This window comes from Chrysemys picta, chromosome 6 (assembly GCF_011386835.1).
Source record: "Chrysemys picta bellii isolate R12L10 chromosome 6, ASM1138683v2, whole genome shotgun sequence".
NCBI classification, from domain to species: Eukaryota; Metazoa; Chordata; order Testudines; family Emydidae; genus Chrysemys; species Chrysemys picta.
Window position 1 is genome coordinate 2,661,243 of NC_088796.1, and position 120,307 is coordinate 2,781,549.

General features: G+C 54.9%; 5 protein-coding genes across 5 annotated transcripts; 3 read left to right on the forward strand and 2 right to left on the reverse strand.

The window, feature by feature from the left end:
- Positions 1-1,140: 1,140 nt before the first annotated feature.
- On the forward strand, positions 1,141-23,860 carry PIGO (phosphatidylinositol glycan anchor biosynthesis class O). The gene is given in 12 exon segments (XM_065598620.1): positions 1,141-1,260; positions 1,900-2,311; positions 2,313-2,394; positions 4,711-4,854; positions 6,648-6,771; positions 7,815-7,974; positions 8,738-8,911; positions 12,344-13,913; positions 14,521-14,724; positions 15,005-15,207; positions 18,145-18,215; positions 18,724-23,860. Coding segments are annotated over 12 exon segments (3,309 nt in total). The 5' UTR covers positions 1,141-1,216; the 3' UTR covers positions 18,845-23,860.
- Positions 23,861-24,471: 611 nt separating this feature from the next.
- Positions 24,472-44,646, forward strand: FANCG (FA complementation group G). Its single transcript, XM_065598621.1, has 14 exons — positions 24,472-24,828; positions 24,960-25,050; positions 26,023-26,154; positions 26,883-27,076; positions 28,695-28,848; positions 30,827-30,957; positions 32,864-33,010; positions 33,697-33,857; positions 34,166-34,232; positions 34,882-35,222; positions 35,430-35,470; positions 36,520-36,684; positions 37,120-37,252; positions 39,115-44,646. Exons 1-14 carry the CDS (start codon positions 24,676-24,678, stop codon positions 39,224-39,226), a joined length of 2,022 nt encoding a protein of 673 aa, XP_065454693.1. The 5' UTR covers positions 24,472-24,675; the 3' UTR covers positions 39,227-44,646.
- A 7,728-nt stretch (positions 44,647-52,374) lies between these two features.
- VCP (valosin containing protein) lies at positions 52,375-84,892 on the forward strand. Its single transcript, XM_005311687.4, has 17 exons — positions 52,375-52,555; positions 61,456-61,567; positions 61,979-62,151; positions 66,244-66,386; positions 68,996-69,126; positions 71,999-72,130; positions 72,629-72,731; positions 74,693-74,826; positions 75,070-75,205; positions 77,987-78,099; positions 79,432-79,596; positions 79,711-79,833; positions 80,932-81,144; positions 82,019-82,327; positions 83,395-83,550; positions 83,922-84,076; positions 84,447-84,892. Exons 1-17 carry the CDS (start codon positions 52,539-52,541, stop codon positions 84,550-84,552), a joined length of 2,421 nt encoding a protein of 806 aa, XP_005311744.1. The 5' UTR covers positions 52,375-52,538; the 3' UTR covers positions 84,553-84,892.
- A 9,112-nt stretch (positions 84,893-94,004) lies between these two features.
- LOC135984178 (protein huluwa-like) lies at positions 94,005-96,760 on the reverse strand. Its single transcript, XM_065598623.1, has 3 exons — positions 96,590-96,760; positions 94,992-95,205; positions 94,005-94,329 (listed from the first exon to the last, which is right to left on the reverse strand). Exons 1-3 carry the CDS (start codon positions 96,605-96,607, stop codon positions 94,148-94,150), a joined length of 414 nt encoding a protein of 137 aa, XP_065454695.1. The 5' UTR covers positions 96,608-96,760; the 3' UTR covers positions 94,005-94,147.
- A 1,249-nt stretch (positions 96,761-98,009) lies between these two features.
- On the reverse strand, positions 98,010-109,864 carry LOC135984179 (formin-2-like). The gene is made up of 7 exons (XM_065598624.1): positions 109,812-109,864; positions 108,448-108,593; positions 106,812-106,991; positions 105,635-105,922; positions 104,201-104,327; positions 102,741-103,124; positions 98,010-101,705 (listed from the first exon to the last, which is right to left on the reverse strand). Exons 2-7 carry the CDS (start codon positions 108,571-108,573, stop codon positions 100,684-100,686), a joined length of 2,127 nt encoding a protein of 708 aa, XP_065454696.1. The 5' UTR covers positions 108,574-108,593; positions 109,812-109,864; the 3' UTR covers positions 98,010-100,683.
- Positions 109,865-120,307: the final 10,443 nt, after the last annotated feature.

The following is a 120,307-nucleotide window of genomic DNA, read 5'->3' on the forward strand; positions in this document are numbered from 1 at the left end:
CTGGAGCATCCCCCCTCTAGGGCGTGGGACAGTCAGGCTCCTCTGATTAGAGATCCTGTTTGCAGCTGGACACTGGCGCATGAGCTTGCAAGGCATCAGGTGAAACACATGCTCTCCCTGGCAAGCGTGAATTGCTGCACCGTTGCCTTTCCTGCTGGGATGGGTCAACGAGTTCTGCGCAGGGGCTGAGGCCCTGCATGGCCGTGACTCCCTGGCGGCTTTCCGAAGCATTGCCCTTTTCTCAGCAGCAGTTGCGTACTGGGCCGGGGCAGGCTGGTGTCTGCCCCTCGGTCGCACTGGAGCGGCCCCACTGGAGTCCGTGAGGAGGAGTAAGGGCAGCAGGGTGGGGGTTCATTCCTTCGACGCGGAAGATGGTCCAATGCAGGCTGCTACATGGAGTCTGCGCAGAGGGGGGCAGGCACAGAGCCCTCCTGGACAGGGAGACCTGGATTCTGGGGGGAATCTCCTGCACCCTGTCTCTCCTGCCTTTCCACCTTCTCCCAAGCTACCCCTTCACGGGCACCCAACCCCCCTCGGCAGTCCAATGGTGCCAGCCCCCGTGTCCTGCCCTGCGGTGTGCGGAGGATCTGCACTTTCTGCCAATGCAGTGTCTGCCCTGGGTGCAGGGGGTGCTGGCTGCCCGGCTGAGGGGCTGCTCCTACAGGTGGGGGATAAAGGCACATGGAGATGGGGTGGGAGGCCCGATGGGGACTAGGCAGGGCTGGGGATACCAGACTGGGGGGAGGCTGGGACCAGGGGTGGGGGGGCAGGAGGGTCTGGCAGGGGTGGGGAGGAGAGCTGGCGGGGGGGGGGGCAGGGGGAGAGGGAGCCTGACTGGGGAGGGGCAGGTGGCCCGGGCAGTGGTGGGGGGAAGCTGGCTCTGGGGGGGGGAGGGAGGCTGGCGGGGGCGGGGGCAGGTGGCCCGGCAGGGGGAGGGGAAGCTGGCTCGGGGGGGGAGGGGCGCTGGGGGGGGCAGCCCAGGCAGGGGGGGGCTGGCTCCGAGGGGGGCGGGGCGCTGGTGGGGGGCGGGGCTAGCAGTGGGATCCCGGGGGCGGGGCCAGGCGGCTCCTCCCGCCGCTGGGGGGCGCTGGCGGGGCCCGGTCTCCGCCCCCCCGACGCCGCGTGCAGCCGGCTCGGCGCTTCCGGGTCCGCCCGCAGGTACCGGGACCCCGGCCCGGCCCGCGCCTCTGGGGTGCTCCGGGGGGGCGGGGGCCCCATGGCGGCTCTGACCTTCTCCCACCCTTGCGGGATGGCGGGGGGGTGAGCCAGGTCGGGGGGGGTACAAGGGGGAGGGAACACGAGAGAGATGGGGTGGGGAGCAGGGACGGGGGGGTACAAGGAGGATGGGGGTGAGCCAGGCCAGGGGGGAGGGACGGGGGGGGTACAAGGAGGATGCGGGGAGCACTGATGGGGGGGGTGAGCCAGGCCAGGGGGGAACAGTGATGGAGAGGTGAGCTGCGGGGGGGAACACGAGAGATGGGGCAAGGAGCAGTGATGGGGGGGAGCAGGGCTGGGGCGGTGGAGGGGGGGGTACAAGGAGGATGGGGGGAGCAGTGACGGAGGGAGGAGCTGCGGGAGGAACACGAGAAATGGGGGCGGGAGCAGGGCCGGGGGGGGGGCAAGCCAGACCGGGGGGGGCACAGAAGATTAGCGGGGAGCAGGCCGGGGGGCACGGGAAGGGGGGGGAGCAGGGCCGGGGGGGCACGGGAAGGGGGCGGGGAGCAGGGCCGGGGGGCACGGGAAGGGGGCGGGGAGCAGGGCCGGGGGGGGACAAGCCAGGCCGGGGGGCACGGGAAGGGGGCGGGGAGCAGGGCCGGGGGGCACGGGAAGGGGCGGAGAGCAGGGCCGGGGGGGCACAGGGAGCACCATGGCGGCTCTGACCTTCTCCCACCCTTGCAGGATGCAGAGGTGGCCGGTGCTGCTCTTCCTGGCCTGGGCCTGTTTCCTCTTCTTCTGCGGCATCGGTCTCTTCACCAGCGGCTTCCTGCTCATGAGGATCGAGCTCACCAACCGCAGCTCCTGCTCGGACCCGCTGGCCGCCCCGGCCTGGGCCGGGCAGGGGGTTGCGCCCGGCGCCTGCTGGATGCCCCAGCGCGTCCCCAAGGCCGTGCTGCTCATCATAGACGCCCTGACCTTCGAGTTCGCCCGCTTCGATCCAGCTAAGGCGCAGCCCCGGCCCTACGAGAACAAGCTGGGCTTCCTGCACCAGCTGGCCGGCTCCCAGCCCCGCCACGCCCGGCTCTACCGCTTCCGAGCTGACCCGCCCACCACCACCATGCAGCGCATCAAGGGCATCACCACCGGCTCCCTGCCCCACCTTCATCGACGTGGGCAGCAACTTCGCCTCCTACGCCATCCAGGAGGACAATCTGCTCGGCCAGCTGGTGCAGAACGGTGCGTGGGCCCGGCTCACCCGGGGGTTTGCTGGCCACCTGTGGTGGGAGGGGAGGGGCCAGCTGGAGGAGGGAGCTGTGTCGGTCTGACCCACTGGTGGTAGTATGTAAACCCGAGTCCCTGCTCACTCCGCAGAGCGCGTGAGGCTTGGACAGCTCCAGCGAGGGACCCTTGGTGCTGGAGCTGGAGCGCTTCGACGTGCCTAGTCGAGCGCTGCATGTACTGGGAGCAGAGAGAGGTTGGGAGCTGCTCTCGGGGGGATGCAGGTTTGGAGCCAGGGCAGTCAGCCTGATTCCGAGACAGTGGAGCTTTGCATCTGGACAAGGTTGTTGGGAGAGCATCCCAGCCAGCCGGGGTGTCGTGGGCGGCAGTTCATCAGGCAGCTCCGTCTGTGGCTCCATCTCAGGACACATCAGGTGTGTTGTTAGAACCAGCCAGGCTGACTGCTTCTCCGAGAGTCAGCAAAGAACAGGATCCAGACCTTTTGTCTCCTCTTGCCTGCATGGGGAATGGACCTTTAGCTGGGCTAGAAGAAAGCTGTCACTCAAAGTACAGAATGTACAGTTAAGTGCTAGAGAAAGTGCTACAGTCTTAAATGGAAAAGGTTTTTATTGAGGATTTCCACGTACAATGTGGATCCTTCACAACCCCAATTAATTATATATTAGAGCATCATTTGTATCTTAAGGAGAACCTCTTTCATTATCTTCAGTTAAGGTTTCTCTCAGCCATGTCAGTAGATCCTATACCTGTAGCGGGAAAATCAATTTTTACTAATGATACAATTAAGAAGAATTTAAAAGGCCTTAATAATTTGGATCCTCCAATAAGAACTCCTTTGCCCTTCTGGGATCTGAATGTAGTGCTAACACAAATGGTGAGACGTCCTTTTGAACTTCCGGGAAGATGTTGTTTTTTATCTATCTGTAAAAACAGTGTTTTTGATAGCAGTCACTTCTGCCAGACGCAGAAGTGATTGCGAGCGTTGATGGCCGAGACACCAGTCACTGTGTTTCTTAAGGATAATGGTCCTTCGCACTCAGCATAAGTGTTCGCCAGAATAGTCTCCGGTTTTCACATGCATGAATCAATCGAGTTACCAGTTCTGTCTCCCAAGCTCCGTACTTGTGATGGGGAAGCTAATGCCAGACCTTAGCTGCGAGGAGAGTATTAGCGTTTTATTCAGACAGGACTAGAATTTCAGCAGTCTTCAAGGCTGTTTAGAGCTTATGGACCAAAAACCAAGGGAAAAGCTGTTTCTGTGCCATCTCTCTGTAGCTGGCTCAGGTATTTGTGGAGCTTGTACACGGAGGGGATTATCCATTCCTCACGGCATCAGAACTCATCCGCTAGATCAAAGGGAACATGCCTGGCTTCCTGTAGACCCGTTCCTCTGGGGGAGATTTGCAGAGCAGCACCCTAGCGTTCTGCTCACACTTCCACTAAACGTTCTGTAGATCTGGAACATTTGGCAGGCAGTCCTGCACTCCTTGTAGGACTAGGCCCCACTCTCCTGGGGCAGGGTACTGCTTACGGGTCTAGCCCAGGAGTGGGAATGGGCAGAGGACGCTGGAAGGAAGAAATGAAGGTTACTCCCCTATAACCAAGGTTCTTCGAGATGGACTCTGCATGTTCACACTCCTGTCCTGCCCCACCGTTCCCACTCCCTTGGGCTTACGTGGGATGGAACGGAGGCAGGAGTTAAACTCTTGCCCTAGATGATTCGGTGAGCGTCCCGTGAGCGTGACGAGGCTGAGTCCATCTCAAAGAACCTCGGTGACAGAGGCGTAACCGTCATTGTTCAGTCGTGTGAAATGGGAAGGCTGTCCCTGGTGCAGCCGCTGCAGAGAAGACGGCTCATACACCCGTATTGGGGAGACTGTGTGAGGATGCGGCGACGCCGCTGCTGTATGTGTGGAGAGGGGGAGGTCCGTGAGAGGATCATGCTCTTGAAGGCATGGTGCTGCAGCTGGAGAATCACTGCTGTAGGGTCTAACGCAAGAGCCTGGCCATCAGGACGTGTTGGGTCGGTTTGACACACTGCCATATCTGGCCCACTCACGCTGTGACCAGTAAGGGAGGCAGTAAGGGCCACTGGGCTTGGTGGATTTCTGATGGGAACGGGGCTGAGATCTCCCTAACTCACTTCATACGGGCCTCTGAACAGCCAGCAGGGGATGCTAACTTTTGATCACTGAGCCTGGGGGGTGGGGGAGTGGGGCTGACGCTTGGTATCCCATTGCAGATCTGGCCAGACTCCTCAAGCAGCGTGAGTAAGGCTGGGACCCCGTGCTAACTCCCGTCCTGCTTTCCCAGGGAGGAGAGTGGTCTTCATGGGGGATGACACCTGGGATGGGCTCTTTCCCCAGAAGTTCTTCCGCTCGTATTTCTTCCCGTCATTTAACGTGAAGGATCTTCACACGGTGGACGATGGGATCCTGCAGCATCTCTACCCGACTGGTGAGCTACCGTTGCCTGGGGGCTGGGACCGCGTCCTCTCTGCAGCTGCATTGCGCTGGGAGCCCAGCCGAGGTTGGGGGTAGAACTGAAGGGTCTCTGCTGCCCAGCCGAGTGCCCTAGGGTGGAGCCCAGCCGAGGACTGTTCTGCGTCCCAGCCGGGTCAGGAACTCCGGGTCCGCACCTGATCACAGCTGCAGCCCACGTAGCCTGCAGTGCTCTGCCTGGCTTCAGCAGCCCAGCGAGGCAGCTTTTCAGTCCCCAGACCCTCTAAATGCCCCTCCTCCAATCCAGAGGGAGTTAAGCATGCTGGGCCTTGCAGTCCACAGCCTAGAACGGCCTGGTCTGCCCTGGGAATGCCACACGGGAGTGGGGGACAGCGCAGGCAGTGAACGTTGTACCAGGCATTTAACCTTGAAGGGACCTTATGAAGCTGGTGCCTGCCTGGCTGTCATGGAAACGCTCAGACGGGCACATGATGTTCAGGAATGGTCAGGGCACGCTGGGAGCTGGGGCTTGCTCGAGACCTGGGTTTTGTGTGCGTTTAGCTGGACTTTGTCCAAGGCCCAGGACTGGGGGAAAGGTGCCTTTTACAGTCTATTTATAGACCTAAAGAAATGATTGTGGAGATGGGCTGTCATTGAGAAAACCAGAAATCTGCCCTGCAGGTAGGGGGAAGCCACCTTGTGGGAGAGTTTTTGTCCCTTAAATTAAAATGCATCTCTTCCTATCTGTAGATCAGAGACAGAACAGTCTGCAGTGAAGTATGTGTACAGGAGGAGACAGCCTAGGGGCTGCTCTTACTGCAGTAACCTCCCCAGTGTCTAGGCCCTTTGTGAACACAGAGGAGAATGTAATCCCTGCCCAGTAGAGCTAGCAATATAAAAGAACCAGCAGGCAAAATGACACACATTCAAGATAAAACATCAGTGTACCTATGGCTGAGGGCTGTAAGTTTGTCGAGCTGAGTTCTTCTTGGAAGTGCCTTTATCGTGGTGTGCCTCAGTTTCCCCAGCTGCACAATGGGGTGATAGTACCTACCTCGGTGGGGCTTTGAGGCTCATCTGCACCACACAAGGATTTTGAGGGCGGGGCTCTGCCAAGTGAGCAGTCCAGGTTTGTGTCTTCATACTGCATCCTTGCTTCTTCATCTTAATGAGGGTGTGTGTGGTGGGGGGTGGAATATGACAGAGTTCTGTAAAATGACTGGTGTAGAGAAAGTGAATAGAGAAGTGTTATTTACCCCTTCACATAACACAAGAAGGTCACCCAATGAAATTAACAGGTTTAGCAGGTTTAAAACAAATATAAGGAATTCCTTCTTCACACAGCATACAGTCAACCTGTGGAACTCATTGCCAGGGGATGTTGTGAAGGGCAAAAGTATAGCTAGGTTAAAAAAAGACCTCGATCAGTTCCTGGAGGACAGGTCCATTAATGGCTATTAGCCAAGATGGTCAGGGATGCGACCCCATGTCCTAGGTGTCCCTAAACCTCTGACTGCCAGTTGCTGGGAGTGGATGACAGGGGATGGACCACTCAAAATTGCCCTGTTCTGTTCATTCCCTCTGAAGCACCTGGCACTAGCCACTGTCAGCAGACGGATCCAGGACTAGCTGGCCCATTGGTCTGCCCCAGCAGGGCCGTTATGTTCTTATACCTGTGGGGGTTCCCAGCGTAGTGGAAAGGGGCGAGCCAGGCTGAAGGAAGGGTGGCCCCAGGCTGGAGTCGCTGGCTGTCTGGCTAGCAGAAGGGGACAGCTTGTGGTCTAACGTGCCCTCTCCCTCGTTCTGCAGTGGATGGTGGTGAGTGGGACCTGCTGATCGCTCATTTCCTGGGTGTGGATCATTGTGGGCACAAGCATGGACCAGACCATCCAGAAATGGCCAAGAAACTCACCCAGATGAACGAGATGCTCAGGTGACCAGTGCCTTGGGGTGGGGGGTTGCCAGCTCACTCGCCTCGGCACCTGCTTTTCTAGGGGGTGTGAGGCCCCTGAACCCAGAGCTTCTCCTCGGTAGCCTCCCGGAGATCCACCGCAGCAGCACGACGAGCCCCCGTACAGCCTTTGCAGGTGTGCTGGGCAGCAGGGGGCGCTCGCGCCGCGCGTGGCTTTGAGAACACAGCATGGAAATGACAGCTTGAAAAGGAGCCTGCCCCGCCGTGGGGCCCTGAGGCTGTCCCCCACCAGGAGAGAGGGTCACCGTCAGCCACAGGCTGTGACGCTGGCAGGGGTTGAACCGGGTCGTGGAGAGCAGGGGCTGCCCCCAGACTTTGCCCAGAGAGGCTGTGCTGAAGCCTTCGCTGAACTTGCAGAAAATATTCGAGCCCGTTGGGGCCCAGCTGAGCCTCTCGAGAATGGAGACAGTGACCCCTGGTGGTGGTGAGGCCGGGTACAGTCTGAGAAGCACTTCCGGAGCCTTGGCTAGAGGGCGCTAAGGTGGCGCAAAGCTTGGGGTCACGGAACAGCTGGAAGGGCTGGGGGTGAGTCACAAGAGCTCTGCCTGTGTGGGGTGTTGGAGCTGGAGCTGGCCGTGCTGTGCACACAGCCCCATGGCAGGCGAAAGGCTTTCCCAAAGCGTCCAGCCCCCTTCCAGGCATGTTGAATGAGCCAGAGGTTTGTGCTGGAGCCTGGGCCCCCCAGAGGATCAGCTTTAAGCCTGTTTCTGTGCGGAATGGCCTTCCAGGACCGAATTGTCGCTGCTGTTCACGTCGGATCTAGGAGGAGTCTGCTCTCTCTGGGCTCTGATTAATATTTGCATTTCTAAGGAGCCCATCAGCATAGCATCTGGGCTGCCACCCTCTGTGGGGAAGCAGCCAGCTCCTAGCACAGGAACAGGCGCGTCGTGGTTTCGCAGTGGGGCCTGGTGCTGCTTTGTTGTGCTCAGAGCCCGCCCCGGGGCTGCATCCAGGCATGGGTCAGTGCGGTGGGAGGTGACTGATGAGCCTTGTCTCATGGGCAGGTCGCTGGTGGATCACCTGGGGAACGACACCCTGCTGCTGGTGGCAGGGGACCATGGAATGACGGAGACTGGGGACCACGGAGGAGACAGCGAGAAGGAGGTGAACGCGGCGCTCTTCGTGTACAGTAAAACGCCTCTCTTTGGAGCCCACCTTCCCGAGGTAACGGAAAGGGACGGCAGCGGAGCCCTGGCTGGGGGCCTGAGTCCTGCTGGGCACATACCTGGGATGGGGCCTGCAGGGGGAGTGAGCCCAAGGGTCCCAGGAGCAGGGAGACGTCTGGCCAGCAGCAAGGAAATGTGACCCAAACACCTGTCTGCCCAGCCCAGGGCTTGAGTGGATTCCGGGGGCGGCTCCTCCTCTGTCTGTGCCCCCAGAGAGGGGCTCTCCCCTCCCGGAGAAAGTGAGGTGGGTGAGACTTTCCTTTCCCATCTGCCCGGGGGTTCAGGGATCCCCACGTGGATCCCTTCCTAGGTTCTTCGTCCCCTCTCTGCACCACCCAGCTGAGTGCAGAGAAGCCGAGCAGGGCCAAATTAACCACCAGCCATGCTAGGCCTGGGCCCTGCAGAAACCGCTAGGTCCTTCCCCACAGCAGGGATCCTCCCACTTTGGCAGGGCGCTGGGGGATGTGGCAACTAAGGTTTCTAGCTTCTCCACCCCCCTCGGAGCAAAGGGCCCAGGGGCTGCCCTCTGGCTCCCAAACAGGACCACCGTCACTGCCTCCCAGCCCTGCGCTGGGGGTATGCGTGGCAGGCCCGGGGGGATGTGGATGCAGATGGGGCCTCAGAGGTGCGGGGTGGCAGGTGCCAAGTGCATCTGTGCCCTCTGGCCCCCAGGTGGGCCTAACCCTGCCCAGAAGATCAGTGCGTGCTCATCCCCTCTAGTCTATTGACCGGATGGGCTCCCTTTCCTTATCCTCCTCCAGGAGCCGGAAACCATCCCACAGGTGAACCTGGTGCCCACGCTGGCCCTGCTGCTGGGCGTGCCCATTCCCTACGGTAACATCGGGGAGGTGATGGCTGAGCTGTTCTCGGGGGACGGCGCCGCCACTTCGGCAGCACTCAGTCAGCTCTCGGCGTATCGCATCAATGCCAGACAGGTGGGGGCAACCGGCGCTTACCAGACCCATTCCACAGAGAGGCCTAGGATCACAGAGGCAGGGCCAGGACTGGTCCCCAGGAGGCCTGGCTCCCGGTCCTCTTGTCACCCTCTAGCCACGCCTCTCGCTCTCCTCGAGAAGGCGGCCTTTTATAATCCTCCTCAGCCAGTTGGAGGGAATCCTGCCAGAACTGATCTTCCTTGTTTGGGGTCAGACATTGTTTGCTAATACAGGAGCGTTGCTGGGCCTGACCCAGCCACTCCATCCCCCTGGTCTCACTGCCAGCCCTACATGCCCCCCTCCTGCTCACAGTCACAGACAGTCGCCTGTTACCCTCGGGGAAACATTGCTGCACTTTCAGCCTGGCCTACTGCAGTGCGATGGGCGAGACGGTGTCAGCAGCCAGACTCTGGGATCTGCTGGCAGGATCGCGTGGAACGACACAGATTATAGAAGACTTCAGCGAGCCTAGATCCTAACAGAGCTGCCCGAGGAGATCGCTGTGTTAATTGTTAATGGGGCCGTCGATTAATCGGACTGTTAAACAATAGAATACCAATTGACACACATTACATAGTTTGGATGTTTTTCTACATTTTCAAATATACTGATTTCAATGACAACACAGAATACAAAGTGCACACTGCTCACTTTATATTATGATTTTTGATTACAAATATTTGCACTGTAAAAAGAACTAGTGTTTTTCAGTTCACCTCATTACTAGTACTGTGGTGCAGTCTCTTTAACATGAAAGTGCAACTTGCAAATGTAGATTTTTTTGTTTTGTTTTGTTACATAACCGGATTCAAAACCAAAACAATGTAAAACTTTACCGCCTACAAGTCCAGTCAGTCCTACGTCTTGTTCAGCCAATCGCTCAGACAAACAAGTTTGTTTACATTTACGGGCGATAATGCTGCCCACTTCTTATTTACAATGTCACCTGAAAGTGAGAACAGGCGTTCGCATGGCACTTCTGTAGCTGGCATTGCAAGTGTTTACCTCCCAGATATGCTAAACATTCGTATGCCCTGCATGCTTCGGCCACCATTCCAGAGGACATGCTTCCCTGCTGATGATGCTCGTTTAAAAAAAATGTGTTAATTAAATTTGTGACTGAACTCCTTGGGGAGAATTGTATGTTCCCTGCTCTGTTTTACCCGCATTCTGCCATATATTTCGTGTCATGGCAGTCTCGGATGATGACCCAGAACATGTTTGTTTTAAGAACACTTTCCCTGCAGATTTGACAAAACGCAAAGAAGGTACCAATGTGAGATTTCTAAAGATAGCTACAGCACTCGACCCGCGGTTTAAGAATCTGATGTGCCTTAAAAAATCTGATCGGAACGGGGTGTGGAGCTTTCAGAAGTCTTAAAAGAGCAACACTCTGATGCGGAAACTACAGAACCTGAACCACCAGAAAAGAAAATCAACCTTCTGCTGGTGGCATCTGACTCCGATGATGAAAATGAATGTGCATCGGTCCGCTCTGCTCTTGATTGTTATCAAGCAGAACCTGTCATCAGCATGGACGCATGTCCCCTGGAATAGTGGTTGAAGCATGAAGGGACATATGAATCTTTACTGCATCTGGTACATAAATATCTTACGATGCTAGCCACAACAGTGCCATGCGAACGCCTGTTCTCACTTTCAGGTGACATTGTGGACAAGAAGCAGGCAACATTATCTCCCATAAATGTAAATAAACTTGTTTGTCTCAGCGATTGGCTGAACAAGAAGTAGGACTGAGTGGACTTGCAGGCTCTAAAGTTTTACATTGTTTTGGTTTTGAATGCAGTTATTTTTTGTACATAAATCTACATTTGTAAGTTCAACTTTCATGATAAAGAGTTTGCACTACAGTACTTGTATGAGGTGAATTGAAAAATAACTTTCTTTTGTTTCTTTTTTACAGTGCAAATATTTGTAATAATAAATATAAAGCGAGCGCTGTACACTTTGTATTCTGTGTTGTAATTGAAATCGATCTATTTGAAAATGTAGAAAGCATCCAAAATATATAAATGGTGTTCTGTTATTGTTTAACAGCGCAATTAATCACAATTAATTTTTTTAATTGTTTGACAGCCCTAATTGTTAATAAAACTTGGAATAGTGGGGGACTTCCAGAAGCCTGGAAGAGCGCTCCTGTTGTGCCAATATCCAAAAGAGGTGACTCAGGGAACAAACAACCAGTTAGTCTGACACCAATCCTGTGCCAGTAATGGAATAGCTGATACAGATTCAACTGATAGATTTGCAGCTGTGCAAAGATTTTCAACCTTTTTTCATTTGCAGACCTCTAAAAAATTACAAATGGAGGTGCGGACCCCTTTGGAAATCATAGACAGAGTCTGTGGACCCCCAGGGGTCGGCGAACCCCTGGTTGAAAACCACTGATTTAAAGGATCAGAATATAGGAAACATTAGTCAGCATGGTTTTATGGAAAATCAGTCATGTCAAACAAACCTGATTTCATTGTTTGATGAGATTACAAGTTTGGTTGATAAAGGTAACTGCGTGGGTGTAATAGACTGAGACACTTGTAAGGGTTTTGACTTTAAACCCGTATGATCTGATTTTTTAAAAATGCTAGCATGATACAATATCAATAAAGCCCACGTTAAATGGAGTAAGAACCAGCTAACTGACAGATCTCAAAAACTAGTTGTCAGTGGGGAATTATCCTTGAAGGGCGGGTGTTTCTAGTGGGGTTTCGCAGGGATCAGTTCTAGGCCCAATATTTTTCAGCGTCTTCGTCAATGATCAGGAAGTGAATATAAAATCCCTGCTGATTAAAACTTGTGGGTGACACAGATGGGCAGAGAGGAAAGTAATGAGGACAGGGCGAACTGGAGAACTGCGTGTGCTCGGTCCATTCAAACAAAATGCATTTTCATACAGCCGAATGCCACGTTGTACATTGAAATGAAGAGTGAGAAGTGAGTTCATTACAGTGTGTCAGTACCTGCATGGGGGAGACTCCCAGGTACTAAATGGCTCTTAAATCTAGCAGGGCAAGGCAGAGCGAGAACTAGTGGCTGGAAGGCGAAGCCAGACAAATTCAGGTTCAAAATGAGGCTGATTAGAGGCCTGCCTGGAAGATGCTTTAGTCAAACACAAGTCACTGGGCTCAGTGCTGGGGTAATGGTGAAATTCTCTGGCCTGGGTTACACGGGAGGTCAGATGAGATGATCCAATGGTCCCTTCTCTCCACAGTCTCCCTGAATCGCCGACTGTGGCTTATGCAGCCCCTGTGTGTGCTGGCCGCAGCTGGCGCTGGCCTGGGCAGAAGAGGGCAGGGCTGCTGTGGGTGGGTTTCCATTGGCAGGTGTTTGGGGACGCTCTGGACCAGCCCCTGTCTGAGGGAGTGGGGAGGCAGCAGTGAGCGTTTCCATTGTAACCCTGGCCCTTCTCTGCAGGTGGACCGTTTCCTGCACTCCTACTCGCTGGCTGCCCAGGACCTGCCGGCCGAGCGGCTCCGGCACCTGCGGGAGCTTTTCTCTGCCGCGATGGAGGAGCACGACCGGCTGCTGGCCCAAGTGCGGGAGGGGCTGCCCGCATCGCCCGAGCTGGAGGCCAGGCTGGGGCGACTGGTTGGCCGCTTCCAGCGTTACCTGCGCGAGGCCCGGGCCGTGTGCATGGAGTCCTGGGCCCGCTTCCACCCCCTGCGCATGGTGGCTGGCTGTGCGCTCATCGCCGCCTCCTGCCTGCTCTGCTGCGTCGCCTCGGAGCTGGCGGCAGCCCTGGACTTCTCCTACCGAAGCCGCCTCCTGTACCCGCTTCTCTGGGGCCTGGCGGTGGCAGCTGTGCTGGGGTTGGGCCACCTGCTCACCAGGGAGGGGCTGGACCTCATTCTGGTGTTGTCGTGGTCGGCTGCCGCCTCCCAGCTGGCCTTCTTCTGGCACTCGTGGGGCCGCCGGTCCCGTCGAGCCCATTTGGCTGGTGGCCAGCCGCCGGTAGCCAGCGCGGGCCTGTGGCAGAGGTTGCGAGCGTGGCAGGGGCTGGTCCTCCCCATGGGCATCCTCTTCATCCGGTGCTGCGCCATGTTCTCGGACAGCTTCGTGGTGGCCGAGGCCCGGGTGGCCCCGTTCCTGCTCGCGTCCCTGGCCATCCTGCTGGTGGGGAAGCTGCACTGGCACGGCCGGCTGACCGCTCCAGAAGTCCCCAAGCAACCCCCGGGCTCTGCCTTTTACCAGAAGGAGAGCTGGCAGCTGCTGTGCCTCCTGGCTGTGCTCCTGGCCTGCCTGCGCCTCTCGGGCCTTTTCCACCAGTGCCGCGAGGAGATCCCGCACTGCCAGCCCTCGTCCTTCCTGGCCCCCCTCGCCAGCCTGCAGAGCACTCAGGCCAAGAACCTCTTCTACCTCCTGTGCGTGGCCTCGCTGGCCGGGCTGGTCTACGCCGTGCGGCGCTGGCTGCGGCACTACGGGAACCTGAACAGCACCAGCCCCCTGGTGCTCTTCGTGCGCTGGGCCTTCCCGCTGGCGGCCGTCTGGATCACTTGCTACTGGGCCGTCACCTCGGGGGCGGAGGACACGCTGGGCAAGCTGCAGGAGCTGGTGCAGGTGGCGCTGGTGGGCTTCCCACGGGCCGTCTACGGCCTGGCGTCCCTGGGGCTCCTGCTGGCGCTGTGGACGCCCGTGACGGTGTTCGTGAAGGACAGCCGGGAGTCAGTGGGGCCCATTGTGACCCCTTATCAGGGGGCCCCCAGCTCCCAAGCCGACCTCCAGCACGTCATCCCACAGATCTACAGGAGGATGCAGGAGTCTCTGAAGAGCCAGCTAGACAGGGGTCACCAGAGGGCCACGGTGGCAGCCTACGGGCTGGGGAGCGTGTACTCAGCCACCCTGGTCATAGTTCTCACCCTGCTGGGCTTCCTCCTGCTGATGCTGCACAGCGAGAGGATGAGCCTCGCCTTCCTGCTCCTCTTCCTGGAGGCCTTTGTGCTGCTGCGGATCCACGCCTGTGTCGTGAGCCTCGCCGGGGACACCGGTGAGCTGGGGGCGGCCAGGGGGGGGTTCTCTCTTGGTTGGGGGGTCCCAGACTCTCCTACACACTGGTCCCAGGCCCCGCTGCCCATCCTGGAGCCTGGGATGCACCGAGCCCTGTCTCATGGCTGCAAGAGTCGCCGCAGGCCCAGGCAGCGCAGGGGCTGGGCTCCAAGGGACCCCGCTCTGTGGGGCTGGTTACTGGGTGCCTGTGTTGTCAGTGGCTCTGGCTGACCGCAGGGGAGAGGGAGAGAAGGCCTGAGGCTGGGGGATAGGGCCCCTTGTCGGGTGGTGGGGTCCCTGCTGTTATGGGGAGGGTTGCTCACACTCCACACCTGGGCTAACTGCCCGGCGGGAGGGAGCTGAAGGGCCACACAGTTCCCTGCACCCTTCTGGCGAGAAGACCCCCAGCCTGGTGCTTTGCCCAGGAGGGCACCTACCATCCTTAACCCGGGTGAAGAAGGTCAAGGTGCCCAGTGCTGGAGCCTGGTTCATCCCTCCCCTTCTCAGGGGCGAGGGCAGGGAAAGGGCTAACGCTGGCCCTGTCTGAGCTGTGGGTCAGACCATCTCCAGAGGCTTGCCCGTGATGCTGGTCTCTCTGTCCCTCCCAGAGCCCTTCGTGGTCCCCTGGTATGCGGTCACCGCCTGGGTTTTTGCTGCCACCCAGTTCTTCTATTCCACGGGCCACCAGCCCATCTTCCCAGCCATCCACTGGAACGCAGCCTTCGTGGGCTTCCAGGAGGGCCACAGCACCCACCTGCTGCCCGCTGTCCTGGTGGGGGCCAACACGTTCGCCTCCCACATCCTCTTTGCAGGTAAGTGAATTTCCTCTGGAGCCCGGCTGCTTTGACAGGCCGCCCGGCTCGCCGCTGAGGGAGCAGCCAGCTCCCCGGGGTTCTCCTGCAGACCCACTAGTGAGCCAAGCCACACTGCTCTCATGTGACCGGTGAGCAGAATGAAGCTGGCATCCGAGGGGTTAACAGTCCCTGCTGGGCCCTGTGCAGGACAGCAATCCCCACCCCGCCCCGCAGCTGGGTGTGTCCCCCCCGGGCGCCGGGACGCCTGGTAACTTCGGTGCCTTTGTCCTTGAGGTAGTCGGCTGCCCTCTGCTCCTGCTCTGGCCCTTCGTCTGTGAGGCGCCCAACTCCCAGAGGAGGAGGCTGAAGAAGGAGCTGCGGGAGGAGCTTCAGGAGGAGGAGGAGCCCGTGATGGAGATGAGGCTGCGGGAGTCTCCGGAGAGGTTCTCAGCGGCTCTGCTGCAGTTGGGGCTCAAGTACCTCTTCGTGCTTGGCGTGCAGGTAGGGGCGGGGGGCCCAGCATTGACCTGTGACAGTGTGGACACCGAAGGGTTAATAACGAGGCCCGCAGTGTGGGGTGGGAATGGGACTGTTCCCTGAGCTCTCAGCCGGGGCAAAGAGTGACAGTGGGTGGAGGCGGAGTGGCAGTTCGCTGCGGTGCCGCTGGCTCCGGGGCGTGCGACCTGCCACCCAAACCCGCCTGCCCTTCTCCGCCACGCCCCTCGGCTCCTGCTGATCGAAGCGTGGTTCTGTTCGGACGGCGGGGGGCTGCTGCCGCGCCTGGCCCGTGCCGGGGACTCCCTGGAAGCCGGACGCGCCTCGCTTGGCAGCCAGCCTGGAAATCTGGCTGTGGACGTGCTCAGCTTCCAAGTAAAAACCAGGGGTTTGCTCCCTGCCAGCACCACAGTCGCAGCCTGGGCTCTTTCCCTCTCCCGCGAAGGGTTCTGCGGGACAGGGTTTGCCCTTGATACCACCTGTGCAGCCCGAGGGCCACTGATCGGAACGGGAGTCAGTGCTGATGACACCGACGCACAGGAGGGAAGGGACTCGAGCTCCCGCTCCTAGGGCTGGGCTAGCTCTGCAGGGCTCACCCGGAGGGAAAAGCAGTAAAGACATTTCTGTCCCTACAGGCAGCGGCTCAGACTCGGGTGCACGTGGGGCAGATTTGCTGAGTGCGGGGGGCTGTACTGACAGGCGCTTTGAGGGGCTGTTACGTTAATAGACATCGGGACGCTGAGTCCAGGTTGCCCTCAGTCCTCTCCTACCCAGTGCTGAAAAGGTCTTGGGACTCATGCCGATCTCCGCGAGTGGGAGCGCTGCAATGGCTGGGCCCAGTGGCATGAGTTCAGGGTGGATTGTCAGCCAGACCCCCTGGCTTAGCTTGGGCCCATCCAGTCTCACCCTTCTGGGATAATGAGTCGGAGATGGGGCAAGTTCCCCGGGTCAGCCCGAGGATTTCCTTGTGGCTGCTGGGTTCCTTGGAGCTAATGAACACAAATGGGGTTTCCCTCTAGTCCCCTCGCACCAACTCCCATGGTGCATTGGCCTTCTGCCAGGGGTAAGTGTTGGCTGCATCTTCACTGGAACGTGACGCTGGTCTCTGCTGCACCTCTGCCCCTTCGGGCTGTGAGTCCGGGGGTGCCCCCGTAACAGCTCTGCCAGGCGGGGGGTGGGATTCGGGAGCAGGGTGGTGGTAGCTGCTGCTGCGTCTAGCCATACACGCAACTACGTGGGGTTGGCTCTTCGAGCCCGTCTCCATTCCAGCGCCTTGAAGCTGTGTCTCGCTAACTCCTTTTCTGTGATACCCCCAAGGATGTTTTGGGTCTTGCAGCCTTTCTCTTACCCTCCACTCCCAAGTTTAACACCCTGGTTCCTGTATATTCTTCTGATCTGCTTTTCCCGTGTCCAAACTGTCTGCGCGTGGGCTCCCCCAGCTTTTCTGACATTGGTCCCACCTTCCCACTTCCCCGAATGAGTTCATTCCGAGCGCCGGCCATTCTTGTGGCTCCAAGCAGCCATCGTAACGTTCTCATTTCCACTCTCGTCAAGATCTGCTGCTGTCTCTGCCCCAGTGCCCAGCATGCGGAGCTGTACAGAAGTGAATTGTACGTAATTACCGTCTGGTAGCTCTTACTCGTCAGGCTGACTGCGTTCTCCTATCACAGATCACTCCACTCGCTTCGCTCCATTTACTCCACGGCTTTCCTGTTCTGCTTAGAATTTCATTGTTTCCTGGACTGTCAAACTAGCTACTTGACCTTCATCATCTGCTAAAAGCAGGCACCAGGGTGCCACTCTGTATGTTGGGTGTAAGTGCCTCGAGCATCAGTGTGAACGAGAAGGGGCTTAGTGCCGAGCCGTGGTGTGCTCTGACTTGCTAGACGCGGCTCAGGTTCTCCGCCTGGCCTTCTGGCAGTGGTAACAGCGCGCTTGCCTACGTCCCGGACGAGTCTGACACAGTGTCGGTCTTCGTTCTCCACCCCCACGTGACTTCTCTCAAGCCTTCCCAAGATCCATGAACACTGTGTGCAGGGTTTTCCTCTTTCCTCTGGGCTTTTGCGCAAGCGCTCTTAATGCAAAGATAGCACAAACCCAAACTCACTGTCGCTGATGGTAGCTTCTTAAAAACATGTTTTCTAAGTGCCAGCCCTGCAAATTCCCCCTGGATTGGAGGAGTCCAGCTGGGCTCTCTCCATCTCTTGCCTCATCCCCAGCCATAAAGGTTTTGCAGGCAGGTTCCAGTGGAGTTGCCCAGGGATAATGGAGGACCCAGTTTGGCCCTGCATATTCCTGGGACCTAGCTAACAGTTCTGTTGGTGTGTGAGCTGGAGCGACTCCACTCCCTGTTCTGTAGCTTGGCTGGCCCGGCGGAGCTGGTGGGAGCAGGTGTGACTGACCCCCGGACCCCCCCCCCCCACTCCGGCGAAGGGGCTGTATGCTGGGAAGGGGCTGCCTGTACCTTGTCCCTTTGCCCTGTGAAGACAGGGGCACATCTGATGTCAGTTGAGTGCAGCCTGTGGTGTCCTGGCAAGTTGTAGATCTCCCGCTGTGAGACTCCTTCCCTGCTTGGTTATAGTTCTTCTCTCTGTGTGTGGCTTATAATCCTAGCCACTCCCCACAGCCCGGGGGCCTGGTGTCTGTCCCCAGGGGAGACTGGGCTGGCTCTCCCATCTCCCTCATTGAAATCCATGCGCTGGGGAGACACTACATGTCCCCAGTGGCTGCAGCCCCTTCGGAGGTATGTGCACAGTGTGTGTGCCCCATAAGGCGGGAGAGGAGGGAAGGGAGTCCCTTTTGGGGTGTTAATTAACTTGCTTTCCCATGATGCTCGCTGCACCTGGCCCAGTGACCTGCCTGGCTTCATACCCTTTGCCATGGGCTGGGTGAGGCTTCTAAGGGGGATGTGTAACTCTGCCTTCTCCCTGTTCTTCCCCACAGCTCCTGGCCTGCGTCTGGGCAGCCATGATCCTCAGGAGGCATCTCATGGTCTGGAAGGTGTTTGCCCCAAAGTAAGTCCCAGGAGCTCCCCTCTGACCTGGGGTTGGCCTCTTGCTCCTGGCAGCTTGACGCCTAGTCATAGATTCCAAGGCCAGAAGGGGGTGCTGCAGGGCAGGATTTGGGGGCATGGAAGAGCTGTGGAGTTGGCGACACTCATACAGCGAGATAAGGGGCGATTAATCACTGGAGCAGATCGGCAGGGCAGTGGGGCTCCTCCCTCGCTTGGAGCCTGTAAGTCCAGGCTGACTGGTTCTGAAAGACACAAGCTGTTGGGCTGGAGTCAGGACCCAGTGGGATACCCTGGCCCGTGTGGGCAGGAGGCCCGAGATCTGGCTTTGGGATCTGTGACCCCTCAGCCCCTCACTGTCAAGAGAGTCAGATTCAAACTAGAAAGCTAGATTTGCCAGAGCAGTCTAGGCCGGGGGCATGGGGCAGGGGAGGTGACGGTGGCGGGGCGGACCCTGGTCCCTGGCAGGGACGTGGGCTGCAATGCATGCAGTGTGTCTGTCCTGCCTGCAGGTTCCTCTTTGAGGCTCTGGGCTTCATGGTGAGCAGCATCTGCCTCCTGCTGGGGATTTTCCTGGTGATGCGTGTGGACTGCGCGGTCAGTGCCTGGTTTGAGCAGCTCCAGACCAGATAACGTCTGAGCAGCCGAGATGCAGGGAACCCGACGCGGAGCATCGTCCCCTGAGGTGACGGCTGGGGCCCTGCTTCGCAAGGCCAGGCGGGACCTGGGAGCCGCCACCATGGACAGTAGCCGGGGATTATCCCTGTCTCCCTGCTGGGCGCGACAGAGCGGGGCTGGCTGGTCTCTGGCCTCACTCACTGTGTCATTGAACTCTGAGCTCAACTTCATTGCCTCCCGCCAGGTGGGTTTGGAGCCCAGGCCAGGCACGTTCGGCCGCAACGAAGGGTCTGTTGGGGGAGGGGACGAAAGCACAAAGCCTCAAGTGCCCTCCTGTAGTTGGATATTACTGGCATTTCCCTGACATCTCTCCTCGCTGGGCAGAACGCACCGCTGGCCACTGCGGGGCTGTGTGCTGCCTTGGTGTTTGCTACCTCGCCTGGGGCAGAGACGGGGCCTCGTCGACTGAGGAGCTCCTGGGGGGTGTGGGCACCAGAGGAGTGACCTCCCTGTTCTCTGCCCGTGCAGCAGCCTCCTCCCGGTCCCTGGCTCCCAAAGAGGGGAGTCCGGGCAGCGCACGTCCCTGGGCTTGGGCAGCAGCAGCTTCTCTGAGGCTGCTCCACCCGCGCTGAAGGAGGAATTGTCTGCTGCTGTGTGATGGGGACGCCCCCTGCCTCACTGATTCTGGTCTTCCTCAGGGTTGCGCGTGTGAGTGCCGCACCCTGCTGAAGTGTGTGTGTGTGTGTGTGTGTGAGAGAGAGAGAGAGAGAAGCCTGCAGAGCATGGTGCTTTCAGATGGTACCTGGGGCTGGGTTAGCAACAGTCTGTACAAAGTCTGTTGGAAACTGCTGGGGAGGGAGACAGCAAGGAGGGAGGGAGCTGTACCCAGGAATGAAATCCTTTCTGAGCCAGGGCTTCAGCCTTTTCTGGTATCCAAACAGAGGCCTCGGCTGTAGCAGCCAGAGCCCCCCCACCCCCGTCTCCTGTTCTGGTGCATGCCCTGGAATCTGCTGTGGAGCTGTGGCTGCTCCCAACCCCACGCTTGTGATGACGAGTGACCCAAGCAGTGTGGCTGGTTAATAAGCACAGCTGAATGGCAGCCAGGCAGTGACAGGGCCTAGGATCAAGGCTCCTTGTTAAAGGAGGAAGGGAGAGCCAAGAACTGCAGGCCGAGCCACTGGCGTGGGCTCATTGGTGGCTGGAGACCAGGGCTCGAAAGCTTTTGGGAGCAGATAACGCCCCGGCAGGATTGATGGCTTAGCGCCTGCAGAAACACCGGGGCACCACCTGGAGTCGAGGTTGGGCCACATCTCACAAGCTCGGCAGGGTGGGGCCTGGCCGCGTGGCTGGAAGATCTGTAAGAAAACCCTAAGTGCTGCAGGTGGTGGTGGTGGCGATTCAGAGCACGGTGCTTTTTGCAATACAGACCTGGGGGCTCCAGCCTGGGGTGTTTTGCTGCTTTGGGTGACCTCTCAAAGGAGCTGTCCCAACCTCACTCCTACTACTTATGATCATGAGATTGTATCCCTTCTTCGCAGGGGTTAACCGTGGGGCCTGGCTAAATTCCAGTGACGGTCCCATTCTGCAGTTAGGGTCTTCTTCCCTTCCTGCCCTAAGCCATTGTGGTATTACTTGGTGCTATTAAACCCTGCTGTCTCCCCCGGGGTGGGTGAAGCGATCTGTGCTGGGTACGGCAGCTCTCGAGGGCAAAAGGAGCTAAGAGCTGTTTGCCGGGGTCATTGACTTGATTGCTTTTTGAGCCCCGTCTCTTTCTGGCTTTGAACCAGAGCTGTACGTGTCTGACTTCAATTCACTGTGCTATGGCTGGGGTAGTTCTGGGCCCTGCCTCTGGGTCCTTTAGTGGCCCCCAAAGTTATCCTGCCTGGCTGAACTGCTACTGTTAGCCCCAAAGCGCCCAGCTGGTCTGAAGGGGGCGTGTCTTGTGGGTGGGTTTGGCTAGTCGCTGTAATTCTGTGGGCCCCGTGTTTGCCCTCCCTGGGATAGTAGCTGAGCGGGTTGGTTAGACGGGGTCACCTGCTATAGAATGGTTCTCTGCTGTAGCTGCTAGTGCAGACCCTGTTGAGTCCTGCTGGCCAGTTCGCAGGGATTGCCCATGGGCACGGGACCGGCATGGGTGCAGGTGGCATTCGAACTCTAGGCAACTCGCATTGCTGAAGCCAGGGAGTGACCCCCACCGTATCACCTGTGTTTACCTGATGCCCAGCCGTGCAGCCTAGTCCGTAGCCACTAGTCTGAACGGCCTTGCAGGACAACTCTCTGTGGTCTTTAAAGCTGTATTACTGTCCCACAACATCCCTGTCGCGAGCCAGGAGTCTGGGCTTTGCTTTCCCCTTCTCCCCAATGTCAGCCGAGCTCCCTTTCGTCAGGAGCTTTCACTGCCCTGCTCAGCGCTTCGGGGCGTGTCACTGGAGATCTCCGTGCGCTTTGCAGCTAACGGCCTCCAGCCTTCCCCCTCCGCCCCGTCAGCTCTGGATTAGCCCCTGAGGCACTTGTGGCTGTGGTGTGCCCATGGTCACGCAAGCAGGAACACAGCCCAGGAGTCCTGGCTCCATGAAAAGCACAAAACTCTGCCCCCCCCCCCTTAACTCATACTGTGTCCCCTGCCAGCTCAGGGTGGGGCTGAAACTGATTTTGAATTTTTTAATCTTTAAAATGTTTAAGTCCCATTGTTCTTGTAGCTACAGAGTGGGCTAGTGAATTTGGGCACAGGCCTGGGCGCTGGGACTCCTGATTTCTGATCCCAGATCTGCCACAGACCGTGAGACCTTGGGCCAATCACTCTGCCTCAGTCTCCCAGTCAATGAAATAGAAATAATCTAATTCCCTCGAGACGCTGCACTGGGCTGTCAGGGTGCACGTCTTCACTGGAGTGAGGCTCATGGAATAGTTACATCGCGGGAGTGCCAAGGAGCCCTGGGTAGGATTCGGGACTTGTTGTCCCGGTCGCTGTACCGAGGGAGACTAGGCTGCTGACCCGAGGAACTGGGTCCAAGCAGACAGATGACCCAGCGGGGGCTATCGACATGCTTGCCATTTTGTACGTGTCTAGGTCTGTAGTCGTTTTTTCCAGCTGCCCCTGAACCTAGCCGCTTAGCTGCCATTCCGGTTAATGTACCAGAGACGCCGGAGAGCCCCAGGGTTACACTGCGGGGCAATGAGTTAAGAGTTGTCCAGTGCTTGGAGACCTTGGAAGCGTGCCGTGCTGGTTGTTCTAGTGGATGGAAACGGGCGGTGCTTGTTAATTGAACACTCTGAACTGCAGCACTGAGGCTGCCGCTCGCTGGGCCCAGCCAGGGCGTGCGGGTTCTAGGGGAGTTAGGGGTGTGTTCGGTCTCTGAATTCAAGGGGTGCTATTGAGGAAGAAAATCCTGCCATCTGTTTCCTCTCCCAGCCTGTCAGCACAGCATCTAGGCACTGTTACAATGTCAGCATCCCAGTGAGCCCTGGCCAGAGCCTGGCGCACATTCTCCCCACTCCCTTCCATCCCAGCGGGGGTGCACTCCATTCAAAGGGGGGATTTGCATTGTTCCCGAAGCAGGGCCAGGCTGGAGCCCCCCTTGATGCCCCTCGACGGGGATTTCAGTAGGTTGGGACATGGGGCAGGAGGGTCATCCATCATCTGCTCCTTAAACTTGTCCCTCCGCAGTGTCTACTGGGGCACTGTGCAGAGACACTATCCATGGGATGCAGGCCTAGCCTCTCATAGGCCCTGTAGATCAGGGCCAGTACCTACAAATAGATCTGGCGATGCCTGTCTGTCTGTGCCGGTGTAAAACTCCATTCCGGCCGTGCACCCCCCACCCAAGGGTTGGACAAGTGCAGTGTGTGCAGAGCTTTGGCATGGGAGAGCCATAGACACATGTGTGTGATTGGGTCTAATTTCTAAAGCCTGGGTGGGAAGAGGTGGGAGCTGGTCACAGACTGTGTTCTCAAGGCCTTGGTCCTGTCTGGTTTATTCCACAGCTTCACATATGTCAGCACCAGTCTACAATTAAGCCTGTTTCCTTTTGCTCCCATTCATCCTATTTTGGTTTATCCTCCCTTGCAATGTTTTAAACCATTCGCCTCCCTTAGGGGTGCCAACACCCTCTCAGTAGGTCGCTGGGCATTGCATCCCCATTGCCCCCTGGGGAGGTTGTGTGGTCCAGCAGACAGCACACAGGGCTGGGATTCAGGAGACCTGGCTCTGCCATTGACTGGCCATGTGGCTTTGGGCAAGTTGCTTCACCTTGCTGTGCCTCAGGGACCCCGTCTGGGAAATCGGGGAAACAGCCATTTATGTAAAGCACCTTGAGCACGCGGGAGCAAAGTGCTCTAAAGATGCTGGGCACTACCGGGCATCTCTGTGGAGCTGATTGTCGCTTTTCTTTCTGCTGGAGCAACTCAGCCGACAAGGGGGAAGTGGCTCTGGAGTCTCTGCCAGTGAGTAGAAATTTATAACGGAGACAGGAGGGGGCAACTTGGCAGCAGTCGCTCATCTAAAAGCATCACCTCTGGACCACTCCAGTCATGGGACAGAGCTGGCGCGTGCTCCAAACAGAGGAGTGGGAAGACTGTGTTCTCTTTTCACGTCTGCAACTGACCTGCTGTGATCTTGGGCAAATTGTTTCACTTCTTGTGTCGGTTTGCCTAAAATTGGGATAATACTGTCCTATCTTAGCAGGGGTATTGCGAGGCTGAGTGGTCTGTAAAATGCAGTGAGATTCTCATTGAAGGAGCTAGAAACTAATTAACGGTTTTGTTTAATTATATAATCACTAGGTGGTGGGGAAGATTTGCTTTGTGAGTTTGGATGTTGCTTCTCCTAACTAAATCCAACTAGGGTAACTCGTGAGTGGTCTCTGAGCCCAGCTCCAGTCCCATATCTAGGCTATTGTCTGTTAACCTTCTTTTAGGGAAAATGGAAGGTGAAAGATTGAACTCGAGAATGTTGGCAGGTGGCCCCTGCCGTTGGTCTGGTTCTGTGCTGCGGCAAAACTGATCCTTGCAAATAAAGTGTGAGATCCAAAATGAAGGTGAGCCTGGGCTGCTTTGTACTTGTGTGGGGTGGGGAAGGGAGGCAGCAACCTGGCAGCGGACAGGGTGTAACCCGTGCAGAAGAGGTGAAGAAGGGCAAGCGGGGAGGTGTGGGGCTGTACTGCATTGGAATGGGGGGCAGGGGGCAGCTCCGAGAAGGGTGCCAGCGAGCAGGCCCATGGGTACGGCGTGGGGTAGGGCCATCGCCGTGTGCCAGCCCTAGCACCCATGGGCCTCCTGCACCTCCCTCATGACAGCTTCACCCGGGCACGAGCCCCCCTGGGGGGCAGCCGGGGTCGTCCCCGAGCCAGGGGAGGTGCCAGGAGCAGGTACCTAGCACCCAAGGGAGATTTCTCGAGGTGCACCTTCAGGAGCCCTGGCCTCCATCCCCCCACGTGTTTGCTGGGGGTGCACCTGTCTCGGCACCAGCCAAGTGCAGCGCCGCCCCCCCGCCCGCTCAAGGGGCGGTGGGAAAGGGGCTCTCGGCGCTGCACACCCCCCCCCCCCGGGGGGCAGAGCCCAGGGCAGCCTTCGCGCTGCTCTAGCAGCAGCCAGGGGAGCGATTAGGCCCTCCTCGGCCACCGTACCCCAAGCCCGCGCTCTGACCACGCCCAGCGAGGGCGAACTCCGCCTCCGCCCGTTACAGCTTGCGCCTCGCGCGCCCCACGCCTGAGACGCAAGAGCCACGTCAAATCTTCCGCTTCGCCGCTCCCTTAGCAACCGGCACTTCCGGCTCCCTCCGCCAATCCCCGCTCCCGGCCCCGAACGCGGGGGCCAATCCGCGGCGCGGGGGCGTGGCCGAGGGGGAGATGGCGCAGAGGCTCCATCCCCGCGGCCGGGCGCGCTCCGGCGAGCGGAGCCGGCCCCGCGGCTCGAAGCGGGCCCGGCGCGAGGCCCCCGCGGGGGCCGGCTGCCTGCGCGCGTGGACGGAGGAGAACGACGGGCTGGCCGGGGGCTGGCGGGTAGGCGGGGCCGCGGGGCCGGGGCGCGGGGCGGGGGTCGGGACTGGCCGGAGCGAGACCCCCCGGCTCGGCCCGGCCGGCAGCGGGGCTCGGCCGGCGGGAGACCCTGACCGCGGCTTCCCTCCTTGCAGGCCAGCCGCTCCTCGGGCCCGGGCCGCGCGGCGCAGCAGGCGGCGCGGCGCTGCCGACTCGCCTTCGACTCGCTGCTCCGGAAGATCCAAGGTAGGAGGGGGCCCGCCTCGGCCCCCGGTCCCCGCCTCCTGCCCGCGGGCCCCGCGCCGGCCCCGGCCCCCGGTCCCCGCCTCCTGCCCGCGGGCCCCGCGCCGGCCCCGGCCCCCGGTCCCCGCCTCCTGCCCGCGGGCCCCGCGCCGGCCCCGGCCCCCGGTCCCCGCCTCCTGCCCGCGGGCCCCGCCTCCTGCCCGCGGGCCCCGCCTCCTGCCCGCGGGCCCCGCGCCGGCCCCGGCCCCCGGTCCCCGCCTCCTGCCCGCGGGCCCCGCGCCGGCCCCGGCCCCCGGTCCCCGCCTCCTGCCCGCGGGCCCCGCCCCGGCCCCCGGGCCCCGCCTCCTGCCCGCGGGCCACTCGGGACACGGGGCCCCGCCGCTGGGCGCTGCTCAGCCGCTGCCTGCGGGGAGTGGGTGTGGGGAAAGGGGGATGATGTAGTTGGGGTCGGTCTAGATATCGCCCGAGGTCCCTTCCAGCCCTGCTGTCTGATCCTATGAAGGAGCAAGTGGTCCTGGCCGACAGCAGAGCAGGTCACTTTTGGGAATAAGTCCCACTGCTGTCCCGGGGTCCCTGTCCCCCGACAGAGAGAGGGTGTGGAAACCACACCCCATCTCCGGGAGGCCAAGCGACCATTGATGCTCTGCTAGAGTGGCTGACAGGACTCTAATCTCTGTGCTGGAGGACCAAAGCCCCGGACTACCAACCAGTTGGAAGAAAACGGAGGCACAGGCAGACAGCCTGACGCTTCTAGAGGCAGGAGGTAACCTACATCTGGTAAGAGGTAACCTCTTATACCTGCCGGATGCTGGTCCCGTCTATGTGGTTCTAGGGCTGAGGCAGTGTATTGAGAACCAGAGCAGGAAGGCTCAATTGCTGGTGCAGGGCAGCCTGATGAAAGCTTCCATAGGGATTGCTGTTTGACACCCCTCATGTCTCCAGCTAGCCTCTTGTTGCATTGGTCTCTAACTGCAGGGCTGCCGGCTGCTCTCCCCAGCCTCTCGCTGGAGCTTACTGTCCTCTACAACTCCCTGCTTTTTGCGGTTAGTGAGTCGGATGGCCTCGTCGAGGGAGAAGCAGAAAGAATCAACCATGGGCTCATTAGGGGTAAGGAAAATGTCCCATGTGTCTGAGAGGCAAGGTCACTAGGCTGGCTGGAGCAAGGCCAGGGAGTGGTGATGGAGTAAGGAGGGTGATTTCTCTGCGCTCTCAATGTGAATGGCATTGGCAGCTGTCTGAGGCTAGGGGTGAGTGAAGGTGCCAGCTGCAGTGTTCTGCGTGTGATGGAGTCTGGAGACTTGGGGCTTCAAGGGGGAACAGAAAAGCTTACAAGAAACGAAGAGCCCGAGAGAGTAGCACAGGTCACAGTGAAAACAGAAGTGTTACTAATTGACTTACAGTGATTTGGGACTGGGGGAACCTAAGAGAAATGGGCTGAAATTCGGGGAGGGAGACTCTGATAGCGTTCAGGTATGTTCCCTCTTGGCAGACGTGACTGTTTAGCAGGAGTCGGCAAAGCTAATGTGGCGGCTTTGGCTCTGGGCCTGGGATACAACCGAATGTTGATAATGTGAGCGCCCATCATTCCCCAGTGCCTGTGTGGGAGAGCCCTTGTTCCTCTCTCTCCTTTTGGGGTTCTTTTCCTCTCCACCGTAGCAGGTAGAAAGCTCTTCTGTGCCTCTCCTAGAGCTAATGGAGTTTGCACTGCTCCAGGCCGTGTCTAGTCCCTTCCCAAGGCAGGGCCTCTCTTTTGCTAAGGCTCTGTCAGGCTGCTGGAACGGGATCAGGCGCTGAGCAGACTGACCCGTGGTCCTGTGGCTGTTTTCCTCTTCTAGTGCTGGAGGCTTGTGGGGTGTCTGGGCAGGATCTCAGCACAGAGGAGCTCTGGCAGAAAGTGCTGCAGGATGTGACCACAGAAGAGCTGTGCGCACCTCTGCATCGACTAGGTGCTCTGCAGGGAGCGGTATGGCTGGCAGCAAACTGCCTGGGGAGCGTCACTGGTCTCTTCCGGCTCCTGAGTGACACCAAGGTAACACCACATGGCCTCTCCCCGGCGGATCAGTGCTGGGGCAGGGACCTAGCCGCTGGCTGGTATACGGAAGATTTGCTGTACTACACTGTGCCATGGGTCCCTCTCGTCTCATATCCGAGTCAGGTAGTGGCCAGTACCTGATGCTTTAGAGGAAAGCTTAAATCCCAGTCCCCATGTAGCACCTGAGCACTAATGTGATGCTGCCCATACTGGAGGGGAAGGATTCCAGTCTGCCCCTTGCAGGTATCACTTTGCAGCCAGGAGCATGAATCTGGTTACCCATGTCTTTCCTATGAGCTGGCCAGATGCGTATTCCACCCTGTCTGGGACAGTCTCAGACCTGCATGTTGAGATCAGAACCCAGGCACAACTAGTTCATGTGCTGGGGGCTGTTTTCAAACCAAGAGGATCTGAGTTTGATTTCCTGCTGTTACAGTGAGTTCTGAACGGCTGTAGCATACGTTAGAGCAGGGGTCAGCAACCTCTCAGAAGTGGTGCGCCGAGTCTTCATTTATTCACTCTGATTGAAGGTTTTGCGTGTCAGTAATACATTTTAATGTTTTTAGAAGGTCTCTTTCTATAAATCTATAATGTATATCTAAACTATTGTTGTATGTAAAGTAAATAAGGTTTTTAAAATGTTTAAGAAGCTTCATTTAAAATTAAATTAAAATGCAGAGCCCCCCGGACCGGTGGCCAGGACCCGGGCAGTGTGAGTGCCACTGAAAATCAGCTCACGTGCCGCCTTCGGCACACGTGCCATAGTTGCCTACCCCTGCACTAGAGCAATATCTATGCAGGCCTAAATAAATGCCCGCAGGTCTGTGAGAGGGGGCCCGAGTTGGTATAAATATTTGTTATAAAACCATCCAGCATAAAGTGCTGTGTCAACAAAAGACCCAAGCCCATCAATGCACTCCCCATTCAGCATGAATAATTCTCTCACTGGTACTAGAACTTTCTCCTAATGCCCAAAGTGCAGTGAATGCTCTCAAACAGCCCCCTTCTGCTGTGGGCTCTTAACGCCCGACGCAGTGAGATCCCTGGCAGGGTCGCCAAGCAAACTGGAAGGGAAGTTTGTAAGCAGACCTGCAGCTTCTGTAGCGAGTGAGTGCTGACTGTGATTGAGAGGTAACTGTCTCCTGCTGACTGGAAAGGCGACGAGGGCTTTTCTTCCAGCAGAGAGGCTGTCAATAGGGGTGAGCTGGGGAGTCTGGGTATCTCGCGTACACAGGGCTTGTGGAACAAAGGATCTCTCCTCTGGGATTTCTCGTGTTCTGAATGGATTGCATGTGATGCTGGTGTGCTGGGGCAGCCCTGGAAAGCGCACTGAACTCATCTGGGGCAGGGAGGCAGGATACCAGACTAATGGTCGGATCTAGTGCAGCAGGAGGTGGGAAGAAGCTTGCTGCTGCCAGAGCGAGTGTGCGAATCGCTGCAGGAACTAGGCCAGAGGGAGGCTGCGGTGGGGCGTGATCCAGGCACATGGAGCTCGCAGTTGAAAGGCTCAAGAGGCACAATACAGCCCCCCAGACCTGCTCTTTCTCTGGGCCCTGGGATTGGTGCCTCCAGTGCTGAGTAACCCACTGATGTTCTCTCCCCGTGCCTTTCGCAGGGCCCGCTGCCTTCTGCCCACGGGGGTGAGAATGAGCTCCTTGCGCTTCTCAAGGCATGGAGTGTGCCTGTTGAGGGGGACACGTCGCCCCTCGTGGTGCAGAGCACCAAGGACTTGAAAGAGATACTGTGGACCTCAGCTGCCTTCCTGCAAGGTATGGTTAGAGGTGCCTTCTCCACCCCCAGGCGGGGTGCTGCTGCTCCTCCCCTTTCAGTGCCAGCCATCCTCCTGGCCTACTGCCATCCGAGTCTGCCAGCACTGTGCCGTCACCAGCTGGAATTCCCTCAGCCATTCCCTTCCCTGGAGCAACCAGCCTTGCTCCTGAAGGAAACCTGTTTCCTGCTCTTCATGTTCTTATTTGAGTTAGAGTTGCAGAATACAGACGCTCCCCGACTTACGCAAGGCGTTCCGTTCCAGAGGATGTTTACCCGACAATTACGCCAATAAGAACAACAAAAACCCACTCACGGAACTTTTTCCGTAAGTCGGGTTTGCATAACCCGGGGAGCGTCTATAAACGCCAATATCTTAGATGTGCATGTAAATTCCCTACTTCAGTTCCTGGCTCAGTCCTGCCCTGCAGCGTCACAGGGCCCCCAGTCTCTCCCTGTAACCCGTTCCCTGGTTCAGCCCTGCCCTGCAATGTCACGGGGGCCCCCCGTGTTCCCCAGTGGCCTGCTCCCTGGCCCAGCTCTGCCCTGCAGCATCACAGGGCCTCCCCATATGCCTGCCCCTGTGCCTCATTCTTCAGCTGTGCCGGGGATGAGAAAGGGCCCCCATCAGGCAGAAGGCTAGCAGGGGGCTCATGGTGAGTTCAGAATGGGTTACAGTGCACCTGGGAGCCAGCTTTGCAACTTCTTGGTTAAGTTTCACTGAAGTGTGATTGGAGCCCTGTCCGGCCCTGGTCAGGCCTCTTGCTTGGTCCCTGTCCTGACTGTCCTTGGAGCTCCGCAGGAGGTGAGTATCGCACTGCTCACCCTGGGGCAGCCAATTGATGGCAATGCCTCTGTGTGTTAAACAGGTAGGGAGAACTACATGTCCCAGCATGCCACGCTCCACTCTAAGCAGCCAGCTTATTTAATGCTGGGGCCTGTCCTCTCCACTGGCTGCACTTCTGTATGCAGACAGAGGGCAAGCCTCCGCCCGCATAACCCTGGTGTAGAGGGGGATGCAGATGGCTTTCCCTTTGTGTATTCCAAGTCCTAGCAGAGCAGACATAACCGTACTGGGCCCAAGGGCCGAGTTCCAGAGTCGGGCGGGAGGTTTGAGATGGCTAGCGAGGGAGGTAGTCAGTGATGCTGTCTCACATGGCGCTGTATAAAACATGCCAGACTCCCAGCAGAGTCCGTTCCCTGTGGAGCTCTCGGCCAGAGGCCCAGAAGACCCAGCACTGCCCAGGGGTTAGCGTTCTAGCTGGAAAATTCCCAGGTGGCTGTGCCCTCGGGAAGAGAGGGAGAGTGTAGGACAAATGTTAATTGGGAGGCAGTTTCTGGCAGGTGGGGTAGTGCCCAGGCAGGAGGGATGCCTAGCGTGTGAGGGGCTGAATGTGTAAATAGATCACAATAAATGACTGTCCCAAGGCAGGTTCCCGGCCAGTGGCCCAGATGCAGGTGGAGCCTTTGAGTTAGTGACTGAGAAAGGCGCAGGTCTGGAGACCAGAATCAGAATGATCCCACCGAGCTGCAGGCTTCAGCTCTCGCCCCAGCACAGTCCCGGCTGACCCTGCCTGCCTGCTCCCCAGCGGCATCTCGGCTAAGGCTCTGCAGGGGAATATGGATCCTCCTGGGATTGGGACGCCCCTGCCCAGCCTGGCTCTTGGCAATCCTCGTTGCAATGGCAGTGATGTTCCCGTAGCACGTGCATGGTGCTGCGCAGTGTGCTGCAGGGGTCAGGGGAGGTCGCAGTCCCATGGCAATGGCAGGGTATGGTGCAGACGGATATAACGTGGTGTGAGACATGCACTGAGTGGGGAGGGTCGTTGAAGCAGGAATACTGCGTGGGACCAGATGGGGGGAGGGTGCAGGGAGTGCTGGTCACAGTGCCGTTCCAGGCCCGTGGGATAGCGTGAAAGGCAGAGCCTACAGGGGGCGAAAGAGGTGGAGCAGAGTGAACGTTTTGTGTGTGTGTTTCAGGTTTGCAGGGCCTGGAGGCTGGGAATCTCCCCACAGCTCTCTCCCTGCTCCAGGCAGCTGCATCCGGGTTCTGCTCCAAGAGGGTCCTGGCCCAGATCTACACCTGCATCGGCTGCTGCACTCAGCAAATGGTACCTGTCTCCCTCCAGCAGGGGGCAGGGAGGGTACGAGAGCCAGGGTCTCCATCGCCCCAAGGAGAGCCTGCGTGTGGGCTGGCAGAGGCATGGGAGGAGACTGGGTGAACATCTGTTCTGTATACGCGTGCTGCACTGGACGGGGGAGCAGGGTCTCTTGGGCCCCCAGCCTCCTTGGGAAGCTGCTGCCTTAGTTTCCCACAACAAGACTGGCTGCACTAGCCAGTGTCTGCTGCCTCCCGAATACCCCCTGCCCCATGGCAGGGGTGTGAGCACCATGGTGGGGTCGAGCAAGCCCAGGTCAATGGGAGGGGAGCACTGGTGCCCTGCAAGGGCCCAGCACAGAGTGAGTCATCCCAGTGAAAGAGGGGGGGTTGGGAAGAGGGGCTGTGAGGGATGAGGAGCTGTGAATGACCTGGTCGTTGGGCTGGAGTTACTGGAGAACTGCGGATTGATCTAATTTTATAGTGGGCTGTTGGAAAAACAAGCAAGGAAGCAACATAATGGATCTTGATAAGCAACTTCCAAACAAACAAACAATAGGGGAGGCGATTAGAGGACAGTGGCCTACTTCCAGGCCCCAGGGACACAGCTGTTCTGCCAGTGCTGGGCACAGAGAGATCAAGGGAACACAAAACAGATAAAAGTGGGGAGGTGTTAGTTGCGAGGCCTGAGACCCGGGAAGGATGCTTAGAGGTGCATTTACCCTGGTGACATATGACTGATAGGAGCCCATGTGCAAACTGCCCCTTGGGGATTGTGCTGACCCCCGGTACTGTCTGTCTGGGGGATCTGCTCGGGGACACTGACCCAGACCCCAGTGGGGATAAATCTGCCTTGGTGCCCGGGAGAAGGACTGGGGCACTTCTCCAGCAGGGCTTTTCCGGCTCTCAGGTCCAAGTCCGTTCCCTGGTCTCTGATCCCACTGCCCCGGAGGGAAATCCAGTAGTGGTTCCTGTGGAGGACGGATCCTGTACTGACACGGCAGGAAGTGGGATCTGGGGCTTGCCGGGCTGAGGAGTTGGTTTCCTTCGGATCCCCAGAGTGACTGACAGGAGACAGACTGACAAGCAGAACGGCTCAAAGTGACCGAGTCTTGGGTGCTTGCCTGGCCCTCATCACTGCAGAATCGGGTCCCTGCCCCGTGGGTCTCTCACTTCGAAGGACAAACCTGTTCTGGTTCTTCCTGCCCTGGGAGAGCTGCCCGGGGCGGGCTGCTTGTCACTGAGCGGGAAACTGAGGCTGTGCAGTCCAAGGGGTTGGAAGGCAGAGGACGGGGAGGGTCACAGTGGGGCAGGGAGGGAGGTCCACCCCCATAGGGCAGTGTGGAAGCTTACAAAGACCCTGACCCTGAAAAGCGCTGAGCAGCAGTGACATCTGTGGGTGCTGAGCCAGGGGCAGCAGTGGGGCTGGAGGTGAGGGCAGAGTGGAGGAGATGGGATGTGACTTTGGAGAGTCTGGTGCTTACTGCCCCATATCCATCCCGGAGAGCAATCGCTGTTCTTGGGGGGTGCAAGAACTGGGTCCTCAGCATGCCGTCTGGCCTGGGACATGTCCCGATCTGCAGAGGGGTGTGCGGCAAAGGGAGTGGCATGGGTGGGGGAGGCGTGGCCACAGCAGGGATGTGGTCTAGAAACGAGAGTGCCAGATGGTTGGGCTTGGGTTTCCAGCCCCAGGAGGTGCCCCCAGCTGGGCAGTGGGAGGGGTGCAGGTTAGCCAGCACTGAGACCCTCTCCCACCGCTCCATGCCCATAGTGGCTGCTCCGATTCCGCTCCCCCAGGCTTTGGGGGCAGAACGACCTGCTCGGGCAGCGTCAGGTTCCCTGGAACGCTGTTTTCCAGGCGATGTTCCAGCCGTGTCAGCAGTGACTGATTCTGCTGCGTGTGATTCTCCCGCCCCCAGGGCAAGCCTCAGACTGCTCTTCAGCACTTGAAGCGGGCGCTGCAGGTGGATTTCCAGTGCCTCTCTGCCCTGTCCCAGGCGGCGCTGGTGTACCGCCAGCTGGGGGAGACGGACGCGGAGTTGGAAGCCCTGGCTCTGCTCTACAAGGTTTGTCTCTTCCCAAGGGGAAGCATCACGACCCAGGGGGCTGCATTGCTGTCTCTGGTCCAGCTGTGCCTGTGCAGAGCCTCCTGCCCCCCCCCCCCCTCCAACATGCGGGGGGGCGGGGTCAGTCTGGCCACTCAGAGCCCAGTGGTGGCTGCTGGTACATCTCCCCAAGTGTATGAACTAGGAAGCGGATTGGAGGAGGTGACAGTTCCGTGCCCAGTGAGCACTGCTTTCAGTGACAGGCGTGTGGTGGTGAGGGGCACGTGTAGCACGGGGGGCTCACTGGGCATGTAGTAGACAGTTAATTTTCCTGCTCCTGGTTTGTAATGAAGTGCCAATGTGGGACTGAAGACAGATTTCCCGAGCTCCTGACAACATGGGACAGGGCTGACCAGGCCCACCGCCCTTCTGAGGGGAGAAACTGTCCCATGCTGCTCTGGGAGCACTGATCTTTATTCTCTCTGCTCTGAGTGGCTATTAGAGATCCCCCAACGCAGGAGTTTGCCTGTGTCCTCTCCACACTGAGGCCTTGCCTCTGTTCTCCACCCCAGAGGTGACTGCGTTTCAGTGGGTGGGAGATTGAGAGGCCCTCTAGGGGATGGTGCCGGAGCAGTGAGCGATCTAGACTGGCTGGACCGGGATATCTGTAGGTGAACTGACTCCTCCCCCTCCCGCCCCCCCCGCAGGCTCTGGAGACCCCCGCTCAGGAGGCTGTCTCCATCGATCCTTGCTTTCTAATCCGAACGGAGCTCCTTGTTCACACCCCGGCCCTGGCATCCCTGTTCAGCCGCAGCCACCCGTCGGAAGTGAAGTACCTGCTGGCGCAGCGATGCCTCCAGGCTGGCAGGTAAAGCGCTCCCCACCCCCTGCTCTCCTGGGACCCTCCCTTCTCTGGGCGCCCAGGTAAACCCCTGTTCAGCATCGCCCTTGTGTCTGGGTGGTGATGGAGCAGCAGTTACCCCCCTGCAGGCTCCGCCCTCCTCGCGGGGCCCAGCACCACTGGCTAGAGTCAAGCGGGAGGCTGCTTGCACAGCTCTGCTGGCACTCGTCAGCCCTGGGCCTCTGGCTGCTGCTCTCGGGGTCGTCCCTGTCCCCCAAGGGCCAGGCTGCTCCCTGGCTGCCGGAGGTCCCTCCTGACGTCGCTCTCTGTCGCAGGGTGGGTGAGGCAGTGGAGCATTACCTGGACCTTCTGGCTCTGCTGCAGGAGGGGCCGCAGCACCAGGTAAGCCCCTTGGGAAGGAATCCACGTGGTGTGTTGGGGTGACTGGGTCCCGTCCTCGGACGCCCTGGGATTCGGCAGGGCAGCTCCCTGCATCCCTCCAGCTAGCGGCTCCTCTGCGTGCCCGGAGTCTCTGCAGGGACTGAGCCCCCAGCTCTCCCTGGAGGGTACCCTGAGCCGCAGAGCACGAGGGGGCAGAGTCAAGGCTAACGGCCTGGCCTGGGGTTCGAGAGGCGGTGTGGAATGGATGCGGGGGGGAGCTCACCCACACAGTACATGGGCCCCGCCCCCGCGTTTTCAAACTGGACTCTGAATTTGGGTGTCGTGAGACACCAAGAGGCTGCACGCCCGCCCTGCAGCTGTGAGCGCTTCCGGTCAGGCCGAGGTGCGCACTGCGAGAGAGCTCCGGGGAGGGCTGGCCTAGAGCTGTGTGAACGGGAGAGCTGCCCCTTCTGTGCTGGGGCCCCATGTCTCCGCTGGCTTCGGGAGCCCCTGCCCGGGGCCCATTGGAGCCTGTGACACTTGCTCCTCACTCGGCCTGTGGAGTGGCCGCTGCTGAGCCCTGCGAGGTGCCCCCAAGTGCTGGTTGGTGCACGCTGCCCCCAGTCCCCTAGGTGGTGCTGAGGGTGACGCGGTTGCTCTCGCTGCCCAGGTGCCCCTGCACGGCAGGTCAGCTCTGCCCAGGATCCCGGAGGTGTTCCTGGAAGCTGCGTCCGCCCTCGAGCAGCTCGGGAGGTACCAGGACGCCATAGCTGTGTGTGAGGAGATCATCAGTCGAACGGATGACCTGATCCCAGAGACGCTGCGGATCGAATTGGACTCCGGTGCTGGAGGGGAGGCACCAGGGAGGGCAGGCTCCCCTTCACCTGGCATCCCGCCTCAGCAGAGAGAGAGCCTGCGCTGCATCGTGTGGAGGGCAGCTGCGTATCTGCACCAGGGCCGGGCTTGGGCCAGGCTGGGGGAGAGCAAGGAAGCCATAACACGGTTTACCAGGTGACTCCATCTGCCGCGGAGGGGAGCTGTGGGGCCATTTGCGGAGTGGTGGGTGCGGGGGCCCCCCGTGCAGTGGCTCTGGGGCAGCATAGAGCTCAGCGGTGTTGGCTGTGGCACACTCATGATGGGCTGGGCTGACCCATGACTTTGATGTGACCTCCCCTACCGGGAAATGGCACAGAAATGACTTTGACCTTTCCCCTGCAGGTGCCTTAATGTCCTCCTGAGAGTCCAGCTCGTGAGCGCAGGTACGGTACAGCCCAGCCCGCCCGCTGCGGTTCCTGCGTGGGAGGGACCAGCCTGGGGGCTGGCTAGTGCCTGGCCGGGGCTCTGAACCTGGAAAGCGCCATGGTAACGCTCAGTAGCAATAGGGGGATTAAACAAGGCTCCATGCCCAGCAGGAAAGCACCTGTCTCCTTGCCCTGAGCCATGATCCGCTCTGGAGCATCGGCAGGGACTGGTGGGTGGGATGGGGGAAGCTCAGCTCTGCTCTTTGCCTGCGTTCTCCCACCACCCGCTAATGACAGTCAACAGCTGTGGCTTGAGGAGACATGAGGAGAGTCCGGGTTCCAGGGAACGGATTTGGGTTAGGTCTTTAAGTGCCTTTTCCTGGAGAATTAGCCCGGTTATGAGATAATTGTGGCTGGTCCTTATCTGCCTCCATCCCTGTAAGATCGGTGCGGGGAAGGGATCTTCAGTCAGGCTGATTGAAACACTTAATGACGTTCATTCGGAAGGCTAACGAGCAGCTTTTGCTGTTCATTCAGCTCTCCTCCCTCTTCAGCGAAGGGTAGGGGGAGCGCCCAGCCCACCTCTCAGGGGTCTTCAAGGACAACTCCAGGCAAACGTCAGACTTGTCATTCCCCATAGAGCCTAGGTGCAAACCAGCAGGTAGCTTCTCCCCCGGCAGAGTCTCTTTACACACCAGGAGGAATCCCAAGAGCCCAAGCCACGTTTTTCCCTCTGCTGGCCACTGTTAAGCCACTGCTGATCCTGCCCAGGAAGCGGCTTTGGACCCTTCCCTGCCTTTGCCCTGCGGCGTCTCCTGGGCCTCTTCCCTTCAGGGAGGTCCCCTGCACAGGCTCTTAGACAGGCCGCCCTGTGACCCCAGCCTGCACACCGGAAGCCGTTTTGCTGCACTGTGTTCAGCTGGGAGCCAGTGCTGCCCTCCCAGCAGAGCTCTCAAAGGGGTGGGGGAGTTGGAAATATCCCCAGGCCAGCGCTGCCAGCCTGGGGATATGGGGAGCGCTGCCCAGCGGACAACACAGCCACGTGTGGGGTGTTCTTTCCATGCCAGCCAGCATCCAGAGCGGTGAGGAGATGGCAGAGGCCCTGCCAGAGGCAAAGGTGCTCCAGAAGATCAGGTTGCTGGCTCTCCTCGGACGAGGCTCCCAGTTCCAGGAGTTGGGTCGGGACAAAGAAGCTTTGATGAATTTCCAGCACAGTCTGCAAGTTTGCCCAGGTACCAGAGGCTCGTATTGCTGGGGGCGGGGTGTAGCCTGTGGCCTGCTCTGACTTCCTGGCGCATGGGCCCAGGAAGCTAAGCCAATAAGCCCTGGAGCCTGCTAGGTTATGGTGACGCTCTCCCACAATCCCCTGGATTCCCTCCCAGCTGCAGTGCCATTCAGCAAGGCCGCCTCTAACCCGGTCAGACCAGGCCTGGCTGAATACACCCGAGTGCCTTTGGTTTCCATGGCAAACTCCGGCCTGGTGAAAGGTGCTGGCCTCTCAGCCCTGGGGGGGATTTTGGGCCAGTGACCCGTCTGGGAAAGGCTCCCTGTCCCGTAGCTGTGCCGCTCCTGGCTCGCAGCCTCCTGGATGGTTCAGAAACCCCCACCGAACTCCCCCTAATCTGCACAGTTCCCGCTGTTGGCTGAGGCCCCTCTGTGTCTTGCAGGTGACCCTGCTGCCACCTCTCACCTGCTGCGAGCTCTGTGGAAGCTGAACCGAAGGCAGGAGGCTGCTGCTCTCTGGCAGAAGTTGCACGCGGACGCCGCCCCGGCAGACGGGCAGCAGGAAGCACCGGGGAGGTGTGTAAGGTGCTTGGTGGCTGCGGCTATTGCCAGGCCTAGGCGCTAGCCCCAGAGCTGCCGGGTTGAGGTAACCGAAGCGCTCTGCGCTGGGTGGCTCTAGGGGCTTGCCCGGCTCTGCACCTCAGCGCCTGTCTGGGCCGCTCCTGCACACGAGTCCTCTACCCTTCCGGGGCGCAGGAGGTGGGTGCAGAGCTGAGCCCGCTGCACAGCCTCTGGGGCGGTCGTTTCCCAGCGAGACCCCTGCAGCCCATCCACCTGCCGTGTTCAGCTCTGACTTCTAGCAACGCCCACACGGGCGGCTCCGGGCCATCGATCCCAGGGTGTGCCACTGGCCTCCATTGTTACTGCCCAGCGAACCCCTCCCCTGAGAGCCCAGAGCAGCAGCTTGTTAGCCTGGGACTGACACCTGGGAACTGGCTGGCTCGAAGGGAGTTTGAGGGCCAGGTCAGGGCGGATTTCCTGCAGCAGAGCATGGAGTGAGCCACAAGTCTTCCTGATCCCCATGGGACCCACCTCCACTCTGGGCTGGCATGGGATCTGCTGCTTTCATGTCTTTTTGCCCTGTTGGGCTTGAAGTCAGCAGGCAGATTTCAGGAGGGCATGTCTATGGGCAGAGAGGAGGGAGCTGGCATGGAGCCCATAGGTGGGAAAGAGGGTCAATCCCCAGGTGGGAGGGTCCAGCAGGGCATGGGATTCTTTGTGGAACAGGGAGTGGGGTCTGACAGCCAAAACCGCAGTCCTGTCCCTGCTGGGACCCTGAGACCAGCTTCCTTTCAAGCCGGATCCCAGTGATTTCAGATCCAGTTCTGCTGCCCGCTGTTCGAAAAGGAGCTTGGTAAATTGTAGCAGGATGAGAGAAAAGCCCCGAGGATGGTTAAAGGGTTGACTCAGGGATCTCAGTCCGCTTAGCTTTACAAGGGGAAGGCTCTGGGGTGACTGGATCAGTCTATAAGTACCTATCCGGGGAGCAAATCTGTAATACTGGGCTCTTCAGTCTTGCAGCGAGAGGTCTAACACGGTCCGATGGCTGGTCGTTGAAGCTAGACACGATCAGACTGAAAAGCGGTCCCTTATTTCTAACAGTGGGGGACATTCTCCCTGGAGCAATTTACCAAGGGGTGGGGGATTCCCCATCACTGACACTTTTTAAATCAAGATGGGATGTTTCATTAAAAGCTTGGCTCTAGGAATTATCTGGAGGAAGCTCTACAGGAGGTCAGACTAGATCATAGTGGTTTCTTCTGGCCTTGGAATCTGTGAATCGTGTGAATAACACCCCCTATTTCCCTCTTCCACCCTCAGGAATTTCCCCGGCCTGTACAGCCGTGTCTTCACTGGGAAAAGGGCTGTTTTTACCGGGTGTTAAGATGCTACTGTTGACAGTCCGAGTTGTAATTCTAACCTGTTGCTGGGGGTGAACCCTACGCTGCCTGGTGTGGTTCATCTCCACCCACTAGCACAAGCTAAAACGATGGCTGCCTTGTCTGCGCTAGGATGTTAACATGTTATAAACACCTTTATTCTAGTGTGGCCGTGGCCTGTGTCGCCAGCCCTGGGTGGAGAGGATGGAGTATGTGGTGAGGCCAGAATTACCCCTTGCCCCAGGGCTGCTGTCTGAGCTGAAGCAGCTCCTGCCCTGGGACTAAGGAGCTTGGACAGAGTGGTGTGGGATGAACCTGCTGCTAGGAATTCTCTCCTGCCCGTGCCCGTCTCCAGAGGCAGCTCAAACTGGAATGCTGCTGTGGGTCGGTTACAGCGTCTGTCTGCGATCCCAGCTGTTGTCACTCTCCCGCCAACTGTCCTTTCTTACGGTACCCAAATAGGCCTTGCTCCCTAACCGGTCCCCTGGTCTCTTTCAGGCCCTACCCGTTGTACCTGGTGTCGTGTCTAAAGCAGGTGAACCTCCCACACGACGAGTCTCTTGCTAGGAGTCTGCAGGACTATCTGAGGACCAGTGGCCAGGATCCTTAGAGCCATCCCCGTCTCCCTCTCCACAGTCACGCAACTGCTAAAATCTCCTTCCCTGCAGAGGGCAGCAGGACGGCATTATGCTCTGATGGCTTTCCCAGGACTCTGACTTGCCCTTGGGCAGAAGAACTCTTCCTAGCAAGGCACCAAAGCACAATGACGCTATTTTTTTGGTAATAAAAAGGACGCAGGAGTCGGCCACGCCCCACTGTGTTCGGCTTATGCACACTCCTCTAAACCTCTCCTGGACTGTCTACGTTAAGAGTGAAGCATTGTGTGCTGCAGGGCGCTTGCCCGGGCGCTGTCGGGAATGGCCTGAGCCTCCTGCCTCCATGTCCCCTCGCCGTGGAGAGTGGGGCTGCCTGCGTGCTGGATCCGTTGGGCCATGCCTACCGTAGGAGCCCAGGTGTGTGTTTTAACACGTTATCACCTAGTGTCGACAGGGCAAGCTGGAGTTCTAACCCCTGGTCCCTGCTGACCTGGCGCCGGAGCCAGCACTAAACGTGGGCGTTCCTGGTACCGAGCTCCCCCTGCCTTTCTGTCTGAGCCGCAGCAGCTTCCCCCACCTACGCTGCACCCAGGGGCTGCAGGGGGGAGCAGCTTAGAAATGTCTCAGCGGAGAGAGGCAGGGCAGGGTACGCGTGTTCTCTTCAGTGAATGTCACAACGGACCAGGGAGGCCACGGCTGTGCTGGCTGGATTGTCAGGCCAGGGCAGCAGGGGGCCTGCTCAGGTATGGCTCTGCATCGGCACATGCCGGGCCTGGGCTGTGGGGAGAAGAGGGATCAGACCTAGCTGCCCTGGGGAGCTCTAAGCGGGGGTGGGGAAGGGTCTGGCATGGAGGAGAGGATCGGCTCCATGTGTAATCACAAGGCAGATGCGCTGGGAACTGCAGGGCTCTCTCTGCTTGGTGGGCTGATCTCCAGTGTTGGGCAGGAGCTCTCCCTGGGGCCGGCCATACAGGGTTTGTGTGGGGAGCTGCGGAGGGGATCTTTGCGCGGTGGGTTGGGAAGGCACAGGGCTGGGGGAGGGTGCCCCTAGCTGCAGGGTCCGAGTCTCCTGAGTCGGGGTCTCTGGGAGAGGGTGTGCAGCCTGTCCAATCAGGAGGGAAGTGCATAGGCTCCTAGCCAACCAAAGTCAGGTGCTGCAGCTTCATGACCCCCTGTGGTGTGAGGGGGGCAGGGGTGTGACCATGGAGTGGGGGCTTGTCTGGCTGGCCAGTCTGCCGCAAGCATGGGCCTGGGGCACGGTTGTGAGAAGCAATGGCAGTGGGCCGCTGATTGAGCCTCTAAGGAAGGGGGCGACACCCCCAGGGAGAGAGCTAGGGGGCAGGGCCTGCCCTGGGGGGGGACGCTTCATAGAGTGAGGGAGTTGAGACACCCCCTCCCCCCAAGCAAGGGACCCTCCTAGATTGAGGTGCCTCTGGGTCATATTCCCCCTCATGCGTGTAGGGTGAGACTGACTGGGGAGATTCACCCCCCCCAACACACACACAGGTCTCTGGGGCTAGTCCCCAATGTGCCCCTGTTTTTTCAACTTTGTCTTTTCTAATGTATAAGTGAGTAATATTTCTCGCGTTTTTAAGGAAAAAGACACAAGCTCCAGTAGTTGTAAGTGTTCTCCTGTAAACGTTTTGCTTCTCTACCAAAGAAAAATAGAGAGAGGGACAGGGAAGTAATGAATCAGTTCATTAATCTGAAGAGAACAAACCTATAGAAGGCTAAAACTGACACCCTGAATAACTGATAGAACCAGCAACTGTCTAATCAACGAGAACTGCTGTCGAGTTCAGTCAGTTCACCCCTGAAATGGAACTGAAAGGCGGTGGGAGGAAATGGTTTTTCCCAAAGCGTAATTAGCCTGCGGAACTCTCTGCCACAGGCAGTCAGCAAGGTTCAGAACTTGGTAAGCTTCAAGGAGCGATGGTGCGGAGCAGGCAGGCGCTCAGTTCCCAAGGCCTCATCCCGTGCTACAGGGAAAGCTGGGGCTTGGCCTTAGGAGAGGGCAGCTCAGGGTCGACTCTGCAGGGATCAGAGCCTGTGGGGGGCTGCAAACCTGCAGCTTGGCTCGCTGAGCCCCTCCCAGCTTGGCTGGCCCCCCAGTCTCATTCCTCTCCCCAGGGGCTGGGTGGCTCCAGTGCTTGCTATGGCAGGGAGGTGAACAATGGAGGATGCTGGGGGTTCTCCCTGCACAGATGGGGGGGCTCTGGGGGGAGGGCACGGTGTCCCTGTCTGCGTAGGGCTTTTATAGGTTCCAAGACCAAAAGGGACCTCTGTGGCCACCTGGTCTGACCTCCTGTATAACAGAAGCCCCTTGGACTGCCATGAATTAGTTAATTGCTGTTTGAACTAGAGCAGATCTGTTAGGGAAACCTCCCAGCTTGATTTGAAAATGGTCAGTGGTGGAGAATCTGCCACGCCCCTGGGTAAACTGCTCCTGGGGTTAATTACCGGCACTGTTAAAATTTTACACTTTATTCCCAGTCTGAATCTGTCGAAGCAGCACATGTGCACAGGCCGGGCACTCCCGCCTTAGGTGTCCTTTCTCTGGCCTGCTCTGCTCTCCCTAGGGCCACGCTCCCTCTCCCCCTCAGGGGCTGGGATCTGCCTGGGGAGCCTTCCTGCTGCAGCAGGGGGCTCGGGCAGTGCTGAACAGCTCCTCCAGGCCCGCGGCGAGCCAGCATGGCCACGGGGTGCTGACTCCAGCTGATGCGATGGGGGCGGTGTGGGCTGGGCCTGGGCTGCACAGCATCTGCTTCTCCGCTGTGCACATGCTGCCCCCATGGGAAGGGAAACAGGCTGATCCAGTGCTCACCCGCCCATGCTGATCGGTTACTGGAGGGCTCCATGACCATCCCTGTCCCCAGCCGGCAGGGCCTGAATTTGACTAGTGCCAACAGAGAGCCGAGCAGGGCCTGGCCGACTGTTCTGGAACAGTGGCGGGTAGATGAAATAGCTCAGCACCCGGGTTGCTGTTAGGACGGCTCGTTCCCCTGGTTGCCCGCCTGCATTGTTGGCATAGAGGCTGATGGTTTTGTTGCACAGGGGAAGGGTTTAACCTGGCACTTGGCTGGTGCAATAGTAGATCAGCATTAATCTCCTTTGTGCTCTTATAGGGGGGTTAACACGACAGGAGCTTTTAAAGCCCGTGTCATTGATGGCGTGGGGTTGCCCAGCGTGGGGCCCGTGGCATGTGTGTTGGACGCGCCACTGCTCTGATGGCGTGGGACGCCTGTGCGTGTCAGGACTGGGAGCTGAAGGGAGATACCACTAGGCTGTAGCACCCAGCGGCTCCAGTCAGAGTCAGGAGCTCCTCATGCTGGGCACTGCCCAAAGACGGAGGCAGACACGGCCCTGAAGAGGGGACAGTGGGAGGAGAGAATGTGGGCTGTGCCGATGTTTGATGAGATTATGCGTGGGGCTGTGCTGGGTGTAGATGGTAACAGCCGGATCCGGGGAGGTTCCAGTTAGCTGTACACGGGCGTGAGGCAGGGCCAGCGCCGCTGGGGTGGATTTTGAGAGTCCACACCAGCTGTATGGTAGCATCAAACGTTGCTCTGAGCTGGCATGGGCACATGTGGACTTTGCTGCCCTCTCCTGACCACATGGCGGAATGTCAGCGCAGCGTCCACAGCCCAGGGCACAGACTGCAGCAGGCGGCCAGGGACCTGGGTGCTTGTTTATATCCCATTAGCTGAGAGCCTCTGCCCTATGATCCGGGTTCCAGCTGGTCCTGTGCCCGCACAAGAGCCGACCCAACAGCTCCTGTGCCTGCCTGTGCCTTTGGGTGGGACAGCCCTCTGGCTCCAGGATGATGTGCTTCTGCTGCTCTGCCCTGGGAAGGGAGTGACAGCAGCCCCTGAGCATCGTTGATTTCTGCCCATGCCCAGAGCTGTGCTATGTGTCTCCCAAAATACAGGCTAGGAGCTGACACCCTAAAGGGGCTTGAAGCGGCGGGGCGGGGGAGTGATGCCAGCGGGATGGAGAGAGCCAGGGGGTGCGGTCTGGCTTTGTGACTGAACGGATGGCTCAGCTGGGGAATTCCCTGTTGGCATGGCAGCAGATACGAGCATTAAGGGTGCTCCTGCCATGGGGGGGGGGGGGACACCGGCAGATCAGCCCAACCCTCTCCATGCTACTCCTGGCCAGCAACGTCCCTGGCCAATGTCACTTTTCGCCCTGCCGCTGGCAGGCTTCAGTCACTGGTGATGTCAGTGACGCTCCCTGTGCCCTGGCTCGGGGAGTTGCCATCACAAAGGCAGAGTGACTGTGTTTCCCGGGAGTGGGGTTGACAGAATCAGCATTTGTTAGCTCCAGGAAAAGCACAGTGTACACTGCACGTTGGCTGGCACAGCTCCCCTGCCCCAGGTGTGATCCGGCCCAACAGCGCTGTGCTGGCAAAGGACGCTAGCGCCAGTGCCGTTGTACTGGCCGTACTGCACTCTTGTCGGGTTTAAGTTACATCCGCACTCACGTGCTCCGCTGGACTAGTAACCCAGCATAGCCACACTGGCACAGCGCTCCACATCTGGTGGAGATCTGGTCTAAGAGTGAACATGGCAGAACATGCCGTTCAGAACAGACAGCTCATTGGATCAGTCTCCCCATCATTGGCATTGATCCATTTCCTCTCCTCCCAAAAGGAAGGGCCCTCCTCCTGCCAGAATCACTGTAATGCAGTGCTAAACTGTATTATCCTGTTCAGCCACTGGGGCGGGGTGCTGAGAGCCATAAACTGTAAACCCTGTCTATAATGGAAACCCCTGCAAGCCAGGGGTGCTGCAGCACCCCCCGCCCCCCTTGTTCCAGCACCTAGGCACTAGGGCATGCGGTGTGCAGCATACCCTACTTAAGCTCCCAACGCCTGTTACCCCGGAATTGAGGGGTGTGTTACCCCAGAACTTGATCAAGCTAATTGCAGCCATATTGTGTGCATTCAGCCACCCTGAATTAATAAAATGGAACGCCACTTCGTTAAGAGGTAATTTGGACGAGCAGGGCTTCTGGAGGCAAGGTCAAATGCTAGCTGCAGGCTTGCAGTTTCTGCTAATCAGAATCGGAGGCGGGGAGAAAAGAATCAAGAAACTATGAGACTGAAAGAAAATAAATGGATGGAGACCTTGAGTTTGGGTGCCCTTAATATAAAAGCTTATTATAGCTAAGATTGTTAGGAATGTTGTGTTGATAAGTAGTTGAGTGAAGTTAGGAGAAGTGATGGCCCAGTAGGGGGTCACTATGAGCTATATGTTTTGTAAAAATTAGTTACAAAAAGACTAGATAATAGAGTGGCGGGGAAGTGACAGGCCATCGCTGACCTGCTAATTACTTGATACCATCTCAGATTTTAGGTAATTATTTGGGATGTTCTAAACCTATTGCTTATGTCTGTGTGTGCTTAAATCTAATAAATAGTAGTTTTAGATAAGAGCACGCTTACTTGTATTCATATTTCATCAGCCGAAAGCACTGTGTTCCCATTGATTTATTCCTGATACCGTCTGGAGTGAAACAGTTAAGTTACCACTGCTTGGGTTCTGAAAACCTTGGGTAACACACCCATTGTTAGCAGCGCATTAAAGTGCGCACATCTCTGGTATATCTCTCAGGGGAGGACGTGCTGTAGACAGTCCATGTCTGGTACAAGAGCCTGACCTGCCAGTAGCAACCCCGCAAACTATCATGTACAAGGTGTACACGACATGGTGTCAGAAGTAAATTAGGGCCAGATGAGAACAGAAAGAGAGAGAACAAAGGTTGCAGGATCTCATCAACATACCACACTTCAGTGTCCCAGAGAACTTCACCTCTGATAGGCCTTCAGAATGGACGGTCTGGAAGCAGTATTTTGCAAGATTTTGCATTGCTACAAAACTCCCTAAAGAAACTGGAGATATTCAGGTATCTTCTTTAACTTATGGTATGGGGATGCAGGCAGACCGTATCTTTATCTTTACTGAAGACAGTCACAAAGATGACTATGAAAGAGTTTTGGCTATGTTTGATGCATGCTTAATACTTCAGAGAAATGTGGTTTACGAAAGAGCATGTTTTCACCTGGGAATTCAAGAACCAAGAGAAAATGTTGAATGTTTTATAAGAGTTCTGTGTCCATTGGCTGAAAACTATGATTTTGGGGACTGCAAAACATGAAAATATGAGAGACAGGCTGGGTTATTGGGTTAACAGACAAGAACCTCTCGCAGCAGCTGTGATTAAAGACCGTTAAATCTACCCACACTATACAGATAGCAAAGCCGTCTGAACTAGTCAAACAGCAGAACAAAAGGCAGGAGGCAACATGAAAAACTTGAAACTAGTTTAGAAGCTGTAAACATATCCAGCATGAGGACTAGAAGTCATTACCATAAAATCCCTGAGGATGTGAAGACATTCCAAGCAAACTACCAAGCCTTTCAGAATAAATATACAAGATATGGAAAAATACATAGCCCAGTAGATGTATGTTTAGCCAGAGGCATATGGTGTAATAAATGCACAAAATATGGACATTTTGCAGCTGTTTACTGCACCAAGGCAGTGAGGGAGGTGACTAATATTACAGACAATCAAGAGCCATTTTTTCTGGGATCTATCACATATGATAACACAGAGCCTGCCTGGAGAGTGAAGTTAAATATTCAGGGCAAGACTAATGACTTCAAAATTTACTTAGGAGAAGATGTAAGTCCCTTCTGAGATGATAGTTACAATCACCTTCAACCCCTCCCAAGGCTGAAATCACCTGACCCAGCTCTGACTAGCCTTGGAGGTATTCTGAACTGCATAAGAACTTAAGAACGGCCGTGCTGGGTCAGACCAAGAGTCCATCTAGCCCAGTATCCTGTCTTCCAACAGTGGCCAATGCCAGGTGCCCCAGAGGGAATGAACAGGGAATCATCAAGTGATCCATTCCCTGTTGCCCATTCCCAGCTTCTGGCAAACAAAGGTTAGGGATACCATCCCTACCCATCATGGCTAATAGCCATTGATGGACCTATCCTCCATGAATTTATCTAGTTCTTTTTTAAACCCTGTTATAGTCTTGGCCTTCACAACATCCTCTGGCAGAGTTCCACAGGTTGACTGTGTGTTGTGTGAAGAAATACTTCCTTTTGTTTGTTTTAAACCTGCTGCCTATTAATTTCATTTGGCGACCCCTAGTTCTTGTATTATGAGAAGGAGTAAATAACACTTCCTTATTTACTTTCTGCACACCAGTCATGATTTTATAGACCTCTATCATATCCCCCCTTAGTCGTCTCTTTTCCAAGCTGAAAAGTCCCAGTCTTATTAATCACTCCTCATACGGAAGCCGTTCCATACCCCTAATCATTTTTGTTGCCCTTTTCTGAACCTTTTCCAATTCCAATATATCTTTTTTGAGCTGGGGCGACCACATCTGCATGCAGTATTCAAGATGTGAGCGTACCATGGATTTATACAGAGGCAATATGATATTTTCCTTCTTATCTATCCCTTTCTTAATGATTCCCAACGTTGTTTGCTTTTTTGACTGCCGCTGCACATTGGATGTTTTCAGAGAACTACCCACAGTGACTCCAAGATCTCTTTCTTGAGTGGTAACAGCTCATTTAGACCCCATCATTTTATATGTAGAGTTGGGATTATGTTTTCCAATGTGCATTTCTTTGCATTTATCAACAATGAATTTCATCTGCCATTTTGTTGCCCAGTCACCCCGTTTTGAAAGATCCTTTTGTAGCTCTTCGCAATCTGCCTGGGACTTAACTATCTTGAGTAGTTTTGTTTCAGAGTAGCAGCCGTGTTAGTCTGTATCCACAAAAAGAACAGGAGTACTGAGCCATTACACACATTGAATCTATTTCCCCATGTTAAGTATCCTCACACCTTCTTGTCAAACTGTCTGAAATGGGCCATCTTGATTATCACCACAAAAGTTTATTTCCTCCTGCTGATAATCACTCATCTTAATTAATTAGCCTCTTAGAGTTGGTTGGGCAACTCCCACCTTTTCATGTTCTCTGTATGTGTGTATATATCTCCTACTCTATGTTCCATTCTATGCATCCGATGAAGTAGGCTGTAGCCCACGAAAGCTTATGCTCTAATAAATTTGTTAGTCTCTAAGGTGCCACAAGTACTCCTGTTCTTTTTGAGTAGTTTTGTATCATCTGCAAATTTTGCCACCTCACTGTTTACCCCTTTTTCCAGATCATTTATGAGTATGTTGAATAGGACTGGGCCCAGTACAGACCCCTGGGGGACACCACTATTTAGCTCTCTCCATTCTGAAAACTGACAATTTATTCCTACCCTTTGTTTCCTATCTTTTAACCAGTTAGCAATCCATGAGAGAACCTTCCCTCTTATCCCATGACAGCTTACTTTGCATAAGAGACTTTGGTGAGGGACCTTGTCAAAGGCTTTCTGAAAATCTAAGTACACTATATCCACTGGATCCCCCTTGTCCACATGCTTGTTGACCCCCTCAGAGAATTCTAGTAGATTGGAGAGGCATGATTTCCCTTTACAAAACCATGTTGACTCTTTCCCAACAAGTTATGTTCATCTATGTGTCTGACAATTTTGTTCTTTGAAACTATAGTAATCAGTTTGCCAGGTACTGAAGTCAGGCTTGCCGGCCTGTAATTGCCAGGATCACCTCTGGAGCCCTTTTTAAAAATTGGCATTACGTTAGCTATCCTCGTCATTTGGTACAGAAGCTAATTTAAATGATAGGTTACAGATGACAGTTAGTAGTTCTGCAATTTCACATTTGAGTTCCTTCAGAACTCTTGGGTGATACCATCTGGTCCTGGTGACTTCTTACTGTTTAGTTTTTCAGTTTGTTCCAAAACCTCCTCTAATGACACCTCAATCTGGGACAGCTCCTCAGATCTGTCACCTAAAAAGAATGGCTCAGGTTTGGGAATCTCCCTCACATCCTCCGCTGTGAAGACTGATGCAAAGAATTCATTTAGTTTCTCCGCAATGGCCTTGTTGTCCTTGAGCGCTCCTTTAGCATCTTGATCGTCCAGTGGCTCTACAGGTTGTTTAGCAGGCTTCCTGCTTCTGATGTATTTAAAAAAATTTTGCTATTACTCTCTGAGTCTTTGGCTAGCTGTTCTTCACATTCTTTTTTGGCCTTCCTAATTATATTTTTACACTTCATTTGCCAGAGTTTTTGTTCCTTTCTATTTTCCTCGCTAGGATTTAACTTTCACTTTTTAAAGGATATCTCTTTGCCTCTCACTGCTTCTTTTACTTTGTTGTTTAGCCACGGTGGCTTTTTTTTTGGTTCTCTTACTAGGTTTTTTAATTTGGGGTTTACATTTAAGTTGAGCCTCTATTATGGTGTCTTTAAAGAGTTTCCATGTAACTTGCAGGGATTTCCCTTTTGGCGCTGTACCTTTGAATTTCTGTGTGACTAACTACCTCATTTTTGTGTAGTTTCCCTTTCTGAAATTAAATGCTACCAGGTTGGGCTGCTGTGGTGTTTTTCCCACCAGAGGGATGTTAAATTTAATTATATGATGGTCACTATTACCAAGTGGTCCAGCTCTAGTCACCTCTTGGACCAGATCCTGTGCTCCATTTAGGACTAAATCAAGAATTGCCTCTTCTCTGGTGGGTTCCAGGACTAGCTGCTTTAAGAACAGTCATTTAAGGTGTCAAGAACCTTTATCTCTGCAGCCCGTCCTGAGGTGACATGTACCCGGTCACTATGGGGATAGCTGAACTCCCCCATTATTACTGAGGTTTTTATTTGTAATGTCAGTCTTATCTCCCCGAGCATTTCACAGTCACTATCACCATCCTGGTCAGGTGGTCAGTAATCTAATTCTACTGCTATATTCTTATTATTAGAGCATGGAATTATTATCCCTAGGGATTCTATGGTACAGTTTGGTTCATTTAAGATTTTTACTTCATTTGATTCTACGTTTTCTTTCACATATAGTGTCACTCCCCCACCAGCACGACCTGTTCTGGCCTTACGATATATTTTGTACCCCGGTATTACTGTCTCCCATTAATTACCCTCATTCCACCACGTTTCTGTGATGCCTATTATATTAATAGCCCCATTTAATACAAGGCACTCTCGTTCACCTATCTTATTGTTTAGACTTCTAGCATTGGTATATAAGCACTTTAAAAACTTGTCATTTCTTAGCTGTCTGCTATTACATGATGTAAGTGAGTGAGACTTTTTTTCATTTGACTTTCATTTCATTTAATTCAGTACTCGGTAAATTGGTAGAAACTATAGTAAAGAACAGAATTATCAGACCCATACATGAACACGATTTGTTGGGGAAGAATCAACACAGCTTTTATATTGGGAAATCATGCCTCGCCAATCTATTAGAATTTTTTGTGGGGGGTCAGCAAGCGTGTGGATGAGGACGATTCAGTCAATATAGTGTACACGGAATTCTAGAAAGCCTTTGACAAAGCCCCTCACCAAAGGCTCTTAAAGACACTATGTAGTCATGGGATAAGAGGGAAGATTTTCTCATGGATCAGTAGCTGGTTAAAAGACAGGAAACATAGACTAGGACTAAATAATCAGTTTTCACAAAGAGAGGTAAACAGCGGGATCCCCCAGAAAGGATCTATAATGGGACCTGTGCTGTTCAATGTATTAATTAATGATCTGGAAAAAGGAGTGAACAGTGAAATGGTAAAGTTTGCAGACGACACAAAATTATTCAAGATCGTCAAGTCCAAAGCAGACTGCGAAGAACTACAAAGGGATATTGCTAAACTGGGTGATGGGGCAACATAATGGCAGATGCAGTTCAGTGTTTATAAATGCAAAAATCATGCACGTTGGAGAACATAATCCCAACTCTCCATATACAATTTTGGGGTCTAAATGAGCTATTACCCCTCAAGAAAGAGATCTTGGAGCCATCGTGGATAATTCTCTGAAAACATGAGCAGAAGCAGTCAAAAAGGGTAACAGAATCTTAGGCACGATTAGGAAAGGGGATAGAAAGGCAGAAAATATCATAATGCTACTCTCTAAAGCGGGGGGGGGGGGGGCAAATTTTTTGGCCTGAGGACCACATCGGGGTTCCGAAACTATATGGAGGGCCCGGTAGGGAAGGCTGTGCCTCCCCAAACAGCCTGGCCTCTGCCCCCTCCCACTTCCCGTCCCCTGCCTGCCTCCCTCAGAAGCCCTGGCCCATCCAACTCCCCCTGCTCCTAACCGCCCCTCTGGGACCCCACCTCCTATGCAACCCACCCCGCTCCCTGACTGCTCCGACCCCTATCCACATCCCTGCCCCCCTGACAGGCCCCCTGGGACTCCCATGCCTAGCCAACCGCCCCCTGTCCTCTGACTGCCCCCTGGGACTCCTTGCCCCCTTTCCATGCTGCTCCGAGCACCAGGACTGGCAGCCGCGCCGCCTGGCTGGAGCCAGCCACGCCCCCGCGCAGTCTAGAGCACCGGGGCAGGCTGGCGGCTCCAGCATCTGACACCCCTCTTGGCAGTGGGAACCCCATTGTCCACATGCCTAGGTAGGCCCTGACACTAATGCTGGTTTTCCCAACACTCCCACGCAGCCGCTGCATGTTCTCAGAGTTCGGCCGTGGCTGCCGACGGCCCTGGTTTAGTGTTTCCCCCTTCTGGACCCACATGGTAGTGTAAACAAGTAACTCACAGGCTCTGCGAAGGAATTTCTGAACCCATGACACACTTTACTTTTAGACAGCACGGATCTATGGAAAGCAACAAATCTCCGTGCAGATCCCTGCCTCAGTTTCCTCACCACTGCAAGTGTCTGTCAGTGTCTTTACAGGGGGCCCAGGATTATTCCTGCTCAACTTTATCTCCATCGCATCTCTCAGCAGTCCCGCCCTCTGCTAGAAATGGCTGATGAGAAAAACCTCCCTTTTATAACAGTTGCAATCCCCTTTGTCACACTGTGACCACCTGCCGTGACTTCCTTGCCTGGTTACCAGCTCACTAGAAGAGGTTTCCCCAGGTGTCACCAGCTCATTGTCCTGCCAGGGCAGATTAGTCAATTGATGATTGTCCCCTTAGCACAAGAAGGATGATGCAAGGATGCAGCAAAAGACACCCAGCATGCCCAGCGTTCGTGCAGTCTCACTGGAATTCATCACTCCACATGGACCGATTGCCAGCAGCTCACACAACTCAGACCTGGATTGCAAAGCATGGCCTGAGATGTTGTGTGCAGTGTCCCTGCCCAGCCGCCGCTGGGCAACTAGGCCTCTGCTGAGACCCGCTGCTCTCAGCACAGCGATGCTGCCATCGGGGGGGGAGGGGGTCTGGGGTCCCTGCTGAGACCCGCTGCTCTCAGTACAGCGATGCTGCAATCCGGGGGGGGTGGGGGGCTCTGGGGTCCCTGCTGAGACCCGCTACTCTCAGCACAGCGATGCTGCCATCGGGGGGTGGGGGGTCTGGGGTCCCTGCTGAGGCCCGCTGCTCTCAGCACAGCGATGCTGCCATCGGGGGGGGAGGGGGTCTGGGGTCCCTGCTGAGACCCGCTGCTCTCAGTACAGCGATGCTGCAATCCGGGGGGGGGTGGGGGGGTCTGGGGTCCCTGCTGAGACCCGCTACTCTCAGCACAGCGATGCTGCCATCGGGGGGTGGGGGGTCTGGGGTCCCTGCTGAGGCCCGCTGCTCTCAGCACAGCGATGCTGCCATCGGGGGGCGGGGATCTGGGGTCCCTGCTGAGACCCACTGCTCTCAGCTGCAGCGAGGTGGGACTGGGAGGCACTTTCTGAGCCCAGGGGCTCATTCACTGCCCGTCTCTGACCCAAGGAGCAGAGACACCAGCAGCAGCCCGGACCTCCCCCAAGGGGTTAATATTGGTCTGTCAATCACCTTCCTTCCCTTCCTGATTGGCTGAATCTGTCCAGTTTTACTGGGCCTTAGCTACTGGTGGAGACGTTACTAGGCAGGATAGCAATGAGGGCGGACCCTGCCTGCCTCATTTTTCCATTGGTGTATTTTTGTGATTGGCCGTACGTTCCGTGTTGCCGGGTAGAGTCACCCCTCTTCCTTGAGCACTGTGGTTGGCGGACAAGGTGGCGGTTGGAGCTTTCTGATTGGCCAGAGCGATACGATTTTTTCCACTGGCTGCTCTGCTGCCAGCCTAAATTTCTGATTGGCGGGCGCGGCGTGTTGCTAGGCAGAGTAGCCGGCGCCGGGCGGAGCTCCCCTTCCGATGAGTCGGCTCTGAGTGTTCAGTCAGAGCGAAGCGCCCGGAGCCGCCGCCAGCCCGAGCCGAGCCCGCCGGGGAGACCGCGAGACCCGCCGCCGCCAGCCCCGCTCCGAGGAGCCGCCCCCCGCCCGCCATGGCTTCGGGATCCGAGTAAGTGCGGGGCCGAGCCCCGCCCCAACCCCCCCGCGGCCCGGTTCGGCCCGGCCCGGCTCAGCCCCTCCCCCGCCGCCCGGCCCGGCCCGGCCCGAGGGCGGCACTGCGGCTAGGCCCGGCCCGGCCCGGAGGAGCCGCGGCGCCGGTAGGCCCCGGCCTGGGCCCGAGGGGCCGCACACCGGGGTGGGCCAAGCGCCTGGGCCCTGCCCCTAACTGAGCCCGGCCCGAGCCGCGGTCCCCCGCGCCGAGCCGAGCCGAGCCGAGCCCCGCCGGGCGGGTAGCGGGGGCCGGGCTGGGCCCGATCCTGCTGTGTCATGCAGGCCCCGAGGGGCGGAGCCGGAGCCGGGGGTGGGCCCGGCCTGTGGGGCCTAGGCCCGCCCGAGCCAGCGGCTGGGCCCCTCTTGCCCCGGCGGGCCCCGGCGGGAGCCAGGCGCCCCGCATCGGAGCCGGGGGCGGGGCAGTGGCGGGGCAGCCCCGGCTGGAGCGGGCCTGGTGGCAGGTGCCGATGCTCGGGGGAGCCGCTGCGGCCGGGCCCGGCTTCCCCTGCCCCTGGGGCACTTCCTGCTGCTCCAGAACTGCCGCGTCATGTGGCGACAAGATGGTGGGGAGCTCCGGCTCCTTCCCCAGGCCCGGGCCGCCTCTTCTCCGCTTGCACATCGGGGGGGGGGGGGTTCTCTTCTCCCCCCCCCGCCTCTGAATGGGAAATCAGCCTAATTGTGGCCATTAGCACACGGAGCCCTGCAGGGGCTCGGGCTCGGCCTGCTGGGCAGCTGCCCTCCCTCCCACCGCTTGATTTGTCACCTTGCTCTTTCAAAGGGGGGAATTTCCACCTCTTGGCACTGAATTCTGCAGACACCCTGGACTCTGGGGTAGTGTAGCCCAGCGGCTCTCTCCCTTTCCAGACAGCTGTTCCCCTTTCAGGAGTCAGATTTGTCTTGCGTACCCCCAAGTTTCACCTCACTTAAAAACGACTTGCTTACAAAACCAGACATGCACATACAAAAGTGGCACCGCACACTATTAGTGGGAAATTGCTGACTGTCTCATTTTACCATATAATTATATAAATATTGTACTTATATTTCAGTGTCTAGTATATAGAGCAGTATAAACAAGTCATTATCTGTATGAAATTTTAGTTCGTACTGATTTTGCTAGTGCTTTTTAATATAGCCTGATGCAAAACTAGACAAATATCTAGATGAGTTGATGTATCCCCTGGAAGACCTCTGCGTACCCCCAATGGTACATGTACCCCTGCTTGAGAACCATTGGTGTACCCCTTGGGAACCCACAGGACAACAGTTGTGGGAAGGTTTTGGTTTTTAGACTCTGTTAGGGCATAGAAGGAAACGGCAGATTTTTGGTAAGTTGATGGCCATCAGCATCTCCAACCAAAATACCACAGACTAAAACATCATACTGATTGTCCTAAAAACAAATTCAGAGTAACCAGATAGATGGAAATGGGAACCAGGGTGGATTTGATTTAAATCACTAGCGAGGAAGACTCGATTTAATCATGGATTTCTACGTAAAAGTGCATTCTTGTTGGTTGTTATACCCTTAATACATATTCTTCACAGCTCAGAGATAGGTGTAGGTTTCATTTTTAGAAGGTACACACTATACATTTTTTTAAATGATTTATTTTGAAAACGTTTCGGATTAGTTTTACAGCTATATCAGAAAACGAATGATTGTTTGATTATTTCATTTACCAAAGGTAATTGAAGCAGATATTTATGAAGTCCTTGGGAGGTGAACTATCTCCAATTCAACGGGTTAATCATCAATATTTGGAGGATTGCTTGCCATGTTGTAATTGGAGGAGAACATCACCAGACAGACATTTAAATTGTTTTATTTAACTAAAACAACAACGTTATGTATTCTGTTTTTTTTCTTCAACAGCAAACACATAATATTTTAACAAAACAAGCATATGAATTTTTGAATTTTGTTAAACATTCAAGTTTTTTTAAAAATCAGGTTTGTTTTTGTTAAAATTATTTTTAACTAAAATAGTTAAATGAAATATTTAAAAAAAAACAGAAATTAAATTGACTGACTGTGTCAGCGAGGCCAACATGAGAAACTTAAAATATTGACTTCTGCAGCTAACTCAGTCATCTTCATCTTTATTTTCCGGTTTGTTCATAATCTGGAAAAGAAAAACAAGCTTTCCTGCTTTTTCAGGTCCCAAATGATTTTTCAATTTGGAATGAATTAGTCCAAAGGAAGAAAATATTCTTTCTACACCGGCAGAAGAAGCTACTGCTGTTAAAAGGTTTCAGAGTGGTAGCTGTGTTAGTCTGTATCAGCAAAAATGTGGAGTCCTAGTGGCACCTTAGAAACTAACAAATGTATTTGGGCATAAGCTTTCGTGGGCTAAAACTCACTTCATTAGATGCATGGAGTGAAAAATACAGTACTGCTTACTGTATTTTTCACTCAGTGCATCTGATGAAGTGGGTTTCAGCCCACAAAAGCTTATGCCTAAATAAATTCGATAGTCTCTAAGGCCTGGTCTACACTGGGGGGGATCAATCTAAGTTACACAACTTCAGCTACGTGAATAACATGGCTGAAGTCAACATACTTAGATCTACTTACCACGGTGTCTTCACTACGGTAGGTCGACTGTTGACGCTCCCCCGTTGACTCCACCTATGCTTCTCGCTCTGTTGGTGTACTGGAGTTGACGGGAGAGCACTCAGCGGCCGATTTATCACGTCTTCACTAGATGCGCTAAATCGACCCCCCCATTGGACTGATCGCTCCAGAGGTAAGTGTAGACATGCCCTAAGGTGCCACAAGGACTCCTCGTTTTTGCTGTTAAAAGTGAGATTATCACTTCAACAACATCTCTGAATCCAAGTGCTTAAGTGACTTCCACCAGTTCACTGATTTGACTTTCTTTAAAACATCATCGCAAACATATATTTCTTGAGTGCTTCTTATTCCCAAACTGGGTCTCTTTTACAGCCTGCTGCCATTATAGGTTTTCCCTTCTAGCGAGAGAATGGTATGGTAGATCTCAAATCAATGAAGGCTACGCTCAGAAAAAGCTCCAGACTTCTGGAATATGCTGCTCAAACAGTTTCACTTTTGTTTCTACTGCCTGTCCCTCCTTTCTCATAGTTATCTCCAGACTTCTTCTCCTTGTCCAGATCTAGTCTGCCCCCAACAATCTTCTCGTCATTGAACTTTTTGAAACTTTGCACTTTTAGAGAGAGGGAAGGGATTGACTCTGTACGCAAATTTGCAGAGGGACAAGAGGGTTGAGGTCTGTTATTTCACACCTATATATTTTAAAATATTTTTGCTGTTAACAAGGATGTTCTCTCTGGAGACACAAATCCACAGTTTGAGAACTGCAAAACAAAGCATCTCTGATGGTATCTTCTAGACTGAGCACTGAGTCCCATTGGGTAGATAGAAAGATTAACTGAAATAATCTCTACAAAAGCCCCTGGAACCCCATAAGATTGGGTCCCTAATCCATGAACTATTGGAACTCATTTACAAAACTTTTCTTAAACATGACATGAATATATTGTCTCGTACTATAGAATTAAAATTTATAATCCCTATTCCATGAGGAGATATCTTTGAGCTATAATGTATCTTAATTAAAACTATCTTTAGATAGGTTTTTTCCTCAAAAAGCATTTTATCAAAAAAAATCCAATTATTTTTTTAGAAAAATCATTGATTTGTATCCACCCTGATGGGAACTGACTGTCTGGTAATGGGCTCCAGTTGTACTGTTCCAAATGACACCTCAGCAAGATAGCTGCCATCAGCAGGCAGCTTTAAGGAAAAATTGTGTTCCTTATTTTTATAAATACCTGGGGAAAGTGCTAACTTGCAGCACAAACATTCTGGCTCAATCTATTATGAAACTGACCTCTCCCTCGGTATCTGTCAGCAGAGGTCCATCTGAATCAGTGCCAAAGCCAGTTTAACTACTAGTGTAGAGGGGGCAAAACTCCTATCAGACTCCTTGCAGAAACGTGAGTCTCAATCACATTTTCCAGCACAGATGCATATAACTTTGCCCATCTATGTCAGCAGCAAGTCAGTTTCCTAACGTGGATGGGCCCTCAGACCCAAGCAGAGTTGGTTCTTGCATCCTGAGGATTCTGTTGTCACAAATATGCTAATCCGTACTATAGGTTCCTCTCTGTCCCTGCTCATTCATGCTGTGTGCCAAAGTACATGGGCTTCCGGTTTCATCACAAGTTAAAGCAGCAGGAGCTTTAACGCAGGGAACTGATTAAGTGGCCTAGACTGTAAAGCTTGTTTTCTTGGCAGACAGGAGACTTGGGGAGTTCCCTTATAAAGGAAGGAAAGCAGTCTTGATGGATTGGGGCAGGAAAATACTGTGGGTGAGCATTAGTGCTGGGATTTCTCATCTCAGTTGGACCTTTGGACTGGGGAGCGTGTCCTGACTTCTGGACTGTATTGAAGAGAGAGGTTGAAGCATGCCGTGGACTCTGCATTTTAATCTAAACCCCTCAAAAGTACAGTAAAACTTAACATTACATATCTGTCTCGTGGGTCTGTGTAAAAAAAAAAAAAAAAAAAAAAAAAAAGAGGGACTGATCCATTTTCACTGGGCTCTCTAGTCTTAAGGACCTCATCAAATTCCCTCAAATTCTCCTTTCCAGGCTAAGAAACTTTCATCTTTTTCACTCTCATCTGTAACTACCATGTAGCCCTCTAAACGCCCTTGTTCCTTTCTCTGGACCTGACAACTGTTCATTGTCAGCAGTACCTCTAAGGTGAAGTGACTGAAACTGGCCCCGCTAGACTAGATGAGCACATGCCACTGTTTGGAATAATGTCTTCTATTTTTAATGCCCTCAAGCCTCTCGTTGCTATAAGTGCTGCAGACAGACAGCTTTTTCTGTCCATTAGACCAGAGGTTCCCAAACTTTTCTCACTGTGTACCCCCTTCGAGATCTGCCAGCTACTCCCGTACCCCCACCTTCTCCTCACTGATACTTTGTGTGGTTTTTCTTAACTCTACCTGTCTTTGTCCATCTGTTCATATTTCATGGTTAGGTACGATATAGTGCAGGGGTCGGCAACCTTTCAGAAGTGGTGTGCCGAGGCTTCATTTATTCACTCTAATTTAAGGTTTCGCGTGCCAGTCATACATGTTAACGTTTTTAGAAGGTCTCTTTCTATAAGTCTATAATATCTAAATAAACTATTGTTGTATGTAAGTAAATAAGATTTTTTAAAAATGTTTAAGAAGCTTCATTTAAATTAAAATTAAAATGCAGAGCCCCCCGGACCGGTGGGCAGGACCCGGGCAGTGTGAGTGCCACTGAAAATCCGCTCGCGTGCCGCCTTCGGCACACGTGCCATAGGTTGCCTACCCCGATACAGTGTAACAAATACAACTGAAAAAAACCCTCCAACTGAGTTCTGAGCCCAGTTAGGCTGGGCAGCTGAACCCACGCGGAACAGTGATTGGCAGTGAGGGCTCGGTATGTCAGCGGATCTGTGTTCTCATTGGTACATCTTGAAATAAACTAATTACTGTATTTGATATAACAAATTCCCACAAAGTTTTAAAGCTTCGTCGGAGTAGCTTATTATGAAAATGCAATAAATAAAATAATGAATAAAATCCACCATTGCACAATTTCTTCTGTGTGCTCCCAGGGGTATGAGTACCACAGTTTGGGAACTCTGCATTAGACTCTTTCCTCTAAGATCCTGCAAGTTCAAAGCTCTTTAACAGATCTTTTGCCTCTTGTGAATTAACTTATATTTATCCAGGCTAGGTGTCACCTGCCATTGGATTGCTCATTCACCCAGTGTGTTTAAATCCAACAGAAGTTTCTCACAGTTTTCCATAGCTTTTTAATTCACAGAACAACTTGCTTATAGTTTCAGCTCACTGTCCATTTCCTCCTCCATTTCACTAATAATTGTGCAATGCTGGTCTACCACCAGCCCCCAGGCTCACCTCTCCACCCTCAGAGGCAGCGATTCACAATGCCATTTCCTGTTAATTCAACTTCTTAAGTCATGTATGAGGAACCTTATCAGGAGACAGATTTTGTCCAGTAGGTGTGATTTACATTTGAAACACGTAATGAGTTTGGGAGGAATGATTATTGCTTTGTAGAATCTGTGCTGCCTTCACTCCCTGAGGTTATAGGTTACTTTTCAAAACATTGTACTAGTTACTTCGTAGACTTGCCATCCGTTTCCTCAGTATCAAGACCAAGATCTTCTAGTTTGTGACATCCGGGGTTTCCCTTGACTCTAGCTTTAAAGCTGGGCCACTAAGTTAATGACTTTCCAATCTACAAGAGCGGTGCTGTTTGTAAGGACCTTGCATCTCCTTGTATATACCTGCTGTTTCACCCAGAGGATCCTATCTTGCCTGATGACTTATAGGTTTTGAGTTATATTGCTCTGTTACCTCCTCATGGGAAACCTGAGTCCTTTAGAACTCTTCCAAGGCTGTTTCTTTGGGCATCAGTTCCTCCTACAGCCACACCCACAGCCTTTCTGTTTAAAGCCAGCCTGCCTGCCTGCCTGCCTGGGTAATTGCACACCGCACTTTACTCTGTGTGGACATTCATTAATCCCTTTCCTCATGAGATAGGACAAGAGAGCCCTGTTCTACAGATGGGGAAAGGCAGATACAGAGGTGAAAGTGACTTACCCAGGGCCACACAAGTCTATGGAAAGATGCATGCTTCCTGACTCAAGAGTTTGTGTTTTCCTTTAGGGCAGTACTGCCTCTTAGCTGGAAACTGCTTGTCACCGCACACTTGTGCTCAAGCTGGATTTCCAAACAGTTCCCAGATAAGGCAGCTGCCTCCTGTTCTTCCTGTGCTCTCTTCTCTGAAGTGGCAGGGAAGGGGCCAGAGCTGCATAGTTGTCCGCTCAGCACGAACTCGGTCATCACTGCACTGAAATCACATTGCATGTGCCTACCACTTGTCTGCAGATCACTGTAACATTTTTCTTAAAGATCCAGTGAACATGCATAACAAAGCAATTGATCATCTGTAGGCAACGTTCCCTGGGAATGTTAATGCAGAACACTGCACCCGCTTGCTCTGCTCGCCACCTCCCCCAAGGTTTGCTCTCTTAAAACTGTTGTTTGTTGCCCCCAAAGGAGTAACAGTCTAATTGTGCAACCATCAGTGTTGTCCAGTGGAACCCCTTTGCTCCCACCTGTGTGAACACTGGCATATTACTAAGGAGAAAGTGAAGAGTTGCCTCTTTGTTGGAACCAAACCAACCTGCTCTTAATATTCATCACTCCCGTATGGTATCTCTAAACTGTCCACTTGTGCCAGGCAGCCGTTAAGAAGGGAGCAGTTAAAATGCTCTGCTGATGCTGTACCAGAACAGCTTGCAACTTCTGCAGGCTCTTAAATGATCACTTGGTTCAAATTCATACTTAAAAAGCACTTTAAAAATGTACCGCTTCAGCATTTTTGCTCTTCAGTTTACTCAGTTTGGGCAATGAAAATAAACTTTCAGTTTCATTTCTTGGTGGGTACTAGCAGAAAGCTGCAATGTTCGGTGTTTGAATGCTGCAGGGAAATGTTTACATCCAAACAAAACTGTTTTCATGGACACTTAGAACTAGGGGTGGGCAAAGTTTTTGGCCCGAGGGCCACATCTCGGAATAGAAGTTGTATGGCAGGCCATGAATGCCCACAAAGTTGGGGTGCGGGTTCTGGCTTGGGGGGTGGGGCCAGAAATGAGGAGGTCAGGGTGTGGGAGGGGGCTCCGGGCTGGGGAGGGGGGTGCGGGCTCTGGGATGGGGCTATGGATGAGGAGTTTGGGGTGTAGGAGGGTGCTCTGGGCTGGGATTGAGGGATTTGGAGGGCGGGAGGGGGATCAGGGCTGGGGCAGGCAGTTGGGGCGTGGCTCAGGGGGGCAGGCTCCAGGCAGCGCTTACCTCAAGTGGCGCCCGGAAGCAGCGGCATGTCCCTTCTCTGGTGGAGGCGCAGCCAGGCACCTCTGCACGCTGCCCCGTCTACAGGCACTGCCCCTGTAGCTCCCATTGGCTGCAGTTCCAGGCTAATGGGAGCTGTGGGGGCAGCGTGCAGAACGGAGCCCACTGGCTGCCCCTACACGTAGGAGCCGGAGGGGGGCCATGCCGCAGAAACTGCATAGAGCAGCCCCAGACCTGCTCCCCAGTGGGAGCTCAGGGGGCCGGCTTAAAACAGCTGGTGGGCCGGATCCAGCCCGCAGACCGTAGTTTGCCCACCTCTGCTTAAAACTATTCATAAACATGTATTTAGGTTTGTTAGTTTTACCTGACAGACCTCAGTGGGCTAAACTCGTTTGAATTGGGAAATTGTAACATTGCCCTTAACTCCTTGCTCTGTCTCACAACTGCTGATGCCCTGGCCTCCAATGTCAGTTTATTTCAATGGTAAATCTGTCTTCACTTCAATTAAAAAACTCCTTGTGTGTGGTCTGGGATTTGTGACCAAATAGATTCCACCCTCCTGGACATTTCTATGGGATTGTTAAGCCCACAATTTGCATATGAGTGCTGGTGATTGTCTTGCTACTGTGTCTTTGTTTTTAGGCAAGAGCCATTCCAGGAACATCTCCATTGTCCTGTCTTTCATAAATATCTTCAAAGGCTCCCGTGTTAGCCAAAATCACTTTCTTACAGAACTTAATTCTGCCCTCTCACTTTGCTCTCCGTGTAGAACTGAACCAGGTGCACTCAAGAAGATAATTGTATTTTGTCTCTCAGACAGGTGTAGTTTGTAAAAGAGAAGGTAGCCAAGGAAGTTTTTAATGTGTGTAGACAATGGAGACCAAAGCAGGGTTTGCCCGGAAGTGGGGGAGCAACATTACCCAAACTCAGCAGTTCTGTTTCTTTCCAGTTCTAAAGCGGACGACTTATCTACTGCAATTCTAAAGCAGAAGAACAGACCCAATCGGTTAATTGTCGATGAAGCCATCAATGAGGACAACAGTGTTGTATCGCTCTCCCAGGTGTGTCTCAATTAAAGTTAAGAACTGTGTACTTAATATGCAAACTTTCAGTGTCCTTTACCCTGAAGCTCGGTATTAGGCCATTGTTGAACATGCTACAAGAATGTAAAGATTATATAGAAAGCCATGAGGAAACCGCAAATGGGCTGTGATGGGTGAAAATGGTTTCTTATAGGTCTCTTGCCTGTAAGACTTCTGAGCAATTATCATGGTTCTCTAACGAGGCTAGTGTTCAAGCGGGAGGCCTTGGCCTTGCCCCAGGATAGGCAATTGTGGGATCCCAGGTTTCTTCATGGCTCACTCAACACTACTATTACCAGGGTGTAGCACTTGGGGGTCAGGTTGCTGTCTTCCAAACACTTACATTCTGGCCTTGTCAAATGCATGGTCTAATTCTGTCACTGTTCACAGGCAAAAATGGATGAATTGCAGCTGTTCAGAGGAGACACAGTTCTGCTAAAAGGAAAGAAGAGGCGAGAAGCAGTCTGCATTGTCCTGTCAGATGATACCTGCTCAGACGAGAAGATTCGCATGAATAGGGTTGTTCGTAACAACCTGAGAGTGCGCCTTGGTGATGTGATCAGGTGAGGTCTGCTTTGCTAGCTTGGTGTATCTTCCTGGATTTGTTTAGCTGGTTCTGAACTAATTCAGTCAGTAATGGAGATGGGGATTGTAGCAAGTGTTCAGTTACCTTTCAGGGTAGTTCTGAGAAGCGGTGCCTCTTAAAAGAGAATGGCCTGTAGCTGGAGTCTAAAGTGTGCTGCTAGCTATATGACTATTCCTAAGACCGATACAGGGGGACTGTTCTGTGGACTACAAAGGGGGTTTTCAAAAGAGCTCAGGTGATTTAGGAGCACAAGTTCCATCTCTCAATCTCTTAGCTGTCTTTGAAAATCCCACCCCACAATCTCTCGTCTCCCTAAATGTTACGTTTGACTGTTGCATAGTTTAAGCCTATATCTTTTCACAATCTGAATATTAGTAGACATGGTAATGGTCATTTCAGTGAAAAGGGATATTGTGTTTCCCCATACTGTCTGTAGCTTAGGCATTGAACTTTTGCATGAGAAGCAGAAGTTGATATTGTTTGGAAACAAAAGTAAAAGTGACTAATCTGTTTTCATTGTCAAAGCTGCGTGAAAAGTGAAACAATCAAATAGCATAAGCAATGAAAAATTAAAATTCCATTTTAATCTGAGGAGTTAACAACTCATGCAGACGTGTTGTGGGAGTCCTGCTGCTTGAGACTTCTAAAAAGTAGAGTGAGCTAGAACTATAACATGCATCATAGGGAACCGTCTTGCATTGACTTGAGGGAGATGAACTAGATTACTTAACAGAGGGAAAACCTGTAAATGGCTCTAAATCACAGCAATGTCCTTTTGTGTGCACAAGTTGTGGAGGGCAAGCTGCTGCTGCAGCAACTGAGTTGGCTCCTAATCCAGCACTCCCCAAATGTTGGGTGGACATCTGAGGCTCCTGTTCCTTGCACCGGATTTTCAGGAGTGAGATCTAGATTCATGGATTCTAGGACTGGAAGGGACCTCGAGAGGTCATCGAGTCCAGTCCCCTGCCCTCATGGCAGGACCAAATACTGTCTAGACCATCCCTGATAGACATTTATCTAACCTACTCTTAAATATCTCCAGAGATGGAGATGCCACAACCTCCCTAGGCAGTTTATTCCAGCGTTTAACCACCCTGACAGTTAGGAACTTTTTCCTAATGTCCAACCTAGACCTCCCTTGCTGCAGTTTAAGCCCATTGCTTCTTCTATCCTTAGAGGCTAAAGTGAACAAGTTTTCTCCCTCCTCCTTATGACACCCTTTTAAATACCTGAAAACTGCTATCATGTCCCCTCTCAGTCTTCTCTTTTCCAAACTAAACAAACCCAATTCTTTCAGCCTTCCTTCATAAGTCATGTTCTCAAGACATTTCATCATTCTTGTTGCTCTTCTCTGGACCCTCTCCAATTTCTCCACATCTTTCTTGAAATGCGGTGCCCAGAACTGGACACAATATTCCAGTTGAGGCCTAACAGAGCAGAGTAGAGCGGAAGAATGACTTCTCGTGTCTTGCTCACAACACACCTGTTAATACATCTCAGAATCACGTTTGCTTTTTTTGCAACAGCATCACACTGTTGACTCGTATTTAGCTTGTGGTCCACTATAACCCCTAGATCCCTTTCTGCCATACTCCTTCCTAGACAGTCTCTTCCCATTCTGTATGTGTGAAACTACTTGTTCTTCAGACTCTGCAAAATATATTTTTTGGTACCTTTGCAGAGGACTGAGGTACTTTCTGATGGAGTACCCCAAAGTGGCATGCTTTGAACAGCATATGGGAAAAGGTGACATCTGAGCTGTCAGGCTGTGTAGCTATGATACTGGATTGAAAGTAAAGATGGGTTCGTAAGGGTATTGAGTAGACTACATAGCTGATGTTTACAGCTGTAACAATTACTTATGACATGACTATTCCTCATAACCCAGTAGCTCCTCCCATAGATCATTCATCTCTTACCTCCTAAAATCTCAAATAATCTTTTCTGAATCGTCGGTCTCTCAGCAACTAATCATCTCTCCTTTAGTCCATTTATCTCTGCCTAGGTCTCTGTCCGGTGCCACCTCTTGAGATTTCATTCCAAATCCACAATCACTTGTCTTAACTTGGTCCCAGAGGCCAGAAATCTCTGAATTCTCCTTGGCCTTAGACTTTTCCTTGCTTATCTCCTTTGCCTGTAAATTTCCTGTTGCATTTCTTACTGTGGCCTTGCCTCTGCTGAAATCCTGATTCATGTCTTTATCACGCCTTCATTCTTGGTCTCTGAATTCCTCCTCCCTCTGGGCCACTTGGTCTCTTCCTTTACTCTTCAACTTAATTCCTTCTCTGTACAGCATTTGCTAACATGGTGTATAAAAGGTGCTGTGCAAAGCAGGGCTTGAAAACACTCAGGTGAACAGTAGGACACACTGTAGGTGCAAGCTTCCTCTAAGTGAAATTGACAAGTCTCTTGTCACTTGCTGATTCTAGTGAGATCTTCATTTCACAGCTGCTCAGAAGCTTTCGCCAAAGTTATTAGCAGCAGGAGCTCAGTTTTCTGGTGTTCAGATCAGGAAGAGAGGGATTTTCTCTGCCCTCTTTATAGCCTTGCCAGCAGCAGCTGCTTGTTAAAATAAAAAGTAGCCATTGAGTCTTCCAGCTGCCCAGAATGTTACCTGCACACATTAGGGCACCCCACCTTTTCCCAGTCCGTAGGGCTCCAGGCGAAAAGCACCTGCCCTTACCCAAGTCACAGGGCTCAGGGCCACCCGTACCCAATTCGTAGGGCTCAGGGTGTAACTAACCTGGTCAATGTAAGCACCCACACCCTTTCCCAATGCGTAGGGCTCCGGTGTATACTACTTCTGCAGGTATGCAGGACCTTTTACCAGTGAAAGAGCCTTACACAGTAATATCCCAATCCGCTGTGTATTAACAGTTACCGCGCAGAATACACATTAAGCACACAATGCCATGCTCACCAATCCTGATCACGCAGGTGGACTTTCCCTGTCAGCCAGGCAAGGCTGGTCTCATCTGGGTCCTAGTTGCTGCACATCACTGTCGTGCAGAGGATTCTTAACAGCTCTGATCTTAGGCTGAGTCTTGGGGGTGAGATCATCTTCTTCTCTTCCCAGCCGGTCTCCTTGGACCCCAGTTTATATAGTGAAACTTGAGTCCTGCGTAGCTATACCTTAACCAGTCTAACCAATGCTAACATATTGTAACATAAACAACAAGGAGTCTGGTGGCACCTTAAAGACTAACAGATTTATTTGGGCATAAGCTTTCGTGAGTAAAAACCTCACTTCTTCGGATATTGTAACATAATTCTCTGACCAATTCTATCCCACTACCCTAATTAACTTACACCTAGCAAAATTAATTATACAGCAGACAGAAACAATTAAAGAACCAGACAGAGACCAGACAGGTAAACAATAGGGAAGTGGGGACCATCATGACAAAACAATAAAGAAATGGGGATTTCACAACCACAACCATTGATAAGTGATTTCTTGCCAGACAGATGCTATCCAACTACGTGTCCTTTAGCCATCTTAAGATGTGTTTCTGTATCTGGTGATAGTGGGGCCATTAGGACGGGGTCTCCTCCTTCACAGCCCGATCTGACAGTGTTTTAATGTAATGTAGATGGGATGTGAGGAGGTGACTTCCTGCTTCTCCGCTAATGGCTGCCGCTCGGCCGCTCTTTTAATCTGGCTGCAGACGACGGCCTTAGGCTTAGGCCTTACAATCTGGCTGCAGACGAAGGCTTTAGGCCTTACAAGAATGCACTAGGTAGTAACTGGGGTGGTGGCTGGATACTTGTCCACTTCACTCTGCTGCTTGGGAAGGAGGCTCTGAAAGAACCAGGTTTGGGAAGCAGCTCTCTTTTCCAGCAGTCATGGTGGGAAGGGTGGAGAGGAACAGAGGAAAATGAGCAGAGTGAAGGACAAGCTCTAGTATGGGTGTCAGGGGAGCGCTTCACATACTCATAGAGCAGGGTGGATGCACCCTGGGGTTTTCATCCTGGCATTGGGAGTCCCTGTATTTTGTGCCTGCCTTTCCAGGCCCTGTGTATAAGAATGAAATGCGTTGTAGCTTACTGGAATCTGCTTGTGTTTCAGCATCCAGCCCTGCCCAGATGTGAAGTATGGCAAACGCATACATGTGTTACCGATTGATGACACAGTGGAAGGGATCACAGGGAATCTGTTTGAGGTCTATCTCAAACCATACTTCCTGGAAGCATATAGACCAATCAGAAAAGGTAATGACACCTACCCCTAAAATCAGGGGGAAAGATGAAAGATTGTGACACACTTTGTAAGGAGACTGATCATAAGGAGAAGAGCTCCAGAAACTTGCCTGGATCTGTACATGGCATTAGGGTAGCTTGAGTCTGACTGGTGTTTTTGTGACTAAGAGTATGTCTGCACTGCAATTAGACACTTACGGCTGGCTCAGGCTAAGGCGCGGTTCCAGCTGTGGGTTGTTGTTGTTTGCAGTGTAGATGTACCTCCAGTCCTACCGTGCCTGGTCTCGCTTCCACCACTGAGGAGCCAGTAAATTTCCAGCTGCTGGCTGGCGCAGAGCAGCATAACGGTCCTCTAGTCACAGGGTTTGTGTGGCTCTACAATTGCTTTTGGTGCACGTGCAAGAGAGGATCATAAAAGGCTGGGGTGAGGCTGGGGAGAATCTTGTTAGACTAACGTTTTTTTTTTTTTTTTAATGGGATTACAGGGTGGTTTGATAAAGGTAACGGTGTTGACACAATATTGTTAGGCTTCTTTGATTTTGTACTTCACAACATTTTGATTAAGTAACTAGAATGATATAAAATCAACATGGTACACACGAAATGGATTAAAAACTGGTTAACTGACAGGTCTCAATGAAATTGTAAATAGGGGATCGTAATTGACTTGGTGTGTTTGTAGTGGGTCCCGCAGCAACTGGTTCTTGGCTGCACACTATTTAACACTTCTCCCAGGTCATTGATAAAAGACATCAAGTGATCCCTGATAAAGTTTGCAGATGACACACTGGTTGGGAGAGTAGTAAATAATGAAGAGGGCAGGTCAGTGCTACAGAGTGATCTGGGTCTCTTGGGAAGCTGGGCATTAGCAAACAGTAAGCGTTTCAGTATGACCAAATCTGAAGTTGTATGTCGAAGAACAAAGAACACAGGCCAGACTTGCAGGATGGGGGACTCTTTCCTGGAAAGCAGTAGTTGTGCAAAAGAATTGGAGTTTCTGGTGGATAATCAGCTGAACATCAACTCCTAGTGCAACACTGGTCAAAAGGGTTAATGGGATCCTGGGATGGATAAACAGGGAAGTACCTTCATGGGGAACAGAAACTTGATAATAGATGGCTCTTCAGTCTAGCAGACAAAGGCAGAACAAGAGCCAATGGCTGGAGGTTGAAGCCAAACCAATTCAGACTAGAAATAAGGTATACATGTTTAACCGTGAGGGGAATTAACCGTTGGAACAACTGACCAAGGGTGGTGGTGGATTCTCCACGACTAGCAATTTTTAAATCAAGACTGGATGTTTTTCTAAAAGCTCTGCTTTAGCCCAAACATGAATTAATTCAGGGAAGTCTTAAGGCTGATATTATAAAGGAGGTCAGACTAGATCAGCGGTTCTCAAACTGTGGGTCGGGACCCCAAATGGGGTCGCCAGGGCTGGCGTTACTTACTGTGGCCCAAGGGCAAAGCCGAAACCCAGCCACACCCTCCTCCCTCCTTCTCGCATCTAGGGCTGAAGCCCGAGCCGCACTGCCCAAGGCCGAAGCCCGAGGTCTTCAGCCCTGGGTGGCAGGGCTCAAGTTACAGGCCCCCACACCTGGATCTGAAGCCCTTGGGCTTTGCGCCCTTCCCCCCACCCAGGGTGGTGGGGCTGGGGCTTGGGCTTTTCCCCTTCTCCGCCCGGGGCAGCAGGTCGGGCAGGCTCAGGCTTCAGTCCTGGCTCCTGGGCTCGTGTAGCAAGTTTTGTTATCAGCAGGGGGTCATAGTGCAATGAAGTTTGAGACCCGCCGGACTAGATGATCCCAGTGGTCCCTTCTCATCTTCTAATCAAGCCAAGGGATCAGAGAAGGGAATATGTCAAACTAAGGGATCTGGCCAGTCAGGTTTTCACCCCTGTGGTAGGCACTGCACAGAGCTATGGGGAATTGTCCTGTTCTGGGATCCAGAGCTTCCCACTTCCCCTGGCTGCTTCTGGTGCTGCTGGCAAAGAGTCCCCCCTCCCCTGGCCAGTGCTGACAGCTTGGTGGTGGGAGGGGAAGGCCGTCTAGGTACCATACTTTCTCTCAAACTCCCATGGAGTGAAGATGCGGAGAGGAAGGGAAAGTGAGAGGAGAGACAGGAGGAGATGAGTGGGTAGGCTGCACTCCCAGGTTTGAAACTTGAACTCTGGCAGCCACTTGTTTTGCTTGCAGGGAAAAAAAATGAGAGGGAGCCTTGGTTGGAGTGACCTTCCTTTCCTCCCCTCTTCCTCTCCAAGTGAAACTGACAGCCAGAAGGAATTTAGTTACTGTGCATTGAGGATGGGGCGCATTGAATTGGTTTCTTCCGGCCACTGCATTGTAGTTTTGGAGTTGGGCTTTCTCTCATTCCACTACTAGCCAGTCAGTTTGGCTGACTTTCTTTCTGGGTCTGATTCCCAGTATAGCGCCCCCTTCCTCTCAGATCTGCAGTGGCACAGGAATTGCAGATCCGAGAGGAAGGGGGTGCTATACTGTGGGAAGGCCAGGCGGCCTGTATTGGGGATCTGTAATCACTCACTTTGAGAGCAAGCATGATGCTGTTTGCACCCTGATTTGTGCGTGCTCTGGGAACTGCAGGTCATTGAAATGTGATGGTTCTTCCAGGTGACATCTTCCTTGTGCGTGGAGGGATGCGTGCTGTGGAGTTCAAAGTGGTGGAGACAGACCCAAGCCCTTACTGTATAGTGGCTCCAGATACAGTAATCCATTGTGAAGGGGAGCCCATCAAACGAGAGGTAAGCTGAGCTCCAGCACCTGGTTTCTCCCCCAGTGTCCTTTTTGCAGAAGAGAGACTATTTCTGGGGGGTCTCTGTCCGTCTCCGGATTTTGGGCTTGCTGTGCAGATTTCACACTTCCCTTTGGAGCATCTAATATTAACCCCTGTCGGACAATGGTCTCTGCTCTGGAAGCTTACGTTCATAACTTTGCTAGACACTACAAATCATGGCTTTAATAGACACTGGATTTCTGGCTTAGGACAACAATCTGTAACCCACTAACCCGCTTGTTTTGTCCTATGGCTGCAGAGGTGTTAACAGACCACTTCACCTTGAATGGTCTCTTGCAACATACCTTAATTACTTATGCTAAACAATTTGTTCCACCTTTATTTAGCTGTGACACTCTTTGGGCTTGTCTACACTTAAAATGCTGCACACTTCAGTGCAGACACCACCTATGAGGGGTTCTCGTGTCAGCATAGGTAATCCATGTCCTGGAGAGGAAGTAGTTAGGTTGATGAGAGAATTGTCCTGTCGATCTAGCACTGTCTACACTAGGGGTTAGGTTGGTTTAATTGCATTGCTTAGGGGTGTGGATTTTTCATGCAGTTATTCCTACTTAACTTCCTAGTGTAGACCAGGCTTGAGTCTCTTTCCCAGACCTGATGAAGATCTCTGTGTAGCTCAAAAGCTTGTCTCATTTACCAACAGAAGCTGGTCCAATCAAAGAGGTTACCTCACCCACTGCTCCTGCAAAAAGAAGAACAGGAGTACTTGTGGCACCTTAAAGACTAACAAATTTATTAGAGCATAAGCTTTCGTGGACTACAGCCCACTTCTTCGGATGCAGTTCCTATGGTCTGTAGCAGATAATGTATATGATGTGGCTGACCAAACTCAACTCTCTTCCTGTCAGGGAAAGGAGTGAATGTGGACATTAGAAAAGACTTCCAAAAGTATCTAGTGATTTTTTTTTTGTGTGTGCGCCCAATCTGGGATACCTAAAGGGGGCTGGTTTTTGGAGGGTACTTCCTGTAAATCAGGCCCCACTATACGGTGTCTCGGGTTGGGGCATCCAAAATTGGAGACATTTCAAAGCACTAGTTCCTCTTGAAAGTCTTGGCCATTCTGCATTTAGGGTAGGAAGCACTGAAGGTACTAGGCGTATGGGCCCTACCATTCATTAGGCGCAGGTGCCTTTTGAAGTCTCATGTAGGAGAATCTAGCGTGTGAGCCCCTACAGCTGATCATGTCTGCAGCCACTCACCTAGCTATCTGCTGGAAACCATTCCCATTACTGTAAATAACTACCGCTGAGTACAGGTGTCTGAACAGCCACGAGACCTGAAATCCTGCCACTAACGTTGTGGGGTTTGAATGTTACACTGATAGTATTAGCTAGAGCTGGCTTTGAACTTCCTGCAGAGTTCGGTGTCTTTACCTTCCATACTGTGCGTGAGTCGGTCCTAAAATAAGAGCCTCTCATGCGGTGGAACTGCCTGTTAGCCAAGGTGCTTTGAGTGCCTTGACTGAAATATATCTGCCTAATTCCTTAAACTCTAGCTAATCCCTGACGTTGGGCTCCCCTTCTAATTTCATCTCTAGGTTAGCAATACTAGAGGGTTGCATGCTTCGTTGCTTATGCAGACCCAGCTGGCAGATGGGGGGGGGGGGGGGGGCAAGAACACAGCCTTCATCCCTGAACTTAGAGCTTTTTTACAAGAAACTACCACTAAACCTACATTTGATTAACTTGTCTAAGCTGCTGTGCTTTGTTTGATCAGTTTCATATCAGCTTCCCCTGGACAGTACCCATTTGATGCTGCTTTTCTGACTGTCACCACAAGCAGTAAGGTTCTTCCCACTGGTGCCTAGAACGTCCCTGAGATTGGACACGTTCTTCAAGTGTCAGACAGAGAAGTGCCGTTGAGCTGAGTGTTGGGTGTCACTTCACTCAGCCAATAAACTGTGGATCTTCAGCCAGGCCTTTAGCTTGTGCCAGAGCCGCTCAGCTCTGCACTCTGCCACGAGAGGAGACGCTCCCATAAATGGTCCTTGATGTCATGTAGGAACTTACTGTAAATAGTCCAGGTTTGCTAGTTGGTGATAAGCTCTTCGTGTAGTGACACATCAGGTGCGGTGATACCAAGGCATTTGGATACCACAGTGATGGATGTGGTATAAGAGCTAGAATAGTCTTTGGGGCTAGCATCATAGTCTGTTGCTTGATGCGAACCAACTCCCTCACAAGCCTGAAATGTATTGTATGTGGTAGGAGGCAAAGTACTCGCATATGGATCTAATTCTGGGAAGGACATTGAAAGGGACGAGAGACCCTGGCAGCATCCCTGCTCCCTAGCAGCTGCTGGGTGGCGGGAGGTATTTTAAAAACATTCAAATTTCACTTCTAAATTTGCTGGAGCTCCTCAGCTGGTTCTGTGTAGCCACATCACAGGCTGTTGGTCAATGGTCTCCACTGCACAGTTAGGTAGCTTACTCAAGAAGCTAGGTTTGTGATCACGCCATGATTATAGCTTAAGATGAATACTACTTAGCAGTGACATACCCTTTTTGCTCTCTAGAGGGAGTTACAAACATTGCCCCTCTCAGCATCTCACCATTTTACATCTGAGGAGATTAACGCTGCGACGCTGTGACCAGCCCAAGATCACAGGCAAATCCATTAGAACTGGTTCCCCATTTTGTGCTACGGCCAGTGGCCTGTGCCCTTCCGTAATCCAGTTGGAAGAAAAGAAACTTACAAGTCCTGTGGGGACCCCACTGCTTTCTCCAGCACCTGAGGTCTCCCAGGTCCTGCTTGGCTGAGGAGAGTGTTGAACTAAGTCTCTTGTTTCCCTTGTGCACTAATGACTTCCCCTGTTGGCAGGATGAGGAAGAGTCCCTGAATGAAGTGGGCTATGATGACATTGGAGGCTGCCGGAAGCAGCTGGCCCAGATCAAGGAGATGGTGGAGCTTCCGCTCAGACACCCTGCGCTTTTCAAGGCCATAGGTGTGAAGGTAAGGGTCTGCAAGTGCCAGATGAATGATCAGCCTAGCCCAGTGTTTGAAGCTCTGCTGGGATCTTCCTCCTTGGTCCAGCAAGAATTTGGGAGTGTGCTTGGTGCTGGGGGGGGAAGTAACCTGTGACCTTCCTTGCTGACCACCTGAGTCCCATTGCTGGCCTAGGAAGCTACCTTAGGTGTTCAGGCCACCACTGGTGGGTGCGGAGTGAAAAGCTAGAAGCCGTGGTCTATTGCACAGTGCTTGTCCCCGGAGAGACAGTGATGTGAAGAGCAGAGCCTCGCTTTGGAACAGCCCGGCCACCTGTTGGATAGTTCTCGGTTCTGTGTACTGCAGAAAGACGTTAACAGTGTTGATAAGACTGATTGTTGCTGCCTGAACTTGCATCAGAGCTTTGGAGTGAATGCACTCTTCAGATTCTCTTCAGGTTCATTGGGAATATACGTCGACGTTTAAAATTAACATACTAACAAAGGCCCTGCTCCTTGTCCTCAGCCTCCCCGTGGAATCCTGCTGTATGGCCCTCCTGGTACCGGTAAGACCCTGATTGCACGTGCAGTGGCTAACGAAACTGGAGCTTTCTTCTTCCTGATCAATGGTAAGTTGCATGAATTCCTTCTGCACCAAATCTACTTTAAGCACTCGTTTGAAAGGTGCGTCCAGCTCAGGGGGACAGAAGGCATCAATGCTGTTTGTAAAATACCCTCAGCTGAGCGGAGCCACCTCGTTTTTAAGTCTTTCCTGACCTGTTTCAAGCCTGCCTCTGGGCCATTTGGAGCCCATCCTTGAGAAACCCCTCTAGTGTCAGCATGGAGTAAACTACAGTCTCCTCATGGACAAGAAGTAGTGTAAAGGTGTGTTCAGATCTAGGACATCGATTCTTTCATCTGCTGAGGGGCTGGTAGGGAGTGTGGAGGTTGCGGGTTGACACATCTGGCTAGAAAATACATCAGCAGAGAGCGTCAGCCTCTGCCAGCATATTTCATTCATGAATGGGTAATGCTACCTAGCTGGCCTGGAGTGGAGCCCTCTATGGTCATTCTTGGTATGGGGAGCTCCCTACCAGTGAAGGAGAGAGCTGTTCTTGCTTCACTTCATATCAGCTGGAAGGAACTTTCCCAAGGGCTGTAATGTGAGTCTTACAATTAACAAAAGGGTCAAAACTCCTTATTAACCCCTTCATGGGATCCCCAAAGGGCTGGGTCAGAGTGACCTGGGGAGTATCTGACCTAGCCAGCAATGGCCAGGTTACTATCACGTTTTTCTGTTTGCTCGGCCTTCTGCCGCACTCGGGGACTGAGGAGACGTGCTTAGGAACTGCTTTTTCTTTCGATTTTGGTCAGATTGCATCGAACTGTGTCCTGGGAGGGTGAAAGCAGCAAATGGACGGTGCAGTGTAAGAGTGACCAGTGTCTGGAGTTGGCAAGCTCAGTATCTTTAGAGCAACCCCAGGCTGGAGGACATTGTGGGTAATGCACTAGCTCTTCCTCTAGAGGCTTGAGCTCCCATTGCATCCCAGAATAATTGCATAGTAGGTAATGGCCTAGTCTTTGAATGGGAGTCCCCAGACTGCCGTAGGGCAGGATCTGGGTGCAGCCACAGAGCTGCATGGGGAAGCCTACGTGAGTACTGGCTCTATCATGGCAGTCAACTCCCCTCAGATACTGTAAAGAACATTCAGTCCTGGGGTTCCATTGCCACAGAGGTGGGTGCAATAGAAAAGAACCTTAATAGAGTGAGTCAGTAACACTTGTCATTGTTTGCCGGTTGTAGGAGATCTCTTAGCCCCTCCAGGGGAGTACTTTTCCTCCTTCTGGAATTCACATGCTTACACAAGGTCTGTCCCTGCTGAAGTCTCTTCAGACTGTCTGCAGAGGGGCTAGTCTGGAAAGCTGGCTTGTATTGTCTGTGCACTGCAAACCACACAAACAAAAGGCAACTGTAGTATTTGACTCTTTCCCTAAATTCTTTACCATGTAATTTGGTTGCATCTCTTTCAAGTCAGAACTGACTCCAGCAGTTTGCCGTGATATGATGAGTCCTCAAGAGAGAACTAGATTGAGTAGAAGTGAAGATAAAAGATGGCTCAGTTATTCCAACTATGACTGTAGATAGCTGGTTTGGAGACTTTAGGCAGGGCCGACTCCAGGCACCAGCGAACGAAGCAGGTGCTTGGGGCGGCCAATAGGAAGAGGCAGCACGTCTGGGTCTTCAACGGGGGGTCCCTCAGTCCCTCTCAGAGGGAAGGACCCACCGCCGAATTGCCATTGAAGAATGAAGCGGCTTTTTTTTTTTTTTTTCTTTCCCTTCGCCACTTGGGGCGGCAAAAAAGTCTGAGCCGGCCCTGTCTCTAGGCTGGAGTTCAAAAGCAGCTTTGCTGCTGCTGTGGATTCGGCGAGTAATCCCAGCCCTGACCGTTCCCGGGTCTGTTTAAAAGGACACATTCCTTTGCAGGTAGAAATGTAACGTTTTTGCTCTGAGTAACGAGCACCTCAGTCACAGGTCCTGTTGGTTACTTGTTGCTTCCCCAAAGCCTGTCATCTTGCTGCTGTTTTCCAGGTCCTGAGATCATGAGCAAGCTGGCTGGTGAGTCTGAGAGCAATCTCAGGAAAGCTTTTGAGGAAGCTGAAAAAAATGCGCCTGCCATCATCTTCATCGATGAACTGGATGCCATTGCTCCAAAGAGAGAGAAGGTAAACAAGGAGTCCGGCTCCGGCATTCCCAGGGGCAGTTTTAGCACAGGACTTGAGTGTAGTGCAGAAGCAGCGTAGATGCGTCACGCTGGCCTAGTGCTTGGGTTTCAGTCTGAATTGGGAAGAATCCAGAGACTGGGGCTGGCACAGAACAGCAGGTTTCCTTAGAGCTTGAGGATTTCACTGCCGTTGCCGACCTGCTTCTGTGGGGTCTCTTGCTGATCTGCTGTTCTCTCTCTGTAGACGCACGGAGAGGTGGAACGTCGCATAGTGTCTCAGCTGCTGACTCTGATGGACGGCCTGAAGCAGAGAGCACATGTGATTGTTATGGCAGCTACCAACAGACCCAACAGCATTGACCCTGCACTCAGGCGATTCGGTAACTGAGCTTCGCTGCCGTTTTGGTGGTGCATCCAGTGCTTTGAGTGTTCCTGGGTTAGGGCTGTGAAATGATTGATTAGACATTAGCATGTGCCCGATAACTCTGTAGGTCTGATTAACAACTTGCTGACTCATCTCTTCAGAGCTCACAGGAAACTCATTTCTGGCTTCCACCAGCTGGTATCACACGCTGTGCCGCAGGGTTAAAAACAGCAGAAATTGCCAAATGCTATAATGATGGTGACTCCTGCGCTAAGGCAAGCCCCTGTCTGAAGTGGCCATTTACTATTAAACAAAATTTGACTGGCAACCTTGAGGGTGCTTTAAAGACCACCTCTTCTAGCTGGTCACTTCAGACAGCTTCGTCCCTTAACTTGTAGTAAGCCCCACATTGTCCTACATTAAATTTAAGTGTTGAGACATATCCAGTGAATTTTCAATACTTTAGGCCAAGAATGAATGTCCAATTTGCAGGAGCAGTTACTGCCAGGCTGCAGCTGCAGATTGGTGGAACTTGCATGGGCAAATGGCCAGCTAAATGCACAACTAGCCATCTGAGAGCACAGTTACGGTGACACTGCAGTTGTGGCATGTTTACATTTTTGCATGTGACTGTTAATTTTTATTGCAGTAGTAGCAGTCAGGGATCGGGGCTCTTTCATGTTTGGCACTTAACACCCTTCATACGTAGCTTAGATGCTACAGTGATAGGCATTCTAGAAAGTCATGAGAGATTTAAATCTGCCTCTAAATATTTGAACAGTCTCTACCTGTGCTGTGCATCCATTAATTATGGAGGGATAGCTCAGTGTGGTTTGAGCATTGGCCTGCTAAACCCAGGGTTGTGAGTTCAATCCTTCAGGGGGCCACTTAGGGATCTGGGGCAAAATCAGTACTTGGTCCTGCTAGTGAAGGCAGGGGGCTGGACTCGATGACCTTTCAAGGTCCCTTCCAGTTCTAGGGGATAGGATATCTCCATTAATTTTTTTTTTTATCCATGGGTAGAAATGAAAAAGGAGCCATGCTGGTAAACTGGGTGTAAGCAAACAATATATGTTTTAATGCAGCTAAATGTATTCCTCTGGAAACAAAGAATGTAGGCCAGATTTATGGGATGGGTGACTTCTATCCTGGGAAGCAGTGACTCTGGAAAAGATTTGGGGGAGATGGTGGGTAATCAGCTGAACATGAGCTCCCAACGTGACTCTGGCCAAAAGAGCAAATGCGATCCTGGGATGTGTACAGGGGAATCTGGAGTAGGAGCAGAGCGGTTACTTTACCATCTCTATCTGGCACTGGTGCAACCGCTGCTGGAATCCTGTGTCCTGGTCTGGTGCCCACAGTTCAAGAAGGATGTTGGTAAATTGCAGAGGGTTCAGAGAAGAGCCACGAGAATGATTAAAGACTTAGAAAACCTGCCTTAGAGTGATAGACTCAGAGTCCAGTCTATTGAGCTTAATAAAGAGAAGCTTACGGGGTGATTTGATTACAATCTATAAGTATCTAATGGGGAACACATAATTAATAAAGGGCTCTGGAATCTAGCGGGGAAGGTTTAATGTGATCCAGTGAGTGGAAGTCAGACAAATTCAGACTGGAAATAAGGGTGAGAGTACCGTATATACTCGTTCATTACCCGTTTGTTTATAAGCCGACTCTCCAAAATGGACAGGTAAAAATAGCAAAAACTGTATGATCCTTTCGTAAGCCGACCCTATATTTCAGGGGTTGGAAAACTTTGGTTCCCGGCCCATCAGGGTAAGCCGCTGGCGGGTCAGGATGTTTTGTTTACTTGGAGCTTCTGCAGGCACGGAGCCCCTCAGCTCCCCGTGGCCGCGGTTTGCTGTTCCCAGCCAATGGGAGCTGCGGGAAGTGGCGCTTCCTGCAGCTCCCATTGGCTGGGAACGCAAACTGCTGCCACAGGGAGCCGGGGGATGTGCTGGCCGCCACTTCCTGCTGCCCCCATTGGCCTGGAGCAGCAAACCGCGGCCAGTGGGAGCCGCGATTGGCCGAACCTGCAGATGCATCAGGTAAACAAACCAGCCCACCAGGGTGCTTACCCTGGCGGGCCGCGGGCCAAAGGTTGCTGATCCCTGTATTAGATACTCAATTCAATGATTCCATAGAGTTTAAAATCATCAAATTTTGTTGTAGATTCGTTTATAAGCCGACCCCCGCTCTTTGATGCAACATTTTTTTACCAAAAATATTTGGCTCATGAACAAGTATATACGGTAATTAACCATTGGAACAACTTACCCAGGGTTGTGATGGAGTCTCCAGCTCTGACCATTTTAAAAAAAGATGGGAAGTTTTTCCAAAAGTTCTAGGAATTACTGTGGGGCGGGTCTCTGGCCTGTGTCTTACAGGGGGCCAGACTAGTTGCTTGCAATGGGCCCTCCTGGCCGTGGAATCCGCGTATCTGTGGTGCTGTTTCTGTCAGAAACAGAGCAGTGCTGGTGACGGGGAGACTTACCTTCACCGAAGTGTAAATCACTCTAGAACAATGACTGAACCAAGCAATGCTCCTCTACATTTAGCAATCTTGACTTCTAATCAAGCCACTGCTCTCACTTGCCCTGACTGGCTGAATCTCTCCCTCACTCTCCGATCTCTCTTGGGTTTTTTAAAGCATCCATCACTGTAGTTCAAAGTACTGGAACACGTGGACAGTCCTCACTTTGCTTTTCAGTGGGACCACGGGCAGGGGAATGCTGTAATCAGAGCTTACCCACTTCCAGAGAATTCGGCAGCTAGGGGTGTGTTTTGTGCTCCCCAGGTCGCTTTGACAGAGAGGTAGATATCGGTATCCCTGATGCCACCGGCCGCCTGGAGATTCTGCAGATCCACACGAAGAATATGAAACTGGCTGACGATGTTGACCTGGAGCAGGTTGGTAGCATGCTTTCTGTTGGACCCACACATCGGTGTTCTCATTAAGGAGTTACGTGATGGATGAATTGTTGCAGTTACGGTGATGTAATTTATTCATGGGATTGATAGGGCAGGAAACTGGAGAAGCAGGGAATCTTTGGCCTTAATTCTACCCAACCGGCTTGTGACAAAAAGTCACTGCCTTGCGAAAGTGGCGTGGCTGCATAAGAACGTATGAATGGTCACATTGGGTCAGACCAATGGTCCATCTAGCCCGGTATCCTGTTTCCAACTATGGCCAGTGCCAGGTGCTTCAGAGGGAATGAACAGAACAGGGCAATTACCGAGTGATCCATCCCCTGCTGTCCAGTCCCAGCACCTGAGCTTAGGGACACCCAGAGCATGGGGTTGCATCCCTGACCATCTTGTCTAATAGTTGCTGGACCTATCCTGCAGGAACTTATCTGATTCTTCTTTGAACCCACTTATACTTGTGGCCTTCCCAACATCCCCTGGCAACGAGTTCCACAGGTTGACTATGCATTGTGTGAAGAAATACTTCCTTTTGTTTGTTTAAAACCTGCTAAACCTGTTAATTTCATTGAGTGACCCCTGGTGCTTGTGTTATGTGAAGGAGTAAATAACACTTCCCAATTCACTTTCTCTACACCAGTCATGATTTTACTGACCTCTCTCATATCCCCCCCGTGGTCACACACCATTGATTTATATCGTGACATCATGATATTTTTGTCTTCTTATCTGACCTTTTCCTAATGGTTCCTAACATTCTGACTGCTGCTGCACATTGAGCAGATGTTTTCAGAGAACTATCCACAACTCCAAGATCTCTCAAGTGGGAACAGCTAATTTAGATCCATCATTTTCTCTTTAGAGTTGTGGTTTTGTTCCCCAATATGCACAAATTGCTCTTAGGCCCGTTGGAGGAGTGTTGTGCTACCATATCTTCAGAGTCCCCGAGTTGGCAGTCTTCTGAGAAGCCAAGAATCGAGCGGAGCACAGACTGAGTCATCTGAGTGTTTGGCAGTGCGTACGGGAAGTGGTGCAGTGCGCTTGCAAGATCGGTCCTGTGGATAGAGGACTCCTATCTCCAGGGCTGTCATTTTGCCCCCTTACTGAATTACTCCTAGTTCCGATCCCCTATGAAACGTAGCTTCTGCCTGCCTGCCGGCTGGGGTGCTGTATGCCCCTCCTGAACTTACAGCAAAGCATCAAGGGTCACCACAGGGTGACCGCGTATCTTGCGGGCTGCACTCTTGGGCCCGGATTCTGCCAGTGTGACGTGTTTGCACAAGTCCTGGTAAGTCACGGGTGATGCTTTGCTTTCAGGTGGCCAATGAGACCCACGGCCATGTTGGCGCCGACTTGGCGGCGCTTTGCTCCGAAGCTGCTCTTCAGGCCATCAGGAAGAAGATGGATCTCATCGACCTGGAGGATGAAACCATAGATGCTGAAGTGATGAATTCACTAGCCGTGACCATGGATGACTTCAGGGTAATGCAGAAATGCTCGGCTGCTGGCCCAAGTCTCTCTCCCTGTTCATTACTGTCTTAGAACAAGTGAATAGTGCATGTAATTCATGTGTCGCCCTTTCTCTCCTGGTGCTAGTGGGCTCTGAGCCAGAGCAACCCCTCAGCTCTGCGGGAGACCGTGGTGGAGGTGCCGCAGGTTACCTGGGAAGATATTGGTGGTCTAGAAGATGTCAAGAGAGAACTCCAGGAGCTTGTGCAGGTGAGGGCTGGTGTGAGCGATTCCTGGCTGTTGGTTAAATTGCTTAATTAAAAAAACTACTGAGAGATGCCAGCGTGGGCTGCAAATGGAGATGTTTACCGAAAAAGGGGTTCTGATCAATCTTAATCCCACAGGCCACCTCTTCCCAAACATTTTCACATGGTATTCTGATTTCCTCACAATTGACTATAAACTTCATGCTGCTTTCTGTCAGTTTTAACACTGTGGTGTGCACGGGGAGACAGGAGGGCTGTGCACATGCTGGGGGGAACATTGCGTTGTTCTGTCTTGTTATGAGTTGTCTACACTGAGCGGTCTTGGCAGATCTTGTCTTGGTGCTAGTGGTGGAAATGCTATTGTGGATGGGCACTGGAGATCTTGTGTCATCTGGGCTGCTCAGAGACCAAGAGTGGGAAGATTGCTGAGGTCTCAGTGTAGCCAAGACCTTTGTATCCGAGAAACTAAATGCCGAAAGAAGGTGCTGGTTCTGCGCTGTCAGGGAGTGTGGCATGTTTGATCAAGGGCTTTCTACGATTGTGAAGTTTCTCCCACAAAGAGACGCTGGAAATGCCAGGATCAGGGCGGTCTTGACATGCCCCTGCCTTTGGCTGCAGGCCACTGTCTGCAGGGCAGATGCTGAAGACCCATCTCCGCCCTTTTATGAAATATAAATTGGAGACTCTTATCCCCTCTTGTTCTCTGGTTTTAATCCATCCCAAGTTAGTGTTAACCAAAGGCCATCCCCTAGCCCTGGAGAATTGGTGGGTCTGTCCAGTTCCTGGTGGACATCACTGTCTCAGGAGAGCGACCCTGGCTGAGTGGGCCTCTCTCAGTGCAGTCCCTGCAGGGCGGGGATGAGGCACAATGTGCAGGAAGTTTACCCTGCTGCTAACCAGGCAGTGCCTGGCCTGGGGATAAAGAGGCTCTTACTGTTGCCGATGGCGTTCGACATCGGCTTGAAAACGGCGTTAGAATCTAGCTGGCAGAACCCTTCAAGTTTTGGAGCTTCAGGCCTCCCAGCTGGCGGGGTCAAGGTGTGAACCTTTGGTCGGGCTCGTTATTCACTGAGGGCTGATGCTAGATTTCTCCCTGCTCTAGTATCCTGTGGAGCACCCAGACAAATTCCTCAAATTCGGCATGACTCCATCCAAAGGGGTCCTGTTTTATGGGCCACCTGGCTGTGGTAAGACACTGCTGGCTAAAGCCATTGCCAACGAATGCCAGGCCAACTTCATCTCCATCAAGGGGCCAGAGCTTCTCACCATGTGGTTTGGCGAGTCTGAAGCCAACGTGCGTGAGATCTTTGACAAGGTAAGCAGCTTGGTTTTAATGTTCGGTCCCATCTCCAGAGCATCACCTGTGCTGAGCTAGCCTGCTGACCCCAGCGCTAGTGTGATTTTTGTCATGTGATCAGGTGTTGCCTCCTCGTGTCGTGAGCACACCCCAGGTTCCTAGTGTTAGAAAACTAATGACCCTTCCCAATAGGGTGAGTCACATAACTGTAATAGGCTTGCCGCTGCCTGAGATACCTGGCGATGGGTGCAGGGTAAGGACCAGAATAGAAGGGAAGCAGGGTTGTTGAAAGGTAACCCCCCACCCCCATAGAGCTCTGTTACATGGGACGTTCCATTAGCAGGTTTCTAGAAGGCAGAGAGTAGCTGAAGGGTGGCTAGTCTGTCCGGCTCTGTTTTCAAGGTCCTCAGCCTTGTCCCGCAATACACCCAGCTTAGGGAGGCCACCCACCTTCATGAATGTCTCGTTCTTCGGTGGAAATGTGAGCCTCTGCCCGAGCTGCATGCTTGTCCTGGGAGTCTGCTTTCGGAGCGTGTGGCCTGGCTGTGGGAATGGGGAGTGAAATCCCATGCAGGAAGAGCGCCAGTCCAGCCAGAATACTTCTCTAGGCCTGGGAGTCTCCAACATTCTGCTAGTTCACGTTGCTCCCAGTTCTTGGGGAAACGCCTGAGTCCATTGAGCGTAAGCGTTTGTGATGTAAATCTGGGACAGCCCCAGAGCTGCTGGTCTAAGCTGCCCTGAGGTCCCGCAGCATCCCAGCACCTCTCCGTGTATGATGAGAGGGGCTTTTATTTGTCAGTCAAAGGCCAGGAGGTGCTTCAGGTGAATTCTAGTGTGATCCTGGCACTTGCTGTTAGTGCACAAAGGAACTGTGTGTGTTTGCCTTGTGCAGGCCCGCCAAGCCGCGCCCTGCGTGCTCTTCTTTGATGAGCTGGACTCCATTGCAAAGGCTCGAGGTGGGAACATCGGGGATGGCGGTGGCGCCGCAGACCGTGTCATTAACCAGATTCTGACAGAGATGGATGGCATGTCCACCAAGAAGAACGTCTTCATCATCGGTGCTACCAACAGGCCAGACATCATTGACCCGGCCATCCTGCGTCCTGGCCGCCTGGATCAGCTCATCTATATCCCCCTGCCTGATGAGAAGTCACGAATCGCCATCCTCAAGGCCAACCTGAGGAAGTCCCCCGTTGCCAAGGCAAGGCCCGAGCTCTTTGACCAAGGCTGTGGTTTTCTTGAGGTTTGGTGAAAATGGACCCCAAAGGAGCAAGGGGAATGGCAGAGAGGCGACTGCTGCTGTTAGCACATGAGCTTCAATCCCTGCCGTTGGGGGATGGGGAGGGAGGGTGGAGTTTGGAGTCCGAATGCCAGTGACTCCTTGGGTATAAGTGGCAGCTCCTTAAAATACAGCCACCCTTAATGACTGCCACCCTCCCCCAACACCTCTAAAGCCTGACCCAGTGCATTCTGGGAAGGGGACGAGCTGAGGCTGGTTCAAGAGAACCAGATTCTCTCTTGTGAACCCAAAACGGGAGAGGGAAATGGAGCGAGAGCCACAAAGGTTAATTGATGGAGCCCATTCACTGAGCTCAGGCTGTAGGCAACGGCGCCACCGTGCCTGCCTCAAGGAGGCAAACCGAACAGAGCAGCCCTGTCCGGGAGCGAAGGGCTGGATTCCCTGATATAGAGCATACCTTTCCTGTGGGGTATGGCTGGCTGGAGGGTGAGGACTGAAATGGTGTATTGCTCTGAGCAGCTTGGGGGGACTTCAAATGGGGTTCTCAAGCCCTGCTTCTCTCAGTGCCCTTGGGGGTGTCACTGCTGCTCTCGGGGTGCAGATGGGTCCCTAGGCAGTCACATGACCTGTGCCCTTCCTTACCCAAGGGCAGCGTTTCCATAGTGCTCTGGCGCTGAGCTGGGCTCCCACACTCCCCTGTGGCTTTGCAGTTCTGATGCTGTGACTTCGGGGCTTTGCTGGACGCAGCCTAACGTTGCTTCAGGTGATGCCCTGACCCCTGGAGCCGTGCTGCGTCCAGCTGCCTTTCCTGGTGGGGAGAGCAGGACAGAGGCACCTGGAACTGCCTGCCCAGGGTCTGGTGGCACAGGGGGGAGGGTGGGGCTGCCTTCGCCCAAAGCCGAGCTGTAGGATCTTCCCGTTACTGGCTAATTCTAGGAGGGCAGTCTGTTGCCTCGAGGGCCCATGACCCCTGGGTATTAGCTGACAGTGTAACATGTAAAGAATGGGCCTTCCTGATTCCCCCACAGGATGTGGACCTGGAGTTCCTGGCGAAGATGACCAACGGCTTTTCGGGAGCTGACCTGACCGAGATCTGCCAGCGTGCCTGCAAACTGGCCATTCGCGAGTCCATTGAGAACGAGATCCGGCGAGAGCGCGAGAGGCAGACCAACCCTTCTGCCATGGTGAGTGAGGCTGCGTCTGTGCCACTAGAGAGAGCCGGGACATGGCTGTCTCCAGGCTGCGGGCGCAGATCTCCCCGTGCACCCCAGGGCGGTGGGCGTTTCCCAGCCACGGGGCAGGGCACTGAACGTGGGCAGATGAGGTGCCCTTCACAGCAGGTGGGCGCTTCGCTCTTGGCTAGGCTGTCCCACTGCCCTGGGGACCCTTCCCTGGGGTGAGGTCACTTCTCTGCTGCAGTTTCCAGTCACTCCCGCTGGCTGTACCGAGCATTAACCAAAGCGGAGCTCTTGGGTGCTTGGCTGGAGACAAAGTGCTGTTTGCAGTGGACCTTGGGTGCAGGGTGAGCCGTGGTTTTGTCTCTGCTCCGTTGCAGGAGGTGGAGGAGGATGACCCGGTTCCGGAGATCCGCAGGGATCACTTTGAGGAGGCCATGCGCTTTGCTCGCCGCTCTGTCAGTGACAACGACATCAGGAAATACGAGATGTTTGCACAGACTCTACAGCAAAGCCGCGGCTTCGGCAGCTTCAGGTAAGTCAGGAGGCGGGCGTTAGCGGGTCCCTAAGGTATGAGCAGCTTCAGCTGTGTCCTAGTGTTTGGGGAACTCTCCGTTCACCCAGCAGTGTCAGTCACTCAATTCCTGTCTAAGCCACATGTTGTTAACCAGCACCTGGGTCCACCGCAGGGGCAGGCACGTTGTAAAGTGCTGTGGGACTTGCTTGGAAAGCCAGAGCTGTAGGTCTCTGTTTCTGCCTGCGTTTAAAAACAAAAACAAACCCTTCTCAGCAATGTAAGCGGGGAGCCCAATCTCCTCCGTTTGTCTCTGAGCCGGGGACTGGCGTGGCGGGGAAGGCGGCGGCCGTTGGGCGGAGCTTGACTGGTGTTTCTCTGCTCTGTGCAGATTCCCGTCAGGTAACCAGGGTGGCGCTGGCCCGAGCCAAGGCCCCGGCAGTGGCAGCGGAGGGAACGTGTACAGCGAAGACAACGACGACGATCTCTATGGTTAACTTGCTGCCCTCTGCGGACCAAACTCCAGACCAGGCCATGTTGTGCAGGGAAATTCCAACATTCAATGGACTCTCGGCTTCTTCATTCCTCAGTCAGAACAGTGTAGCTGCACGTCAGACTTTGTACAGGGGTGTCTGTTGCAAACACAATAAATTACAAACCGGTGTCGTTTGGGAGGCAGACCGTGAATTAACCGGAGGGGAACTGACTTAATTTCTGAGAAATTTCTGTTCTAGTTTCTGTGGCAGAATCAGCAGCTTTAGCAAAGGGTACAACGCTAGCCTGTATAAAAACCACAAAAATAATAAAAAAACTAAAAAAATTCCCATAAAATTCCAACCAGGCCCCAGCCCTTCCTTTGTGTGACACGCCCGCGGCGTAGCCAGCTCTGTCCCCTCCAGCTTCTGCGTCTCACTCACTGCCCTGGGCTTGGCTGGGAAAATCTAGCTGTGTGTGGCCGTAGTGAATGTTTGGAAAATAAACTTGCCTGCTCGCAAGCGGCTTCTAACCCAACCCCAGTGACCGCGGAGTCAAAGTGGCCGTCGGGGAACGGCAGGTGCTGAATGTTCCTTCTCAAAGTGGGGGTGAGGCTGCAGCTCTCGTCCCAGCTGGGACCTGTGTTCGGAGCAGTGTCCCTGTCCATCCTCTGAGCTCCCCTGGGCCAGCCTTTGGGAGCTGTCAGCCTGCTGTGTGACTGCCCGTGCCCCCAGCTAGCTGGCTGGGTTCGATGCATCCCGCCAGGTGCTCAGTGCGGCTGGGAATGCAGCATCTCAGGCACACGGGCAGGAAACGGAGGAGCTGCTGCTTCAGCATCTTCCTTGCTGCCCCACACTTGTCAGGCTGCAGGGCCATTCGCCCGCGCAGAGGGACCCATCTTCCCCTTGGCCTGAAACCAAATCCAGCCAGGCCCTGGTATGTCCGGGAAGGGTTTAGTTCTTAGCTGTTCCTCTTCCCAGCCCACCAGGGCTGTCCTTTCTTCGGCTTGGGTGTCCTTCCTCTGCCGGGCTTGTCCTCCCCTCTTCCAGCAGCGCAAGGAGATGGACAAGCCCATGTGTCCTGCTGCTTCACTTTGCAGTGCCTTAGCCGGGGAGAGCCCTGGAGCGCCTGCCCCTTCCAGCGCATGCCATGGGCTCTGGTTCTTGAGTTCTTTACTCTTACTGTGGGCACAGAGAGCAGCCTTTGCTTCTCCACAAGACTGATGCTTCGGGCTGGGGACAGCTGGCTTGTGGTGTGGCTATGGGAGTGTCACAGGCCAAACAGCCGTGAGCTCGAACGCTTGGTCGTTGCAGGTCTAGAGGTGAACCCGCCCTACGATGCTGAACAGCGACCGAGCCCAGAAGTAGCCACCTGCCCTGTTCAGTCCCCTCTTGCCCCAGTTATGCCCTCAGTAGCGCACATGGCTCAGAAGCGGTTTGCTGAGCTGTTGAACAAGTTGTGCTGGAGCGTAGCTGGCTGTAAAGGAAAGGGTCTCGTCATACAGTTCTCTGGTGTGTTCGTGAGGGGGCGGAAATGCAGGAGGAATGAATATGGGTGTAGGACAGCTGTGTTCCTGCAATCTCAGCTCCGGCTCTGATGGGGCTACACTTCGTGGTGTTCAGTGCTGGGGGGGGGACGGACACCCCAACAATGAGCAGATGCCATGTCCAGCTAGACTAAAGCAAGATGGGGGAAGAGAAAGCGCTGTGATAACGGTCTCAGTAGCTGAAGGATGCAAACGCACAGGAGAAAGGACATGGGCAGGGTGACGGGGTGGGTTCACCGGGGAGCAATGCTCGGCCACTGAGAGCAAACTTCGCTAGAGTGGCATGAGCCAGTTGGCAGGCTGGGAGTGAGAGTGATCAGCTTTGGCTAGTCCCCAAGGCCGGGCTGGAAGCCCCACAGCTCAGGGCATTTAAATTAGGACACAGACCTGTGGACCAGACTGCCAGGAACAGCCCTGCACTACCCGTCTGACTGCTGGCATGGCTCTGCCAACCTTGCCCCAACCCAAGGAAGGGGGGCAGGCCAGGTGGCACATATCCTACTAGCACTGATAGGGTGATCAGTAATAACCCCCATGGATCTGTCAAGAACAAGTCCTAGCCAAAGCAAGCTACTGTCCTCATCTGGTGGGAACCAGGCTACTGCATGGGGGGGTGCAGTAGAAGTGAGACAGCTTTGGAGGGCTTTTGACACAGTCTGATTTGACAGTCTCATAAGCAAACTAGGGAAATATGGGCCTGATGAAATTGCAATAAAATGGCTGCATAACTGGTTGAAAACTACTCAAAGAATCGTTCCCCAGGGTTGCTCTCAGCCGTTGAGGAAGTAGCAAGTTGGGTCCTGGATTCAGTATTACTCAATATTTTTGTTAATAATGGCATGGGGAATATGCTTCTCAAAGCTGTGGAGGACACCAAGCAGGGTGGAGTTGCAAGCACTTTGGAGGACAGGATTAGAATTTAAACTCAAGCAGGGGGGCTGAATTCACTGTGACCGTCAAGAAAAACAGGTGCATAGTATGACAGTGTGTAAGGAAAAATCAAACTCACAACTACACAAACGGGCTAGGTGGTAGCAGTGCAGAAAAGGCGCTGGGGGTTAGAGTAGCTCACAAATGGAACGTGAGCTACGGGTGGAGCTATGGGGAAGAAGGCGAGGACACTGTGGGTGCATTACCCGGGCGTCAGGCCGGGGAGGTAATGGTCCCACTCTCCCGGGCACTGGGGAGGTGAGGGTGGGCAGCATGGGCCATGGGCGTTAGATATTAGGAAAAGCTTCTGAATGCACAGGGTGGTTAAGCCCTGGACCCTAGGGTGCTTGTGGATGCTCCATCACTGGAGGTTTTTAAAATCAAGTCATAACACAGGAACTAGGGCTCACCCACTGAAATGAACAGGCAGCAGGTTTAAAACAAGAGGAAGTGTTTCTTCACACCACGCACAGTCCGTCCGTGGAACTCTTTGCCAGGGGATGTTGTGGAGACCAAGACACAAACAGGATTCAAAAAAGAACTAGATAAATTCATGGAGGATAGGTCTATCAGTGGCTATTAGCCAGGATGGGCAGGGATGCTGTCCCTAGCCTCTGTTTGCCAGAAGCTGGGAATGGGCGACAGGGGATGGATCACTTGATGATTCCCTGTTCTGTTCATTCCCTCTGGGTGTTGTACTTAAAGTACTGCACAGGATCTTTTCAGGGGGAATAAGACAAAATGCCACATTTATTAGTAATACATGTATTCATTAACACTGTATTATATGCATATAATATATTACACTTACACTCACACAAACACACTCCGTCTTGTTGTTACCAATTAGTTGCTCCCTTAACTTCACTGGCCAGGTGAGTTAGATGGGGGAGGGGGTGGAGCCGGGCTTCTGCCGATCCGGATCGATGCTCCCATGTTGACAAGACGAGACCCGGGGTCCTCTGCAAGACACCTCACTTTTATAGCAGCTTTCCTCTTATGCAAATCTATACCAGATTCAAACTCTGTGTCTGTGTCCATTGGTCCTTTGTGCTGCTTTCTTTTGAGTGTTGTCCCAATGCTGCAAAGAGGGTGTTTCCAAAAGAAGGTGCTTGCTTCTAACCCCCGAGGCCGTCGGTATGTCTGCTTGTCTTTAATGAGCCCACTTGACACGTTTTATTGTCCTTGGGTCTGGCTCCCATCCCCTCTCCAACAGTTGAGGCTGTCTGGAGGTGCTGCCTTCCATGCCTTGCTCATCCACACCTCATTCATTCAACAGGGCAATTGATTAAGAGTGGGGGGGGGGAGAGCTCTTGTTCTACTGCTAGCAAAAAGAAATTTTCTATCCTTAGGGGCTATAATATTATACCAAGGGCAATGCAAAGTTTCTAAATGAGGCTTTGGTACAAAGTCCCATGAAAACAGAGGTCACACGTGGGTAGACCCACCACAAGGTTAAATGAAGAGGCACAATGTAAAGTCATATGAAAATTATCAGAGATTTATCTACATGGGGCACCTGGCATTGGCCACTGTCGGCAGACAGGATATTGGGCTAGATGGACCTTTGGGGCTCACCCAGTCTGGCCATTCTTATGTTCGAGACACACCCATCAGGGATGGGCTGCATTTCCTGGTCCTGCCTCAATGCAGGGGGACTGGACTCGATGGCCTCCTGAGGGCCTGGCTGGCCCTACATTTCTAGGGGGCTGGTCCAGCTGTACCAGGTTATCACTGAGGGCCTCCCCTAGGACAGTGCCTCGGGTTGCTATGGCTGGGCTCACCGCCTGACCCCGTATGAAAGGTGGGTGTGACGGCGGGCACTAAGCAGGGGCAGAGTTGATGGAGAAGAGCTTTGTGTGAACTAGAACACTTGTCTCTTTCACACCCACATACCTTGGTCCAATGAAAGCTATAACTCTCCCCCCCCGCCCCGGTCGCTACAGCATACGCATTAGAGGGGCCATTCGTATGTCAGGCTTTAGGGCCTTTGGGCCTCTTGCCTGGCCGGCATCTGGGCCCAGGGGCTGGGGGGAAATGTTCTTTGTAGTTAATCTTTGTCACGCTCCAGCAGTTTGGGACTGGCGTCTAGTCCTGTTCAGGGAACTGACTTTCTCCACTTTGCAAACACCTTTGATGGGCTCCCAGCCCCGAGGGTACCATGAGCCAGTCGGGGGTGAGCAGCAACGTTGCCATGGACCAAAAATTGCCTCCTCCACCAACGCCCACGTGAGCCGGTTTGTATCCCAGCAGAAGCTGAAGCCGGGTTGCTCAGGGGGCAGGGAGCACGCGAAAGCCGCAGGGGAGAGCTCGTAGGTTAGTGCGGCGCTTCCAGAGGAGCAACCCAAGCTACAGGCCCAGGTAACTCTCTGCCTTGAACTTCAGTGACCGGAGTAACACCTGGTGGAAGGGGAAATTGTAACACTGCCGCTACACGTTGCAAGAGTCTAAATTACCTTTCAGCTCCAGCCAGGGGCCTGGACAGCACCCTGTCGCCGGCTCCATGGGCAGCTGCAGACCAAAAACCTACCACCGGGGAATGCACCAGATACGGGATGAACCGTACCGACTATTTTATCCCTTTATGTAAATCAAAGGACAGACAGGGAGGTTCAGGGCTGCTCACTACTACCCTGTGCTGCTCACCCCTGGGGGCACTAATGATACTGTGAGGTACAACGGGGAGTTGGGGGGTGAAGCTGGTGTTCTGTCTCAGCCAGGGCCCCTGCCCTTGGCCAGACACAGCCTGCAGGTCACAGCCTGGCTGTGTGGATGGGGAACCAGAAGGACTTTGGCTTCCTTGACCCTGGGATGCTGTTCTGGGGAGGACGGCTCAGCAGAGATGGGGTCCAGCTCTCGAGGATGGGGAAGAGGATTGTTGGCTAGAGACTTGCTAACCTAGTGAGTGGGGCTTTAAACTAGGTTTGATGATGGTAAAAGCCCCCAGGTGAGACCAGAACATGGAGACATGGGTGAGGGGGAGACAGGGGAAATCACAGGCACATCTTTGAGCTCAGTACACTAAGGCAAGACGTATGGGGAAGAAACAGGCCGAGGAATCCTAGGGAATAATCACACTTTGACATAGTTGGCATCACGGAAACATAGTGGGATAATTCACGACTGGAATATTGGTACAGAAGGGGGCAGCTGTTCCAGCAGGGGAAAGAGGCAGGAGGTCTTGCCTTGTATCTCCCACCTGTATTACACCTGCACAGAGGTTGATGGAAGGGGGAGGTAGACCTCTGAAAAATCTCCGGTAAGAATAAAAGAGAGAAAAATCCAGGGCGATGTCATGGAAAGGCTCCGCTCGAGACAACCTCACCAGGCAGAAGAGGTGGATGGGGCTTTTTTAAAACAACTCACAAAATCATCCAAAGCACAGGACTTGGTGGGGATCGGGCACTTCAACTACCCAGACATCTGTGGGGGAAATAACACAGATTATCCACCATGCCCTTTGAATGCATTGGAGACGACGTTTTGTTACAGAAGGTGGAAAAAGCCACTAGGGGAGAGGCTGGTCTAGATGGGATTCTGACAAAGAGGGAGGGACTGGTTGAGACTTTGAAGGTGGAAGGCAGCTTGGGTGAACGTGAGGATGGAATGACAGAGTTCATGATTCCAAGGGCTTGGCTACACTTAAAATGCTGTAGCAGTCGAGCTGTGCCGCTGTAGGGCTCCAGTGTAGACATCACCTACGCCCCTGGGAGAGGTCTCCTGTCAGTGTAGGGTAACCTACCTCCCTGAGTGCTAGTAGCCAGGGTGAGAGAAGAATTTTTTAATTGAGCTAGCGCTGCCTACACAGGGACTACGGTCAGCAACGATGCCCCTCGGGGTGTGGATTTTTCACTTATATAGATAAACCAACCTATGTCTTTTGTGCAGACCAGGCCTCAGGAATGGTAGGAGGGAAAACAGCAGAATAAAGACAATGGACTTCAGCACACGGGGTAGGTAAGCTCCCACCACAAGCAGGCTAAAGGGAAAAAAGATCAGGAAATGGAGCCGTTTTTTTAGTGACATTATTAGAGGTGCAAAAGCAAAACTATCCCAATGCATAGGCAAGCTAGGCAGTATGGTACGAGACCCCACAGCCTAACCAGGCGAGCATCAACAACCAGAACCTCAATAAAATGTCATACAACAAGTGGGAACTTGGTCAAATTACAAAGGAGATCTATATTGAAAAAAGAGCGCAAACATCATTCTGGGCTGTATTAGCAGGAGTGTTGTAAGCAACACACGAGAAGTAATTCTTCCGCTCTGCTCCACGCTGATAAAGACCCCAATTGGAATATTGTGTCCAGATCTGGGCACCGCATTTCAGGAAAGATGTGGACAAATTGGAGAAAGTCCAGAGAAGAGCAACAAAAATAATGAAAGGTCTAGAAAACATGAGCTAGGAGGGAAGCTTGAAAAGACTGGGTTGTTTAGTTTGGAGAAGAGAAGCCTGAGGAGGGACATAAGTCTTCAAGTACATAAAACATAGTCAGAAAGAAAAGGGTGGTAAGGAGAACAGTTTAACCACTGAGGACAGAACAAGCAATGGACTCAAACGTCAGCAAGAGGTTTAGGTTGGCCATTAGGAAAAACTTCCTGTCAGAGTAATTAAGAAGTGGAACAAATTCGTTAGGAAAGTTACAGAATCTCACTGGAAAAAAAATCTCCCACGTGGTAAGACAACTCCCATCTTTTCATGTATTTTCTACCTGCTCCTGTATGTTCCACTCCACGCACCTGACGAAATGGGCTCTAGCCCATGAAAGCTTATGCCCAGATCAATATGTTAGTCTCTCAGGTACCACAAGGACGCCTCGTTGTTTTTGCTGATACAGACTGAAGGGGACGCTTGTGTTCATTTTAAACAACATGTGATTGACAAGGTACTTGTGCATAAAGAAGCAGGTTGTAGCTCACCACCCTAGGAACATTCTAGAGAAGGCCAGGGAGGCGGGGTGTTTTCTGACAGGGCTGCCAGTTGTGAGTATGGCTGTGAGCTCGGGAGGGATTTTCTCTCTTACCTGAGTTGCTCCGGTCCCCTGTCAGAGACACGATACCAAACTAGAGGGACACCAGAGCCAGTCCAGTCCAGCAAATCCTTTATTCCCACCCCTTTTCCTTCTGTTTTTAAGAGAGGAGACCTTGTCCTTGTGTCTAGGGTTACCATACGTCCGGATTTCCCCGGACATGTCCTCCTTTTGTGTGCTAAAAATAGCGTCCGGGGGGAATTTGCAAAGCTCTCACAATGTCCGGGATTAGCAGAGAGTGGCTGGGAGGGCTGCAGGGAAGTCCCGGGCTGGACTCGGGAGCAGCTGTAGAGGAGCCGGATCCGCCCTGCATTCTGAGCCAGCAGCTGCCTTGCAGCCCAGTCCGGCAACACTGTGCAGGGCCAGACCGGGTTTTGTTGTGCAGGGCCAGACCGGGTTTTGTTGTGCTCGGGAGCTCAGCCACGTGTCCGGCTCGGCTGCACAGAGCCCAACACTCTGTTCTGAGCAGCAGGGTAAGGAGGTCAGGGGGCAGGAAGGTTCTGGAGGTGGAGGTCAAGAAACGGGGGGGGCTTTTTGGGGGCAGTGGAGAAAGTTTTGGGCAGTCAGGGTACAGGTAGGGGGTAGGGTCCTGGGGGGCAGTTGGGGGGGGGTCTTAGGAGGGGGCAGTTAGGGGACAAGGAGCGGGGGGGGGGGTAGGGGGCTGGGAGTTCTGGGGGGGAGCTGTCAGGGGGCAGGAGTGGAGAGAGGGATCGGAGCAGTCAGGGGACAGGGAGCAGAGGGGTTTAGATGGGTTGGGAGTTCTGGGGGGAGCTGTCAGGGGGCAGGAGTGGGGAGAGGGATCGGAGCAGTCAGGGGACAAGGAGCGGGGGGGGTAGGGGGCTGGGAGTTCTGGGGGGGAGCTGTCAGGGGGCAGGAGTGGGGAGAGGGATCGGAGCAGTCAGGGGACAGGGAGCAGAGGGGTTTAGATGGGTTGGGAGTTCTGGGGGGGGCTGTTAGGGGGCAGGAGTGCGGAGAGGGATCGGAGCAGTCAGGGGACAGGGAGCAGAGGGGTTTAGATGGGTTGGGAGTTCTGGGGGGGGGCTGTCAGTGGGTGGGGAGTGGTTGGATGGGGCGTGGGAGTCCCAGGGGTCTGTCTGGGGGTGGGGGTGTGGATAAAGGTTGGGGCAGTCAGGGGACAAGAGGCAGGGAGGCTTAGATAGTCCTGGGGGGCAGTTAGGGGCAGGGGTCCCAGGAGGGGGTAGTCAGGGGACAAGGAACGGGGGGAGGGTTGGGAGGTCAGGGGGGGGCGGGAAGTGGGAGGGGCAGGGGCGGGGCTAGGGCGGGGCTCCTCCCGTCCTCTTTTTTGCTCGCTGAAATATGGTAACCCTACTTGTGTCAGAGCTGCTGCTGCCCCCGCCCCGTGCTGCTTGGGCAGAGATGCACGAGTTTCACTTTCAGTTCTTGGGCTGTTAAAAATAAAACCAGCCAACCTGGCAGCCCCAGGGCTCGTTTCCAGTCACATTTCTGCTTTGTGGTCTTCAGTTCCCCTCCCCAGCCGTCGCCCACAGACAGAGGAGACCACACACCAGTAATAAAAAGTTCCAGCAACTTTAATTCAATAGAGAAAACACAGAAATATTTACAAGGCCTCTCCCCCTGCCCCAGTGGTTTGGGATGTTTTCTGACAGGGCTGCCGGTTGTGAGTACGGCTGTGAGCTCGGGAGCGTGTCCTTCCACCCTTCCGGATGCTTCCTGCTAAATAGGGACCCACGTCTAGAGCGATCCCCGTGGGAAAGGAGAGCGTTCTGGCAGCCCAGCAGCGTGAGCCACAGGAAGTGAGTTAGAGGCAGTGCTGGGCTAGTGGCAGTGATCAGTGGGGATGGGCTGTGTCTGAGGGGCTGCCGGTGGCATGACGGGCACTGGTGTGGAGGGGGAGAGGGAGATGTATTGTGATGCACAATACGTAGGCGACAACAGACATTCAGGGGCTCTGTTGCCCTGTTCTTGACAAGCCAGAGCCCAAGTCAGCGGAGATACAGTAAAATAAATACACAGTAAAACCAATATCCTCCCATGTCCAGGCCAGCTCTTCGGGGAGGCAGCTGACTACCTGATGGTGTGGCCACGCTGCCATCCCAGAGGCTCGGTCGAGCAGCCATGCCGGACACACGGCTACAGCCAGTACTGCTGGCTGCAGGTGAGGGGCAGCTTGGGGGGCCGGCAGAGCTGGGCTTGTCTCCTCTTGTAGCTTGGGTCATAGTAGTCCCACTCCAGCCCTCCCGAGGCCTGGGGGCACCTCCCCGCCATGCCGGCACCCTCTTCGCTGTCCGATGACACGACCCGCAACGAGATTCCTGCGGGACACAAGGTGGAGATGCTAGAAAGGCAGGTGGGTGGGTGGGTGGCCACCCCCCACCCCCGGTTCTCATCCCCCCAGCTCGGGCTGTAGGCAAAGACGGGGGCGTCACAGCATTGACGCTGGTAGTTACAGCCGTGGTAGCTAGGACAGGCGGACAGACAGCCCGAGGGTCACACCCTGCCCTGAGCAACACAAGTTACGTCGGCGTAAGGGATAGTGCAGACAAGTCCTTAGATACCCAAGTCGACAGATCCCTTTAAAGCCAACACAGGCAGCCAAGGAGCATTTAAGACTCAATCCCCATCTCCTCCCTTGCCCCAGAGTTGAGAGACTCCGCCAAGCCCAACGCTGGCTGGCACAGCTTGTGCCATTGGGTGACCAGATGTCCCAATTTTATAGGGACAGTCCCGATTTTGGGGTCTTTTTCTTATATAGGCTTCTATTACTCCCCACCCCCGTCCCAATTTTTCATATTTGCTGTCTGGTCACCCTATCGTGCCGGACTCCAGGCCCAGCCAGTGAGCTGGGAATCATGGGGGAAGACAGCCCCCCAGGAGGCCAGACAGCACTCGCCCCTGGATGGGGAAGACCCGAGCCTGCTAGCTCCCAGGCGAGCTCCTTTCCCCACCCCCAGCTCAGGGCTGGCGAGCAGCTCACCGGCACTGGCTCTGAAGTCGCTGTCCATGCCCGGCCCCAGGGAGGCGGTGAAGTTGGCAGAGTTCGACGGGGCCGGCTCGTCATCCCCCTGCCGGATGCTGCTGCCGTATTCAAAAGGCACCAAGCCCACGGGAGTGGGGAAGGTGGGGTGGGCGGTGCGAGCCGTTCTCTGGGTGCTGGTGCGTCTCTGGGGGAACGTCCCCTTTGGGGTGACCTGCAGCAGGAGCGGGTGGGATTAAGATACAGCTCTGGGCCAGGACAGCATGGCTGGGAAGAGAACCAGCACCCCTCAGCTCTGGAGCAAGTGGGAGTGATCCTGGTGGGTAGGTGCAGAGTGCACCCCATGCACCCCTCATCCAGCAGCCGGTACATGCGTGTGCCCAGTCCCACCCTCCAGCACCCTGGTGCCAGCCAGCACCTCAGGGGAATGTTCTGGGGAGACGGGCAGTAAGTGTCTGGGTTAGACTACAGCCAGGACCCCAAGGGGGGTGTGGGGAAGAAGCTGAAGACAGCCCGTCTGCCATCTCCACACTGAGCAACCCACCTACATGGGCCTGTGCAGACAGGGGGCAGGTCAGCAACTGCCCTGTCTCCTGCCCCGTCTCCTGCCCCCATCCCCCATGACAGTGATCCTTGGGAGGGGCCGGGGGTAGAGGGGGGAGTCACCCACTTCCCATAACCCAAGAGCAATAGGACACTCCACAAAATGCAAAAGGGCACATTCAAAAACAGATGAAGAAATGCTTCTCCCTTCCCCCCCTCCCGCACAACAGCCACCTGGCCTGTGGTACTCATTGCCACAGGAGGACATTAAGGCCAAGAGCTAGGTGCAGTTCGGCGAGGGCATGGGCGTTCACATGAACACCAGACTCAGACCGCAAACCCTCTGGGGCCGGGATCTCTGTTTGTACAGCACCTAGCGCTGCAGGGCCCTAGCCCAGGACTGGGGGTCCCAGGTGTTACAACAGTAAAACGATAACACTTAATGCTGGGGTCAGATTATCCCACTGCTGCTCCCACATGGGGTCTGGTGCCTTCTCCAAAGCGGTTGGTGCTGCCACTGTCAGAGCAGGGCCCCTGAGCTAGACAGGCCCCAGGTCTGACCCACGCCCACGTCCCTCACCAGAGGGAGAGGCTGGCGTTCACCACCTGGGGCCCAGTTCTGCCTGCGCCCGTCTCTGCCCTGCCCACCCCAGCTTTAATAGCTGCCAACTCGCCTGCCCTGCGGCCAGGGAAAGCCAAGCTTCAGGGTTGCCAGAGGGTCCCCAAGGGGCCTGCCCCCACCCCAGGCTCTGAGACAGGGGGCTTACACCCCAAATGGCATTGGGGCTGTGACAAGCCTGCCCGGGGGCCAGCCCACCCAGCAGGGCTAAAGGGGGGCAGTGCTAGCCACCTCCAAGGAACCAGAGGGAGCAGGGCTGGTACCCGACAGATGTGGGAGGCTGGGAACAGCCACCCCAAGGACGGGCTGGATGCCCCACTGAGGGTGGAACGGAGACAGGGCCCAGGCAGCACCCTGGGATGTGGCCCCAGGAAGGGGAGCTGCAGATGAGACCAGAGCCAGGCAGGGCAATCGCTGCTCTCCAGTGGTTACTTACCCCAGAGCCCGAGGCCATGGCAGGGGTGTTGGGAGGCACTGGCAGGGGACGTGCGTCTAGGTCACTGGAAGAGACGGTCCCTTGAGATGCCCTGGCCCAGGGGGGAGCCCTTTGCTGGGCCTGGCTGCAGCAGGGGGGCAGGTTTCTGGGAGGCCTCCTAGAATTGCAGGGCCAAGCAGGCCCCAGGCTACAGCAGGGCAGCCTCCGGGAGCACCCAGCCAGCCCTTCCTCAGAGCAGTGGGTGCTGCCCCTGAGTCCCACCGCAGGGCCTGGGCCATGGCAGGCAATGGGGCTGCTGGGGGTCACCGGGGGAGGGCTGCTGGGAGCAGGCAGTCGAGGAGGAAGAGCAGAACCACACAGGGGATGAGCAGGCACAGAAGGGGCTGCAGGGCCCCCAGGAGCAGAACTGCCCCCTCCCCAGCTGGGCTGGGCACAGCCCCTGCAGGGACCATCCTGCTGCAGGCCTGGTTACATCTGGCCAGGGCCGTGCAGGGGAACAAATGGCTGTGAGCTGGGAGGGGCTGGGAGTGGAGCCAGCTGTGCACCGGGGCCTGAGCACCTGCACCTGGGGAGGGGGCGACTGTCTGAGGAGCTGCAGCTGCCTGCAGGGACAGGTACCCGGGATGTGGGGGGCAGCGCCTAGGTTAGGGTCCCCCCTGCAGCTGTGAGCAGAGGGCAAAGTATCATCCATCACCGCAGAGTCCTACCCCCCCAGCGACGGAGATCCTGGCCCCATGGGGAGCCCTGGGGGAAGGGGGATGCCCCTGTCCCAAGTGGCTCTACCACGGGAAGGGGAGAGCTCACAGCGTTCTGTAGGGAGCAAGGCGCCATGTTTAACCCTGGCTGCTCCCGGGGCGCACACAGGCCTGGCCCTGCTCGCTGCCTGGAGCCCCGCTGCAGGCAGCTCTGCCCTGGCCTGAAAGTACCTTCAGTTCTTAAAGGGCTGGCCAGTGCTGAGCCAGCCCACTGCGTGGCTACAGCTTCCCAGGGCATCCATGTCCCCGCCCCCCTGGGGGTGGGTGACAGAGGGGCACCCCAGGGTCCCGGGCTGCTCTGCAGAGCAGCGGTGGGTTACTTGAGACCATTGCTCCTTGTTCTGTGATCTGGTACCACTGAGAACAGTCTAGATCCATCCTCTTTGAAACCCCCTTTCAGGTAGTTGAAAGCAGCTATCAAATCCCCCCCTCACTCTTCTCTTCTGCAGACTAAACAATCCCAGTTCCCTCAGCCTCTCCTCATAAATCATGTGCTCCAGCCCCCTGATCATTTTTGTTGTCCTCTGCTGGACTCTCTCCAATTTGTTCACATCCCTTCTGTAGTAGGGGGCCCAGAACTGGACACAGTACTCCAGGTGAGGCCTCACCAGTGCCAAATAGAGGGGAATAATCACTTCCCTCGATCTGCTGGCAATGCTTCTACTAATACAGCCCAAAATGCCGTTAGCCTTCTTGGCAACAAGGGCACACTGTTGACTCATATCCAGCTTCTCATCCACTGTAATCCCTAGGTCCTTTTCTGCACAACTGCTGCCTAGCCATTCGGTCCCTAGTCTGTAGCAGTGCATGGGATTCTGCTGCTGTCCTAAGTGTAGGCCTCTGCACTTGTCCTTGTTGAACCTCATCAGGTTTTTTTTGGCCCAATCCTCCAATTTGTCTAGGTCCCTCTGTATCCGATCCCTACCCTCCAGCGTATCTACCACTCCTCCCAGTTTAGTGTCATCTGCAAACTTGCTGAGGGTGCAGTCCACGCCATCCTCCAGATCATTAATGAAGATATGCCTGCAGGAGAGCACAGCATAAGAATGGCGACATTGGGTCAGACCCGTGGTCCATCCAGCCCAATATTCTGTCTACCAACAGTAGCCGGTGCTAGATGCTTCAGAGGGAATGAACAGAAGAGGGCAATTATCTAGTGATCCAGCCCCTGTTGCCTACTCCCAGCTTCGGGCAGGCAGAGGTTTAGGGACACCCAGAGCATGGGGTTGTATCACTGACCATCTTGGTGAATAGCCACTGATGGACCTGTCCACCATATACTTATCTAGTGCTTTTATTAACCCAGTTATACTTTTGCCCTTCACAACATCCCCTGGCAAGGAGTTCCACAGGTTGACTGTGCGTTGTGTGAAGAAATACTTCCCTTTGTTTGTTTTAAACCTGCTGCCTGTTCATTTCAGCGTGTGACCCCTGGTTCTTGTGTTATGTGATGGGGTAAAAATACTTCCTTATTCACTTTCTCTACACTGTTCATACTTTTATAGACCTTTATCATATGCCCCCTTCATCATCTCTTTTCCAGGCTGTACAGTCCTAGTCTTATTAATCCCTTTTCATATAGAAGCTGTTTCATACCCCGATTTTTATATATATAATTTTTGAGATGGGGCAACCAGAACTGCACACCCTATTCAAGATGTGGGTGTACCATTGATTTATCTAGTGGCATTAGGATATTTTCTGTCTTAGTATCTAGCACTTCCCTAATTGTTCCTGACATTCTCTTCACTTTTTTGACTACTGCTGCACATTGAATGGAAGTTAGAGAACTATCCACAAAGACTCCAAGGTCTTTTCCTTGAGTGGGAACAGCTAATTAGACCCCATCATTTTATATGTACAGTTGGGATTTTTCCAATGTGCATTACTTTGCATTTATCAACACTGAATTTCATCCGTCGTGTTACCCAGTCACGTGAGGTCCCTTTGTAACTCCTCCAAGTCGGCTTTAGACTTGACTATGTTTGTATCATCTGCAGCCTACTCCAGCTGACTGTTTACCCCCTTTTCCAGATCACTGATGAATATGTGAACAGCACGGGCCCCATACAGAGCCCTGGGGATCTGTCCCCTTGCACGTGAACGATGGATAGACTGGGGTCCTGCTCCAGCCTAGCCCAGCCCTCCCTGGCAGGTGCAGGAAGAGCTGGTCTTCAAAGGGTTAAAGCAGCCAGCTCTCCCCAGGCAAAGTGTGGGGGGATTTACCCTCCCCCCCGCTGACTCCTTCAGCCCCCCCGCCCCACTGCAGGAACAGCCCCATGGGAGGGTGAAAGGTGCCATTGGGCTGTGCCCTCTGGGCAGGGCCTATTGCTCATCACCTTAAGCACCTAACAGTAGGGCCAGCAAACCCCTGGTGTAACTGAGGGGGAAACTGAGGCACAGCCCCTTTGTGCAGCAGGCTGTTTAGTGAGATGCCCACTCTGGCACTAGGTGGCTGCTGTTGGGCACTCAGCTCTCACAGGGGCGGTCAAGGTGGCAGAGGCAGAGAGCCTGGCAGGGGGAGGACTCAGCCAGACCCTTGCAGGGAGGTTTGCAGTTGTTTTCCCTACTACTTCTCCCAGGCTGGTACACAGCCATGCCCTGCAGACCACCCCAGTGCCAAGAGCAGGACCCAGGCGTCCTGACTCCCAGCCAAGAGGCACCGTGGCTCTCCACCAGCTGAACCCCCTTTGTTCCAGCACAGGAGGGCGGCAGAGAGCCCGGGGCAGCCAGACTGTGCTGCCATGGAGAGGCCCCACTGTGAGAAGTGCTGGTCCCCACAGCTGGGAGCTCAGCACCGCCAAGTCCAGCCCTAAGGGACGCCCTTGCCAGTAGCCGTGTGTTTTGCAGTAACAGCTAGAGGCCCCCTTCAGGAGTCCAGCCCCCCTCCCCCCCCGCCCCCAGCCCCTGCCCCACAGCACTTACCCTCCCCTCGCCGGCCAAAGGGGCATCCCAACCCCACCTTTCTGCCCTGCGTGCGAACGCTTGGTGGCCCCTATTTGCCCTGGAGCGGCTGGTGTGGGGTAGAAAACCCCAGAGGCAGGACTGTGGGGAAACACTTTATTGTCACTTACCAACACAAAGCACAGCTGGAAGTCGCTGACCTGCAGGCCTAAGCTGCGGCTGTCCTGTGGCCATTTGGGGCCAGTTTCACCAGCACACAGAGTACCCCCGGCCCAGCACAGATCCAGCTCCAAGAGCCCCTTTCTCCCCACCACAGCCTCCAGGGCCAGGGGCGCGGCTGCACCTGAAGCCCAGGGGGCCTGACCAGGACTGGAGGGATGCTGGCTGCCTGTGGCAGGCAATGCCCTGGCACGGGGCGAGCCAGCGCCCGAGCCATCAGGCCAGTGCCGTGGTAGCGAGGGACCAGCAGAGTGCCTGCAGCAAGGGGCGGCTGTCGAGAAGGGATGGCGGGGAGGCAGGCCTGGGCTGGGGAGACAGGGCCAGCTGGCAGGGCCGCCGAGGGGACGGATACTGGAGGGGAGAGGCCGGCAGATGCTGCAGCGGAGCGGGTGGCTGGGACAGGACCGGGAGCAGCCGCGTGTACTTGGGATGCACGGGAAGGGGCTGCTGGCACTGCTCTGGCTGGGGGGGCAGCTGCGGAGGTGGGGCCTGCCAGTGCTGCCTTGGGCAGGCTGGGAGCAGGGGGGCGCACTGGGGGCGTGGCGGAGGGGCCTGTGGCCAGTGGGTGGGGGAGGATGGAAGCTGGAGAGATGGGGGCTGCCAGGGCTGCAGAGGCAGGGATGGGAGCTGGAGGGGTGGGGCCTGCGGCCAGTGGGTGGGGGAGGATGGAAGCTGGAGAGATGGGGGCTGCCAGGGCTGCAGAGGCAGGGATGGGAGCTGGAGGGGTGGGGCCTGCGGCCAGTGGGTGGGGGAGGATGGAAGCTGGAGAGATGGGGGCGGCAGGGATGGGAGCTGGAGGGGTGGGGGCTGTGGGTGAGGCACCGGCTCAGTGAGGCACCAGGGAGGTGGGGCCCGCAGGCAATGCAGGGAAAGCACCTGCTGGGGCCGTGCTGGCTGGGACAGGAGCAGGACGGGTGGGGCCGGCTGGCGGTGGGAGGGCTGCACAGGTGGGGTGGAAGCGAGCGGGCACTGGGTCTCCAGGATCGGCTTTTGCCAGTTTAGTGCGGTATCAAGGTAACCGCCTGGCCCCTCACTCCCCTGGGATGGTGCCAGCGGCTGCGTGCCAGCCTGAAGGGCTTCCCCTCGCGGCTTCTTCGGCAGCCGCAAGCCGGAGCGCTCCGGGTCCTTCCTCTTCAGGCCGGCTGACGTGGTACCGTCGGGGGAGGCTGGGAGGGTTGGGGGCACCTCTAAGCAGGGCACGGGGGTGCTGCTCATTCGCACAGGGTCACCCTCCAGGCCTGCGGAGGAGAAGCAGAGACCGGGGTGAGGATTCAGAGCAGGAGCTAGCGACGGGCACAGGCTGGCTGCGGGTCCCAGGCAGGATCAGGCCCCACTGAGCCGGGTGCCCCCTGGGAACACAGCCCGTCCCACCGGGCTTACAGCCCTGGCACTCGGGTGCATCTGATTTTGGACACCTGATGAGTCAGGCCCCTGGGCTTACAAGGCAGCGGAAGCCAGGCCCGAGCGGCCCGTCAGTCACAGGAGCTCAGCCTGCCGTGTCCTGTCCCTGGCTGGGACAAGGCCCCGCCTGCCTACAGCCACCTCACCAAGCCCAGCTAAGCCAGGGGCTTCTCTGCCAGCCGGCTGCTTTGGTAGTGCCCCATTAAAAGCCAGGGCCAGACTGGGGGTGGGGTTTCCAGGTGTCCTGCCCCGCGGAGCGCCCAGCCTCGCAGGGAGATTTCATGGGGCACATGAGCAGACAGTCACACGAACTGCCTCAGAGCAAGGCCCTGGGTCTGGCTTCCCCCGGCTACTCCACCGGGGCCGCAGCACAGCCGGCTGCAGGGCCCACTTGCTCAGATCTTTGCCTGGGGTTGGCTTGGACAGATGATTCACTTCTCGGGGAACCTGGTGTCAATCAGTGCTCGTGGGACTGTCTGGGCTTGGTACGTACACGGCCAGAGACATCTGAAGAGAACACCAGGCAGCCACCCCCGCCCCAGCCAGCCCCCACGGTGCCAGCCATCTGTCCACCCATCCCTCCACATATTAATGCCAGGACATAAAGGGCATGTCTCCATTGAGAAGTTAATTCAGATTAAGGGTGGGTGCAAATTTAAAGCAGACTAGCTATTCTGGATTAGTTGCCCGTGTGAATGCTCTTATTCTGAATTGAGTGCTTTATTCCAAGTTTAGCTTTGGAAGTGGATTAAGCTAACTTGTGATAAAGCATTCAATTCAGAATAAGAGCGTCCACACAGGCAGCTAATCCAGAATAGCTCCCAGTGTAGACAAGCCCGAGAGCTCCTAATGGAGATCAAACAATATAGCACCTGCTAGAAACATCTCCTGGTCTTCTGCTTCCCCACTGTCAGACTCCTCTTCCGTGAGAGAGCCGGCGCTGTCCAGGTCCGTCGAGCCGGCGCTGTCCTCACAGGGATGCTCCAAGTCATACATCAGCTTGGTGACCTCACCCCCAAGGATCGCGTGCAGCTCCTGGTAGAACGGGCAGCGGCCCCGCCCCGCCCCAATCTGGCGGTAGAAGTACTGCTTCATCATGGCATTGGCCTTCACACGACACTGCTGTGGCGATCGCCTGACTCCCGCTCCCATGAGCTCCAGGGACATCTCCCGGGCCAGCGGCACGCCATGCGCCACCCGGCCTGCTATGCCTTTCCAGACCGAGAGCAGGCTCCTCATCTCCGCCTCTGACCACACTGGGCCAGCGCCGTTTTGGGAAGAAGAGAGAGGGAGAGGTCAGTAGCAAGCAGGTGCCACAGCCAGGTGTGTTAGCACTGCTGTACCGGTCTGCCTGGCCCAGCACCCCAGCTCCACCCATGGGCAGAGCCAGCCGCTGCCTAGGAAGGCCCGGCTCCTCCCCAGCCCCGTCTGTTAGCGGTTGGCTATGCTCCGATACAGACAGCCATATGGACGCTCACTGGACCTTGTGGCAGTGAGTTCCCCAGGCAATCTGCCTGCTCCCTGCCCCAGGTGGGTTCTGTAATCCTTTGGTCTAGCGCTGGCTGGGTTTAGAGTGCGGGAGCTGGCCTGGGACAGACAGGAGGTCAGATCGATGATCCATGCCTTAACCTCAGCCCCTCCTAGCCTGGCTGACTTCAGCCCCCTCCTTCTCTAGAGATGGGGGGAGCAGAACGGAGCGCTAGTCCCAGGCGGGGCGCCCCACTGAGCCACAGGATGGCGTTGCTAGGGACCGGTATCTGCTAAGGACGGGGCTGTAGACTAGGGAGGGGCTCCGCGTTTGCACGAGCCCCTCGCCCTGCGGGGTGGCCGGTGCCAAGGCACAGTGGATGGGGACAGCAGGAGTACGGGGGTGTCTCCTGATGCAGGCTGTCCTGGGAAGCAGGGGCTGGAGGTCCCAGGCCCTATATTCTGGCTGCGCCCCAGGAGGAAGCAAAGCCCTACTGAGGCAGGGTCAGCACCGAGAACCGAGCCGTGTGTGGATGCTGACTGAGCGGGGCCGTGCCAGGTTCTGAGCTAAGGCTAACCTACTCTCCTGGGGACGGCGAGGGCTCCAGGAGGGCCCTTTGCTGAGCCAGCTGAGGGTGCCAGAAACTCACTCCATGGGGTATCCTGGCCTCTGGCGCCCAGGGTGCTGCTCTGTGGCACATGGGGCTCCCTGTATCAGGCACCTCTAGCCCCAGGGGTGGCCGCGTCAGTCATTGCAGCCCAAGCAGTTTCCTGTGAGTGTGCGCGACTCAGGCCCGTCCCCAGCGCTGTGCTGGAGACCCCCCAACCCCCTCACACCAGCCTAACGAGGCAAATTACCACCCACCTCCACTTGTGTAGTCGGAGTCCTGCTGGGGCTGCCCAAGGACAATAGAATCCAGGACCTGCTGCAGGCTGGTGGCCATGGTACCGCCCCGCTTCCTAGTGCCTGCCCAGCCTCGGAACCAGGGCATCTGCAAGGGGCAGGATTTCCACGTTACTGTCTGGTAACGAGGGCAGATCCCCTGCTCAAGGGGAACCTCGCCAAGGCAATGTCTCGTCTCCCCTGCCTGCTGGAATGGCTTAATGGCGGCAGGTCGAAGCTAGACACATTCAGACTGGAACAAGGTGTACATTTCTGACAGAGGGTCGTTAACCATCGGAACTAAGGTTCGTAATGGATTCTCCATCACTGACAAGTTTCAAATCGAGATTGGATGTTTTTCTTCTCAGAACACAAGAACCAGGGGCCACCCAATGAAATTAATAGGCAGCAGGTTTAAAAACAAACAAAAGGAAGTATTTCTTCACACAACACACAGTCAACCTGTGAAACTCCTTGCCAGAGGATGTTGTGAAGGCCAAAACTATAACAGGGTTCAAAAAAAAGATCTAGATCAATTCCTGTAGGACAGTCCATCAGTGGCTATTAGCCAGGATGTTCAGTGGCACAGCCTCATGCTCTAGGCGTCCCTAAAATTCTCACTGACAGAAGCTGGGAACGGCGACAGGGGATGGATCACTTGATGATTCCCTCTTCTGTTCACTCCCTCTGGGGCACCTGGCATTGGCCACTGTCGGCAGACAGGATACTGGGCTAGAGGGACCTTTGGTCTGACTCAGTCTGGCTGTTCTTATGATCTGCTGTAGGAATTATTTCAGGGCAGGTCTCTGGCCTGCCTTGTGCACGAGGCCACAGACCACAATGGTCCCTTCTAGCCTTGGAACCTGGGGATCTATTAACCTACAGATGTTTCCGTCTTGCACTCATCACCGTAGTATCGAGCGCCTTCCAGCGGTGCGTTACGCACCTGGCCTCTCCTGGGGTTTAATGGCCTCTGCGTGGCGAGGGAAAGGAGACAATACTATTCACTCTCTGTCACGTCTAGCAGCCCCAGGGCCCCTGTGCTGGACACAGCCCAGGCAGTCCCTGCCCCAGGGAGCTCAGCAGACACACGGTGGAGGGTGACCAGGGAGAAGGGTGGTTAGCCAAGAGCGGGTTCCTGAGCCTGGCTTTCCCCTCAGAGCCACAGGCCTTCTGTGCTTGGAACAGGAGAGACCGGGCCCCGGCCGGCAGAGCAGGGCCAGTTTAATGCTGAGGACTGGAAGAGCAGGGACAGGAGACAGCCTGGGCATTACGGCCCTGCTCCCCAGAGGTACCCTACTGCCTGGCGCCCAATGATTTCGGGGAGCGCTAAGCGCCTACATGCCTCCGTGGGTCTGGCCCGGGCCCGAGGCACCACCTCCCCTGCTTCCCAGGGTGCCTAGGCCCCAGACTTACCCTGGAGCTGGGTTCCAGCAGGTTGTCCCCATGCAAGCCCGAGATGGGGAGAAAAGCCACAGTTGCTGGGTTCTTGCCCAACTGGCGGAGGCAGACGCACACTGCCTGGGTGATCTCCCGGTAGCGCTGGCGGCTGTAGGGAGGCTGCGTGGCATCCATCTTGTTCACACAGACGACAAGCTGCTTGGCCGGCAGGTTGCAGGCCAAGAGGACCTGCTGGCAGGTGACAGCGCGGCTGGCCTCATGCTGTCCCCCGGCCGCAGGGACCAGCAGCACGGCAGCGCCGGCCTGGGGGAGACAAGAGCTGGTTAATGCCCAGAGAACCCGGGTGCTACCGACGCGACGCATGCAAAGCCAGGAACCCACAGACACGAGTGCTGGGGCCACGCACCAGCGACGTAACAGCCGCCCATCCAGAGCACAGAGCAGCCCCCACCCACTGGGGCCGGGCGCGCGATCCGGTGCTGGGGGCGGCCGCAGGGCAGGTGTTGGGATTCCACTGCAGGGCAGGGTGCAGATACCCTCTTTGGGGTGAGCTGGGCGGGGTGGGGGAGGGCAGTAGTGACTAGGGGGGCAAACCCCCTCCTCCCCCAGAGAAGAGGAAAGGGAGGAAGGAGACAGGAGTGGGGTGCAGGGGGGGGAAGAGGGAGCCAAGGGCTGACAGCCATGGCCTGACGTGTAGTTACTGGTAGGGCCATGTGCCCTGCGATCTCCTGGGGGAGAATTAAAGGGCAGCAGCAGAATTACAGACATTTCTTGGCTGGCGGGTCGGACAAAGGGCACCATGGCCGAGCCCCCCGTTCGGCTGTCCAAGGTACCTGGGTGGCCACGGCCCAGGGTCTGACCGAGCCCTGGCCGGCGTTCCGAGAACGAGCACGCGGCACGCAGACGTGGGCTAAAGTGGGTTAGCGGCAGGAAGTCTTTAAAGCAAGATCTAGAGTTTTGAAGCCGGAAGAGACGGTTAAATCTTCCCGTCCGGCCTCCCGCCGGAGACCCTGCCTTGATGCAGCCTCCAAGTGCTGGAGAACCACGCCCCTCGCCCACAGCCCTGGGTGAGTTTCTACCTTGCGTCAGCACCCAGCCAGAGGATCCTGGGTTTGTCAGCGAGCTCCCCACCAACCAGGACCCCAGCCAGCCCCAGCCATTCTGGTAATGCACCCCCCGGCCTGGCACTTACCGGAGCGCTGCCTGGGAATGGGTTACCGGGCAGCCCCCCGGGCTCCAGGGACTCGACAACAATGACCTCGTACTTTGGAGTCTTGAAGTGCTGCTGAAGGTGACTGGGGGCTGCGCCCTGGTGCTGCTCTGCTCTCGGCCTGTCCAGCCCCCGGGCCTGCGTGGGGGGGCTCTTCCCAGTCTGCACGGGGAGGGACGCTGGTTACAGTTCTCGTAGGAGCCAACCAGAGCCACTTATCATTAGACGAGGTGCCCACAGAGCAACCAGCTGCAGCAAACCTCAGCCTCCCTTCGCCCCCCTGCCCATCATCCCCCTCAGCGTGCGGCAGCCATGCCACCCAGGGTGCCAGGAGTCTATGGGAACGGGCCTTGCGGGTGTCCCAGAGACCGATCTCCTCGGGACAGGGAGCTGCCCTTTGTCTGACGCACCCGGCACAACTGGGAGGGTATCTCAGCTACAGGACAGCGAGCTCACGCCGGGGCAGCCTGGCTGAGGAACACACGGGTGCCTGGGAGTCAGTGGTTCTAATCCTGCTTCTGCCACCAGCTGCTGCCCTTGGGCCAGGCCTTGGGCAGCGCTTAATTAGTAACGAAAGAGGTGCTGGAGCTCAAGCAATTGTTTTACATTCGTTACTGATGCAGCAAGCCCAGGGGCAACAAACTGCCAAGCCCTGGCAGAAATGAAGCACTGGTCTTGGGGCTGAATTCCCAGGGGCGGGCACTGGTTTGGGGCACGCAATCTGAGACGCACTCGGGCTCGATTCTCAAGCGTGGACCTCGGAGTCGCACCCCCAGGGGCTCGGCCAGCTCTGCAGCACCCAGAACTACTGATCTGCCCCTCCCCAGGCAAATGGGGAGCAGCCGGGCTTCCTCGCCCAGCCAGGGGCTCCGTGGGGAAACTCGCTGCTTTGCTGGACAGAGGCCGGGCAGGCTGTCCCAGCACTGTGTGTTCACTGGAAAGCGAAGCCCCATTTCCCTGGGAACCTCCCTGGGCGACTGGGGAGCTCCTGGAACGCCGAGGAGAAGGAAGCGACCCCCAGCTCAGGCCGGGAGTTGATTTCACAGCACCTAACCTGCTTTTGTTTGGCACGTCCGTGTCACTAGCCCTCGGCCTGGGGCGCAGTGCCGGTGAGGGGCGATTCTGACCAGGACGGTTACACTGGCGCACCCCCAGGCGAAGGCCCAGTTATCCTCCCCTCGGGGAAGAGCTGTTGGTACAGCGGCACTGACCCTGTTCTCGGGCCGAGCTAGCGGCTACATCGGAAGGGCGGCAAGACAAGGCCTTGGGAGAAGAGCTCATTGGGCTCCAACTCCCCTTCCCCTGGGCGTGAGGGCTGAGAAATCCTCACTCGGCAGGACTGCGTCCTCCAGCTGCCCGGAGAAAAGACCCCGAGTCATTCCGAGCCCATCCGCTCTGCCAGCAATGGGGGGGGGGGGCCTGCAGAAACGCTTTGCGGAAACCCCAGCCCCACCGTTTGTGGGTCCCCCGTAGACTGGGCGTTGGCCGAGGGACCTCATGGACCATCTCATGGCAGAGCTCCCCTGCATGCCGTCCAGCCCAGGCTCTGGGAGCAAGAGGTGGGGGACGGGGCTAAAGGACACTCGTCTGCCTGCGGACGCTCCCTGGCCGCGGTTACCTCTTTCTGGGGTTTCTCCAGACTTTTCCAGCTGTCGCCCCCTTCGCGGAGCAGGCGTCTGGTCATGGTGGATTTCCCAGAGGCCTCTGGGCCGAGCACCAGGATCTGGAGCGGAGTCTGGCTCATGGGGCCCGGTGCCGCGACTGCTGTTGGGGGGAGGCAGGAGAGAGTCGGGGGCTGTCTGCACCCAGGGAGTTCGCAGGGCGAGCCGCTGGGAGCCAAAGAGGGGCAAGCCCTGGATTACACAGGGGCAGTGCAGCCACGTGGCGGGGGCTTGCCAGGCCACACACAGGGGCTGGCTGCTCAGAGACCTGCAGGTACCGGTGCTAATGCCCTCAGAGAGGTGCCAGGTGGGTCACATGCACCAGAGCTCACTGCATACACCAGGGTGCTGTGCATCTCCCCGTTCCTCCCAGGAGCCCCCCTCCCTGCCCCCTATTATTTCAGGGACTCCCCACTACTCCCCCTGACAGGGTGTCTGTGTGCCCCCCATTTCCCTCCCTCCCATACCAGGCTCCTGCCAGCAGCTGTCTGAACCCCTTTCCCAGACCAGGGATTGTGTGTGCACCCCCAGTCCCCTCCCCTCCATACCAGCCTCCCCCAGCCAGGGTAGGGTGTGCCCCATTCCCCACCCTGGGGAGATAAGCATTCAGTGTGTGGGAGGATGGGCTATTGTTATCCTGGGAGGTGCTAATGGGTGCAATCAGCCAGTCTGAGCTAGAGACAACTGCCCAGGTAGTGGAGGATTTCATGGGCTAACGAGCTGCAGGGGCTCCCTGTGCCCCCCAAAGCAGCAGGGGATGCCGGGAATATTCCCTGACATTTCAGCATTGACTGGACACAGCAAGTGACCGAATTGCAGCCCAGCGGCCAGCAAGGACAAGGCCTTCACAAGCGCAGCCCATGATCCCCAGTCCCCTAAACTCACTCGCTCCCACACCTGGCCCCTCACCAGGGGGTGCTGGGAGAGCAGAAGCCAGCTGGCCCCTCAGGAGAATCACCCCAGCCCATACAGACTGGGGCCAAAGGACCAGCCGGGGCTACCCAGCTGGGGGCAGGGAATCCAGGCTGATCTCCCCCAGCACCCCGCTGGCATCTCCCCCAGCCTAGGCGGTGTTACGCTCTCATGGAGCCAGTGTCCAGCACCCCCCAAGGCAGACTCAGGGCCACGTGGGGCTGGAGCAGTCATGGGTCCAGCCCCCCATGTGGAGCCAGCACCAGCATCCCTACAAGGGCTGCTTCCTCTGCCCCCTCCAGGGGAGCTTTCAAACCAGTTGGGGAGCAGGGAGCACCAGCCCTGCATTTCAGACCAGGCCCGGCTCCCACGGCCCCTCACAGAGCTCCCCCCAGCCAGGTACCCTTACCTCTGTCCCAGGACTGACTCCAGACACAGCTGCCTGCAGTCTGCCCCCCTGCCCTCCACCTGGCTCTTTAAAGAGTCTGGCTCCCAAGGACTCCGCCCACTGCATTAGCCACGCCCACACCAGTGTAGCAGAGCCCTGGAGGGCCAGCGCATTGCCCTGTCCAGGCCTGGGCAGCGGGCAAGGGGGGGTCAGGCTCCCAGGGGCTAACGTGGAGTATCCCCTTTACAGCAGCCCCCCGCCCCGGGCCCAGCGCTCCTGTGCTCCCCCATGTGTCCCCAGCCCGCCCGGCTCACCCCATGCTCAGCAGGATTCAGAGCGGTGCATCCCCATGGGCAGAGCAGAGGGACATCGGGACTCGTGGGGGTGTGGTTCCCAGGCACCCCGAGAACGGCCAGCCCCCTCGCTGAGCCTGGGGCGCCCCAGGGTTTCAAGCCTTTACTCTCAGGCCTTCTCTGCATGGGAAAGTGGCACCAGTTTGACCAATGGGGCGAATTGAAACCGATGGAGTCAAAGTGGAGCAAACACCATGTGGACGCTCTGATCTGGGTTTCAGCGGGGCTCGGGACAGACTAGTTCCAACCTGTTCCTAATCGACTTCAGCTAAACATCTTGGAGAGCTGCACAGGGTTCCTTCTTCCCCCCAGATGGGTAGCTGCCCCCCCCGCCCCGCTGGGAGCAGCAGGGGCCCCCAGTTCTTCCCCCCAGGAGCTGGGCTGTTGCTGCTGGGGTGAGGCTGCTAGGGGCTTGGTATTATCACTCCATTGAGATTCACTGGGCGCTCCTCCCTGCTCGGGCTGTCTGCAGAGTTGGGCAGCATCGCTGCGTCAGTCACTTGGGACAGCTCCTCCTCTCACTGCAATGGGCTCAGGCTCTCTGCAGACTCAGGCAGTGTTGCTGAGTTGGTTACACTTGGAGCAGTTTCCCTCTCCCACGTGATGGGCTCAGACTGTCTCAGCATCCCTGTATCAGTTCCCCCCCTCTCAGGGCAATGTACTCAGGCTCCCTGCAGACTCAGGAAGCATTGCTGTGTCGGTAATGCTCAGGGCAGCTCCCCCCCTCACAGCAATGGGCTCAGGCTCGCTGCAGACTCAGGCAGCGTACCTGTGTCAGTTACACTCAGGGCAGTTCCCTGATCTCAGGGTGATGGGTTCAGGCTCTCTGCAGACTCAGGCAGTGTCACTGTGTCAGTTACACTCGGGGCAGCGCGCCCCTCTGAGGGCGATGGGCTCAGGCTCTCAGCAGACTCAGGCAGCGTACCTGTGTCAGTTACACTCGGGGCAGTTCACTGATCTCAGGGTGATGGGTTCAGGCTCTCTGCAGACTCAGGCAGTGTCACTGTGTCAGTTACACTCGGGGCAGCGCGCCCCTCTGAGGGCGATGGGCTCAGACTCTCTGCAGACTCAGGCAGTGTCACTGTGTCAGTTACACTCAGGGCAGCGCGCCCCTCTGAGGGCGATGGGCTCAGGCTCTCTGCAGACTCAGGCAGCGTACCTGTGTCAGTTACACTCGGGGCAGCGCGCCCCTCTGAGGGCGATGGGCTCAGGCTCTCAGCAGACTCAGGCAGATGGGGGCTGTGTTGGCCATGCTTGGGCCATTTTTCAAGCTTTTCTTCACAACCACAAGGGCTAGAAATGCACTTATTAAAATGGAGGCTGAGCTTCTGCGTTAACCTTGTGACTTCAGCAGCTGGGCCCTGGGTACAGGCCTAGAGTGCCCAGGCCTTAATCCGGCCCCGAGCTCGTGGGCCTCGCTGCTCAGAGGGAGCGTGGGTGGACTGGCCAGCGTCACCCCCGAGATAATCCCTGGCAACACGGAGGAACCGGGCCCCGGGGCATTTCCCCACTTTGCTCCCATGAGACACGCTGGTCGCTTTTAAACCGTCTCTTTCCCTGCATCTGCCACCAGAGGGCAGCTGAACCCTGAGGGAAGCACTGGGGCTGGGTCTCTGAGAGCTGGATCTGACTAGCTTGGCCTTCCCCCCATCTCACCCCTATGGGGCATGGGGCCGAACCTCGCAGGGCAGGAGGGTGGCAAGGGGTGGGGTGGGAGGCACTGAGCTCCACCGACCCGAAGGGCACAGATGACCTGGAATGGCACAGGAGACGTTTCCTGCCTCTCAGGAGCATCTGTCGGGTGGTGAAGCCCTTTATCCGGAGGGTCTTTACCCCCCAAAGCCCGTCAAATGCACCAGCAGATGGGGGCTCGTGTCCATGCTTGTGAGCGCGGCTGCTGCAGAGGGACCAGGTGCAGCAGGGTCGTCGCCGAGAGGATGCTGCTCCCCGCAGATGGACCAGTGCCGTGCCCCCCCCAGCACAGAGATGCTGCCTGAGTCTGCAGTGAGCACGGGGGGCAGACACGAGCTGTGTGCAGGCAGATGGGGGGCCAGGGCTGGCATGCAGCCAAGGTCGCAAAGCTGCCATGTTCGAGGACTAAGCAGAATCATAGACTCAGAGACTTTCAGGTCAGAAGGGACCATTATGATCATCTAGTCTGACCCCCTGCACAATGCAGGCCACAGAATCTCACCCACCCACTCCTGTAACAAACCCCTGACCTATGTCTGAGTTACTGAAGTCCTCAAATCGTGGTTTAAAGACCTCAAGCTGCAGAGAATCCTCCAGCAAGTGCCCCGTGCCGCACGCTGCAGAGGAAGGCGAAACCCTCCCAGGGCCTCTGCCAATCTGCCCTGGAGGCAAATTCCTTCCCGACCCCAAATATGGTGATCAGCTAAACCCTGAGCGTGTGGGCAAGACTCACCAGCCAGCACCCAGGAAAGAATTCTCTGTAGTAACTCCAGGGCCAGCTCCAGGGTTTTTGCCGCCCCAAGCAGCCACCCCCCCCCCACTCGCAAAACAAAAACCAACCAAACAAAAAAGCCGCGATCGCGATCTGCGGCACTTCGGCAGGAGGTCCTTCGCTCCGAGCTGGAGTGAGGGACCCACTGCCAAATTGCCACCGAAGAGCCGGACGTGCCACCCCTCTCTAGTGTGGCCGCCCCAAGCACCTGCTTGATAAGCTGGTGCCTGGAGCCGGCCCTGAGTAACTCAGATCCCACCCCATCTAACCAGGGCCGGCTTTAAGCCGATTCAGCTGAATTGGGCCCCGCGCCTAAGAGGGTCCCGCAGCTGTCCACTCCGCCCCCAGCTCACTTCGCCCTCCTCCCCTCCCCTGAATGCTCCGCCCCCTGTTCCTCCCCCTCCCCTGCTTCCCGCGAATCAGATGTTCGCGGGAAGTCTGAAAAGGGGCAGGCAGCGGCAGCAACAGGTAAGGGGGGGGGGGGCGCGAGGAGGGCTCCTGGGAGGCGCGGCACAGCCCAGTCCGGCCCTGGCCGAGCGGCCCCGGCGGCTCTGGCTCCAGCCCGGCATGGGCCCCGGGACAGCGGCCCCAGTTCCGGCCGAGCACCCCCAGCACGGCCCCACGGCTCTGGCCCCGGCCGAGCAGCCCCAGCCCCGGCTCGGGCCCCAGGGCGCCGGCCCGGCCCTGGCCCGAACACCTCTGGCTCAGGCCCCAGCGGCTCTGGCTCAGGCCCCGGCCCCGGCGGCTCTGGCTCAGGCCCCGAGGTGCCGGCCCCAGCCCCAGCTGAGCGGCGCCGGCCGAGCACCCCCAGCCCGGCTCGGGCCCCACGGCTCCGGCCCCGGCTGAGCACCCCTGGCCCGGCTCGGGCCCTGGGGCGCTGGCCTGAGCGGCCCCGGCCCGAGCCCCTCGGGCCCCGGCGGCTCTGGCTCGGGTCCCGGCGCGCCGGCTTAGCCCCGGGCTGAGCGACTCTGGCCTGGCCCCGGTGGCTCTGGCTCAGGCCCCGGGGCACCGGCCCCAGCCCCAGCCGAACGGTGCCGGCCGAGCACCCCCGGCCCGGCTCGGGCCCTGGGGCGCTGGCCCGAGCGGCCCCGGCCCGAGCCCCTCGGGCCCCGGCGGCTCTGGCTCGGGCCCCAGTGCGCCGGCTCGGCCCCGGGCCAAGCAACTCCGGCCTGGCCCCGGCCCCAGAACTGCACACAATATTCCAGATGAGGTCTCACCAGTGCCTTGTAGAACGGTACTAAGAAGAAGAATCTGAGTCTCTCTGGGTAAAGTTGAGAAGTGTGAGCAACAAGGGGGATGTCGTGGTGGGAGTCTGCTATAGACCACCAGACCAGGGGGGTGAGGTGGACGAGGCTTTCTTCTGGCAACTAGCAGAAGTTGCTAGATCGCAGGCCCTGGTTCTCACGGGGAACTTCAATCACCCTGATATCTGCTGGGAGAGCAATACAGCGGTGCACAGGCAATCCAGGAAGTTTTTGGAAAGTGTAGGGGACAATTTCCTGGTGCAAGTGCTGGAGGAACCAACTAGGGGCAAAACTTTTCTTGACCTGCTGCTCACAGGGAAGAGTTAGTAGGGGAAGTAGAAATGGGTGGCAACCTGGGAGGCAGTGACCATGAGATGGTCGAGTTCAGGATCCTGACACAAGGAAGAAAGGAGAGCAGCAGAATATGGACCCTGGACTTCAGAAAAGCAGACTTTGACTCCCTCAGGGAACGGATGGGCAGGATCCCCTGAGAGAATAACATGAAGGGCAAAGGGGTCCAGGAGAGCTGGCTGTATTTTAAAGAATCCTTATTGCGGTTGCAGGAACAAACCATCCCGATGTGTAGAAAGAATAGTAAATATGGCAGGTGACCAGCTTGGCTAAACAGTGAAATCCTTGCTGATCTTAAACGCAAAAAAGAAGCTTGTAAGAAGTGGAAGATTGGACAAATGACCAGGGAGGAGTATAAAAATATTGCTCAGGCATGCAGGAGTGAAATCAGGAAGGCCAAATCACACTTGGAGTTGCAGCTAGCAAGAGATGTTAAGAGTAACAAGAAGGGTTTCTTCAGGTATGTTAGCAACAAGAAGAAAGTCAAGGAAAGTGTGGGCCCCTTACTGAATGAGGGAGGCAACCTAGTGACAGAGGATATGGAAAAACCTAATGTACTCAATGCTTTTTTCATCTCTGTCTTCACGAACAAGGTCAGCTCCCAGACTGCTGCACTGGGCAGCACAATATGGGGAAAAGGTGACCAGCCCTCTGTGGAGAAAGAAGTGGTTCAGGACTATCTAGAAAAGCTGGACGAGCACAAGTCCATGGGGCCGGATGCGCTGCATCCGAGGGTGCTAAAGAATCATAGAATCATAGAATCATAGAATATCAGAGTTGGAAGGGACCTCAAGAGGTCATCTAGTCCAACCCCCTGCTCAAAGCAGGACCAATTCCCAGCTAAATCATCCCAGCCAGGGCTTTGTCAAGCCGGGCCTTAAAAACCTCCAAGGAAGGAGACTCCACCACCTCCCTAGGTAACGCATTCCAGTGTTTCACCACCCTCCTAGTGAAATAGTTTTTCTTGATATCCAACCTGGACTTCCCCCACCGCAACTTGAGACCATTGCTCCTTGTTCTGTCATCTGCCACCACTGAGAACAGCCGAGCTCCATCCTCTTTGGAACCCCCCTTCAGGTAGTTGAAGGCTGCTATCAAATCCCCCCTCATTCTTCTCTTCTGGAGACTAAACAATCCCAGTTCTCTCAGCCTCTCCTCATAAGTCATATGCTCCAGACCCCTAATCATTTTTGTTGCCCTCCGCTGGACTCTTTCCAATTTTTCCACATCCTTCTTGTAGTGTGGGGCCCAAAACTGGACACAGTATTCCAGATGAGGCCTCACCAATGTCGAATAAAGGGGAACGATCACGTTCCTCGATCTGCTGGCAATGCCCCTACTTATACAGCCCAAAATGCCGTTAGCCTTCTTGGCAACAAGAGCACACTGTTGACTCATATCCAGCTTCTCGTCCACTGTGACCCCTAGGTCCTTTTCAGCAGAACTGCTACCTAGCCATTCGGTCCCTAGTCTGTAGCAGTGCATGGGATTCTTCCGTCCTAAGTGCAGGACTCTGCACTTGTCCTTGTTGAACCTCATCAGGTTTTTTTCTGCCCAATCCTCTAATTTGTCTAGGTCCCTCTGTATCCGATCCCTATCCTCTAGTGTATCTACCACGCCTCCTAGTTTAGTGTCATCTGCAAACTTGCTGAGAGTGCAGTCCACACCATCCTCCAGATCATTAATAAAGATATTAAACAAAACCGGCCCCAGGACCGACCCTTGGGGCACTCCACTTGAAACCGGCTGCCAACTAGACATGGAGCCGTTGATCACTACCCGTTGAGCCCGACGATCTAGCCAGCTTTCTATCCACCTTACAGTCCATTCATCCAGCCCATACTTCTTTAACTTGGTGGCAAGAATACTGTGGGAGACTGTATCAAAAGCTTTGCTAAAGTCAAGAAATAACACATCCACTGCTTTCCCCTCATCCACAGAGCCAGTTATCTCATCATAGAAGGCAATTAGGTTAGTCAGGCACGACTTCCCCTTGGTGAATCCATGCTGACTGTTCCTGATCACTTTCCTTTCCTCTAAATGTTTCATAATTGATTCCTTGAGGACCTGCTCCATAATTTTTCCAGGGACTGAGGTGAGGCTGACTGGCCTGTAGTTCCCCGGATCCTCCTTCTTCCCTTTTTTAAAGATGGGCACTACATTAGCCTTTTTCCAGTCATCTGGGACCTCCCCCGATCGCCATGAGTTTTCAAAAATAATGGCTAATGGCTCTGCAATCTCACCCGCCAACTCCTTTAGCACCCTCGGATGCAGCGCATCCGGCCCCATGGACTTGTGCACGTCCAGTTTTTCTAAATAGTCCCGAACCACTTCTTTCTCCACAGAGGGCTGGTCACCTTCTCCCCATGCTGTACTGCCCAGTGCAGCAATCTGGGAGCTGACCTTGTGCGTGAAGACAGAGGCAAAAAAATCATTGAGTACATTAGCTTTTTCCACATCCTTGGTCACTAGGTTGCCTCCCTCATTCAGTAAGGGGCCCACACTTTCCTTGATTTTCTTCTTGTTGCTAACATACCTGAAGAAACCCTTCTTGTTACTCTTAACATCTCTTGCTAACTGCAACTCCAAGTGTGATTTGGCCTTCCTGATTTCACTCCTGCACGCCTGAGCAATATTTTTATACTCCTCCCTGGTCATTTGTCCAATCTTCCACTTCTTATAAGCCTCTTTTTTGCGTTTAAGATCAGCAAGGATTTCACTGTTGAGCCAAGCTGGTCGCCTGCCATATTTACTATTCTTTCTACACATCGGGATGGTTTGTTCCTGCAACCTCAATAAGGATTCTTTAAAATACAGCCAGCTCTCCTGGACCCCTCTGCCCTTCATGTTATTCTCCCAGGGGATCCTGCCCATCTGTTCCCTGAGGGAGTCAAAGTCTGCTTTTCTGAAGTCCAGGGTCCATATTCTGCTGCTCTCCTTTCTTCCTTGTGTCAGGATCCTGAACTCGACCATCTCATGGTCACTGCCTCCCAGGTTCCCATCCACTTTTGCTTCCCCTACTAGTTCTTCCCTGTTTGTGAGCAGCAGGTCAAGAAAAGCTTTGCCCCTAGTTGGTTCCTCCAGCACTTGCACCAGGAAATTGTCCCCTACGCTTTCAAAAAATTTCCTGGATTGCCTGTGCACCGCTGTATTGCTCTCCCAGCAGATATCAGGGTGATTAAAGTCTCCCATGAGAACCAGGGCCTGCGATCTAGCAACTTCTGCTAGTTGCCAGAAGAAAGCCTCGTCCACCTCATCCCCCTGGTCTGGTGGTCTATAGCAGACTCCAACCACGACATCACCCTTGTTGCTCCCACTTCTCAACTTTATCCAGAGACACTCAGGTTTTTCTGCAGTATCATACCGGAGCTCTGAGCAGTCATACTCCTCTCTTACATACAATGCAACTCCCCCACCTTTTCTGCCCTGCCTGTCCTTCCTGAACAGTTTATATCCATCCATGACAGTACTCCAGTCATGTGAGTTATCCCACCAAGTCTCTGTTATTCCAATCACATCATAGTTCCCTGACTGTGCCAGGACTTCCAGTTCTCCTGCTTGTTTCCCAGGCTTCTTGCATTTGTGTATAGGCACTTAAGATAACTCAATGATCGTCCCTCTTTCTCAGCATGAGACAGGAGTCCTCCCCTCTTGCGCTCTCCTGCTTCCTTCCTCAAGGAGTTGGTGGGTGAGATTGCAGAGCCATTAGCCATTATTTTTGAAAACTCATGGCAATCGGGGGAGGTCCCGGATGACTGGAAAAAGGCTAATGTAGTGCCCATCTTTAAAAAAGGGAAGGAGGAGGATCCGGGAACTACAGGCCAGTCAGCCTCACCTCAGTCCCTGGAAATATCATGGAGCAGGTCCTCTAGGAATCAATTCTGAAGCACTTAGAGGAGAGGAAGGTCAGGAACAGTCAGCATGGATTCACCAAGGGGAAGTCGTGCCTGACTAACCTAATTGGTTTCTATGATGAGATAACTGGCTCTGTGGATGAGGGAAAAGCAGTGGACGTGTTATTCCTTGACTTTAGCAAAGCTTTTGATAGAGTCCAGCGGAGGGCAACAAAAATGATTAGGGGGCTGGAGCACATGACTTATGAGGAGAGGCTGAGGGAACTGGGATTGTTTAGTCTGCAGAAGAGAAGAATGAGGGGGGATTTGATAGCTGCTTTCAACTACCTAAAGGGGGGTTACAGAGAGGATGGATCTAGACTGTTCTCAGTGGTACCAGCAGTGGCGTATTACCGCCTAGGCCGACAAATTTGCAGGGGCGGCAAATTTAAGCACCCACGGAGAAAGTCCCCTGCTCCAGCTCGCCTCCTCCGCGAGCGTGCCGCCATGTCCTGTTTCTCTCTCCTCCCTCCCAGCGCTTGCGCCGCAAAACAGCTGTTTTGCAGGGCGGGGAGGAGGGGGAACGTGACACGCTGGGGGAAGAGGCGGGGTCGGGGAAGGGATCCAATAGGGGCAGGGAGGGGGCAGAGTTGGGGCGGGACTTTGGGGAAGGGGTTGGAATGGGGGCAGGAAAAGGGTGGAGTCAGGGCGGGGCCAGGGGCGGGCGGGGCGGCAAAATCATTAATCCGCCACTGGGTACCAGGTGACAAAACAAGGAGCAATGGTCTCAAGTTGCAGTGGGGGAGGTCTAGGTTGGATATTAGGAAACACTATTTCACTAGGAGGGTGGTGAAGCACTGGAATGGGTTACCTAGGGAGGTGGTGGAATCTCCATCCTTAGAGGTTTTTAAGGCCCGGCTTGACAAAGCCCTGGCTGGGATGATTTAGTTGGGATTGGTCCTGCTTTGAGCAGGGGATTGGACTACATACCTCCTGAGGTCCCTTCCAACCCTGATATTCTATGATTCTAAGGGCCAAGACTGGCACTGTTTCACAGCAACTCTTGCCTCGGTGAGCCCATGATCGCGGACAGCAGGGACAGAATGGCCCACTGCGTCCTGCCTGCCCCTCCCGGTGCCTGTGGCAGGGTAGCTCCCCCGTCTCCAAAGCGGTGCCCTGAGGGCAGGGCTCCCTCCCCTTCCTGGGGGCAGAGGGTCCCGATCCCCAGCCCTGCTGAGATCACCTCCTGCCATTCAGCCAGGATGGCCCAGGGTTCATTTCCCTGCACCGCAGCACAGTCACTGTGTGACATTGGGGACGTCACCTAGGGCATGTCTCCCGCGGCTGGCCCGGGCCAGCTGAGTCGCTCCCAGGGCGCAGGCTAAGGGGCTGTATAAGTGCTGTGTAGACGTCTGGGCTCGGGCTGGAGCCTGGGCTCTAGGATTGTGGGAGGCTCCCAGAGCCCAGGTGCCAACCGGAACCCAGAAGTCTACACGGGCATGACCCAGACCCCATCAGCTGGCACAGACCAGCCGTGGGTGCGTCTACACCGCAGCCTGAGCACGGGTTCTAAGTCAGGTTTGAGCTCAAGCCTGCTTTCCGTCCGCCCCTATGTGCGGAGTTACCCTGCCCCCTGGGCAGCTCAGGGCAAGCCGGTGCCCAAGGAACTGGAGAGGTGAGTGGCCTGTGAGCTCCCTGGCTAAGGGGCTGGAGGCGTTCGCTCTCCTACTGGGGAAAGCGAGGCCAGAGCCAGGCTGTAGGGGCCGTGCTGTGTGCCAGGGAACAGAGCTCGCCGGGCGGCTGACGAGCAGGGAGTCTGGGTTCCAGCAGCAGGAGCAGCACCCCGTCCTAAAGGCAGTGTCAGCCCTTTGCCCCCAGCCCACACTCCCCGCCTTCCGCTTCTGGCTGGGCCCCATTCGCCAGGCTGCCCCGCCCCAGTGTCTGTCCTCTCTGTGGTCAGATGCCACTTGCAAACCCCTTCCCCCACAGCACTCCTCGCGGCTGGTGGGGGGTGAAGCCCGGGGCAGAGCTGCATGGCTGGTCTAGGGGACTGGGACAGAGCCGATCCCGTGCAGCGCCAAGCACACTGGCAGTGCTTGGTAAAGAATCCACTGGGAGCCCCTCAGCCCCTGCCCTTCCCTTTGGGTGGGGTGTCACTGCACGAACAGCCCCGCCCTTGCCCCAGATCCCCGTGTTAAAGTGCGTGCGCCAGCAGCAGGAGAAACGCTCGGCGCGCAGCCTGCTGGACTCGCAGAGCTCCCGGTGCAGCACC

What these genes read in the sequence shown, in the direction of transcription:
- FANCG (XM_065598621.1), top strand. Translation starts at nt 24,676, where the DNA reads ATGGCGCAGAGGCTCCATCCCCGCGGCCGGGCGCGCTCCGGCGAGCGG. An exon ending in GGCTCCTGAGTGACACCAAG is followed by an intron (nt 27,077 to 28,694) that starts GTAACACCACAT and finishes TGCCTTTCGCAG; the next exon opens with GGCCCGCTGCCTTCTGCCCA. An exon ending in CCCTGGCTCTGCTCTACAAG is followed by an intron (nt 33,011 to 33,696) that starts GTTTGTCTCTTC and finishes CCCCCCCCGCAG; the next exon opens with GCTCTGGAGACCCCCGCTCA.
- VCP (XM_005311687.4), top strand. An exon ending in CCCTGCACTCAGGCGATTCG is followed by an intron (nt 75,206 to 77,986) that starts GTAACTGAGCTT and finishes TGTGCTCCCCAG; the next exon opens with GTCGCTTTGACAGAGAGGTA. An exon ending in TGCGTGAGATCTTTGACAAG is followed by an intron (nt 81,145 to 82,018) that starts GTAAGCAGCTTG and finishes TGCCTTGTGCAG; the next exon opens with GCCCGCCAAGCCGCGCCCTG.
- LOC135984178 (XM_065598623.1), bottom strand. An exon ending in CGACTTCAGAGCCAGTGCCG is followed by an intron (nt 94,330 to 94,991) that starts GTGAGCTGCTCG and finishes TGTGTCCCGCAG; the next exon opens with GAATCTCGTTGCGGGTCGTG.
- LOC135984179 (XM_065598624.1), bottom strand. Translation starts at nt 108,573, where the DNA reads ATGAGCCAGACTCCGCTCCAGATCCTGGTGCTCGGCCCAGAGGCCTCT. An exon ending in CATTCCCAGGCAGCGCTCCG is followed by an intron (nt 105,923 to 106,811) that starts GTAAGTGCCAGG and finishes TGTCTCCCCCAG; the next exon opens with GCCGGCGCTGCCGTGCTGCT. An exon ending in CTCCGACTACACAAGTGGAG is followed by an intron (nt 103,125 to 104,200) that starts GTGGGTGGTAAT and finishes GCGCTGGCCCAG; the next exon opens with TGTGGTCAGAGGCGGAGATG.